The sequence below is a fragment of the Entelurus aequoreus genome, linkage group LG28 (genome assembly GCF_033978785.1).
Source record: "Entelurus aequoreus isolate RoL-2023_Sb linkage group LG28, RoL_Eaeq_v1.1, whole genome shotgun sequence".
Lineage (NCBI taxonomy): Eukaryota > Metazoa > Chordata > Actinopteri > Syngnathiformes > Syngnathidae > Entelurus > Entelurus aequoreus.
In genome coordinates, this window is record NC_084758.1 from 3,437,056 (window position 1) to 3,581,234 (window position 144,179).

Genomic DNA, 144,179 nt, shown 5'->3' on the forward strand with positions numbered 1-144,179 from the left:
ACCATACCGTGCGACCAAGGACACATACCGTGCGACCAAGGACACATACCCCGCGACCAAGGACAGACCCTGGACCAACCTGCGACCAAGGACACATACCCTGCGACAAGGACACATACCGTGCGACCAAGGACACATACCCTGCGACCAAGGACACATACGTGCGGACAAGGACACATACCCTGCGACCAAGGACACATACCGTGCGACCAAGGACACATACCCTGCGACCAAGGACACATACCGTGCGACCAAGGACACATACCTGCGACCAAGGACACATACCGTGCGACCAAGGACACATACCGTGCAACTAAGAAAAGTGTCCAAGCTAAGATTGGAAAGCTTGACTTGAAATGTAAGGAACGTAGATTCTACATGATATATATACTTGCAGTGTGTATATTGTACATATTACATATTGTTATGAAGGTGTCTGTTACTACATGATATATATACTTGCAGTGTGTATATTGTACATATTACATATTGTTATGAAGATGTCTGTTACTACATGATATATATACTTGCAGTGTGTATATTGTACATATTACATATTGTTATGAAGGTGTATGTTACTACATGATATATATACTTGCAGTGTGTATATTGTACATATTACATATTGTTATGAAGATGTCTGTTACTACATGATATATATACTTGCAGTGTGTATATTGTACATATTACATATTGTTATGAAGGTGTCTGTTACTACATGATATATATACTTGCAGTGTGTACATATTACATATTGTCAAGTCCAAGTACAGAGCAGCATGTAGAATATTACATATTGTTATGAAGGTGTCTGTTACTACATGATATATATACTTGCAGTGTGTACATATTACATATTGTCAAGTCCAAGTACAGAGCAGCATGTAGAGCACACTCCAGGCCTGAAGGGGCAACAGTGAGCATTGAGGGCTGAACATCTCCACCTGCTTTGATTGAATTCACCTGTTCACCTGCTCAGAGCACATGCTTCAACATGTTTGAGCGTCACTCCTTTTGACATGCTGCTAAGAGGAAGGAAGACAGCTCCTGTGTGGACTCAGAAGACGCAACTGGTGAGGAAAGCGAGGGAAAGAAGTGCTTGTTTTGTACTGAGGAGAATGTTTCAAGAAGATCATTTCACTGATGTTTACTAAATTGTTTAGGTTGACTGAAAGTACATTTAAAAAGTTATCAGTGATACCGTATTTCCTTGAATAGCCGCAGGGGCGCTAATTAATTTAAAACCTCCTGTCACTCCTGCGTTTACCGGAAACCGGCGGGATGGCCGTGCATGCGGTAATTATTTTAAAACCTCTTCTCACTCCGGCGTTTACCAAAAGGAATCCATAAAGTTTAGGCGTGCGCTTTGAGTGTGATGTAAGCATACCATCATGAAAAGCACATTTAATTAAAAAAACGTTATTATGGTCTTACCTGTACTTATAAATGGAGTCCATTTGCAGCTCCTTCTGACCAAATGCATCGATAACTTGTTTATAGAAGTCTTCCTTATTTTCTTTCTTCAGTTTTAAAAGTCTCTGTTTCGATGGAGATATTCCTTTAATTATTACCTCCTGCTTCCATTGAAAGTCCAGTTTAGAAAACTGTTTTATTTTAGATACTGGTATGTAATCCTCCATGTTAAAAGGAAGAAAAAAAATCTCTTGCTGCGTGTGTTCACTTCTTCTGCAGTACCGGAAGTCGCAAGAAGGATCACTAGCGCGGCAGCGCCCTCTACCACCAGGAGGCGGGAGTCATTTAATGACTTATACAGTATTTCACACACGCATCTACGGTATATTAATAAAACATAGCTGCTTACTGTTCTCTTTAGCATACTGTACCAGTATTCAATAGCTTGGACCTTAAATCATACTGAAAAGCTCTTTATCTTTTTTCCTTTGTGCGATTGTAAACTACTGAAAGCAGCTTCCTCCATTTTGAAAATGAGGACAGATGCGTCACTCGTGACGTAACGAATTTGACCCGGTGGAAGTTCTAGCCATATGCTAAATATTTTGCGAAACGAGTTTGACCCGGCGAAAATTACAGACATGCGATAATAAAATTAATATTTTGCGAAACGAATTTGATCCAGCTTCAATAATAAACCGGCGATAAGGCCAAGCATGCGTTAATTATTTTGAGAAACGAGTTTGACCCGGCAGTAATTCTAGACGTGCGAATACTATATTCCCTGCGCCAATTCAAGGAAATACGGTATTTAAGTTTATTCTTATAATTAGGATGGATTGTTTATATTTAATTTCATTCATATTGTTGTAAATGTTTAAGTTTATTCTTAAATCTAGGCCCTATCAGTGGAAATTAATGTTCTTTAAACATTCTCCAGCCCTCGTGCGTCATTGCATTGACAGATTCATGAAAGTGGTTGAAATGTGGCGGTAATACGCCCTGATTTTTTGTTAAATATACCCCCTTTTTTGTGTTTATATTGTTCCCTCAAGATAAGCTAGCTTTTATACAACAGATTCATAAAACATTCAAATATCACAAAATGTGAAGTCCCGGAAGTGACTTGCGTGTTAACGATGGCTTTTTTAACTTGTTTTTTAATTTAGATTTTTTGTTGTATCACTAAAACGTAGAATGATCAGTATCGTGGATTGATATTTTTGATGTATATAAAGGATTTTTTTTTTAAAGATGTATTAATTTGCCATTTAAGGCTGCTTCCGGTTTCTGTGCGGTTTCAAAATAAATACTGTATTCCTAAGTAACAGTTGTTTTGTATGCAATCTATCGGAAATTGTTACTCGAATAAAGATCATAAAAATGAACTGCTTTGGCAGGAAAGTTATTAAAAACCACTGAACAGTTGACGGAAGTGACGCACTCTTCGCGCATGCGTGGAACTACCACCAAACATTTCGAAAAATGTGACGGCTTCTCTACTCCAGAGTGATGCAAAGTTTTGGTTTTGGTGAGTGACTACAGCTTTATTTCCATGTATACATTTGCTCGATAACCTATATCTCTCTTTGTAGCAACTTAGCACAACAGATAGCGATAGCTCCTCGGCTAAAATCTCGCGTTTCAAACATTCATGTTTGCGTCAAATTTGGACGATTACTATTGCATTATAATTATACAACATGTTTTTAAATATCCCCCTCATGTTCCCCTTTACTTTTAGGTAAGCTAGTTTTTAGACAACACACTCATGAAATATTCTAACATAACAAAACGTGACGTCACAGAATGCCGTCAAAAAGGGGACGTTGTCTTCGCGCATGCGCGGACACTGACGTATAATTACTGTTACTATAGTGAAGTTTTCGATGGATGGATATTTATTAGTAACCAGCGAAAATGTATATTATACACAGAGGTCACAACATCAGAACTGTATACTGTATACTGTATATGTATATGTGTATGTGTGTATGTATGTGTGTATATGTATGTATGTATGTGTGTATATATATATATATATAGCATAGTTTGTTAAACTTGTTTTTTATATTCAACAATTTAACACATCCATCAGGTTGAACAAAACATGTCAAGGAAAGAAAATAAAAGCAAATACAAAGTATTAAAACTTATTTAACAAATATGATACAATTTATAAAAAAAAAAAAAAAAAAAAAGAAAGGGTTAGAAAACTTTAATAAAGATATCTATTTAAGGGTTTTTGTACTTTTAACCATTTTCCCAGATTGAATTGATAATTTGAAACCGTTTAGCCAATTAGAAAATGTTTTTACTTTCAGAAATCAACATTTATGCATAAAAAATGTTGCTTGCAGCATAATAATGTTGACAAACATTTATGTTAATATCATTTACACAAAATAGATCAAATTTGACATTCATATATATGTATGTGTACCACTTCAGGAAAAACAACTTTGCTCTCCAAGTACCACCATAATGACCAACATTGAAATACAGTTGTGTAGTGGCCATAAGTATTCATTGAATATTTTTGGCCACAGTTTGAACAGTAACACTGTTTGCATATTTATGTCATTCTTTGTCGTTAGAGAATCACTGGCTTAGGGAATTGTGTAATACTATCATGAGGTGATTGTACATTAAAATGTGGTCCTAAATAAAGAGTGTTCTAGTACATGTGTATGATTGTGCTGCGTTTCTCTCTCTAGGATTACCTGCTAGTCCAGGAGCCAAAGGTGGACCTGGAGTTAAAGTAAGCACTATTCAATCAAACTTTTGACATTATGCACTTCACTTTTAACCACTTTTTCTCTTGCTAGGACGAGCCTGGTCCCAGAGGTCATGCCGGCATGTCCGGTGACCCTTGACCTTTGGTAAGTACCTAAACAAATCCAGTGCTTATCGATTAGACTGTTTTTCTACTGCACACCTGAAATGACTTATTACTATAGGGCGAGCCTGGGGTTCCTGGTCCCAAGGTAAATACTTGAGTCAATAACACGGACTCCAGGTACTCACCTCATACGTGTAACTGCAGGGAGACCGAGGTCAGCGCGGTCCAGTGGCTCCACAAGGAATAGTGGGAAAGACTGTGTTGAAAGTACAATACTTATTCATTGTTCTCATATATGACAGGGAAGCAAAGGAGAGAGAGGAGCGATGGGCGTTCCAGGTGCTCAAGGTCTGAGTGGAACCAAAGGAGACAAGGTATGTGGTGAAAGAGTCCACCAGGGGGCAGTGTTTACTCGGGAGTTAAATACAAGTCATGCAGGATGAAATATTTCTGTCCTTGTAGTGCTTCAGTACTTGGGATTTATTCTGAAGATAGTATATTTCATCAGTATTTATCAATACTTACCATTTCTTGTAAAGATAGTACAACATGTGTTTCTGTCCTGGTAGTACATCATTATGCTGTCTTTTAAAGTTGGTATATTAGAAGTATTTCTGTCCTTGTAGTGTAGTACATTAATACATACACTTTCTTGGAAATATAGCATGTTTCTATCCTTGTACTGTAGTACATCAATACTGCTAAATATAGTATATACATATGTATTTACACTTTCATCTAAAGATAGTATATTATATAAGTAATTGTGTCCTTGTACTGTAATACATACTTTCTTGTAAAGGTAGTACTGCCCCTCTGTCACTAGGTGTCCCCCAGGGTTGGGTGCTTGGTCCACTTCTCTTCATTGTACATGCTCCCCCTCGGTAACATCATCCGCCGCCATCACCTCCAATTCCACTGCTACGCAGATGATGTCCAGCTACATCTCCACAAAATCTCTCCACCCTGACCGACTGCCTCACTGAAATCAAATCATGGCTGCACTCCAACTTCCTCAAACTCAACTGACAAATCTGACATGCTCATCGTGGGCCCCAAATCCCTCACCAAAACTGCTCACAACTCTACTCTGTCCCCATCCACTCACATCCGCAACCTCGGAGTCATTCTGGACAATAAGCTCTCTTTTCAACACCGGGTCAACCACATCACAAGAACTGCTTTCTTCCACCTCCAAAATATTGCCCGTCTCCGTCCATCCTTCTCTGCCGCTGAAACCCTGATCCATGCCTTCATCACCTCCACACTTGACTACTGTAACGGCATCCTCTACGACTCATCTTGCAAAATTCTCAAACTCCAATACGTTCAAAACTCTGCCGCCCGCCTGCTCAGCCACACCCGCTCCCGTGAGCACATCACCCCAGTCCTCCAGAAACTCCACTGGCTCCCCAGTCCTCACCGGATCCACTTTAAATCCTCCTCCTCACCAACCTGCTTCACCTCCATACCTTCACGCAGCCTCCGCTCCTCTGATGCCAACCTGCTCTCCCCACCATGCAGAACCAAGCTTCGGACCTGGGGTGACAGCTTTCTCCATCGCTGCTCCCACCCTCTGGAACACTCTTCCCAAACCCATCCGTGACCAGTGTTGGGTTAGTTACTGAAAACTAGTTACTTTATTTCAAAAGTAACTCAGTTACTTACACCAAAAAGTAATGCGTCACTGTGAAAAGTAACTATTTAATTAGTTCTATTTTTCTTTCTTTTTTTAAAGCTCCCATTAATGCCCTTTTAGCCTTCATTTCAGTACTGTTATTGCACTGGAGAATAATACAATTTGTTGATCAACTTGACTTTTTGATTGATTGAAACTTTTATTAGATTGCACAGTACATATTCCGTACAATTGACCACTAATTGGTAACACCCCAATAAGTTTTTCAACTTGTTTAAGTCCACGTTAATCAATTCATGGCATGCATTTTTATCTTCCTTTTAACATAATTAATGAAAAACAGTGCAACATCAAAAGACACTTCTCCTTTCTTTAAAGTTGGACCAATGACCAATAATAAAAACCAAGTTAAAGTGCAACATAAGAAGGCACATCATCTTCCTTGAAACATAGGTAGTGAAATAAAGCCTGACATCTGGAGTGATGCTGCTGTCTTCCACACTTGGAGTCATGGATTGTACAACCCTTGTTTTCAGTGGCAGGATCATTGACACAGATGGTGAAGTTTCAGTGCTCAGTAGAGATGGAACAGTTCTGAGGGGTTTAAGCACCTGGAGGACCTCCTCTGCCACTCTCACGTCATCATCAGACAGGTTGATGATGTCTGACATCTGTCTTCAGGGTGTTGTGGGTCAATGCAGAGTATATAGCTGCCTGCTGCTCCAACATATCACAAATTGATTAACGTGGACTTAAACAAGTTGAAAAACTTATTGGGGTGTTACCATTTAGTGGTCAATTGACCACTGATGGATGGAATATGTACTGTACTGTGCAATCTACTAAAGTCTCAATCAATCAAAATCATACTTGAGCAGAGTAGACTTTTATTTTTCTGTTTTTCGGCTCATCTTTCAGGCTCTGTCCTTTCCTCTCCCGCTCAGCATCTGCTGCAAAGCTTGACTTGAAATGTACGGAACGTGGATCAGCTGCAGACCAACCAAGAGCTCTCCCAACTGAAAAAAAGGTATGACTACTTGAGTGGGCTGATAATTAACTGTTTCATTTGTAACTTGTATTTTTGTAGCTTACCTTAACTGACACTTGTATTTCATCTCCGCTACTCACTCCGCCGCTCCCTGCGCTGCCATTCACTCTCCAAACAGAAATAGTTTTAATTTCAGTTAAGGTAAGATACAAGTTACAAATGAAACAGTTAATTATCAGCCCACTCAAGTAGTCATACCTTTTTCTCAGTTGTGCGAGCTCATGTTGGGTGTGCAGCTGATCCACTGCAAGAGATTGCTTAAACTTAACAACAATATTGTAATGTCAGATTGTAGAATCTACCTTCCTTACATTTTAAGTCAAGTATTCTAATTTTGGTTTTGACCCTTTTCAGCCGTTCTTGCAGCCTTCTTCTGTCTCCTTGCAGTCTCTCTTTCTGCCTCCTGTACTCCGCCATGTCCATTTGGTCCTCCATCACCTCTTGGTGGAGCCGTGTAACGTCCTGTTCACCACAAGTAAATCCACACAGCAATCATACTGTATATATGGCAAGATAACTGCAGGATATTTCTGTGTAACAGAGGAGTGACTAACTCATGAATGTGTGAAAATATTTCCCGGTCTTATTCTTTTATTTCTGATTTAGAACATGACACTGAGTTAGTGTGTTTTTTGGACACAATATTTTGGCATTAAAAAATGCCACACATTCTGCTGCATGTGTGCCTGCTTACCTTTTCTAAGGAAGACTTTAAACATGGAAGTTGTTCAACATTAAAAATGACAAAATCACTTCAAATATGGTTTTATTTTCCTATGTCAACAGTGTTACTTTTCAAACTGGAGTGTTACTGTGGCCTAAAATATGTGTGTGTATACAAACCCCGTTTCCACACTCTTAAAAGTAATGTGTTGGAAATCCACACATGTTTTGTGTAATGATTTCAACAAATGTGTTAAATCACAGGATTTTCCTGAGGGTAAGTAACACAGACATTCTACACAACATTGTGTCATGAGCTTTGACAATCAGCTGGGTGGACATAGAGTTGGGGACAAAACAAAACCAAAACAAAAAAAGTCCCGCCTTTTCTGTGATCTACGTGGCCATCACCGCCGGACCTCTGCGACTGTATCCGTCTTAATGAAGGTAAGCATATTCCAGTCTACTTGCACGTTGTTGTATCTTAAAGGGTGTAATAGTGGTAGTTTTGCTGGGAATGTGTGACTGTAACCTGCTGACAAGATGTAAAGTTGTGCATGTGCAAATGAACTGCTGATGAACAGCTAGCCATATTGCTAGCTATACTAAACCTCCATTATTATTATTTTAGGGCTCTTTCAAATAGTAGCCTGGTTATGCTGTGTACATAATGTTGGTTAATGGCTGAATTAATGTTGGCTTTATTTTGCAGGTTTGTTTCCACAAGTTAGCTAACATTACTAAGGTAAGATTTGATAAGAAGGTCTCCACAGTATCAATTAAACTGTTTGACTAAACTGCACTGGTTGACTTAAACTATTCATGGTTTCTTTTGGGTATGTTATCTCCATTTTAAATTACCTTTAAGTTTAATCTGTCCATATGTTGCATAGGTATTAAAGGCCATTTCCAGTCATAGTCAATGTTTCAGAAATGAAGTCACCTATGACATGTAAACATATTTGCACTGGACTAATAATGGTTCAAAATGTAGCTTGTTCTAACTACTGTATGTGTATTATAATCTCTTAGGCTATAATTAAATGATTATTATTTTACACAAAGTCCTTCCTTGGAGTTGTATTGAATTAGTTGTGTTTGTCTGTACATTTGAGTTTGTACACATGTAGAAGAATGGCTTCTCCCAGATGTCTCACAAGTCCTCCTGGATGGCAGAGACATTTTCAAGAAGACTTCCACTCCTGGTAAAGTCAAGGACATTACACAGGTGTGTACATCAAAGCAGAAATGACCAGAATTCTGAATTTCTGCTCAGATTTGAATGAATTCATTGACACTGATGTGAACTGCAAAGTTGAAAACATGGATACATTCCAAATTCTATTCAAGTCCATTCAATGAGATGTTTGGTATGTCAGTGCCACTGCTGTCACCACACAGGAAATGGAAGTACAGCAGGTATGTTTGTTCATTTAAGGCAGCTCACTAAACATAATAATCTGTTTAGTGAGCCTATGTGCCTTTTATTTGTAGTATTATCCCAGTGCTTAGATCAGGGGTGTCCAAACTTTTTCCACTGAGGGCCGCACACTGAAAAATCAAAACATGCGGGGGCCATTTTGATATTTTTTCATTTTCAAAACCAATACAATATCCACTTTATTTTTTTTAACCTTATTGGCTCCCGCAAGTTAGGTCCTAGGGACGCAGAAGGGTTTCAGTCTTAAAACGGGTTTAAAACAAGTTTTATATGTATTTTTTTAAATTAAATGCTTGAATCTGTAATTCAACTTCAGGTGTAAATATACACACACACTTCATGAGCTTTTTGTCAAAACTCTATTTTTGGGGGGCAAATATACAATATTTTTCCCAAAAAGATCTTCAAAGTGGAATATTTGATGTGAAGTAATTGGATCCCTAACTAGGTCAATAATTAATAGCAACATTGGTTAGAATTTATTTTAAATTTTTTAGCAAAGACAGGTGTTTTTTAATTCCACTAAAATTCTTAGGGATCCAAAAGTGCCCCACTCATGTTTACATTTAACACTTAAATCTCTATCAGCTTCAGATAATATATAGTGTAATTAGCTTTGTATGTTTGTAATAACAATTTATATAATTAACTTTTTTTTCATGTTTTGTATGTCCTTTTTGTCCTTAAGTCGGTCAATAATTCATAGCAACATTGATTTTGATTATTTTGTAACAAATTGTGTTATTAGAGTGAACATTGCAAAGTTTTTCTCCTTTCGTTTCACCCATTTGCTCTTTTATTCCACTTTTAATGTTTTCAAACATTTTTTTAGTATTTTTTAGAATGATGGGCCGGTAAAACATTAGCTGCGGGCTGAAAATGGCCCCCGGGCCACACTTTGGACACGCTGGCTTAGATGAAGTGTTAATATCTCTACACTGGTTGAAATAAAATAGTGGACTGTTCCTTCACACTTCAACAGCAGCCAGTGATCTTCATCCTGACACTGCCAACACTCGCCTCCAACTAAAAGATCCCAGGATTTTTGCATTCTACGAGGAGAGTGGGAGAGCGGCCGTGCCAGCAACTTGAGGGTTCCAGGTTCGATCCCCGCTTCTGCCATCCTAGTCACTGCCATCGTGTCATTGGGCAAGACGCTTTACCCACCTGCTCCCAGTGCCACCCACACTGCTTTAAATGCAACTTAGATATTGACTTTCACTATGTAAAGCGCTTTGAGTCACTAGAGAAAAAGCGCTATATAATTCACTTCACTTGCATAAAAATGGAGAAGGGTACTGGTAACAACTGCCTTCAGTTGTAAGTAGACATTTGTCACTTATTTTGAACTACAGGACGTCTAATGTTATGTCCAATGTTAATGTGTCCTTTTTCTTATGTTTTTCCTCAGTTATCCAGTAAGTGCGGACAAAAAACTTCTCGCCAGAACCATTGTGACACTTTACCCGTCACTTAACATCAACATGGAGGATGAAAATAAGGATATGTAAGGGAATGTTAAGAGTGAGAAACACACATTACTTGGATTGATTGTGACAGTAGCTCATTAGATCAGTTTTATTTGTGTTGTAAAGGAACACGTCTATGATCCAACATGCCACGCTGGCTTTCTGGAAGGTAAGCTGAGGAATATCCGCCAAACGAAGGGATGATCGGTGCCGTTATTGCAGAAGGGGTGGCTCATCTGAAGTCACTGTTGGACTTGAAGAAGTTACAGAAAGTGATGAGTCTGTCCAAGAATGGATAACTGTGATCATAAGGATGAAGCCTAGTCCGGAGAACCTTTCTTCCATCAAGATGGGTAAGGACAAAACCTACTTCCACCCAAGATACTGGATATCTAATCAGTCACCTACTCTGGCAGAGATTGTTGAGAACTACCCTCGTTTCATTGATGTACCATATCTGGTAAGTCAGTCAATGTAATCACCACCTGCACTTGAATGGATTTGCATATAACCTTATCTAATCACCCTTGTCTTGTCCTGTTGGTAAACCTTAACAGATCGACAGTTTGAGAAGATGTTTCCATACAAGACAGACATCTTTCTACACAAATGGGACCAAAGTTGTTGAAGCTGGCTGCTCTTGAAGGAAAAGATGAACCACCAGAAGCTGAGAGTGCTGGTAATGTTTAGTTTATTTATGGAGGATTATCATGCCTTTTTGTGTCATCTTCCAAAGACTCCCCAAGTTGACACACATTTAACCTTACAGTGTCACATGTCAGTGATATAAACTGTGTATATTTGTCTATTTGTACAGAATGAAGGTGCTGTAGAGCACTGAAGATGCTCACACATGATCTGCCCCCTACTGGGTCAACAAGATCTATGGGATGGACAAAATGCAGCATCAAATCAGTGCTGTCCTACATTGAACAAGTAAGAATATCTTTGTGATAAGAATATAAAACAAGTGAGATATCTTAAGTAAATGATTCATAACTTGTAAAGATGATGTAATCCCATGTGTTGCATACACTGTTTTAGCCAGGAAGAAGCTTCCATGACCTTCTACAAACCACTGACCCTGCTCCAGTGATGCAACCTGGTCTGGTGAGCATTGGACATTGCAGCACAACATCAACACAATATGTCCTCGTGGCTGCCCATGTCATTCCACTCCAGGAAGAGGGTCTCACCTGCAGTCTGGACTAACTCTTCAAATTGTATTGGGCTTGTAACCTTGCCTGCTTGGTAAAGTAGGAGTTGTTGATTGAAAAAATGGCAGCCTGTGGACATAAGTTGAACAACTTATTGGGGTGTTACCATTTAGTGGTCAATTGTATGTAATATGTACTTCACTGTGCAATCTACTAATAAAGTTTCAATCAATGATTGAAACATTTGGAGTATCAGTTGTGTGTCTATATTTGGTCATTGCTACACACCTGGTTGTGTGCTTTCCTTCAAATGTGATCTGGACAACAAACATATCTTTGGAGAGACAGTGTATATTGTTACCTTTTCTGACCGTGATGAGGTGTTCATTTTGTTGAGAGTTCTCACTGTTAACTATTTTGATGAACACCTTCACACTTATGTGATTAAAAAGACTCATTTCAAGTGATGAATCTGAAAGATGCAACTGATGCTTTGCCACTTGATGTATATGAGCTAAAGATGTCCGATAATATCGGTCTGCCGATATTATCGGCCGAAAAATGCGTTAAAATGTAATATCGAAAATTATCGGTATCGTTTATTTTTTATTAGTATCGGTGTTTTTTTTCATTTAAATTTTTTTTATTAAATCCACATAAACACAAGATACACTTACAATTAGTGCACCAAGCCAAAAAACCTCCCTCCCCCATTTACACTCATTCACACAAAAGGGTTGTTTCTTTGTGTTATTAATATTCTGCTTCCTACATTATATATCAATATATATCAATACAGTCTGCAAGGGATACAGTCCGTAAGCACACATGATTGTGCGTGCTGCTGCTCCACTAATAGTACTAACCTTTAACAGTTAATTTTACTAATTTTCATTAATTACTAGTTTCTATGTAACTGTTTTTATATTGTTTTACTTTCTTTTTTTATTCAAGAAAATGTTTATAATTTATCTTATTTTATTTTATTCATTTTTTAAAAAAGTACCTTATCTTCACCATACCTGGTTGTCCAAATTAGGCATAATGTGTTAATTCCACGACTGTATATATCGGTTGATATCGGTATCGGTAATTAAAGAGTTGGACAATATCAGCATATCGGATATCGGCAAAAAGCCATTATCGGACATCCCTAATATGAGCTGAGAGATTCTGAATTGCACTTACTGACAAGATACAGACTTATTTCCTAAATGTTGTGACTTGTAATGAATAGAAGGAATTTTTGAATTAAATGCCAATTAAATTTCAATTATGTTTTTTTTATATAGCATAGCATGCACACACACACAAGTGTTGCCAATATACACAAAATGTGTTTAATTTGAGTAACACAAACATTTGTTACTAAAACCTACACATTTACTGTGTTAATATAAGTAACAAAGCTAATGTGTTCAAATTGACAAATTGAGTTGTCCCCCTCTGGACATGGAGATGTGTAAAAAAACAACACAAATTGTGTTATTTCCAACACATTCGTTTTAAGAGTGCACCTCTGGCTATTGCCCAAGTGTCTTTTAATGGCAGCTATAGACTCTGGAAGGGAACGTGCGCCCTCCTGTGGACTTCTGCCGCAATTGCACACATAAAGAAATTCATTATTTCCAAGTGTGCCTTATTTAGCTTCCCAGACTTCACAGTACTTATATAGCCCTAAATCACGAGTGTCTCAAAGGGCTGCACAAGCCACACCAACATCCTGAACTCACATCCCACATCTGGGCATAGTGTTGCATCATCCCACGCATCACTCCTTCACCCCATATATATATATATATATATATATATATATATATATATATATATATATAACATTTAAAAAATGCTAGAAAAATAATCTGTGATTAATCAGGATTAATCACAGATCTAGAGTGTGATTAATCTGATTAAAACAAATTAATCACTTGACAACCCTTAGATATACGGTATAAATGTTAATTTTTGTATATGTATATATACATATACAGTATGTACAGTATATATATGTAGCTGAGTGGTTAACACTGGTAACTGTGCACCAAGGGGTACTGGGTACAAATCCCGGTCAGGTTACAAGACTCCAGCCAAAAGAGTCAGTGTTTTTTTACACGTCCATTTGTAGTTAACTGAGACAGGTTCTCATTTAAATATGTCATTGGGGCACGACAAAGGGTAGCCGAGTGGTTAAAGCAGCTAGCTTCCAATCAAAGAGGACTGGGTTCAAATCCCAGTCATGGCCGAGCAGTGACTAGGTAAACTCCGGCTGGAGGAGTTACTTTTTTGTATCATAGTTTACTGAGACAGTTTCTCAATTAAATATGTCATTGGGGCCCGAAGTCTTGGCTCCAGCAGACCAATGATAGTTGAGTGGTTAAGGCAGCTAGCTGTCACTCAAAGGGGATTGGTTTCAAATCCATGTCATGTCGTGCAGTGACTAGGAAAGCTCCAACTGGAAGAGTTGCTGTTTTATATCCTAGTTTACTAGGACAGGTTATGTCATTGGAGCACGGAAACTGTGAGTTGGCAGATAAAGGATAGCCGAGTGGTTATAGCAGCTAGCTCCCAATCAAAGGGTACTAGGTTCAAATCCAAGTCATGGTCCAGCATTGACTAGGAAGGCTCCAGCTGGGGAGTTATTGTTTTATATCATAATTTTCTGAGACAGCTTCTCAAATAAATATGTCATTAGGGCCCGAAATCTTGTCTCAAGAATAATTTGTTTCAACTATTAAATGAACCAAAATATGACTTATTTTATCTTTGTGAAAATATTGGACACAATGTGTTGTCAAGCTTATGAGATGCGATGCAAGTGTATGCCACTGTCACACTATTGTTCTTTTTTTATATATATAAATGTCTAATGATAATGTCAATGAGGGATTTTTAATCACTGCTGTTTTGATATTGTTACTAGTATTGATGCTGTTGTCGATAATGTTCATTTTTGTTTCACTACATTTGGATTGTTCCGTGTCATGTTTGTGTCCTCAATTGCTGTTTACTGTTGTTCTTAGTGTTGCTGGGGCGGCTTTGCTTTTGGAATTGGATTGCATTGTTGTGTATTGTTTTGTTGATTGATTAATAAATTCATAAAAATATTTAAAAAATAAACATATATAAATCAAATGTTAACAATCAAATGTAGATACTTTTTCTTATGCTTTCTTTTACACCTGTTGGGAGTGCATTCCACATTGATGTGGCATAGAAAGAGAATGAGTTAAGACCTTTGTTAGATGGGAATCTGGGTTTAACGTGGTTAGTGGAGCTCCCCCTGGTGTTGTGGTTATGGCGGTCATTTACGTTATGGAAGTAGTTTGACATGTACTTCGGTATCAGGGAGGTGTAGCGGATTTTATAGACTAGGCTCAGTGCAAGTTGTTTTACTCTGTCCTCCACCCTGAGCCAGCCCACTTTGGAGAAGTGGGTAGGAGTGAGGTGGGATCTGGGGTGGAGGTCTAGAAGTAACCTGACTAGCTTGTTCTGGGATGTTTGGAGTTTAGATTTGAGGGTTTTAGAGGTGCTAGGGTACCAGGAGGTGCATGCGTAATCAAAAAAGGGTTGAACGAGAGTTCCCACCAGAATCCTCAAGGTGCTTTTGTTGACCAGAGAGGAGATTCTGTAGAGAAATCTCGTTCGTTGGTTGACCTTTTTGATTACCTTGGTTGCCATTTTATCACAGGAAAGATTAGCCTCTAGAATGGAACCTAGGTAGGTGACCTCATCTTTCCTGGTGAGAACAACGTCACCCACTTTTATAGTGAAGTCATTGACTTTCTTAAGGTTGATGTGGGACCCAAACAGGATGGATTCAGTTTTACCCAAGTGTATGGATAGCTTGTTGTCAGCGAGCCAGGTGCAAGTTCTACAGAGTTCAGCACTGAGGATTTTCTCCACCTGTGACTTGTCCTTGCCGGATACCAGCAAGGTCGAGTCATCCGCAAACAAAAACAATTCACAAATAAAAGCCGTTGAGCTAGACCTCCTGCTGTCGTACCGTCTCCTTCCCCCTTCGTCTTACGTAACAGTACCGGTACCAAGATGTATTTTGATACTTTTCTAAAAAAAGGGTACCACAAAAAATTGCATTATTGGCTTTATTTGAACAAAACATCTTAGTGTACATGAAACATATGTTTATTATTGTCATTTAGTCCTCAAATAAAAAAGTGAACATACTAGACAACTTGTCTTTTAGTAATAAGTAAACAAACAAAGACTCCTAATTAGTCTGCTGACGTATGCATTAACATATTGTGTCATTTATACACCTATTATTTTGTACACATTATGAGGGACAAACTGCAAAAATTGATTATTAATCTACTTGTTCATTTGCTGTTAAAATCTGCTTATTTTCTGTTTCAACATTTTCTATCTACACTTTTGTTCAAATGTAATAATCACTTATTCTTCTCTTCTTTGATACTTTACATTAGTTTTGGATGATACCACACATTTAGGTATCGATCTGATACCAAGTAGTTACAGGATCATACATTGGTCATTTTCAAAGTCCTCATGTGTCCAGGGACGTATTTACTGACTTTATAAACATAATATACATTTACAAAAAAAAGGAAAAAAGATTTTGTGACGATAAAAAATATCGATGTAATCATAGTAGTATCGACTAGATACGCTCTTGTACTTGGTATCATTACAGTGGATGTCAGGTGTAGATCCACCCATGGCGTTTGTTTACATTGTGACGGCGGTGAGATATTGTATCCTCCTACGGTGTGTAGTGAAGCATGTTTAGGTATTCCTCATCCTTCAGTGATAATGCTACTTGTAAAAAACGTACTTTATTTGTCGCCATGGAGGCCAGGATTAGTGATTTAGAAGTAGCTGAAACACTGTGGATGTGTGTTAGCTGCGAGCTAGTTAGCCATGTCTTAAAGCAGCTCTTCCTGAGGGTGTTTCAGTGTTATAACTTCACCTTTATCTTGACTTTTTACACCAAAATGCGTCCATTCTCCCTTTTCTGTCTACACACTGTGTCTGCTTGTAAGTACTCTGTGTGTGTGTGCTGCCCAACAGCAGTAAAACCAGCAATGTCATGATTGACTATTTGCTTGATCAGTAACTTAACAAAGCTCCAAAGTTTTGGTTCACCTCCATCGTAGTTCACTAAGACGGGTCCTCCATTATATTTGTCATTAGGGCCTGGAATCTAGCTCTGCAAGACCTGGGATAGCTGAGTGGTTAACACTGTTGGCCACCAAGCAAGGGGTACTGGGTTCAAATCCCAGTAGGGAGTTAGTGTTTTGTTTCACTATCATTGTGATTTTGTGAGACAGGTTCTCAATTAAATATGTCATTGGGGCCCGAAATCTAGCTTCAAGAAGACCAAGAATAGCTTAGTGCTCAAAGCAGCTAGTGCCCAATCAAATGGGACTGGGTTCAAATCCCAGTCAGATCGTTTGGTGACTAGGGAAGATCCAGTCAGAGAAATTACTCTTTTATATCATAGTTTTGTAACATGTATTTAAAACAACAGAGTGCTCCTGTCACAGAAAGGATCTTTGACCTGCATTTTTCCACAGTACAGTGCTCCTGTCAAACAAGATCTTTGATTAGTGTTTTGTAACACCTCCACTCCACTGTATTATCCTGAATCAGATGCACCTGTGTGAGGTGGTTAGCTGCATAAAGACACCTGTCCAATCAGTAAGAGCCAAACATTCAGCATGGCTAAGAGCAAAGAGCTGTCCAAAGACACCAGAGACAAAATGGTACAACTCCACAAGGATGGAAAGGGCTACGGTAGTGATGGGTTGATGAGGCGTCATGAAGCGTTTCGACACATTGCAAAACTGTATTGATACTGTGTCACTAAATACTGACATCTGCTGGACATTAAAAATCCCTACAGGCAACATATGGACCGACTCAACTGACACTGATTTTATGACCTAGTATATACAATAATATAAATCCAGAGGAGTCATGGGAGAAAGTGTTGTGGACAGTGTTTTATCACATCTCCATCATAGTTTACAGACACAGGTTCACCATTACATCCGGTCTTAAGAAAACCCAAGGTAGCTCAGTGGGTAACATCAATACTGTTAACCAAGGGGTACTGGGTTCAAGTCCCACTTACAGTTTTATATCATAGTTTACTGAGACAGGTTCTCAATTAAATGTTTCATTGGGGCCCGAAAACTTTGTTCTAGAAGACCAAAGATAGCTGAAGGGTTAAACAGCTACCTCCCAATCAAAGGGTTCTGGGTTCAATCCCAGTCAGGTCACTCTAAAACTAGTAAATATTGAGTCAGAGCAATTAATCTTTTAAATGAAAGTTTACTGAGACAGTTCTCAATTATATATGTCATTGGGGCCCGGAAATCTGGTAATTGTATGGCCGAGGATAGCTGAATGGTTAAACATCTAGCTCCCAACAAAGGGTTCATGGGTTCAATCCCAGTCCAAGGTCCAAGCAAGGGTGGGGAGTAGCGTTATGTGGGGGTGTATCACCTCCCCCACACAGAGTAAAGTTAAGTGGTAGCTGGTTAATTAACTTATAGTTAAAAAGGTAAGTATGAGTAATAATAATAACAAATAGTCTATAGTCCAAAAGTCAAAGGTAACCTCGGGGGTTAGCTCCTCCTCCTTGCCGAGGCTAAAGTTGGCTGGGATGGGCGGGAATAGAAAGATAGATAATTAATTCATTGTGAGTGTTGACCAATCAGCTCTCCTGGTCTGACTAATTGCAGTTGAGATAATAAAAAAAACAAAAAACTGCAATTGATACAATAAAAAAAAATAATTGGATAATAAAAAAATAAGATTAAAAAAAACATGTCTGTCATGTAATTGCAATTGAGATAATTACAATTGAGTTAATTGAGATAATTAATTGAGATAATTGGAATGGAGATAATTAATTTTAATTATGTCAATTGAGATAATTAATTATCTCAATTGACATAATTAAAATTAATTATCTCCATTTCAATTATCTCAATTAATTATCTCAATTAATTATCTCAATTAACTCAATTGTAATTATCTCAATTGCAATTACATGACAGACATGTTTTTTTTAATCTTATTTTTTTATTATCCAATTTTTTTTATTTTTATTGTATCAATTGCAGTTTTTTTTTTTTCATTATCTCAACTGCAATTAGTCAGACCAGGAGAGCTGATTGGTCAACACTCACAATGAATTAATTATCTATCTTTCTATTCCCGCCCATCCCAGCCAACTTTAGCCTCGGCAAGGAGGAGGAGCTAACCCCCGAGGTTACCCTTGACTTTTGGACTATAGACTATTTGTTATTATTATTACTCATACTTACCTTTTTAACTATAAGTTAATTAACCAGCTACCACTTGACTTTACTCTGTGTGGGGGAGGTGATACACCCCCACATAACGCTACTCCCCACCCTTGCTTGGACCTTGGACTGGGATTGAACCCATGAACCCTTTGTTGGGAGCTAGATGTTTAACCATTCAGCTATCCTCGGCCATACAATTGCCAGATTTCCGGGCCCCAATGACATATATAATTGAGAACTGTCTCAGTAAACTTTCATTTAAAAGATTAATTGCTCTGAGTGGATATTTACTAGTTGTAGAGTGACCTGACTGGGATTGAACCCAGAACCCTTTGATTGAGAGGTAGCTGTTTAACCATTCAGCCATCCTTGCTCTTTTTGTTGTCAGATTTCCGGGCCCCAATGACATATATAATTGAGAACTGTCTCAGTAAACTTTCATTTAAAAGACTAATTGCTCTGAGTGGGTATTTACTAGTTGTAGAGTGACCTGACTGGGATTGAACCCAGAACCCTTTGATTGGGAGGTAGCTGTTTAACCCTTCAGCTATCTTTGGTCTTCTAGAACAAAGTTTTCGGGCCCCAATGAAACATTTAATTGAGAACCTGTCTCAGTAAACTATGATATAAAACTGTAAGTGGGACTTGAACCCAGTACCCCTTGGTTAACAGTATCGATGTAACCCACTGAGCTACCTTGGGTTTTCTTAAGACCAGATGTAATGGTGAACCTGTGTCTGTAAACTATGATAGAGATGTGATAAAACACTGTCCACAACACTTTCTCCCATGACTCCTCTGGATCATCCAAATGGTCATTGGCAAACTTAAGACGGGCCTTAACATGTTCTGGTTTAAGCAGGGGAACCTTCCGTGCCATGCATGATTTCAAACCATGACGTTATTACCAACAGTGACCATGGAAACAGTGGTCCCAGCTCTTTTCAGGTCATTGACCAAGTCCTGCCGTGTAGTCCTGGGCTGATTCCTCACCTTTCTTAGCATCATTGAGACCCCACCAGGTGATATCTTGCATGGGGCTCCACTCCCATTGAGATTGACCGTCATGTTTAGCTTCTTCCATTTTCTAATGATTGCTCCAACAGTGGACCTTTTTTCACCAAGCTGCTTGGCAATTTCTCCGTAGCCCTTTCCATCCTTGTGGAGTTGTACCATTTTGTCTCTGGTGTCTTTGGACAGCTCTTTGCTCTTAGCCATGCTGAATGTTTGGCTCTTACTGATTGGACAGGTGTCTTTATGCAGCTAACCACCTCACACAGGTGCATCTGATTCAGGATAATACAGTGGAGTGCTCCTGTCACAGAACAAAGATCTTGTTTGACGGGAGCACTGTACTGTGGAAAAATGCAGGTCAAAGATCCTTTCTAAGACAGGAGCACTCTGCTGTTTTAAATACATGTTACAAAACACTAATCAAAGATCTTAATGGAGCTCCTGGTCTGACTAACTGCATTTGAGATAATAAAAAAGTTGAAATAATTGGATAATAAAAAAATATGATTAATAAAAACATGTCTAATTGCAATTGTGATAAAAAAAAATTAGATAATAAAAAACACAAATTTGTATAATTAATTATCTTAATAATTAATTATCAATACAATTATCTTTTAATTAAATTATTCCACTAGTTCTACTTCCTCCATTTTTTCCCCAATTATCTTTCTTGTATTTGGTTTATTCATTATCCAATTAGAATTGTTTCATCTATTTTATTATCTCAATTGCAATTAGTCAGACCAGGAGAGCTGATTGGTCAACACTCACAATGAATTAATTATCTATCTTTCTATTCCCACCCATCCCAGCATAGGAATTACTGATACACCCCCACATCGTCCGGCATCCCCACTTCTGCATACTTTGGCTTGGCAAGCCGATCGACCTGACAGGGATTGAACCCAGAACCCTTTGATTGAGAGATAGCTGTTTAACCATTCAGCTATCCTTGGTCTATCTTGTTACCAGATTTCGGGCCCCAATGACATATATAATTGAGAACCTTTAAACTATCATACAAAAGATTTATTCCTCTGACAAGATCTTTACCTGTTTCAGAGTGACCTGACTGGGATTTGGACCCAGAACCCTTTGATTGGGAGCTAGCTGCTTTAAACATTCAGCTATCCTTGGTATTCTTGAAGGCAGATTTCGGTCCCCAATGACATATTTAATTATATGTGATTTAGAACCTGTCTCAGTAAACTATGATATAAAAGAGTAATTTCTCTGACTGGATATTTCCTAGTCACCAAACGATCTGACTGGGATTTGAACCCAGTCCCATTTGATTGGGCACTAGCTGCTTTGACCACTAAGCTATTCTTGGTCTTCTTGAAGCTAGATTTCGGGCCCCAATGACATATTTAATTGAGAACCTGTCTCACAAAATCACAATGATAGTGAAACAAAACACTAACTCCCTACTGGGATTTGAACCCAGTACCCCTTGCTTGGTGGCCAACAGTGTTAACCACTCAGCTATCCCAGGTCTTGCAGAGCTAGATTCCAGGCCCTAATGACAAATATAATGGAGGACCCGTCTTAGTGAACTACGATGGAGGTGAACCAAAACTTTGGAGCTTTGTTAAGTTACTGATCAAGCAAATAGTCAATCATGACATTGCTGGTTTTACTGCTGTTGGGCAGCACACACACACAGAGTACTTACAAGCAGACACAGTGTGTAGACAGAAAAGGGAGAATGGACGCATTTTGGTGTAAAAAGTCAAGATAAAGGTGAAGTTATAACACTGAAACACCCTCAGGAAGAGCTGCTTTAAGACATGGCTAACTAGCTCGCAGCTAACACACATCCACAGTGTTTCAGCTACTTCTAAATCACTAATCCTGGCCTCCATGGCGACAAATAAAGTAAGTTTTTTACAAGTAGCATTATCACTGGAGGATGAGGAATAGCTAAACATGCTTCACTACACACCGTAGGAGGATACAATATCTCACCGCCGTCACAATGTAAACAAATGCCATGGGTGGATCTACACCTGACATCTACTGTAATGATACCAAGTACAAGAGCGTATCTAGTCGATACTACTATGATTACATCGATATTTTTTATCGTCACAAAATCTTTTTTCCTTCTTTTAAAATGTATATTATGTTTATAAAGTCAGTAAATATGTCCCTGGACACATGAGGACTTTGAAAATGACCAATGTATGATCCTGTAACTACTTGGTATCAGATCGATACCTAAATGTGTGGTATCATCCAAAACTAATGTAAAGTATCAAAGAAGAGAAGAATAAGTGATTATTACATTTGAACAAAAGTGTAGATAGAAAATGTTGAAACAGAAAATAAGCAGATTTTAACAGCAAATGAACAAGTAGATTAATAATCAATTTTTGCAGTTTGTCCCTGATAATGTGTACAAAATAATAGGTGTATAAATGACACAATATGTTAATGCATACGTCAGCAGACTAATTAGGAGTCTTTGTTTGTTTACTTATTACTAAAAGACAAGTTGTCTAGTATGTTCACTATTTTATTTGAGGACTAAATGACAATAATAAACATATGTTTCATGTACACTAAGATGTTTTGTTCAAATAAAGCCAATAATGCAATTTTTTTGGTACCCTTTTTTTAGAAAAGTATCAAAATACATTTTGGTACCGGTACTGTTACGTAAGACGAAGGGGGAAGGAGACGGTACGACAGCAGGAGGTCTAGCTCAACGGGTTTTATTTGAGCTTGATGATTACGTAGGGTGTGTATGCTACTATGTGTGTGGATGCAGGGCTATGTGTAGAAGTTAACCAAATATAAGTTACCAGAGGTTATTGTAAGTGTGTGTTGGTTGTGGCAGCAAAGAAGTCCAGAGGGGCGAAGCAAAAGAGGTTCGTGATCCGAGCGAGGTCCGTGGGGGCAGGAGAGAGGCGTCCAGAAGTCCAGGTCCGAGTGCGGAGGTGGAGGAAGGCAGTCAGAGTCCAGGGGGAAGATCGGCAGGTGAGGCGCACGGCTCACTGCGGAGACACGGAGGTACTGTGGGAACAGGAGATGACATTTTTAGGTTATGTAGGGACTCCTGATGACGTTTTGAGACATCTCCTACAACTACAGCACCAGAATTGTGCTGCTGAAGCAAGTCTGTTTTTTGAATTTTTTTTTCTAAAAAAAAAGTTTTCCCAAAAAAAGCATCTTATGCCATTTTTAGGTTTTGTAGGGACTCCTGATGACGTTTTGAGACATCTCCTACAACTACAGCACCAGAATTGTGCTGCTGAATCAAGTCCGTTTTTTGGAATTTTTACGACAGGGTCCCCCCTTACGACATTTTAGCAAAAAATGTTTTTCGTAAAAAATGCATTTTCTTACATTTACGGGTTTAGTCGGGACTCCTGATGACGTTTTGAGACATCTCCTACAACTACAGCACCAGAATTGTGCTGCTGAAGCAAGTCTGTTTTTTGAATTTTTTTTTCTAAAAAAAAAGTTTTCCCAAAAAAAGCATCTTATGCCATTTTTAGGTTTTGTAGGGACTCCTGATGACGTTTTGAGACATCTCCTACAACTACAGCACCAGAATTGTGCTGCTGAATCAAGTCCGTTTTTTGGAATTTTTACGACAGGGTCCCCCCTTACGACATTTTAGCAAAAAATGTTTTTCGTAAAAAATGCATTTTCTTACATTTACGGGTTTAGTCGGGACTCCTGATGACGTTTTGAGACATCTCCTACAACTACAGCACCATAATTGTGCTGCTCAAACAAGTCCGTTTTTTGAATTTTTTTTTGTAAAAAAAAAGTTTTCCCAAAAAAAGCATTTTATGCCATTTTTAGGTTTTGTAGGGACTCCTGATGACGTTTTGAGACATCTCCTACAACTACAGCACCAGAATTGTACTGCTGAAGCAAGTCCGTTTTTTGGCATTTTTACGACAGGGTCCCCCCTTACGACATTTTAGCAAAAAATGTTTTTCTTAAAAAATGCATTTTCTTACATTTACGGGTTTAGTCGGGACTCCTGATGACGTTTTGAGACATCTCCTACAACTACAGCACCAGAATTGTGCTGCTGAAGCAAGTCCGTTTTTTGGCATTTTCACGACAGGGTCCCCCCTTAAAACATTTTAGCAAAAAATGTTTTTCTTAAAAAATGCATTTTCTTACATTTTCTTACATTTACGGGTTTAGTCGGGACTCCTGATGACGTTTTGAGACATCTCCTACAACTACAGCACCAGAATTGTGCTGCTCAAACAAGTCCGTTTTTTGGAATTTTTACGACAGGGACATTTTAGCAAAAAATGTTTTTCGTAAAAAATGCATTTTCTTACATTTTCTTACATTTACGGGTTTAGTCGGGACTCCTGATGACGTTTTGAGACATCTCCTACAACTACAGCACCAGAATTGTACTGCCGAAGCAAGTCCGTTTTTTGGCATTTTTACGACAGGGTCCCCCCTTACGACATTTTAGCAAAAAATGTTTTTCTTAAAAAATGCATTTTCTTACATTTTCTTACATTTACGGGTTTAGTCGGGACTCCTGATGACGTTTTGAGACATCTCCTACAACTACAGCACCAGAATTGTGCTGCTGAAGCAAGTCTGTTTTTTGAAAAAAAATTAAAAAAAAAAAAGTTTTCCCAAAAAAAGCATTTTATGCCATTTTTAGGTTTTGTAGGGACTCCTGATGACGTTTTGAGACATCTCCTACAACTACAGCACCAGAATTGTACTGCCGAAGCAAGTCCGTTTTTTGGCATTTTTACGACAGGGTCCCCCCTTACGACATTTTAGCAAAAAATGTTTTTCTTAAAAAATGCATTTTCTTACATTTTCTTACATTTACGGGTTTAGTCGGGACTCCTGATGACGTTTTGAGACATCTCCTACAACTACAGCACCAGAATTGTGCTGCTGAAGCAAGTCTGTTTTTTGAAAAAAAATTAAAAAAAAAAAAGTTTTCCCAAAAAAAGCATTTTATGCCATTTTTAGGTTTTGTAGGGACTCCTGATGACGTTTTGAGACATCTCCTACAACTACAGCACCAGAATTGTGCTGCTGAATCAAGTCCGTTTTTTGGCATTTTTACGACAGGGTCCCCCCTTACGACATTTTAGCAAAAAATGTTTTTCTTAAAAAATGCATTTTCTTACATTTTCTTACATTTACTGGTTTAGTCGGGACTCCTGATGACGTTTTGAGACATCTCCTACAACTACAGCACCAGAATTGTACTGCTGAAGCAAGTCCGTTTTTTGGCATTTTTACGACAGGGTCCCCCCTTACGACATTTTAGCAAAAAATGTTTTTCTTAAAAAATGCATTTTCTTACATTTTCTTACATTTACGGGTTTAGTCGGGACTCCTGATGACGTTTTGAGACATCTCCTCCAACTACAGCACCAGAATTGTGCTGCTCAAACAAGTCCGTTTTTTGAATTTTTTTTTGTAAAAAAAAAGTTTTCCCAAAAAAAGCATTTTATGCCATTTTTAGGTTTTGTAGGGACTCCTGATGACGTTTTAAGACATCTCCTACAACTACAGCACCAGAATTGTACTGCCGAAGCAAGTCCGTTTTTTGGCATTTTTACGACAGGGTCCCCCCTTACGACATTTTAGCAAAAAATGTTTTTCTTAAAAAATGCATTTTCTTACATTTTCTTACATTTACGGGTTTAGTCGGGACTCCTGATGACGTTTTGAGACATCTCCTACAACTACAGCACCAGAATTGTGCTGCTGAAGCAAGTCTGTTTTTTGAAAAAAAATTAAAAAAAAAAAAGTTTTCCCAAAAAAAGCATTTTATGCCATTTTTAGGTTTTGTAGGGACTCCTGATGACGTTTTGAGACATCTCCTACAACTACAGCACCAGAATTGTACTGCCGAAGCAAGTCCGTTTTTTGGCATTTTTACGACAGGGTCCCCCCTTACGACATTTTAGCAAAAAATGTTTTTCTTAAAAAATGCATTTTCTTACATTTTCTTACATTTACGGGTTTAGTCGGGACTCCTGATGACGTTTTGAGACATATCCTACAACTACAGCACCAGAATTGTGCTGCTCAAACAAGTCCGTTTTTTGAATTTTTTTTTATAAAAAAAAAGTTTTCCCAAAAAAAGCATTTTATGCCATTTTTAGGTTTTGTAGGGACTCCTGATGACGTTTTGAGACATCTCCTACAACTACAGCACCAGAATTGTGCTGCTGAATCAAGTCCGTTTTTTGGCATTTTTACGACAGGGTCCCCCCTTACGACATTTTAGCAAAAAATGTTTTTCTTAAAAAATGCATTTTCTTACATTTTCTTACATTTTCTTACATTTACGGGTTTAGTCGGGACTCCTGATGACGTTTTGAGACATCTCCTACAACTACAGCACCAGAATTGTGCTGCTGAAGCAAGTCCGTTTTTTGAAATTTTTTTTGTAAAAAAAAAGTTTTCCCAAAAAAAGCATTTTATGCCATTTTTAGGTTTTGTATGGACTCCTGATGACGTTTTGAGACATCTCCTACAACTACAGCACCAGAATTGTGCTGCTGAATCAAGTCCGTTTTTTGGCATTTTTACGACAGGGTCCCCCCTTACGACATTTTAGCAAAAAATGTTTTTCTTAAAAAATGCATTTTCTTACATTTTCTTTCATTTACGGGTTTAGTCGGGACTCCTGATGACGTTTTGAGACATCTCCTACAACTACAGCACCAGAATTGTGCTGCTCAAACAAGTCCGTTTTTTGAATTTTTTTTTGTAAAAAAAAAGTTTTCCCAAAAAAAGCATTTTATGCCATTTTTAGGTTTTGTAGGGACTCCTGATGACGTTTTGAGACATCTCCTACAACTACAGCACCAGAATTGTACTGCTGAAGCAAGTCCGTTTTTTGGCATTTTTACGACAGGGTCCCCCCTTACGACATTTTAGCAAAAAATGTTTTTCTTAAAAAATGCATTTTCTTACATTGACGGGTTTAGTCGGGACTCCTGATGACGTTTTGAGACATCTCCTACAACTACAGCACCAGAATTGTGCTGCTCAAACAAGTCCGTTTTTTGAATTTTTTTTTGTAAAAAAAAAGTTTTCCCAAAAAAAGCATTTTATGCCATTTTTAGGTTTTGTAGGGACTCCTGATGACGTTTTAAGACATCTCCTACAACTACAGCACCAGAATTGTGCTGCTGAATCAAGTCCGTTTTTTGGAATTTTTACGACAGGGTCCCCCCTTACGACATTTTAGCAAAAAATGTTTTTCTTAAAAAATGCATTTTCTTACATTTTCTTACATTTACGGGTTTAGTCGGGACTCCTGATGACGTTTTGAGACATCTCCTACAACTACAGCACCAGAATTGTGCTGCTCAAACAAGTCCGTTTTTTGAATTTTTTTTTGTAAAAAAAAAGTTTTCCCAAAAAAAGCATTTTATGCCATTTTTAGGTTTTGTAGGGACTCCTGATGACGTTTTGAGACATCTCCTACAACTACAGCACCAGAATTGTACTGCTGAAGCAAGTCCGTTTTTTGGCATTTTTACGACAGGGTCCCCCTTACGACATTTTAGCAAAAAATGTTTTTCTTAAAAAATGCATTTTCTTACATTTTCTTACATTTACGGGTTTAGTCGGGACTCCTGATGACGTTTTGAGACATCTCCTACAACTACAGCACCAGAATTGTACTGCTGAAGCAAGTCCGTTTTTTGGCATTTTTACGACAGGGTCCCCCTTACGACATTTTAGCAAAAAATGTTTTTCTTAAAAAATGCATTTTCTTACATTTTCTTACATTTACGGGTTTAGTCGGGACTCCTGATGACGTTTTGAGACATCTCCTACAACTACAGCACCAGAATTGTGCTGCTCAAACAAGTCCGTTTTTTGAAATTTTTTTTGTAAAAAATTTTTTTCCCAAAAAAAGCATTTTATGCCATTTTTAGGTTTTGTAGGGACTCCTGATGACGTTTTGAGACATCTCCTACAACTACAGCACCAGAATTGTACTGCTGAAGCAAGTCCGTTTTTTGGCATTTTTACGACAGGGTCCCCCCTTACGACATTTTAGCAAAAAATGTTTTTCTTAAAAAATGCATTTTCTTACATTTACGGGTTTAGTCGGGACTCCTGATGACGTTTTGAGACATCTCCTACAACTACAGCACCAGAATTGTGCTGCTCAAACAAGTCCGTTTTTTGAAATTTTTTTTGTAAAAAAAAAGTTTTCCCAAAAAAAGCATTTTATGCCATTTTTAGGTTTTGTAGGGACTCCTGATGACGTTTTGAGACATCTCCTACAACTACAGCACCAGAATTGTACTGCTGAAGCAAGTCCGTTTTTTGGCATTTTTACGACAGGGTCCCCCCTTACGACATTTTAGCAAAAAATGTTTTTCTTAAAAAATGCATTTTCTTACATTTTCTTACATTTACGGGTTTAGTCGGGACTCCTGATGACGTTTTGAGACATCTCCTACAACTACAGCACCAGAATTGTACTGCTGAAGCAAGTCCGTTTTTTGGCATTTTTACGACAGGGTCCCCCTTACGACATTTTAGCAAAAAATGTTTTTCATAAAAAATGCATTTTCTTACATTTACGGGTTTAGTCGGGACTCCTGATGACGTTTTGAGACATCTCCTACAACTACAGCACCAGAATTGTGCTGCTCAAACAAGTCCGTTTTTTGAAATTTTTTTTGTAAAAAAAATTTTTCCCAAAAAAAGCATTTTATGCCATTTTTAGGTTTTGTAGGGACTCCTGATGACGTTTTGAGACATCTCCTACAACTACAGCACCAGAATTGTACTGCTGAAGCAAGTCCGTTTTTTGGCATTTTTACGACAGGGTCCCCCCTTACGACATTTTAGCAAAAAATGTTTTTCTTAAAAAATGCATTTTCTTACATTTACGGGTTTAGTCGGGACTCCTGATGACGTTTTGAGACATCTCCTACAACTACAGCACCAGAATTGTGCTGCTCAAACAAGTCCGTTTTTTGAATTTTTTTTTGTAAAAAAAAAGTTTTCCCAAAAAAAGCATTTTATGCCATTTTTAGGTTTTGTAGGGACTCCTGATGACGTTTTGAGACATCTCCTACAACTACAGCACCAGAATTGTGCTGCTGAATCAAGTCCGTTTTTTGGAATTTTTACGACAGGGTCCCCCCTTACGACATTTTAGCAAAAAATGTTTTTCTTAAAAAATGCATTTTCTTACATTTTCTTACATTTACGGGTTTAGTCGGGACTCCTGATGACGTTTTGAGACATCTCCTACAACTACAGCACCAGAATTGTGCTGCTCAAACAAGTCCGTTTTTTGAATTTTTTTTTGTAAAAAAAAAGTTTTCCCAAAAAAAGCATTTTATGCCATTTTTAGGTTTTGTAGGGACTCCTGATGACGTTTTGAGACATCTCCTACAACTACAGCACCAGAATTGTACTGCTGAAGCAAGTCCGTTTTTTGGCATTTTTACGACAGGGTCCCCCTTACGACATTTTAGCAAAAAATGTTTTTCTTAAAAAATGCATTTTCTTACATTTACGGGTTTAGTCGGGACTCCTGATGACGTTTTGAGACATCTCCTACAACTACAGCACCAGAATTGTGCTGCTCAAACAAGTCCGTTTTTTGAAATTTTTTTTGTAAAAAAAAAGTTTTCCCAAAAAAAGCATTTTATGCCATTTTTAGGTTTTGTAGGTACTCCTGATGACGTTTTAAGACATCTCCTACAACTACAGCACCAGAATTGTGCTGCTGAATCAAGTCCGTTTTTTGGAATTTTTACGACAGGGTCCCCCCTTACGACATTTTAGCAAAAAATGTTTTTCTTAAAAAATGCATTTTCTTACATTTTCTTACATTTACGGGTTTAGTCGGGACTCCTGATGACGTTTTGAGACATCTCCTACAACTACAGCACCAGAATTGTGCTGCTCAAACAAGTCCGTTTCTTGAATTTTTTTTTGTAAAAAAAAAGTTTTCCCAAAAAAAGCATTTTATGCCATTTTTAGGTTTTGTAGGGACTCCTGATGACGTTTTGAGACATTTCCTACAACTACAGCACCAGAATTGTACTGCTGAAGCAAGTCCGTTTTTTGGCATTTTTACGACAGGGTCCCCCCTTACGACATTTTAGCAAAAAATGTTTTTCTTAAAAAATGCATTTTCTTACATTTTCTTACATTTACGGGTTTAGTCGGGACTCCTGATGACGTTTTGAGACATCTCCTACAACTACAGCACCAGAATTGTGCTGCTCAAACAAGTCCGTTTTTTGAATTTTTTTTTGTAAAAAAAAAGTTTTCCCAAAAAAAGCATTTTATGCCATTTTTAGGTTTTGTAGGGACTCCTGATGACGTTTTAAGACATCTCCTACAACTACAGCACCAGAATTGTGCTGCTGAAGCAAGTCCGTTTTTTGGCATTTTTACGACAGGGTCCCCCCTTACGACATTTTAGCAAAAAATGTTTTTCTTAAAAAATGCATTTTCTTACATTTTCTTACATTTACGGGTTTAGTCGGGACTCCTGATGACGTTTTGAGACATCTCCTACAACTACAGCACCAGAATTGTGCTGCTCAAACAAGTCCGTTTTTTGAATTTTTTTTTGTAAAAAAAAAGTTTTCCCAAAAAAAGCATTTTATGCCATTTTTAGGTTTTGTAGGGACTCCTGATGACGTTTTGAGACATCTCCTACAACTACAGCACCAGAATTGTACTGCTGAAGCAAGTCCGTTTTTTGGCATTTTTACGACAGGGTCCCCCCTTACGACATTTTAGCAAAAAATGTTTTTCTTAAAAAATGCATTTTCTTACATTTTCTTACATTTACGGGTTTAGTCGGGACTCCTGATGACGTTTTGAGACATCTCCTACAACTACAGCACCAGAATTGTGCTGCTGAAGCAAGTCTGTTTTTTGAAATTTTTTTTGTAAAAAAAAAGTTTTCCCAAAAAAAGCATTTTATGCCATTTTTAGGTTTTGTAGGGACTCCTGATGACGTTTTGAGACATCTCCTACAACTACAGCACCAGAATTGTGCTGCTGAATCAAGTCCGTTTTTTGGAATTTTTACGACATTTTAGTAAAAAATGTTTTTCTTAAAAAATGCATTTTCTTACATTTTCTTACATTTACGGGTTTAGTCGGGACTCCTGATGACGTTTTGAGACATCTCCTACAACTACAGCACCAGAATTGTGCTGCTCAAACAAGTCCGTTTTTTGAATTTTTTTTTGTAAAAAAAAAGTTTTCCCAAAAAAAGCATTTTATGCCATTTTTAGGTTTTGTAGGGACTCCTGATGACGTTTTGAGACATCTCCTACAACTACAGCACCAGAATTGTACTGCTGAATCAAGTCCGTTTTTTGGCATTTTTACGACAGGGTCCCCCCTTACGACATTTTAGCAAAAAATGTTTTTCTTAAAAAATGCATTTTCTTACATTTTCTTACATTTACGGGTTTAGTCGGGACTCCTGATGACGTTTTGAGACATCTCCTACAACTACAGCACCAGAATTGTACTGCTGAAGCAAGTCCGTTTTTTGGCATTTTTACGACAGGGTCCCCCCTTACGACATTTTAGCAAAAAATGTTTTTCTTAAAAAATGCATTTTCTTACATTTTCTTACATTTACGGGTTTAGTCGGGACTCCTGATGACGTTTTGAGACATCTCCTACAACTACAGCACCAGAATTGTACTGCTGAAGCAAGTCCGTTTTTTGGCATTTTTACGACAGGGTCCCATTTTTAGCAAAAAATGTTTTTCTTAAAAAATGCATTTTCTTACATTTTCTTACATTTACGGGTTTAGTCGGGACTCCTGATGACGTTTTCAGACATCTCCTACAACTAAAGCACCAGAATTGTGCTGCTCAAACAAGTCCGTTTTTTGAATTTTTTTTTGTAAAAAAAAAGTTTTCCCAAAAAAAGCATTTTATGCCATTTTTAGGTTTTGTAGGGACTCCTGATGACGTTTTGAGACATCTCCTACAACTATAGCACCAGAATTGTGCTGCTGAATCAAGTCCGTTTTTTGGAATTTTTACGACAGGGTCCCCCCTTACGACATTTTAGCAAAAAATGTTTTCCTTAAAAAATGCATTTTCTTACATTTTCTTACATTTACGGGTTTAGTCGGGACTCCTGATGACGTTTTGAGACATCTCCTACAACTACAGCACCAGAATTGTGCTGCTCAAACAAGTCCGTTTTTTGAATTTTTTTTTGTAAAAAAAAAGTTTTCCCAAAAAAAGCATTTTATGCCATTTTTAGGTTTTGTAGGGACTCCTGATGACGTTTTGAGACATCTCCTACAACTACAGCACCAGAATTGTACTGCTGAAGCAAGTCCGTTTTTTGGCATTTTTACGACAGGGTCCCCCCTTACGACATTTTAGCAAAAAATGTTTTTCTTAAAAAATGCATTTTCTTACATTTTCTTACATTTACGGGTTTAGTCGGGACTCCTGATGACGTTTTGAGACATCTCCTACAACTACAGCACCAGAATTGTGCTGCTCAAACAAGTCCGTTTTTTGAATTTTTTTTTGTAAAAAAAAAGTTTTCCCAAAAAAAGCATTTTATGCCATTTTTAGGTTTTGTAGGGACTCCTGATGACGTTTTGAGACATCTCCTACAACTACAGCACCAGAATTGTGCTGCTGAATCAAGTCCGTTTTTTGGAATTTTTACGACAGGGTCCCCCCTTACGACATTTTAGCAAAAAATGTTTTTCTTAAAAAATGCATTTTCTTACATTTTCTTACATTTACGGGTTTAGTCGGGACTCCTGATGACGTTTTGAGACATCTCCTACAACTACAGCACCAGAATTGTGCTGCTGAAGCAAGTCTGTTTTTTGAATTTTTTTTTGTAAAAAAAAAGTTTTCCCAAAAAAAGCATTTTATGCCATTTTTAGGTTTTGTAGGGACTCCTGATGACGTTTTGAGACATCTCCTACAACTACAGCACCAGAATTGTACTGCTGAAGCAAGTCCGTTTTTTGGCATTTTTACGACAGGGTCCCCCCTTACGACATTTTAGCAAAAAATGTTTTTCTTAAAAAATGCATTTTCTTACATTTTCTTACATTTACGGGTTTAGTCGGGACTCCTGATGACGTTTTGAGACATCTCCTACAACTACAGCACCAGAATTGTGCTGCTCAAACAAGTCCGTTTTTTGAAATTTTTGTAAAAAAAAAGTTTTCCGAAAAAAAGCATTTTATGCCATTTTTAGGTTTTGTAGGGACTCCTGATGACGTTTTGAGACATCTCCTACAACTACAGCACCAGAATTGTACTGCCGAAGCAAGTCCGTTTTTTGGCATTTTTACGACAGGGTCCCCCCTTACGACATTTTAGCAAAAAATGTTTTTCTTAAAAAATGCATTTTCTTACATTTTCTTACATTTACGGGTTTAGTCGGGACTCCTGATGACGTTTTGAGACATCTCCTACAACTACAGCACCAGAATTGTGCTGCTCAAACAAGTCCGTTTTTTGAATTTTTTTTTGTAAAAAAAAAGTTTTCCCAAAAAAAGCATTTTATGCCATTTTTAGGTTTTGTAGGGACTCCTGATGACGTTTTGAGACATCTCCTACAACTACAGCACCAGAATTGTGCTGCTGAATCAAGTCCGTTTTTTGGCATTTTTACGACAGGGTCCCCCCTTACGACATTTTAGCAAAAAATGTTTTTCTTAAAAAATGCATTTTCTTACATTTTCTTACATTTACGGGTTTAGTCGGGACTCCTGATGACGTTTTGAGACATCTCCTACAACTACAGCACCAGAATTGTGCTGCTCAAACAAGTCCGTTTTTTGAATTTTTTTTTGTAAAAAAAAAGTTTTCCCAAAAAAAGCATTTTATGCCATTTTTAGGTTTTGTAGGGACTCCTGATGACGTTTTGAGACATCTCCTACAACTACAGCACCAGAATTGTGCTGCTGAATCAAGTCCGTTTTTTGGCATTTTTACGACAGGGTCCCCCCTTACGACATTTTAGCAAAAAATGTTTTTCTTAAAAAATGCATTTTCTTACATTTTCTTACATTTACGGGTTTAGTCGGGACTCCTGATGACGTTTTGAGACATCTCCTACAACTACAGCACCAGAATTGTGCTGCTCAAACAAGTCCGTTTTTTGAAATTTTTGTAAAAAAAAAGTTTTCCCAAAAAAAGCATTTTATGCCATTTTTAGGTTTTGTAGGGACTCCTGATGACGTTTTGAGACATCTCCTACAACTACAGCACCAGAATTGTACTGCCGAAGCAAGTCCGTTTTTTGGCATTTTTACGACAGGGTCCCCCCTTACGACATTTTAGCAAAAAATGTTTTTCTTAAAAAATGCATTTTCTTACATTTTCTTACATTTACGGGTTTAGTCGGGACTCCTGATGACGTTTTGAGACATCTCCTACAACTACAGCACCAGAATTGTGCTGCTCAAACAAGTCCGTTTTTTGAATTTTTTTTTGTAAAAAAAAAGTTTTCCCAAAAAAAGCATTTTATGCCATTTTTAGGTTTTGTAGGGACTCCTGATGACGTTTTGAGACATCTCCTACAACTACAGCACCAGAATTGTGCTGCTGAATCAAGTCCGTTTTTTGGCATTTTTACGACAGGGTCCCCCCTTACGACATTTTAGCAAAAAATGTTTTTCTTAAAAAATGCATTTTCTTACATTTTCTTACATTTACTGGTTTAGTCGGGACTCCTGATGACGTTTTGAGACATCTCCTACAACTACAGCACCAGAATTGTACTGCTGAAGCAAGTCCGTTTTTTGGCATTTTTACGACAGGGTCCCCCCTTACGACATTTTAGCAAAAAATGTTTTTCTTAAAAAATGCATTTTCTTACATTTTCTTACATTTACGGGTTTAGTCGGGACTCCTGATGACGTTTTGAGACATCTCCTCCAACTACAGCACCAGAATTGTGCTGCTCAAACAAGTCCGTTTTTTGAATTTTTTTTTGTAAAAAAAAAGTTTTCCCAAAAAAAGCATTTTATGCCATTTTTAGGTTTTGTAGGGACTCCTGATGACGTTTTAAGACATCTCCTACAACTACAGCACCAGAATTGTACTGCCGAAGCAAGTCCGTTTTTTGGCATTTTTACGACAGGGTCCCCCCTTACGACATTTTAGCAAAAAATGTTTTTCTTAAAAAATGCATTTTCTTACATTTTCTTACATTTACGGGTTTAGTCGGGACTCCTGATGACGTTTTGAGACATCTCCTACAACTACAGCACCAGAATTGTGCTGCTGAAGCAAGTCTGTTTTTTGAAAAAAAATTAAAAAAAAAAAGTTTTCCCAAAAAAAGCATTTTATGCCATTTTTAGGTTTTGTAGGGACTCCTGATGACGTTTTGAGACATCTCCTACAACTACAGCACCAGAATTGTACTGCCGAAGCAAGTCCGTTTTTTGGCATTTTTACGACAGGGTCCCCCCTTACGACATTTTAGCAAAAAATGTTTTTCTTAAAAAATGCATTTTCTTACATTTTCTTACATTTACGGGTTTAGTCGGGACTCCTGATGACGTTTTGAGACATATCCTACAACTACAGCACCAGAATTGTGCTGCTCAAACAAGTCCGTTTTTTGAATTTTTTTTTATAAAAAAAAAGTTTTCCCAAAAAAAGCATTTTATGCCATTTTTAGGTTTTGTAGGGACTCCTGATGACGTTTTGAGACATCTCCTACAACTACAGCACCAGAATTGTGCTGCTGAATCAAGTCCGTTTTTTGGCATTTTTACGACAGGGTCCCCCCTTACGACATTTTAGCAAAAAATGTTTTTCTTAAAAAATGCATTTTCTTACATTTTCTTACATTTTCTTACATTTACGGGTTTAGTCGGGACTCCTGATGACGTTTTGAGACATCTCCTACAACTACAGCACCAGAATTGTGCTGCTGAAGCAAGTCCGTTTTTTGAAATTTTTTTTGTAAAAAAAAAGTTTTCCCAAAAAAAGCATTTTATGCCATTTTTAGGTTTTGTATGGACTCCTGATGACGTTTTGAGACATCTCCTACAACTACAGCACCAGAATTGTGCTGCTGAATCAAGTCCGTTTTTTGGCATTTTTACGACAGGGTCCCCCCTTACGACATTTTAGCAAAAAATGTTTTTCTTAAAAAATGCATTTTCTTACATTTTCTTACATTTACGGGTTTAGTCGGGACTCCTGATGACGTTTTGAGACATCTCCTACAACTACAGCACCAGAATTGTGCTGCTCAAACAAGTCCGTTTTTTGAATTTTTTTTTGTAAAAAAAAAGTTTTCCCAAAAAAAGCATTTTATGCCATTTTTAGGTTTTGTAGGGACTCCTGATGACGTTTTGAGACATCTCCTACAACTACAGCACCAGAATTGTACTGCTGAAGCAAGTCCGTTTTTTGGCATTTTTACGACAGGGTCCCCCCTTACGACATTTTAGCAAAAAATGTTTTTCTTAAAAAATGCATTTTCTTACATTGACGGGTTTAGTCGGGACTCCTGATGACGTTTTGAGACATCTCCTACAACTACAGCACCAGAATTGTGCTGCTCAAACAAGTCCGTTTTTTGAATTTTTTTTTGTAAAAAAAAAGTTTTCCCAAAAAAAGCATTTTATGCCATTTTTAGGTTTTGTAGGGACTCCTGATGACGTTTTAAGACATCTCCTACAACTACAGCACCAGAATTGTGCTGCTGAATCAAGTCCGTTTTTTGGAATTTTTACGACAGGGTCCCCCCTTACGACATTTTAGCAAAAAATGTTTTTCTTAAAAAATGCATTTTCTTACATTTTCTTACATTTACGGGTTTAGTCGGGACTCCTGATGACGTTTTGAGACATCTCCTACAACTACAGCACCAGAATTGTGCTGCTCAAACAAGTCCGTTTTTTGAATTTTTTTTTGTAAAAAAAAAGTTTTCCCAAAAAAAGCATTTTATGCCATTTTTAGGTTTTGTAGGGACTCCTGATGACGTTTTGAGACATCTCCTACAACTACAGCACCAGAATTGTACTGCTGAAGCAAGTCCGTTTTTTGGCATTTTTACGACAGGGTCCCCCTTACGACATTTTAGCAAAAAATGTTTTTCTTAAAAAATGCATTTTCTTACATTTTCTTACATTTACGGGTTTAGTCGGGACTCCTGATGACGTTTTGAGACATCTCCTACAACTACAGCACCAGAATTGTACTGCTGAAGCAAGTCCGTTTTTTGGCATTTTTACGACAGGGTCCCCCTTACGACATTTTAGCAAAAAATGTTTTTCTTAAAAAATGCATTTTCTTACATTTTCTTACATTTACGGGTTTAGTCGGGACTCCTGATGACGTTTTGAGACATCTCCTACAACTACAGCACCAGAATTGTGCTGCTCAAACAAGTCCGTTTTTTGAAATTTTTTTTGTAAAAAAAATTTTTCCCAAAAAAAGCATTTTATGCCATTTTTAGGTTTTGTAGGGACTCCTGATGACGTTTTGAGACATCTCCTACAACTACAGCACCAGAATTGTACTGCTGAAGCAAGTCCGTTTTTTGGCATTTTTACGACAGGGTCCCCCCTTACGACATTTTAGCAAAAAATGTTTTTCTTAAAAAATGCATTTTCTTACATTTACGGGTTTAGTCGGGACTCCTGATGACGTTTTGAGACATCTCCTACAACTACAGCACCAGAATTGTGCTGCTCAAACAAGTCCGTTTTTTGAAATTTTTTTTGTAAAAAAAAAGTTTTCCCAAAAAAAGCATTTTATGCCATTTTTAGGTTTTGTAGGGACTCCTGATGACGTTTTGAGACATCTCCTACAACTACAGCACCAGAATTGTACTGCTGAAGCAAGTCCGTTTTTTGGCATTTTTACGACAGGGTCCCCCCTTACGACATTTTAGCAAAAAATGTTTTTCTTAAAAAATGCATTTTCTTACACTTTCTTACATTTACGGGTTTAGTCGGGACTCCTGATGACGTTTTGAGACATCTCCTACAACTACAGCACCAGAATTGTACTGCTGAAGCAAGTCCGTTTTTTGGCATTTTTACGACAGGGTCCCCCTTACGACATTTTAGCAAAAAATGTTTTTCATAAAAAATGCATTTTCTTACATTTACGGGTTTAGTCGGGACTCCTGATGACGTTTTGAGACATCTCCTACAACTACAGCACCAGAATTGTGCTGCTCAAACAAGTCCGTTTTTTGAAATTTTTTTTGTAAAAAATTTTTTTCCCAAAAAAAGCATTTTATGCCATTTTTAGGTTTTGTAGGGACTCCTGATGACGTTTTGAGACATCTCCTACAACTACAGCACCAGAATTGTACTGCTGAAGCAAGTCCGTTTTTTGGCATTTTTACGACAGGGTCCCCCCTTACGACATTTTAGCAAAAAATGTTTTTCTTAAAAAATGCATTTTCTTACATTTACGGGTTTAGTCGGGACTCCTGATGACGTTTTGAGACATCTCCTACAACTACAGCACCAGAATTGTGCTGCTCAAACAAGTCCGTTTTTTGAATTTTTTTTTGTAAAAAAAAAGTTTTCCCAAAAAAAGCATTTTATGCCATTTTTAGGTTTTGTAGGGACTCCTGATGACGTTTTGAGACATCTCCTACAACTACAGCACCAGAATTGTACTGCTGAAGCAAGTCCGTTTTTTGGCATTTTTACGACAGGGTCCCCCCTTACGACATTTTAGCAAAAAATGTTTTTCTTAAAAAATGCATTTTCTTACATTTTCTTACATTTACGGGTTTAGTCGGGACTCCTGATGACGTTTTGAGACATCTCCTACAACTACAGCACCAGAATTGTGCTGCTGAAGCAAGTCTGTTTTTTGAAATTTTTTTTGTAAAAAAAAAGTTTTCCCAAAAAAAGCATTTTATGCCATTTTTAGGTTTTGTAGGGACTCCTGATGACGTTTTGAGACATCTCCTACAACTACAGCACCAGAATTGTGCTGCTGAATCAAGTCCGTTTTTTGGAATTTTTACGACATTTTAGTAAAAAATGTTTTTCTTAAAAAATGCATTTTCTTACATTTTCTTACATTTACGGGTTTAGTCGGGACTCCTGATGACGTTTTGAGACATCTCCTACAACTACAGCACCAGAATTGTGCTGCTCAAACAAGTCCGTTTTTTGAATTTTTTTTTGTAAAAAAAAAGTTTTCCCAAAAAAAGCATTTTATGCCATTTTTAGGTTTTGTAGGGACTCCTGATGACGTTTTGAGACATCTCCTACAACTACAGCACCAGAATTGTACTGCTGAATCAAGTCCGTTTTTTGGCATTTTTACGACAGGGTCCCCCCTTACGACATTTTAGCAAAAAATGTTTTTCTTAAAAAATGCATTTTCTTACATTTTCTTACATTTACGGGTTTAGTCGGGACTCCTGATGACGTTTTGAGACATCTCCTACAACTACAGCACCAGAATTGTACTGCTGAAGCAAGTCCGTTTTTTGGCATTTTTACGACAGGGTCCCCCCTTACGACATTTTAGCAAAAAATGTTTTTCTTAAAAAATGCATTTTCTTACATTTTCTTACATTTACGGGTTTAGTCGGGACTCCTGATGACGTTTTGAGACATCTCCTACAACTACAGCACCAGAATTGTACTGCTGAAGCAAGTCCGTTTTTTGGCATTTTTACGACAGGGTCCCATTTTTAGCAAAAAATGTTTTTCTTAAAAAATGCATTTTCTTACATTTTCTTACATTTACGGGTTTAGTCGGGACTCCTGATGACGTTTTCAGACATCTCCTACAACTAAAGCACCAGAATTGTGCTGCTCAAACAAGTCCGTTTTTTGAATTTTTTTTTGTAAAAAAAAAGTTTTCCCAAAAAAAGCATTTTATGCCATTTTTAGGTTTTGTAGGGACTCCTGATGACGTTTTGAGACATCTCCTACAACTATAGCACCAGAATTGTGCTGCTGAATCAAGTCCGTTTTTTGGAATTTTTACGACAGGGTCCCCCCTTACGACATTTTAGCAAAAAATGTTTTCCTTAAAAAATGCATTTTCTTACATTTTCTTACATTTACGGGTTTAGTCGGGACTCCTGATGACGTTTTGAGACATCTCCTACAACTACAGCACCAGAATTGTGCTGCTCAAACAAGTCCGTTTTTTGAATTTTTTTTTGTAAAAAAAAAGTTTTCCCAAAAAAAGCATTTTATGCCATTTTTAGGTTTTGTAGGGACTCCTGATGACGTTTTGAGACATCTCCTACAACTACAGCACCAGAATTGTACTGCTGAAGCAAGTCCGTTTTTTGGCATTTTTACGACAGGGTCCCCCCTTACGACATTTTAGCAAAAAATGTTTTTCTTAAAAAATGCATTTTCTTACATTTTCTTACATTTACGGGTTTAGTCGGGACTCCTGATGACGTTTTGAGACATCTCCTACAACTACAGCACCAGAATTGTGCTGCTCAAACAAGTCCGTTTTTTGAATTTTTTTTTGTAAAAAAAAAGTTTTCCCAAAAAAAGCATTTTATGCCATTTTTAGGTTTTGTAGGGACTCCTGGTGACGTTTTGAGACATCTCCTACAACTACAGCACCAGAATTGTGCTGCTGAATCAAGTCCGTTTTTTGGAATTTTTACGACAGGGTCCCCCCTTACGACATTTTAGCAAAAAATGTTTTTCTTAAAAAATGCATTTTCTTACATTTTCTTACATTTACGGGTTTAGTCGGGACTCCTGATGACGTTTTGAGACATCTCCTACAACTACAGCACCAGAATTGTGCTGCTGAAGCAAGTCTGTTTTTTGAATTTTTTTTTGTAAAAAAAAAGTTTTCCCAAAAAAAGCATTTTATGCCATTTTTAGGTTTTGTAGGGACTCCTGATGACGTTTAGAGACATCTCCTACAACTACAGCACCAGAATTGTACTGCTGAAGCAAGTCCGTTTTTTGGCATTTTTACGACAGGGTCCCCCCTTACGACATTTTAGCAAAAAATGTTTTTCTTAAAAAATGCATTTTCTTACATTTTCTTACATTTACGGGTTTAGTCGGGACTCCTGATGACGTTTTGAGACATCTCCTACAACTACAGCACCAGAATTGTGCTGCTCAAACAAGTCCGTTTTTTGAAATTTTTGTAAAAAAAAAGTTTTCCCAAAAAAAGCATTTTATGCCATTTTTAGGTTTTGTAGGGACTCCTGATGACGTTTTGAGACATCTCCTACAACTACAGCACCAGAATTGTACTGCCGAAGCAAGTCCGTTTTTTGGCATTTTTACGACAGGGTCCCCCCTTACGACATTTTAGCAAAAAATGTTTTTCTTAAAAAATGCATTTTCTTACATTTTCTTACATTTACGGGTTTAGTCGGGACTCCTGATGACGTTTTGAGACATCTCCTACAACTACAGCACCAGAATTGTGCTGCTCAAACAAGTCCGTTTTTTGAATTTTTTTTTGTAAAAAAAAAGTTTTCCCAAAAAAAGCATTTTATGCCATTTTTAGGTTTTGTAGGGACTCCTGATGACGTTTTGAGACATCTCCTACAACTACAGCACCAGAATTGTGCTGCTGAATCAAGTCCGTTTTTTGGCATTTTTACGACAGGGTCCCCCCTTACGACATTTTAGCAAAAAATGTTTTTCTTAAAAAATGCATTTTCTTACATTTTCTTACATTTACGGGTTTAGTCGGGACTCCTGATGACGTTTTGAGACATCTCCTACAACTACAGCACCAGAATTGTGCTGCTCAAACAAGTCCGTTTTTTGAATTTTTTTTTGTAAAAAAAAAGTTTTCCCAAAAAAAGCATTTTATGCCATTTTTAGGTTTTGTAGGGACTCCTGATGACGTTTTAAGACATCTCCTACAACTACAGCACCAGAATTGTGCTGCTGAATCAAGTCCGTTTTTTGGAATTTTTACGACAGGGTCCCCCCTTACGACATTTTAGCAAAAAATGTTTTTCTTAAAAAATGCATTTTCTTACATTTTCTTACATTTACGGGTTTAGTCGGGACTCCTGATGACGTTTTGAGACATCTCCTACAACTACAGCACCAGAATTGTGCTGCTCAAACAAGTCCGTTTTTTGAATTTTTTTTTGTAAAAAAAAAGTTTTCCCAAAAAAAGCATTTTATGCCATTTTTAGGTTTTGTAGGGACTCCTGATGACGTTTTGAGACATCTCCTACAACTACAGCACCAGAATTGTACTGCTGAAGCAAGTCCGTTTTTTGGCATTTTTACGACAGGGTCCCCCTTACGACATTTTAGCAAAAAATGTTTTTCTTAAAAAATGCATTTTCTTACATTTTCTTACATTTACGGGTTTAGTCGGGACTCCTGATGACGTTTTGAGACATCTCCTACAACTACAGCACCAGAATTGTACTGCTGAAGCAAGTCCGTTTTTTGGCATTTTTACGACAGGGTCCCCCTTACGACATTTTAGCAAAAAATGTTTTTCTTAAAAAATGCATTTTCTTACATTTTCTTACATTTACGGGTTTAGTCGGGACTCCTGATGACGTTTTGAGACATCTCCTACAACTACAGCACCAGAATTGTGCTGCTCAAACAAGTCCGTTTTTTGAAATTTTTTTTGTAAAAAAAATTTTTCCCAAAAAAAGCATTTTATGCCATTTTTAGGTTTTGTAGGGACTCCTGATGACGTTTTGAGACATCTCCTACAACTACAGCACCAGAATTGTACTGCTGAAGCAAGTCCGTTTTTTGGCATTTTTACGACAGGGTCCCCCCTTACGACATTTTAGCAAAAAATGTTTTTCTTAAAAAATGCATTTTCTTACATTTACGGGTTTAGTCGGGACTCCTGATGACGTTTTGAGACATCTCCTACAACTACAGCACCAGAATTGTGCTGCTCAAACAAGTCCGTTTTTTGAAATTTTTTTTGTAAAAAAAAAGTTTTCCCAAAAAAAGCATTTTATGCCATTTTTAGGTTTTGTAGGGACTCCTGATGACGTTTTGAGACATCTCCTACAACTACAGCACCAGAATTGTACTGCTGAAGCAAGTCCGTTTTTTGGCATTTTTACGACAGGGTCCCCCCTTACGACATTTTAGCAAAAAATGTTTTTCTTAAAAAATGCATTTTCTTACACTTTCTTACATTTACGGGTTTAGTCGGGACTCCTGATGACGTTTTGAGACATCTCCTACAACTACAGCACCAGAATTGTACTGCTGAAGCAAGTCCGTTTTTTGGCATTTTTACGACAGGGTCCCCCTTACGACATTTTAGCAAAAAATGTTTTTCATAAAAAATGCATTTTCTTACATTTACGGGTTTAGTCGGGACTCCTGATGACGTTTTGAGACATCTCCTACAACTACAGCACCAGAATTGTGCTGCTCAAACAAGTCCGTTTTTTGAAATTTTTTTTGTAAAAAATTTTTTTCCCAAAAAAAGCATTTTATGCCATTTTTAGGTTTTGTAGGGACTCCTGATGACGTTTTGAGACATCTCCTACAACTACAGCACCAGAATTGTACTGCTGAAGCAAGTCCGTTTTTTGGCATTTTTACGACAGGGTCCCCCCTTACGACATTTTAGCAAAAAATGTTTTTCTTAAAAAATGCATTTTCTTACATTTACGGGTTTAGTCGGGACTCCTGATGACGTTTTGAGACATCTCCTACAACTACAGCACCAGAATTGTGCTGCTCAAACAAGTCCGTTTTTTGAATTTTTTTTTGTAAAAAAAAAGTTTTCCCAAAAAAAGCATTTTATGCCATTTTTAGGTTTTGTAGGGACTCCTGATGACGTTTTGAGACATCTCCTACAACTACAGCACCAGAATTGTACTGCTGAAGCAAGTCCGTTTTTTGGCATTTTTACGACAGGGTCCCCCCTTACGACATTTTAGCAAAAAATGTTTTTCTTAAAAAATGCATTTTCTTACATTTTCTTACATTTACGGGTTTAGTCGGGACTCCTGATGACGTTTTGAGACATCTCCTACAACTACAGCACCAGAATTGTGCTGCTGAAGCAAGTCTGTTTTTTGAAATTTTTTTTGTAAAAAAAAAGTTTTCCCAAAAAAAGCATTTTATGCCATTTTTAGGTTTTGTAGGGACTCCTGATGACGTTTTGAGACATCTCCTACAACTACAGCACCAGAATTGTGCTGCTGAATCAAGTCCGTTTTTTGGAATTTTTACGACATTTTAGTAAAAAATGTTTTTCTTAAAAAATGCATTTTCTTACATTTTCTTACATTTACGGGTTTAGTCGGGACTCCTGATGACGTTTTGAGACATCTCCTACAACTACAGCACCAGAATTGTGCTGCTCAAACAAGTCCGTTTTTTGAATTTTTTTTTGTAAAAAAAAAGTTTTCCCAAAAAAAGCATTTTATGCCATTTTTAGGTTTTGTAGGGACTCCTGATGACGTTTTGAGACATCTCCTACAACTACAGCACCAGAATTGTACTGCTGAATCAAGTCCGTTTTTTGGCATTTTTACGACAGGGTCCCCCCTTACGACATTTTAGCAAAAAATGTTTTTCTTAAAAAATGCATTTTCTTACATTTTCTTACATTTACGGGTTTAGTCGGGACTCCTGATGACGTTTTGAGACATCTCCTACAACTACAGCACCAGAATTGTACTGCTGAAGCAAGTCCGTTTTTTGGCATTTTTACGACAGGGTCCCCCCTTACGACATTTTAGCAAAAAATGTTTTTCTTAAAAAATGCATTTTCTTACATTTTCTTACATTTACGGGTTTAGTCGGGACTCCTGATGACGTTTTGAGACATCTCCTACAACTACAGCACCAGAATTGTACTGCTGAAGCAAGTCCGTTTTTTGGCATTTTTACGACAGGGTCCCATTTTTAGCAAAAAATGTTTTTCTTAAAAAATGCATTTTCTTACATTTTCTTACATTTACGGGTTTAGTCGGGACTCCTGATGACGTTTTCAGACATCTCCTACAACTAAAGCACCAGAATTGTGCTGCTCAAACAAGTCCGTTTTTTGAATTTTTTTTTGTAAAAAAAAAGTTTTCCCAAAAAAAGCATTTTATGCCATTTTTAGGTTTTGTAGGGACTCCTGATGACGTTTTGAGACATCTCCTACAACTATAGCACCAGAATTGTGCTGCTGAATCAAGTCCGTTTTTTGGAATTTTTACGACAGGGTCCCCCCTTACGACATTTTAGCAAAAAATGTTTTCCTTAAAAAATGCATTTTCTTACATTTTCTTACATTTACGGGTTTAGTCGGGACTCCTGATGACGTTTTGAGACATCTCCTACAACTACAGCACCAGAATTGTGCTGCTCAAACAAGTCCGTTTTTTGAATTTTTTTTTGTAAAAAAAAAGTTTTCCCAAAAAAAGCATTTTATGCCATTTTTAGGTTTTGTAGGGACTCCTGATGACGTTTTGAGACATCTCCTACAACTACAGCACCAGAATTGTACTGCTGAAGCAAGTCCGTTTTTTGGCATTTTTACGACAGGGTCCCCCCTTACGACATTTTAGCAAAAAATGTTTTTCTTAAAAAATGCATTTTCTTACATTTTCTTACATTTACGGGTTTAGTCGGGACTCCTGATGACGTTTTGAGACATCTCCTACAACTACAGCACCAGAATTGTGCTGCTCAAACAAGTCCGTTTTTTGAATTTTTTTTTGTAAAAAAAAAGTTTTCCCAAAAAAAGCATTTTATGCCATTTTTAGGTTTTGTAGGGACTCCTGGTGACGTTTTGAGACATCTCCTACAACTACAGCACCAGAATTGTGCTGCTGAATCAAGTCCGTTTTTTGGAATTTTTACGACAGGGTCCCCCCTTACGACATTTTAGCAAAAAATGTTTTTCTTAAAAAATGCATTTTCTTACATTTTCTTACATTTACGGGTTTAGTCGGGACTCCTGATGACGTTTTGAGACATCTCCTACAACTACAGCACCAGAATTGTGCTGCTGAAGCAAGTCTGTTTTTTGAATTTTTTTTTGTAAAAAAAAAGTTTTCCCAAAAAAAGCATTTTATGCCATTTTTAGGTTTTGTAGGGACTCCTGATGACGTTTAGAGACATCTCCTACAACTACAGCACCAGAATTGTACTGCTGAAGCAAGTCCGTTTTTTGGCATTTTTACGACAGGGTCCCCCCTTACGACATTTTAGCAAAAAATGTTTTTCTTAAAAAATGCATTTTCTTACATTTTCTTACATTTACGGGTTTAGTCGGGACTCCTGATGACGTTTTGAGACATCTCCTACAACTACAGCACCAGAATTGTGCTGCTCAAACAAGTCCGTTTTTTGAAATTTTTGTAAAAAAAAAGTTTTCCCAAAAAAAGCATTTTATGCCATTTTTAGGTTTTGTAGGGACTCCTGATGACGTTTTGAGACATCTCCTACAACTACAGCACCAGAATTGTACTGCCGAAGCAAGTCCGTTTTTTGGCATTTTTACGACAGGGTCCCCCCTTACGACATTTTAGCAAAAAATGTTTTTCTTAAAAAATGCATTTTCTTACATTTTCTTACATTTACGGGTTTAGTCGGGACTCCTGATGACGTTTTGAGACATCTCCTACAACTACAGCACCAGAATTGTGCTGCTCAAACAAGTCCGTTTTTTGAATTTTTTTTTGTAAAAAAAAAGTTTTCCCAAAAAAAGCATTTTATGCCATTTTTAGGTTTTGTAGGGACTCCTGATGACGTTTTGAGACATCTCCTACAACTACAGCACCAGAATTGTGCTGCTGAATCAAGTCCGTTTTTTGGCATTTTTACGACAGGGTCCCCCCTTACGACATTTTAGCAAAAATGTTTTTCTTAAAAAATGCATTTTCTTACATTTTCTTACATTTACGGGTTTAGTCGGGACTCCTGATGACGTTTTGAGACATCTCCTACAACTACAGCACCAGAATTGTGCTGCTCAAACAAGTCCGTTTTTTGAATTTTTTTTTGTAAAAAAAAAGTTTTCCCAAAAAAAGCATTTTATGCCATTTTTAGGTTTTGTAGGGACTCCTGATGACGTTTTGAGACATCTCCTACAACTACAGCACCAGAATTGTGCTGCTGAATCAAGTCCGTTTTTTGGCATTTTTACGACAGGGTCCCCCCTTACGACATTTTAGCAAAAAATGTTTTTCTTAAAAAATGCATTTTCTTACATTTTCTTACATTTACGGGTTTAGTCGGGACTCCTGATGACGTTTTGAGACATCTCCTACAACTACAGCACCAGAATTGTGCTGCTCAAACAAGTCCGTTTTTTGAATTTTTTTTTGTAAAAAAAAAGTTTTCCCAAAAAAAGCATTTTATGCCATTTTTAGGTTTTGTAGGGACTCCTGATGACGTTTTGAGACATCTCCTACAACTACAGCACCAGAATTGTGCTGCTGAATCAAGTCCGTTTTTTGGCATTTTTACGACAGGGTCCCCCCTTACGACATTTTAGCAAAAAATGTTTTTCTTAAAAAATGCATTTTCTTACATTTTCTTACATTTACGGGTTTAGTCGGGACTCCTGATGACGTTTTGAGACATCTCCTACAACTACAGCACCAGAATTGTGCTGCTCAAACAAGTCCGTTTTTTGAATTTTTTTTTGTAAAAAAAAAGTTTTCCCAAAAAAAGCATTTTATGCCATTTTTAGGTTTTGTAGGGACTCCTGATGACGTTTTGAGACATCTCCTACAACTACAGCACCAGAATTGTGCTGCTGAATCAAGTCCGTTTTTTGGCATTTTTACGACAGGGTCCCCCCTTACGACATTTTAGCAAAAAATGTTTTTCTTAAAAAATGCATTTTCTTACATTTTCTTACATTTACGGGTTTAGTCGGGACTCCTGATGACGTTTTGAGACATCTCCTACAACTACAGCACCAGAATTGTGCTGCTCAAACAAGTCCGTTTTTTGAAATTTTTGTAAAAAAAAAGTTTTCCCAAAAAAAGCATTTTATGCCATTTTTAGGTTTTGTAGGGACTCCTGATGACGTTTTGAGACATCTCCTACAACTACAGCACCAGAATTGTACTGCCGAAGCAAGTCCGTTTTTTGGCATTTTTACGACAGGGTCCCCCCTTACGACATTTTAGCAAAAAATGTTTTTCTTAAAAAATGCATTTTCTTACATTTTCTTACATTTACGGGTTTAGTCGGGACTCCTGATGACGTTTTGAGACATCTCCTACAACTACAGCACCAGAATTGTGCTGCTCAAACAAGTCCGTTTTTTGAATTTTTTTTTGTAAAAAAAAAGTTTTCCCAAAAAAAGCATTTTATGCCATTTTTAGGTTTTGTAGGGACTCCTGATGACGTTTTGAGACATCTCCTACAACTACAGCACCAGAATTGTGCTGCTGAATCAAGTCCGTTTTTTGGCATTTTTACGACAGGGTCCCCCCTTACGACATTTTAGCAAAAAATGTTTTTCTTAAAAAATGCATTTTCTTACATTTTCTTACATTTACGGGTTTAGTCGGGACTCCTGATGACGTTTTGAGACATCTCCTACAACTACAGCACCAGAATTGTGCTGCTCAAACAAGTCCGTTTTTTGAATTTTTTTTTGTAAAAAAAAAGTTTTCCCAAAAAAAGCATTTTATGCCATTTTTAGGTTTTGTAGGGACTCCTGATGACGTTTTGAGACATCTCCTACAACTACAGCACCAGAATTGTACTGCTGAAGCAAGTCCGTTTTTTGGCATTTTTACGACAGGGTCCCCCCTTACGACATTTTAGCAAAAAATGTTTTTCTTAAAAAATGCATTTTCTTACATTTTCTTACATTTACGGGTTTAGTCGGGACTCCTGATGACGTTTTGAGACATCTCCTACAACTACAGCACCAGAATTGTACTGCTGAAGCAAGTCCGTTTTTTGGCATTTTTACGACAGGGTCCCCCTTACGACATTTTAGCAAAAAATGTTTTTCATAAAAAATGCATTTTCTTACATTTACGGGTTTAGTCGGGACTCCTGATGACGTTTTGAGACATCTCCTACAACTACAGCACCAGAATTGTGCTGCTCAAACAAGTCCGTTTTTTGAAATTTTTTTTGTAAAAAAATTTTTTCCCAAAAAAAGCATTTTATGCCATTTTTAGGTTTTGTAGGGACTCCTGATGACGTTTTGAGACATCTCCTACAACTACAGCACCAGAATTGTACTGCTGAAGCAAGTCCGTTTTTTGGCATTTTTACGACAGGGTCCCCCCTTACGACATTTTAGCAAAAAATGTTTTTCTTAAAAAATGCATTTTCTTACATTTACGGGTTTAGTCGGGACTCCTGATGACGTTTTGAGACATCTCCTACAACTACAGCACCAGAATTGTGCTGCTCAAACAAGTCCGTTTTTTGAATTTTTTTTTGTAAAAAAAAAGTTTTCCCAAAAAAAGCATTTTATGCCATTTTTAGGTTTTGTAGGGACTCCTGATGACGTTTTGAGACATCTCCTACAACTACAGCACCAGAATTGTACTGCTGAAGCAAGTCCGTTTTTTGGCATTTTTACGACAGGGTCCCCCCTTACGACATTTTAGCAAAAAATGTTTTTCTTAAAAAATGCATTTTCTTACATTTTCTTACATTTACGGGTTTAGTCGGGACTCCTGATGACGTTTTGAGACATCTCCTACAACTACAGCACCAGAATTGTGCTGCTGAAGCAAGTCTGTTTTTTGAAATTTTTTTTGTAAAAAAAAAGTTTTCCCAAAAAAAGCATTTTATGCCATTTTTAGGTTTTGTAGGGACTCCTGATGACGTTTTGAGACATCTCCTACAACTACAGCACCAGAATTGTGCTGCTGAATCAAGTCCGTTTTTTGGAATTTTTACGACATTTTAGTAAAAAATGTTTTTCTTAAAAAATGCATTTTCTTACATTTTCTTACATTTACGGGTTTAGTCGGGACTCCTGATGACGTTTTGAGACATCTCCTACAACTACAGCACCAGAATTGTGCTGCTCAAACAAGTCCGTTTTTTGAATTTTTTTTTGTAAAAAAAAAGTTTTCCCAAAAAAAGCATTTTATGCCATTTTTAGGTTTTGTAGGGACTCCTGATGACGTTTTGAGACATCTCCTACAACTACAGCACCAGAATTGTACTGCTGAATCAAGTCCGTTTTTTGGCATTTTTACGACAGGGTCCCCCCTTACGACATTTTAGCAAAAAATGTTTTTCTTAAAAAATGCATTTTCTTACATTTTCTTACATTTACGGGTTTAGTCGGGACTCCTGATGACGTTTTGAGACATCTCCTACAACTACAGCACCAGAATTGTACTGCTGAAGCAAGTCCGTTTTTTGGCATTTTTACGACAGGGTCCCCCCTTACGACATTTTAGCAAAAAATGTTTTTCTTAAAAAATGCATTTTCTTACATTTTCTTACATTTACGGGTTTAGTCGGGACTCCTGATGACGTTTTGAGACATCTCCTACAACTACAGCACCAGAATTGTACTGCTGAAGCAAGTCCGTTTTTTGGCATTTTTACGACAGGGTCCCATTTTTAGCAAAAAATGTTTTTCTTAAAAAATGCATTTTCTTACATTTTCTTACATTTACGGGTTTAGTCGGGACTCCTGATGACGTTTTCAGACATCTCCTACAACTAAAGCACCAGAATTGTGCTGCTCAAACAAGTCCGTTTTTTGAATTTTTTTTTGTAAAAAAAAAGTTTTCCCAAAAAAAGCATTTTATGCCATTTTTAGGTTTTGTAGGGACTCCTGATGACGTTTTGAGACATCTCCTACAACTATAGCACCAGAATTGTGCTGCTGAATCAAGTCCGTTTTTTGGAATTTTTACGACAGGGTCCCCCCTTACGACATTTTAGCAAAAAATGTTTTCCTTAAAAAATGCATTTTCTTACATTTTCTTACATTTACGGGTTTAGTCGGGACTCCTGATGACGTTTTGAGACATCTCCTACAACTACAGCACCAGAATTGTGCTGCTCAAACAAGTCCGTTTTTTGAATTTTTTTTTGTAAAAAAAAAGTTTTCCCAAAAAAAGCATTTTATGCCATTTTTAGGTTTTGTAGGGACTCCTGATGACGTTTTGAGACATCTCCTACAACTACAGCACCAGAATTGTACTGCTGAAGCAAGTCCGTTTTTTGGCATTTTTACGACAGGGTCCCCCCTTACGACATTTTAGCAAAAAATGTTTTTCTTAAAAAATGCATTTTCTTACATTTTCTTACATTTACGGGTTTAGTCGGGACTCCTGATGACGTTTTGAGACATCTCCTACAACTACAGCACCAGAATTGTGCTGCTCAAACAAGTCCGTTTTTTGAATTTTTTTTTGTAAAAAAAAAGTTTTCCCAAAAAAAGCATTTTATGCCATTTTTAGGTTTTGTAGGGACTCCTGGTGACGTTTTGAGACATCTCCTACAACTACAGCACCAGAATTGTGCTGCTGAAGCAAGTCTGTTTTTTGAATTTTTTTTTGTAAAAAAAAAGTTTTCCCAAAAAAAGCATTTTATGCCATTTTTAGGTTTTGTAGGGACTCCTGATGACGTTTTGAGACATCTCCTACAACTACAGCACCAGAATTGTACTGCTGAAGCAAGTCCGTTTTTTGGCATTTTTACGACAGGGTCCCCCCTTACGACATTTTAGCAAAAAATGTTTTTCTTAAAAAATGCATTTTCTTACATTTTCTTACATTTACGGGTTTAGTCGGGACTCCTGATGACGTTTTGAGACATCTCCTACAACTACAGCACCAGAATTGTGCTGCTCAAACAAGTCCGTTTTTTGAAATTTTTGTAAAAAAAAAGTTTTCCCAAAAAAAGCATTTTATGCCATTTTTAGGTTTTGTAGGGACTCCTGATGACGTTTTGAGACATCTCCTACAACTACAGCACCAGAATTGTACTGCCGAAGCAAGTCCGTTTTTTGGCATTTTTACGACAGGGTCCCCCCTTACGACATTTTAGCAAAAAATGTTTTTCTTAAAAAATGCATTTTCTTACATTTTCTTACATTTACGGGTTTAGTCGGGACTCCTGATGACGTTTTGAGACATCTCCTACAACTACAGCACCAGAATTGTGCTGCTCAAACAAGTCCGTTTTTTGAATTTTTTTTTGTAAAAAAAAAGTTTTCCCAAAAAAAGCATTTTATGCCATTTTTAGGTTTTGTAGGGACTCCTGATGACGTTTTGAGACATCTCCTACAACTACAGCACCAGAATTGTGCTGCTGAATCAAGTCCGTTTTTTGGCATTTTTACGACAGGGTCCCCCCTTACGACATTTTAGCAAAAAATGTTTTTCTTAAAAAATGCATTTTCTTACATTTTCTTACATTTACGGGTTTAGTCGGGACTCCTGATGACGTTTTGAGACATCTCCTACAACTACAGCACCAGAATTGTGCTGCTCAAACAAGTCCGTTTTTTGAATTTTTTTTTGTAAAAAAAAAGTTTTCCCAAAAAAAGCATTTTATGCCATTTTTAGGTTTTGTAGGGACTCCTGATGACGTTTTGAGACATCTCCTACAACTACAGCACCAGAATTGTGCTGCTGAATCAAGTCCGTTTTTTGGCATTTTTACGACAGGGTCCCCCCTTACGACATTTTAGCAAAAAATGTTTTTCTTAAAAAATGCATTTTCTTACATTTTCTTACATTTACGGGTTTAGTCGGGACTCCTGATGACGTTTTGAGACATCTCCTACAACTACAGCACCAGAATTGTGCTGCTCAAACAAGTCCGTTTTTTGAAATTTTTGTAAAAAAAAAGTTTTCCCAAAAAAAGCATTTTATGCCATTTTTAGGTTTTGTAGGGACTCCTGATGACGTTTTGAGACATCTCCTACAACTACAGCACCAGAATTGTACTGCCGAAGCAAGTCCGTTTTTTGGCATTTTTACGACAGGGTCCCCCCTTACGACATTTTAGCAAAAAATGTTTTTCTTAAAAAATGCATTTTCTTACATTTTCTTACATTTACGGGTTTAGTCGGGACTCCTGATGACGTTTTGAGACATCTCCTACAACTACAGCACCAGAATTGTGCTGCTCAAACAAGTCCGTTTTTTGAATTTTTTTTTGTAAAAAAAAAGTTTTCCCAAAAAAAGCATTTTATGCCATTTTTAGGTTTTGTAGGGACTCCTGATGACGTTTTGAGACATCTCCTACAACTACAGCACCAGAATTGTGCTGCTGAATCAAGTCCGTTTTTTGGCATTTTTACGACAGGGTCCCCCCTTACGACATTTTAGCAAAAAATGTTTTTCTTAAAAAATGCATTTTCTTACATTTTCTTACATTTACGGGTTTAGTCGGGACTCCTGATGACGTTTTGAGACATCTCCTACAACTACAGCACCAGAATTGTGCTGCTCAAACAAGTCCGTTTTTTGAATTTTTTTTTGTAAAAAAAAAGTTTTCCCAAAAAAAGCATTTTATGCCATTTTTAGGTTTTGTAGGGACTCCTGATGACGTTTTGAGACATCTCCTACAACTACAGCACCAGAATTGTGCTGCTGAATCAAGTCCGTTTTTTGGCATTTTTACGACAGGGTCCCCCCTTACGACATTTTAGCAAAAAATGTTTTTCTTAAAAAATGCATTTTCTTACATTTTCTTACATTTACGGGTTTAGTCGGGACTCCTGATGACGTTTTGAGACATCTCCTACAACTACAGCACCAGAATTGTGCTGCTCAAACAAGTCCGTTTTTTGAATTTTTTTTTGTAAAAAAAAAGTTTTCCCAAAAAAAGCATTTTATGCCATTTTTAGGTTTTGTAGGGACTCCTGATGACGTTTTAAGACATCTCCTACAACTACAGCACCAGAATTGTGCTGCTGAATCAAGTCCGTTTTTTGGAATTTTTACGACAGGGTCCCCCCTTACGACATTTTAGCAAAAAATGTTTTTCTTAAAAAATGCATTTTCTTACATTTTCTTACATTTACGGGTTTAGTCGGGACTCCTGATGACGTTTTGAGACATCTCCTACAACTACAGCACCAGAATTGTGCTGCTGAAGCAAGTCTGTTTTTTGAAATTTTTTTTGTAAAAAAAAAGTTTTCCCAAAAAAAGCATTTTATGCCATTTTTAGGTTTTGTAGGGACTCCTGATGACGTTTTGAGACATCTCCTACAACTACAGCACCAGAATTGTGCTGCTGAATCAAGTCCGTTTTTTGGCATTTTTACGACAGGGTCCCCCCTTACGACATTTTAGCAAAAAATGTTTTTCTTAAAAAATGCATTTTCTTACATTTTCTTACATTTACTGGTTTAGTCGGGACTCCTGATGACGTTTTGAGACATCTCCTACAACTACAGCACCAGAATTGTGCTGCTCAAACAAGTCCGTTTTTTGAATTTTTTTTTGTAAAAAAAAAGTTTTCCCAAAAAAAGCATTTTATGCCATTTTTAGGTTTTGTAGGGACTCCTGATGACGTTTTGAGACATCTCCTACAACTACAGCACCAGAATTGTGCTGCTGAATCAAGTCCGTTTTTTGGCATTTTTACGACAGGGTCCCCCCTTACGACATTTTAGCAAAAAATGTTTTTCTTAAAAAATGCATTTTCTTACATTTTCTTACATTTACGGGTTTAGTCGGGACTCCTGATGACGTTTTGAGACATCTCCTACAACTACAGCACCAGAATTGTGCTGCTCAAACAAGTCCGTTTTTTGAAATTTTTTTTGTAAAAAAAAAGTTTTCCCAAAAAAAGCATTTTATGCCATTTTTAGGTTTTGTAGGGACTCCTGATGACGTTTTGAGACATCTCCTACAACTACAGCACCAGAATTGTACTGCCGAAGCAAGTCCGTTTTTTGGCATTTTTACGACAGGGTCCCCCCTTACGACATTTTAGCGAAAAATGTTTTTCTTAAAAAATGCATTTTCTTACATTTTCTTACATTTACGGGTTTAGTCGGGACTCCTGATGACGTTTTGAGACATCTCCTACAACTACAGCACCAGAATTGTGCTGCTCAAACAAGTCCGTTTTTTGAATTTTTTTTTGTAAAAAAAAAGTTTTCCCAAAAAAAGCATTTTATGCCATTTTTAGGTTTTGTAGGGACTCCTGATGACGTTTTGAGACATCTCCTACAACTACAGCACCAGAATTGTGCTGCTGAATCAAGTCCGTTTTTTGGAATTTTTACGACAGGGTCCCCCCTTACGACATTTTAGCAAAAAATGTTTTTCTTAAAAAATGCATTTTCTTACATTTTCTTACATTTACGGGTTTAGTCGGGACTCCTGATGACGTTTTGAGACATCTCCTACAACTACAGCACCAGAATTGTGCTGCTCAAACAAGTCCGTTTTTTGAATTTTTTTTTGTAAAAAAAAAGTTTTCCCAAAAAAAGCATTTTATGCCATTTTTAGGTTTTGTAGGGACTCCTGATGACGTTTTGAGACATCTCCTACAACTACAGCACCAGAATTGTACTGCTGAAGCAAGTCCGTTTTTTGGCATTTTTACGACAGGGTCCCCCCTTACGACATTTTAGCAAAAAATGTTTTTCTTAAAAAATGCATTTTCTTACATTTTCTTACATTTACGGGTTTAGTCGGGACTCCTGATTACGTTTTGAGACATCTCCTACAACTACAGCACCAGAATTGTGCTGCTCAAACAAGTCCGTTTTTTGAAATTTTTTTTGTAAAAAAAAAGTTTTCCCAAAAAAAGCATTTTATGCCATTTTTAGGTTTTGTAGGGACTCCTGATGACGTTTTGAGACATCTCCTACAACTACAGCACCAGAATTGTACTGCCGAAGCAAGTCCGTTTTTTGGCATTTTTACGACAGGGTCCCCCCTTACGACATTTTAGCAAAAAATGTTTTTCTTAAAAAATGCATTTTCTTACATTTTCTTACATTTACGGGTTTAGTCGGGACTCCTGATGACGTTTTGAGACATCTCCTACAACTACAGCACCAGAATTGTGCTGCTGAAGCAAGTCTGTTTTTTGAAAATTTTTTTGTAAAAAAAAAGTTTTCCCAAAAAAAGCATTTTATGCCATTTTTAGGTTTTGTAGGGACTCCTGATGACGTTTTGAGACATCTCCTACAACTACAGCACCAGAATTGTGCTGCTGAATCAAGTCCGTTTTTTGGCATTTTTACGACAGGGTCCCCCCTTACGACATTTTAGCAAAAAATGTTTTTCTTAAAAAATGCATTTTCTTACATTTTCTTACATTTACGGGTTTAGTCGGGACTACTGATGACGTTTTGAGACATCTCCTACAACTACAGCACCAGAATTGTGCTGCTCAAACAAGTCCGTTTTTTGAATTTTTTTTTGTAAAAAAAAAGTTTTCCCAAAAAAAGCATTTTATGCCATTTTTAGGTTTTGTAGGGACTCCTGATGACGTTTTGAGACATCTCCTACAACTACAGCACCAGAATTGTGCTGCTGAATCAAGTCCGTTTTTTGGCATTTTTACGACAGGGTCCCCCCTTACGACATTTTAGCAAAAAATGTTTTTCTTAAAAAATGCATTTTCTTACATTTTCTTACATTTACGGGTTTAGTCGGGACTCCTGATGACGTTTTGAGACATATCCTACAACTACAGCACCAGAATTGTGCTGCTCAAACAAGTACGTTTTTTGAATTTTTTTTTGTAAAAAAAAAGTTTTCCCAAAAAAAGCATTTTATGCCATTTTTAAGTTTTGTAGGGACTCCTGATGACGTTTTGAGACATCTCCTACAACTACAGCACCAGAATTGTGCTGCTGAATCAAGTCCGTTTTTTGGCATTTTTACGACAGGGTCCCCCCTTACGACATTTTAGCAAAAAATGTTTTTCTTAAAAAATGCATTTTCTTACATTTTCTTACATTTACGGGTTTAGTCGGGACTCCTGATGACGTTTTGAGACATCTCCTACAACTACAGCACTAGAATTGTGCTGCTGAAGCAAGTCTGTTTTTTGAAAATTTTTTTGTAAAAAAAAAGTTTTCCCAAAAAAAGCATTTTATGCCATTTTTAGGTTTTGTAGGGACTCCTGATGACGTTTTGAGACATCTCCTACAACTACAGCACCAGAATTGTGCTGCTCAAACAAGTCCGTTTTTTGAAATTTTTTTTGTAAAAAAAAAGTTTTCCCAAAAAAAGCATTTTATGCCATTTTTAGGTTTTGTAGGGACTCCTGATGACGTTTTGAGACATCTCCTACAACTACAGCACCAGAATTGTACTGCCGAAGCAAGTCCGTTTTTTGGCATTTTTACGACAGGGTCCCCCCTTACGACATTTTAGCAAAAAATGTTTTTCTTAAAAAATGCATTTTCTTACATTTTCTTACATTTACGGGTTTAGTCGGGACTCCTGATGACGTTTTGAGACATCTCCTACAACTACAGCACCAGAATTGTGCTGCTGAAGCAAGTCTGTTTTTTGAAAAATTTTTTGTAAAAAAAAAGTTTTCCCAAAAAAAGCATTTTATGCCATTTTTAGGTTTTGTAGGGACTCCTGATGACGTTTTGAGACATCTCCTACAACTACAGCACCAGAATTGTGCTGCTGAATCAAGTCCGTTTTTTGGCATTTTTACGACAGGGTCCCCCCTTACGACATTTTAGCAAAAAATGTTTTTCTTAAAAAATGCATTTTCTTACATTTTCTTACATTTACGGGTTTAGTCGGGACTCCTGATGACGTTTTGAGACATATCCTACAACTACAGCACCAGAATTGTGCTGCTCAAACAAGTCCGTTTTTTGAATTTTTTTTTGTAAAAAAAAAGTTTTCCCAAAAAAAGCATTTTATGCCATTTTTAGGTTTTGTAGGGACTCCTGATGACGTTTTGAGACATCTCCTACAACTACAGCACCAGAATTGTGCTGCTGAATCAAGTCCGTTTTTTGGCATTTTTACGACAGGGTCCCCCCTTACGACATTTTAGCAAAAAATGTTTTTCTTAAAAAATGCATTTTCTTACATTTTCTTACATTTACGGGTTTAGTCGGGACTCCTGATGACGTTTTGAGACATCTCCTACAACTACAGCACCAGAATTGTGCTGCTCAAACAAGTCCGTTTTTTGAATTTTTTTTTGTAAAAAAAAAGTTTTCCCAAAAAAAGCATTTTATGCCATTTTTAGGTTTTGTAGGGACTCCTGATGACGTTTTGAGACATCTCCTACAACTACAGCACCAGAATTGTGCTGCTGAATCAAGTCCGTTTTTTGGCATTTTTACGACAGGGTCCCCCCTTACGACATTTTAGCAAAAAATGTTTTTCTTAAAAAATGCATTTTCTTACATTTTCTTACATTTACGGGTTTAGTCGGGACTCCTGATGACGTTTTGAGACATCTCCTACAACTACAGCACCAGAATTGTACTGCTGAAGCAAGTCCGTTTTTTGGCATTTTTACGACAGGGTCCCCCCTTACGACATTTTAGCAAAAAATGTTTTTCTTAAAAAATGCATTTTCTTACATTTTCTTACATTTACGGGTTTAGTCGGGACTCCTGATGACGTTTTGAGACATCTCCTACAACTACAGCACCAGAATTGTGCTGCTCAAACAAGTCCATTTTTTGAATTTTTTTTTGTAAAAAAAAAGTTTTCCCAAAAAAAGCATTTTATGCCATTTTTAGGTTTTGTAGGGACTCCTGATGACGTTTTGAGACATCTCCTACAACTACAGCACCAGAATTGTGCTGCTGAATCAAGTCCGTTTTTTGGCATTTTTACGACAGGGTCCCCCCTTACGACATTTTAGCAAAAAATGTTTTTCTTAAAAAATGCATTTTCTTACATTTACGGGTTTAGTCGGGACTCCTGATGACGTTTTGAGACATCTCCTACAACTACAGCACCAGAATTGTGCTGCTCAAACAAGTCCGTTTTTTGAATTTTTTTTTGTAAAAAAAAAGTTTTCCCAAAAAAAGCATTTTATGCCATTTTTAGGTTTTGTAGGGACTCCTGATGACGTTTTAAGACATCTCCTACAACTACAGCACCAGAATTGTGCTGCTGAATCAAGTCCGTTTTTTGGAATTTTTACGACAGGGTCCCCCCTTACGACATTTTAGCAAAAAATGTTTTTCTTAAAAAATGCATTTTCTTACATTTACGGGTTTAGTCGGGACTCCTGATGACGTTTTGAGACATCTCCTACAACTACAGCACCAGAATTGTGCTGCTCAAACAAGTCCGTTTTTTGAATTTTTTTTTGTAAAAAAAAAGTTTTCCCAAAAAAAGCATTTTATGCCATTTTTAGGTTTTGTAGGGACTCCTGATGACGTTTTAAGACATCTCCTACAACTACAGCACCAGAATTGTGCTGCTGAATCAAGTCCGTTTTTTGGAATTTTTACGACAGGGTCCCCCCTTACGACATTTTAGCAAAAAATGTTTTTCTTAAAAAATGCATTTTCTTACATTTTCTTACATTTACGGGTTTAGTCGGGACTCCTGATGACGTTTTGAGACATCTCCTACAACTACAGCACCAGAATTGTGCTGCTCAAACAAGTCCGTTTTTTGAATTTTTTTTTGTAAAAAAAAAGTTTTCCCAAAAAAAGCATTTTATGCCATTTTTAGGTTTTGTAGGGACTCCTGATGACGTTTTGAGACATCTCCTACAACTACAGCACCAGAATTGTACTGCTGAAGCAAGTCCGTTTTTTGGCATTTTTACGACAGGGTCCCCCTTACGACATTTTAGCAAAAAATGTTTTTCTTAAAAAATGCATTTTCTTACATTTTCTTACATTTACGGGTTTAGTCGGGACTCCTGATGACGTTTTGAGACATCTCCTACAACTACAGCACCAGAATTGTACTGCTGAAGCAAGTCCGTTTTTTGGCATTTTTACGACAGGGTCCCCCTTACGACATTTTAGCAAAAAATGTTTTTCTTAAAAAATGCATTTTCTTACATTTTCTTACATTTACGGGTTTAGTCGGGACTCCTGATGACGTTTTGAGACATCTCCTACAACTACAGCACCAGAATTGTGCTGCTCAAACAAGTCCGTTTTTTGAAATTTTTTTTGTAAAAAAAATTTTTCCCAAAAAAAGCATTTTATGCCATTTTTAGGTTTTGTAGGGACTCCTGATGACGTTTTGAGACATCTCCTACAACTACAGCACCAGAATTGTACTGCTGAAGCAAGTCCGTTTTTTGGCATTTTTACGACAGGGTCCCCCCTTACGACATTTTAGCAAAAAATGTTTTTCTTAAAAAATGCATTTTCTTACATTTACGGGTTTAGTCGGGACTCCTGATGACGTTTTGAGACATCTCCTACAACTACAGCACCAGAATTGTGCTGCTCAAACAAGTCCGTTTTTTGAAATTTTTTTTGTAAAAAAAAAGTTTTCCCAAAAAAACCATTTTATGCCATTTTTAGGTTTTGTAGGGACTCCTGATGACGTTTTGAGACATCTCCTACAACTACAGCACCAGAATTGTACTGCTGAAGCAAGTCCGTTTTTTGGCATTTTTACGACAGGGTCCCCCCTTACGACATTTTAGCAAAAAATGTTTTTCTTAAAAAATGCATTTTCTTACATTTTCTTACATTTACGGGTTTAGTCGGGACTCCTGATGACGTTTTGAGACATCTCCTACAACTACAGCACCAGAATTGTACTGCTGAAGCAAGTCCGTTTTTTGGCATTTTTACGACAGGGTCCCCCTTACGACATTTTAGCAAAAAATGTTTTTCTTAAAAAATGCATTTTCTTACATTTACGGGTTTAGTCGGGACTCCTGATGACGTTTTGAGACATCTCCTACAACTACAGCACCAGAATTGTGCTGCTCAAACAAGTCCGTTTTTTGAAATTTTTTTTGTAAAAAAATTTTTTCCCAAAAAAAGCATTTTATGCCATTTTTAGGTTTTGTAGGGACTCCTGATGACGTTTTGAGACATCTCCTACAACTACAGCACCAGAATTGTACTGCTGAAGCAAGTCCGTTTTTTGGCATTTTTACGACAGGGTCCCCCCTTACGACATTTTAGCAAAAAATGTTTTTCTTAAAAAATGCATTTTCTTACATTTACGGGTTTAGTCGGGACTCCTGATGACGTTTTGAGACATCTCCTACAACTACAGCACCAGAATTGTGCTGCTCAAACAAGTCCGTTTTTTGAATTTTTTTTTGTAAAAAAAAAGTTTTCCCAAAAAAAGCATTTTATGCCATTTTTAGGTTTTGTAGGGACTCCTGATGACGTTTTGAGACATCTCCTACAACTACAGCACCAGAATTGTGCTGCTGAATCAAGTCCGTTTTTTGGAATTTTTACGACAGGGTCCCCCCTTACGACATTTTAGCAAAAAATGTTTTTCTTAAAAAATGCATTTTCTTACATTTTCTTACATTTACGGGTTTAGTCGGGACTCCTGATGACGTTTTGAGACATCTCCTACAACTACAGCACCCGAATTGTGCTGCTCAAACAAGTCCGTTTTTTGAATTTTTTTTTGTAAAAAAAAAGTTTTCCCAAAAAAAGCATTTTATGCCATTTTTAGGTTTTGTAGGGACTCCTGATGACGTTTTGAGACATCTCCTACAACTACAGCACCAGAATTGTACTGCTGAAGCAAGTCCGTTTTTTGGCATTTTTACGACAGGGTCCCATTTTTAGCAAAAAATGTTTTTCTTAAAAAATGCATTTTCTTACATTTTCTTACATTTACGGGTTTAGTCGGGACTCCTGATGACGTTTTGAGACATCTCCTACAACTACAGCACCAGAATTGTGCTGCTCAAACAAGTCCGTTTTTTGAATTTTTTTTTGTAAAAAAAAAGTTTTCCCAAAAAAAGCATTTTATGCCATTTTTAGGTTTTGTAGGGACTCCTGATGACGTTTTGAGACATCTCCTACAACTACAGCACCAGAATTGTACTGCCGAAGCAAGTCCGTTTTTTGGCATTTTTACCACAGGGTCCCCCCTTACGACATTTTAGCAAAAAATGTTTTTCTTAAAAAATGCATTTTCTTACATTTTTTTACATTTACGGGTTTAGTCGGGACTCCTGATGACGTTTTGAGACATCTCCTACAACTACAGCACCAGAATTGTGCTGCTCAAACAAGTCCGTTTTTTGAATTTTTTTTTGTAAAAAAAAAGTTTTCCCAAAAAAAGCATTTTATGCCATTTTTAGGTTTTGTAGGGACTCCTGATGACGTTTTGAGACATCTCCTACAACTACAGCACCAGAATTGTACTGCTGAAGCAAGTCCGTTTTTTGGCATTTTTACGACAGGGTCCCCCCTTACGACATTTTAGCAAAAAATGTTTTTCTTAAAAAATGCATTTTCTTACATTTACGGGTTTAGTCGGGACTCCTGATGACGTTTTGAGACATCTCCTACAACTACAGCACCAGAATTGTGCTGCTCAAACAAGTCCGTTTTTTGAAATTTTTTTTGTAAAAAAAAAGTTTTCCCAAAAAAAGCATTTTATGCCATTTTTAGGTTTTGTAGGGACTCCTGATGACGTTTTAAGACATCTCCTACAACTACAGCACCAGAATTGTGCTGCTGAATCAAGTCCGTTTTTTGGAATTTTTACGACAGGGTCCCCCCTTACGACATTTTAGCAAAAAATGTTTTTCTTAAAAAATGCATTTTCTTACATTTTCTTACATTTACGGGTTTAGTCGGGACTCCTGATGACGTTTTGAGACATCTCCTACAACTACAGCACCAGAATTGTGCTGCTCAAACAAGTCCGTTTCTTGAATTTTTTTTTGTAAAAAAAAAGTTTTCCCAAAAAAAGCATTTTATGCCATTTTTAGGTTTTGTAGGGACTCCTGATGACGTTTTGAGACATCTCCTACAACTACAGCACCAGAATTGTACTGCTGAAGCAAGTCCGTTTTTTGGCATTTTTACGACAGGGTCCCCCCTTACGACATTTTAGCAAAAAATGTTTTTCTTAAAAAATGCATTTTCTTACATTTTCTTACATTTACGGGTTTAGTCGGGACTCCTGATGACGTTTTGAGACATCTCCTACAACTACAGCACCAGAATTGTGATGCTCAAACAAGTCCGTTTTTTGAATTTTTTTTTGTAAAAAAAAAGTTTTCCCAAAAAAAGCATTTTATTTCATTTTTAAGTTTTGTAGGGACTCCTGATGACGTTTTGAGACATCTCCTACAACTACAGCACCAGAATTGTACTGCTGAAGCAAGTCCGTTTTTTGGCATTTTTACGACAGGGTCCCCCCTTACGACATTTTAGCAAAAAATGTTTTTCTTAAAAAATGCATTTTCTTACATTTTCTTACATTTACGGGTTTAGTCGGGACTCCTGATGACGTTTTGAGACATCTCCTACAACTACAGCACCAGAATTGTGCTGCTCAAACAAGTCCGTTTTTTGAATTTTTTTTTGTAAAAAAAAAGTTTTCCCAAAAAAAGCATTTTATGCCATTTTTAGGTTTTGTAGGGACTCCTGATGACGTTTTAAGACATCTCCTACAACTACAGCACCAGAATTGTGCTGCTGAATCAAGTCCGTTTTTTGGAATTTTTACGACAGGGTCCCCCCTTACGACATTTTAGCAAAAAATGTTTTTCTTAAAAAATGCATTTTCTTACATTTTCTTACATTTACGGGTTTAGTCGGGACTCCTGATGACGTTTTGAGACATCTCCTACAACTACAGCACCAGAATTGTGCTGCTGAATCAAGTCAGTTTTTTGGCATTTTTACGACAGGGTCCCCCCTTACGACATTTTAGCAAAAAATGTTTTTCTTAAAAAATGCATTTTCTTACATTTTCTTACATTTACGGGTTTAGTCGGGACTCCTGATGACGTTTTGAGACATCTCCTACAACTACAGCACCAGAATTGTGCTGCTCAAACAAGTCCGTTTTTTGAATTTTTTTTTGTAAAAAAAAAGTTTTCCCAAAAAAAGCATTTTATGCCATTTTTAGGTTTTGTAGGGACTCCTGATGACGTTTTGAGACATCTCCTACAACTACAGCACCAGAATTGTGCTGCTGAATCAAGTCCGTTTTTTGGCATTTTTACGACAGGGTCCCCCCTTACGACATTTTAGCAAAAAATGTTTTTCTTAAAAAATGCATTTTCTTACATTTTCTTACATTTACGGGTTTAGTCGGGACTCCTGATGACGTTTTGAGACATCTCCTACAACTACAGCACCAGAATTGTGCTGCTCAAACAAGTCCGTTTTTTGAAATTTTTTTTGTGAAAAAAAAAGTTTTCCCAAAAAAAGCATTTTATGCCATTTTTAAGTTTTGTAGGGACTCCTGATGACGTTTTGAGACATCTCCTACAACTACAGCACCAGAATTGTACTGCCGAAGCAAGTCCGTTTTTTGGCATTTTTACGACAGGGTCCCCCCTTACGACATTTTAGCAAAAAATGTTTTTCTTAAAAAATGCATTTTCTTACATTTTCTTACATTTACGGGTTTAGTCGGGACTCCTGATGACGTTTTGAGACATCTCCTACAACTACAGCACCAGAATTGTGCTGCTGAAGCAAGTCTGTTTTTTGAAATTTTTTTTGTAAAAAAAAAGTTTTCCCAAAAAAAGCATTTTATGCCATTTTTAGGTTTTGTAGGGACTCCTGATGACGTTTTGAGACATCTCCTACAACTACAGCACCAGAATTGTGCTGCTGAATCAAGTCCGTTTTTTGGCATTTTTACGACAGGGTCCCCCCTTACGACATTTTAGCAAAAAATGTTTTTCTTAAAAAATGCATTTTCTTACATTTTCTTACATTTACGGGTTTAGTCGGGACTCCTGATGACGTTTTGAGACATATCCTACAACTACAGCACCAGAATTGTGCTGCTGAAGCAAGTCCGTTTTTTGAAATTTTTTTTGTAAAAAAAAAGTTTTCCCAAAAAAAGCATTTATTCCATTTTTAGGTTTTGTAGGGACTCCTGATGACGTTTTGAGACATCTCCTACAACTACAGCACCAGAATTGTGCTGCTGAATCAAGTCCGTTTTTTGGCATTTTTACGACAGGGTCCCCCCTTACGACATTTTAGCAAAAAATGTTTTTCTTAAAAAATGCATTTTCTTACATTTTCTTACATTTACGGGTTTAGTCGGGACTCCTGATGACGTTTTGAGACATCTCCTACAACTACAGCACCAGAATTGTGCTGCTGAATCAAGTCCGTTTTTTGGAATTTTTACGACAGGGTCCCCCCTTACGACATTTTAGCAAAAAATGTTTTTCGTAAAAAATGCATTTTCTTACATTTTCTTACATTTACGGGTTTAGTCGGGACTCCTGATGACGTTTTGAGACATCTCCTACAACTACAGCACCAGAATTGTGCTGCTCAAACAAGTCTGTTTTTTGAATTTTTTTTTGTAAAAAAAAAGTTTTCCCAAAAAAAGCATTTTATGCCATTTTTAGGTTTTGTAGGGACTCCTGATGACGTTTTGAGACATCTCCTACAACTACAGCACCAGAATTGTGCTGCTGAATGAAGTCCGTTTTTTGGAATTTTTACGACAGGGTCCCCCCTTACGACATTTTAGCAAAAAATGTTTTTCTTAAAAAATGCATTTTCTTACATTTTCTTACATTTACGGGTTTAGTCGGGACTCCTGATGACGTTTTGAGACATCTCCTACAACTACAGCACCAGAATTGTACTGCTGAAGCAAGTCCGTTTTTTGGCATTTTTACGACCCCTTACGACATTTTAGAAAAAAAAATGTTTCTTAAAAAATGCATTTTCTTACATTTTCTTACATTTACGGGTTTAGTCGGGACGCCTGATGACGTTTTGAGACATCTCCTACAACTACAGCACCAGAATTGTGCTGCTGAAGCAAGTCTGTTTTTTGAATTTTTTTTTTGTAAAAAAAAAGTTTTCCCAAAAAAAGCATTTTATGCCATTTTTAGGTTTTGTAGGGACTCTTGATGACGTTTTGAGACATCTCCTACAACTACAGCACCAGAATTGTACTGCTGAAGCAAGTCCGTTTTTTGGCATTTTTACGACAGGGTCCCCCCTTACGACATTTTAGCAAAAAATGTTTTTCGTAAAAAAAATGCATTTTCTTACATTTTCTTCCATTTACGGGTTTAGTCGGGACTCCTGATGACGTTTTGAGACATCTCCTTCAACTATAGCACCAGAATTGTGCTGCTCAAACAAGTCCGTTTTTTGAATTTTTTTTGGTACAAAAAAAGTTTTCCCAAAAAAAGCATTTTATGCCATTTTTAGGTTTTGTAGGGACTCCTGATGACGTTTTAAGACATCTCCTACAACTACAGCACCAGAATTGTGCTGCTGAATCAAGTCCGTTTTTTGGAATTTTTACGACAGGGTCCCCCCTTACGACATTTTAGCAAAAAATGTTTTTCGTAAAAAATGCATTTTCTTACATTTACGGGTTTAGTCGGGACTCCTGATGACGTTTTGAGACATCTCCTACAACTACAGCACCAGAATTGTGCTGCTGAAGCAAGTCTGTTTTTTGAAATTTTTTTTGTAAAAAAAAAGTTTTCCCAAAAAAAGCATTTTATGCCATTTTTAGGTTTTGTAGGGACTCCTGATGACGTTTTGAGACATCTCCTACAACTACAGCACCAGAATTGTACTGCTGAAGCAAGTCCGTTTTTTGGCATTTTTACGACAGGGTCCCCCCTTACGACATTTTAGCAAAAAATGTTTTTCTTAAAAAATGCATTTTCTTACATTTTCTTACATTTACGGGTTTAGTCGGGACTCCTGATGACGTTTTGAGACATCTCCTCCAACTACAGCACCAGAATTGTGCTGCTCAAACAAGTCCGTTTTTTGAATTTTTTTTTGTAAAAAAAAAGTTTTCCCAAAAAAAGTATTTTATGCCATTTTTAGGTTTTGTAGGGACTCCTGATGACGTTTTAAGACATCTCCTACAACTACAGCACCAGAATTGTGCTGCTCAAACAAGTCCGTTTTTTGAATTTTTTTTTGTAAAAAAAAAGTTTTCCCATAAAAAGCATTTTATGCCATTTTTAGGTTTTGTAGGGACTCCTGATGACGTTTTGAGACATCTCCTACAACTACAGCACCAGAATTGTACTGCTGAAGCAAGTCCGTTTTTTGGCATTTTTACGACAGGGTCCCCCCTTACGACATTTTAGCAAAAAATGTTTTTCTTAAAAAATGCATTTTCTTACATTTTCTTACATTTACGGGTTTAGTCGGGACTCCTGATGACGTTTTGAGACATCTCCTACAACTACAGCACCAGAATTGTACTGCTGAAGCAAGTCCGTTTTTTGGCATTTTTACGACCCCTTACGACATTTTAGAAAAAAAAATGTTTCTTAAAAAATGCATTTTCTTACATTTTCTTACATTTACGGGTTTAGTCGGGACGCCTGATGACGTTTTGAGACATCTCCTACAACTACAGCACCAGAATTGTGCTGCTGAAGCAAGTCTGTTTTTTGAATTTTTTTTTGTAAAAAAAAAGTTTTCCCAAAAAAAGCATTTTATGCCATTTTTAGGTTTTGTAGGGACTCTTGATGACGTTTTGAGACATCTCCTACAACTACAGCACCAGAATTGTACTGCTGAAGCAAGTCCGTTTTTTGGCATTTTTACGACAGGGTCCCCCCTTACGACATTTTAGCAAAAAATGTTTTTCGTAAAAAAAATGCATTTTCTTACATTTTCTTCCATTTACGGGTTTAGTCGGGACTCCTGATGACGTTTTGAGACATCTCCTTCAACTATAGCACCAGAATTGTGCTGCTCAAACAAGTCCGTTTTTTGAATTTTTTTTGGTACAAAAAAAGTTTTCCCAAAAAAAGCATTTTATGCCATTTTTAGGTTTTGTAGGGACTCCTGATGACGTTTTAAGACATCTCCTACAACTACAGCACCAGAATTGTGCTGCTGAATCAAGTCCGTTTTTTGGAATTTTTACGACAGGGTCCCCCCTTACGACATTTTAGCAAAAAATGTTTTTCGTAAAAAATGCATTTTCTTACATTTACGGGTTTAGTCGGGACTCCTGATGACGTTTTGAGACATCTCCTACAACTACAGCACCAGAATTGTGCTGCTGAAGCAAGTCTGTTTTTTGAATTTTTTTTTGTAAAAAAAAAGTTTTCCCAAAAAAAGCATTTTATGCCATTTTTAGGTTTTGTAGGGACTCCTGATGACGTTTTGAGACATCTCCTACAACTACAGCACCAGAATTGTACTGCTGAAGCAAGTCCGTTTTTTGGCATTTTTACGACAGGGTCCCCCCTTACGACATTTTAGCAAAAAATGTTTTTCTTAAAAAATGCATTTTCTTACATTTTCTTACATTTACGGGTTTAGTCGGGACTCCTGATGACGTTTTGAGACATCTCCTCCAACTACAGCACCAGAATTGTGCTGCTCAAACAAGTCCGTTTTTTGAATTTTTTTTTGTAAAAAAAAAGTTTTCCCAAAAAAAGTATTTTATGCCATTTTTAGGTTTTGTAGGGACTCCTGATGACGTTTTAAGACATCTCCTACAACTACAGCACCAGAATTGTGCTGCTCAAACAAGTCCGTTTTTTGAATTTTTTTTTGTAAAAAAAAAGTTTTCCCATAAAAAGCATTTTATGCCATTTTTAGGTTTTGTAGGGACTCCTGATGACGTTTTGAGACATCTCCTACAACTACAGCACCAGAATTGTACTGCTGAAGCAAGTCCGTTTTTTGGCATTTTTACGACAGGGTCCCCCCTTACGACATTTTAGCAAAAAATGTTTTTCTTAAAAAATGCATTTTCTTACATTTTCTTACATTTACGGGTTTAGTCGGGACTCCTGATGACGTTTTGAGACATCTCCTCCAACTACAGCACCAGAATTGTGCTGCTCAAACAAGTCCGTTTTTTGAATTTTTTTTTGTAAAAAAAAAGTTTTCCCAAAAAAAGCATTTTATGCCATTTTTAGGTTTTGTAGGGACTCCTGATGACGTTTTAAGACATCTCCTACAACTACAGCACCAGAATTGTGCTGCTGAATCAAGTCCGTTTTTTGGCATTTTTACGACAGGGCCCTTACGACATTTTAGCAAAAATGTTTTTCGTAAAAAATGCATTTTCTTACATTTACGGGTTTAGTCGGGACTCCTGATGACGTTTTGAGACATCTCCTACAACTACAGCACCAGAATTGTGCTACTGAAGCAAGTCTGTTTTTTGAATTTTTTTTTGTAAAAAAAAAGTTTTCCCAAAAAAAGCAATTTATGCCATTTTTAGGTTTTGTAGGGACTCCTGATGACGTTTTGAGACATCTCCTACAACTACAGCACCAGAATTGTACTGCTGAAGCAAGTCCGTTTTTTGGCATTTTTACGACAGGGTCCCCCCTTACGACATTTTAGCAAAAAATGTTTTTCTTAAAAAATGCATTTTCTTACATTTTCTTACATTTACGGGTTTAGTCGGGACTCCTGATGACGTTTTGAGACATCTCCTACAACTACAGCACCAGAATTGTGCTGCTCAAACAAGTCCGTTTTTTGAATTTTTTTTGTAAAAAAAAAGTTTTCCCAAAAAAAGCATTTTATGCCATTTTTAGGTTTTGTAGGGACTCCTGATGACGTTTTAAGACATCTCCTACAACTAAAGCACCAGAATTGTGCTGCTGAATCAAGTCCGTTTTTTGGCATTTTTACGACAGGGTCCCCCCTTACGACATTTTAGCAAAAAATGTTTTTCGTAAAAAATGCATTTTCTTTCATTTCCTTACATTTACGGGTTTAGTCGGGACTCCTGATGACGTTTTGAGACATCTCCTACAACTACAGCACCAGAATTGTACTGCTGAAGCAAGTCCGTTTTTTGGCATTTTTACGACAGGGTCCCCCCTTACGACATTTTAGCAAAAAATGTTTTTCTTAAAAAATGCATTTTCTTTCATTTACGGGTTTAGTCGGGACTCCTGATGACGTTTTGAGACATCTCCTACAACTACAGCACCAGAATTGTGCTGCTGAAGGAAGTCCGTTTTTTTAATTTTTTTTTGTAAAAAAAAAGTTTTCCCAAAAAAAGCATTGTATGCCATTTTTAGGTTTTGTAGGGACTCCTGATGACGTTTTGAGACATCTCCTACAACTACAGCACCAGAATTGTGCTGCTGAATCAAGTCCGTTTTTTGGAATTTTTACGACAGGGTCCCCCCTTACGACATTTTAGCAAAAAATGTTTTTCGTAAAAAATGCATTTTCTTACATTTTCTTACATTTACGGGTTTAGTCGGGACTCCTGATGACGTTTTGAGACATCTCCTACAACTACAGCACCAGAATTGTGCTGCTCAAACAAGTCTGTTTTTTGAATTTTTTTTTGTAAAAAAAAAGTTTTCCCAAAAAAAGCATTTTATGCCATTTTTAGGTTTTGTAGGGACTCCTGATGACGTTTTGAGACATCTCCTACAACTACAGCACCAGAATTGTGCTGCTGAATGAAGTCCGTTTTTTGGAATTTTTACGACAGGGTCCCCCCTTACGACATTTTAGCAAAAAATGTTTTTCTTAAAAAATGCATTTTCTTACATTTTCTTACATTTACGGGTTTAGTCGGGACTCCTGATGACGTTTTGAGACATCTCCTACAACTACAGCACCAGAATTGTACTGCTGAAGCAAGTCCGTTTTTTGGCATTTTTACGACCCCTTACGACATTTTAGAAAAAAAAATGTTTCTTAAAAAATGCATTTTCTTACATTTTCTTACATTTACGGGTTTAGTCGGGACGCCTGATGACGTTTTGAGACATCTCCTACAACTACAGCACCAGAATTGTGCTGCTGAAGCAAGTCTGTTTTTTGAATTTTTTTTTTGTAAAAAAAAAGTTTTCCCAAAAAAAGCATTTTATGCCATTTTTAGGTTTTGTAGGGACTCTTGATGACGTTTTGAGACATCTCCTACAACTACAGCACCAGAATTGTACTGCTGAAGCAAGTCCGTTTTTTGGCATTTTTACGACAGGGTCCCCCCTTACGACATTTTAGCAAAAAATGTTTTTCTTAAAAAATGCATTTTCTTACATTTTCTTACATTTACGGGTTTAGTCGGGACTCCTGATGACGTTTTGAGACATCTCCTACAACTACAGCACCAGAATTGTGCTGCTGAATGAAGTCCGTTTTTTGGAATTTTTACGACAGGGTCCCCCCTTACGACATTTTAGCAAAAAATGTTTTTCTTAAAAAATGCATTTTCTTACATTTACGGGTTTAGTCGGGACTCCTGATGACGTTTTGAGACATCTCCTACAACTACAGCACCAGAATTGTACTGCTGAAGCAAGTCCGTTTTTTTGGCATTTTTACGACAGGGTCCCCCCTTACGACATTTTAGCAAAAAATGTTTTTCGTAAAAAATGCATTTTCTTACATTTTCTTACATTTACGGGTTTAGTCGGGACTCCTGATGACGTTTTGAGACATCTCCTACAACTACAGCACCAGAATTGTGCTGCTCAAACAAGTCCGTTTTTTGAATTTTTTTTTGTAAAAAAAAGTTTTCCCAAAAAAAGCATTTTATGCCATTTTTAGGTTTTGTAGGGACTCCTGATGACGTTTTGAGACATTTCCTACAACTACAGCACCAGAATTGTACTGCTGAAGCGAGTCCGTTTTTTGGCATTTTTACGACAGGGTCCCCCCTTACGACATTTTAGCAAAAAATGTTTTTCGTAAAAAATGCATTTTCTTACATTTTCTTACATTTACGGGTTTAGTCGGGACTCCTGATGACGTTTTGAGACATCTCCTACAACTACAGCACCAGAATTGTGCTGCTGAAGAAAGTCTGTTTTTTGAAATTTTTTTTGTAAAAAAAAAGTTTTCCCAAAAAAAGCATTTTATGCCATTTTTAGGTTTTGTAGGGACTCCTGATGACGTTTTAAGACATCTCCTACAACTACAGCACCAGAATTGTGCTGCTGAATCAAGTCCGTTTTTTGGAATTTTTACGACAGGGTCCCCCCTTACGACATTTTAGCAAAAATGTCTTTCGTAAAAAATGCATTTTCTTACATTTTCTTACATTTACGGGTTTAGTCGGGACTCCTGATGACGTTTTGAGACATCTCCTACAACTACAGCACCAGAATTGTGCTGCTGAAGCAAGTCTGTTTTTTGAATTTTTTTTTTGTAAAAAAAAAGTTTTCCCAAAAAAAGCATTTTATGCCATTTTTAGGTTTTGTAGGGACTCCTGATGACGTTTTGAGACATCTCCTACAACTACAAAACCAGAATTGTACTGCTGAAGCAAGTCCGTTTTTTCTTACGACATTTTAGCAAAAAATGTTTTTCTTAAAAAATGCATTTTCTTACATTTTCTTACATTTACGGGTTTAGTCGGGACTCCTGATGACGTTTTGAGACATCTCCTACAACTACAGCACCAGAATTGTGCTGCTGAAGCAAGTCTGTTTTTTGAATTTTTTTTTGTAAAAAAAAAGTTTTCCCAAAAAAAGCATTTTATGCCATTTTTAGGTTTTGTAGGGACTCCCGGTGACGTTTTAAGACATCTCCTACAACTACAGCACCAGAATTGTACTGCTGAAGCAAGTCCGTTTTTTGGCATTTTTACGACAGGGTCCCCCCTTACGACATTTTAGCAAAAAATGTTTTTCGTAAAAAATGCATTTTCTTACATTTTCTTACATTTACGGGTTTAGTCGGGACTCCTGATGACGTTTTGAGACATCTCCTACAACTACAGCACCAGAATTGTGCTGCTGAAGCAAGTCTGTTTTTTGAATTTTTTTTTGTAAGAAAAAAGTTTTCCCAAAAAAAGCATTTTATGCCATTTTTAGGTTTTGTAGGGACTCCTGGTGACGTTTTGAGACATCTCCTACAACTACAGCACCAGAATTGTGCTGCTGAATCAAGTCCGTTTTTTGGCATTTTTACGACAGGGTCCCCCCTTACGACATTTTAGCAAAAAATGTTTTTCTTAAAAAATGCATTTTCTTACATTTTCTTACATTTACGGGTTTAGTCGGGACTCTTGATGACGTTTTGAGACATCTCCTACAACTACAGCACCAGAATTGTGCTGCTCAAACAAGTCCGTTTTTTGAATTTTTTTTTGTAAAAAAAAAGTTTTCCCAAAAAAAGCATTTTATGCCATTTTTAGGTTTTGTAGGGACTCCTGATGACGTTTTAAGACATCTCCTACAACTACAGCACCAGAATTGTGCTGCTGAATCAAGTCCGTTTTTTGGAATTTTTATGACAGGGTCCCCCCTTACGACATTTTAGCAAAAAATGTTTTTCGTAAAAAATGCATTTTCTTACATTTTCTTACATTTACGGGTTGAGTCGGGACTCCTGATGACGTTTTAAGACATCTCCTACAACTACAGCACCAGAATTGTGCTGCTGAATCAAGTCCGTTTTTTGGAATTTTTATGACAGGGTCCCCCCTTACGACATTTTAGCAAAAAATGTTTTTCGTAAAAAATGCATTTTCTTACATTTTCTTACATTTACGGGTTGAGTCGGGACTCCTGATGACGTTTTGAGACATCTCCTACAACTACAGCACCAGAATTGTGCTGCTGAAGCAAGTCTGTTTTTTGAATTTTTTTTTGTAAAAAAAAAGCTTTCCCAAAAAAAGCATTTTATGCCATTTTTAGGTTTTGTAGGGACTCCTGATGACGTTTTGAGACATCTCCTACAACTACAGCACCAGAATTGTGCTGCTGAAGCAAGTCTGTTTTTTGAATTTTTTTTTGTAAGAAAAAAGTTTTCCCAAAAAAAGCATTTTATGCCATTTTTTGGTTTTTTAGGGACTCCTGATGACGTTTTGAGACATCTCCTACAACTACAGCACCAGAATTGTGCTGCTGAATCAAGTCCGTTTTTTGGCATTTTTACGACAGGGTCCCCCCTTACGACATTTTAGCAAAAAATGTTTTTCGTAAAAAATGCATTTTCTTACATTTTCTTACATTTACGGGTTTAGTCGGGACTCCTGATGACGTTTTGAGACATCTCCTACAACTACAGCACCAGAATTGTGCTGCTGAAGCAAGTCTGTTTTTTGAAAATTTTTTTTGTAAAAAAAAAGCTTTCCCAAAAAAAGCATTTTATGCCATTTTTAGGTTTTGTAGGGACTCCTGATGACGTTTTGAGACATCTCCTACAACTACAGCACCAGAATTGTACTGCTGAAGCAAGTCCGTATTTTCTTACGACATTTTAGCAAAAAAAATTTTTCTTAAAAAATGCATTTTCTTACATTTTCTTACATTTACGGGTTTAGTCGGGACTCCTGATGACGTTTTGAGACATCTCCTACAACTACAGCACCAGAATTGTGCTGCTGAAGCAAGTCTGTTTTTTGAATTTTTTTTTGTAAGAAAAAAGTTTTCCCAAAAAAAGCATTTTATGCCATTTTTAGGTTTTGTAGGGACTCCTGATGACGTTTTGAGACATCTCCTACAACTACAGCACCAGAATTGTACTGCTGAAGCAAGTCCGTATTTTCTTACGACATTTTAGCAAAAAAAATTTTTCTTAAAAAATGCATTTTCTTACATTTTCTTACATTTACGGGTTTAGTCGGGACTCCTGATGACGTTTTGAGACATCTCCTACAACTACAGCACCAGAATTGTACTGCTGAAGCAAGTCCGTTTTTTCTTACGACATTTTAGCAAAAAATGTTTTTCTTAAAAAATGCATTTTCTTACATTTTCTTACATTTACGGGTTTAGTCGGGACTCCTGATGACGTTTTGAGACATCTCCTACAACTACAGCACCAGAATTGTGCTGCTGAATCAAGTCCGTTTTTTGGAATTTTTACGACAGGGTCTCCCCCCTTACGACATTTTAGCAAAAAATGTTTTTCTTAAAAAATGCATTTTCTTACATTTTCGGGTTTAGTCAGGACTCCTGATGACGTTTTGAGACATCTCCTACAACTACAGCACCAGAATTGTACTGCTGAAGCAAGTCCGTTTTTTGGCATTTTTACGACAGGGTCCCCCCTTACGACATTTTAGCAAAAAATGTTTTTCGTAAAAAATGCATTTTCTTACATTTACGGGTTTAGTCGGGACTCCTGATGACGTTTTGAGACATCTCCTACAACTACAGCACCAGAATTGTACTGCTGAAGCAAGTCCGTTTTGTGGCATTTTTACGACAGGGTCCCCCCTTACGACATTTTAGCAAAAAATGTTTTTCTTAAAAAATGCATTTTTTTACATTTTCTTACATTTACGGGTTGAGTCGGGACTCCTGATGACGTTTTGAGACATCTCCTACAACTACAGCACCAGAATCGTGCTGCTGAAGCAAGTCTGTTTTTTGAATTTTTTTTTGTAAGAAAAACGTTTTCCCAAAAAAAGCATTTTATGCCATTTTTTGGTTTTTTAGGGACTCCTGATGACGTTTTGAGACATCTCCTACAACTACAGCACCAGAATTGTGCTGCTGAATCAAGTCCGTTTTTTGGCATTTTTACGACAGGGTCCCCCCTTACGACATTTTAGCAAAAAATGTTTTTCTTAAAAAATGCATTTTCTTACATTTTCTTACATTTACGGGTTTAGTCGGGACTCCTGATGACGTTTTGAGACATCTCCTACAACTACAGCACCAGAATTGTACTGCTGAAGCAAGTCCGTTTTTTGGCATTTTTACGACAGGGTCCCCCCTTACGACATTTTTGCAAAAAATGTTTTTCGTAAAAAATGCATTTTCTTACATTTTCTTACATTTACGGGTTTAGTCGGGACTCCTGATGACGTTTTGAGACATCTCCTACAACTACAGCACCAGAATTGTGCTGCTGAAGCAAGTCTGTTTTTTGAATTTTTTTTTGTAAAAAAAAAGTTTTCCCAAAAAAAGCATTTTATGCCATTTTTAGGTTTTGTAGGGACTCCTGATGACGTTTTGAGACATCTCCTACAACTACAGCACCAGAATTGTACTGCTGAAGCAAGTTCGTTTTTTGGCATTTTTACGACAGGGTCCCCCCTTACGACATTTTAGCAAAAAATGTTTTTCGTAAAAAATGCATTTTCTTACATTTACGGGTTTAGTCGGGACTCCTGATGACGTTTTGAGACATCTCCTACAACTACAGCACCAGAATTGTGCTGCTGAAGCAAGTCTGTTTTTTGAATTTTTTTTTGTAAGAAAAAAGTTTTCCCAAAAAAAGCATTTTATGCCATTTTTTGGTTTTTTAGGGACTCCTGATGACGTTTTGAGACATCTCCTACAACTACAGCACCAGAATTGTGCTGCTGAATCAAGTCCGTTTTTTGGCATTTTTACGACAGGGTCCCCCCTTACGACATTTTAGCAAAAAATGTTTTTCGTAAAAAATGCATTTTCTTACATTTTCTTACATTTACGGGTTTAGTCGGGACTCCTGATGACGTTTTGAGACATCTCCTACAACTACAGCACCAGAATTGTGCTGCTGAAGCAAGTCTGTTTTTTGAAAAAAAATTTTGTAAAAAAAAAGCTTTCCCAAAAAAAGCATTTTATGCCATTTTTAGGTTTTGTAGGGACTCCTGATGACGTTTTGAGACATCTCCTACAACTACAGCACCAGAATTGTACTGCTGAAGCAAGTCCGTATTTTCTTACGACATTTTAGCAAAAAAATTTTTTCTTAAAAAATGCATTTTCTTACATTTTCTTACATTTACGGGTTTAGTCGGGACTCCTGATGACGTTTTGAGACATCTCCTACAACTACAGCACCAGAATTGTGCTGCTGAAGCAAGTCTGTTTTTTGATTTTTTTTTTGTAAGAAAAAAGTTTTCCCAAAAAAAGCATTTTATGCCATTTTTAGGTTTTGTAGGGACTCCTGATGACGTTTTGAGACATCTCCTACAACTACAGCACCAGAATTGTACTGCTGAAGCAAGTCCGTTTTTTCTTACGACATTTTAGCAAAAAATGTTTTTCTTAAAAAATGCATTTTCTTACATTTTCTTACATTTACGGGTTTAGTCGGGACTCCTGATGACGTTTTGAGACATCTCCTACAACTACAGCACCAGAATTGTGCTGCTGAATCAAGTCCGTTTTTTGGAATTTTTACGACAGGGTCTCCCCCCTTACGACATTTTAGCAAAAAATGTTTTTCTTAAAAAATGCATTTTCTTACATTTTCGGGTTTAGTCAGGACTCCTGATGACGTTTTGAGACATCTCCTACAACTACAGCACCAGAATTGTACTGCTGAAGCAAGTCCGTTTTTTGGAATTTTTACGACAGGGTCCCCCCTTACGACATTTTAGCAAAAAATGTTTTTCTTAAAAAATGCATTTTCTTACATTTTCGGGTTTAGTCAGGACTCCTGATGACGTTTTGAGACATCTCCTACAACTACAGCACCAGAATTGTACTGCTGAAGCAAGTCCGTTTTTTGGCATTTTTACGACAGGGTCCCCCCTTACGACATTTTAGCAAAAAATGTTTTTCGTAAAAAATGCATTTTCTTACATTTACGGGTTTAGTCGGGACTCCTGATGACGTTTTGAGACATCTCCTACAACTACAGCACCAGAATTGTACTGCTGAAGCAAGTCCGTTTTTTGGCATTTTTACGACAGGGTCCCCCCTTACGACATTTTAGCAAAAAATGTTTTTCTTAAAAAATGCATTTTTTTACATTTTCTTACATTTACGGGTTGAGTCGGGACTCCTGATGACGTTTTGAGACATCTCCTACAACTACAGCACCAGAATTGTGCTGCTGAAGCAAGTCTGTTTTTTGAATTTTTTTTTGTAAGAAAAAAGTTTTCCCAAAAAAAGCATTTTATGCCATTTTTTGGTTTTTTAGGGACTCCTGATGACGTTTTGAGACATCTCCTACAACTACAGCACCAGAATTGTGCTGCTGAATCAAGTCCGTTTTTTGGCATTTTTACGACAGGGTCCCCCCTTACGACATTTTAGCAAAAAATGTTTTTCGTAAAAAATGCATTTTCTTACATTTTCTTACATTTACGGGTTTAGTCGGGACTCCTGATGACGTTTTGAGACATCTCCTACAACTACAGCACCAGAATTGTACTGCTGAAGCAAGTCCGTTTTTTGGCATTTTTACGACAGGGTCCCCCCTTACGACATTTTTGCAAAAAATGTTTTTCGTAAAAAATGCATTTTCTTACATTTTCTTACATTTACGGGTTTAGTCGGGACTCCTGATGACGTTTTGAGACATCTCCTACAACTACAGCACCAGAATTGTGCTGCTGAAGCAAGTCTGTTTTTTGAATTTTTTTTTGTAAAAAAAAAGTTTTCCCAAAAAAAGCATTTTATGCCATTTTTAGGTTTTGTAGGGACTCCTGATGACGTTTTGAGACATCTCCTACAACTACAGCACCAGAATTGTACTGCTGAAGCAAGTTCGTTTTTTGGCATTTTTACGACAGGGTCCCCCCTTACGACATTTTAGCAAAAAATGTTTTTCGTAAAAAATGCATTTTCTTACATTTTCTTACATTTACGGGTTTAGTCGGGACTCCTGATGACGTTTTGAGACATCTCCTACAACTACAGCACCAGAATTGTGCTGCTGAAGCAAGTCTGTTTTTTGAATTTTTTTTTGTAAGAAAAAAGTTTTCCCAAAAAAAGCATTTTATGCCATTTTTAGGTTTTGTAGGGACTCCTGATGACGTTTTGAGACATCTCCTACAACTACAGCACCAGAATTGTGCTGCTGAATCAAGTCCGTTTTTTGGCATTTTTACGACAGGGTCCCCCCTTACGACATTTTAGCAAAAAATGTTTTTCGTAAAAAATGCATTTTCTTACATTTTCTTACATTTACGGGTTTAGTCGGGACTCCTGATGACGTTTTGAGACATCTCCTACAACTACAGCACCAGAATTGTACTGCTGAAGCAAGTCCGTTTTTTGGCATTTTTACGACAGGGTCCCCCCTTACGACATTTTAGCAAAAAATGTTTTTCTTAAAAAATGCATTTTCTTACATTTTCTTACATTTACGGGTTTAGTCGGGACTCCTGATGACGTTTTGAGACATCTCCTACAACTACAGCACCAGAATTGTGCTGCTCAAACAAGTCCGTTTTTTGGCATTTTTACGACAGGGTCCCCCCTTACGACATTTTAGCAAAAAATGTTTTTCGTAAAAAATGCATTTTCTTACATTTTCTTACATTTACGGGTTTAGTCGGGACTCCTGATGACGTTTTGAGACATCTACAACTACAGCACCAGAATTGTGCTGCTGAAGCAAGTCTGTTTTTTGACATTTTTTTTGTAAAAAAAAAGTTTTCCCAGAAAAAGCATTTTATGCCATTTTTAGGTTTTGTAGGGACTCCTGATGACGTTTTGAGACATCTCCTACAACTACAGCACCAGAATTGTACTGCTGAAGCAAGTCCGTTTTTTGGCATTTTTACGACAGGGTCCCCCCTTACGACATTTTAGCAAAAAATGTTTTTCGTAAAAAATGCATTTTCTTACATTTTCTTACATTTACGGGTTTAGTCGGGACTCCTGATGACGTTTTGAGACATCTCCTACAACTACAGCACCAGAATTGTACTGCTGAAGCAAGTCCGTTTTTTGGCATTTTTACGACAGGGTCCCTCCCCCCTTACGAAATTTTAGCAAAAAATGTTTTTCGTAAAAAATGCATTTTCTTACATTTTCTTACATTTACGGGTTTAGTCGGGACTCCTGATGACGTTTTGAGACATCTCCTACAACTACAGCACCAGAATTGTGCTGCTGAAGCAAGTCCGTTTTTTGGCATTTTTACGACAGGGTCCCCCCTTACGACATTTTAGCAAAAAATGTTTTTCTTAAAAAATGCATTTTCTTACATTTTCTTACATTTACGGGTTTAGTCAGGACTCCTGATGACGTTTTGAGACATCTCCTACAACTACAGCACCAGAATTGTGCTGCTCAAACAAGTCTGTTTTTTGAATTTTTTTTTGTAAAAAAAAAGTTTTCCCAAAAAAAGCATTTTATGCCATTTTTAGGTTTTGTAGGGACTCCTGATGACGTTTTAAGACATCTCCTACAACTACAGCACCAGAATTGTGCTGCTGAATCAAGTCCGTTTTTTGGAATTTTTACGACAGGGTCCCCCCTTACGACATTTTAGCAAAAAATGTTTTTCGTAAAAAATGCATTTTCTTACATTTTCTTACATTTACGGGTTTAGTCGGGACTCCTGATGACGTTTTGAGACATCTCCTACAACTACAGCACCAGAATTGTACTGCTGAAGCAAGTCCGTTTTTTGGCATTTTTACGACAGGGTCCCCCCTTACGACATTTTAGCAAAAAATGTTTTTCTTAAAAAATGCATTTTTTTACATTTTCTTACATTTACGGGTTGAGTCGGGACTCCTGATGACGTTTTGAGACATCTCCTACAACTACAGCACCAGAATTGTGCTGCTGAAGCAAGTCTGTTTTTTGAAATTTTTTTTGTAAGAAAAAAGTTTTCCCAAAAAAAGCATTTTATGCCATTTTTAGGTTTTGTAGGGACTCCTGATGACGTTTTGAGACATCTCCTACAACTACAGCACCAGAATTGTGCTGCTGAATCAAGTCCGTTTTTTGGCATTTTTACGACAGGGTCCCCCCTTACGACATTTTAGCAAAAAAGGTTTTTCGTAAAAAATGCATTTTCTTACATTTTCTTACTTTTACGGGTTTAGTCGGGACTCCTGATGACGTTTTGAGACATCTCCTACAACTACAGCACCAGAATTGTACTGCTGAAGCAAGTCCGTTTTTTGGCATTTTTACGACAGGGTCCCCCCTTACGACATTTTTGCAAAAAATGTTTTTCGTAAAAAATGCATTTTCTTACATTTTCTTACATTTACGGGTTTAGTCGGGACTCCTGATGACGTTTTGAGACATCTCCTACAACTACAGCACCAGAATTGTGCTGCTGAAGCAAGTCTGTTTTTTGAATTTTTTTTTGTAAAAAAAAAAGTTTTTCCCAAAAAAAGCATTTTATGCCATTTTTAGGTTTTGTAGGGACTCCTGATGACGTTTTGAGACATCTCCTACAACTACAGCACCAGAATTGTGCTGCTGAAGCAAGTCCGTTTTTTGGCATTTTTACGACAGGGTCCCCCCTTACGACATTTTAGCAAAAAAGGTTTTTCTTAAAAAATGCATTTTCTTACATTTACGGGTTTAGTCGGGACTCCTGATGACGTTTTGAGACATCTCCTACAACTACAGCACCAGAATTGTACTGCTGAAGCAAGTCCGTTTTTTCTTACGACATTTTAGCAAAAAATGTTTTTCTTAAAAAATGCATTTTCTTACATTTAAGGGTTTAGTCGGGACTCCTGATGACATTTTGAGACATCTCCTACAACTACAGCACCAGAATTGTGCTGCTGAAGCAAGTCTGTTTTTTGAATTTTTTTTTGTAAAAAAAAAAGTTTTCCCAAAAAAAGCATTTTATGCCTTTTTTAGGTTTTGTAGGGACTCCTGATGACGTTTTGAGACATCTCCTACAACTACAGCACCGGAATTGTGCTGCTGAAGCAAGTCCGTTTTTTGGCATTTTTACGACAGGGTCCCCCCTTACGACATTTTAGCAAAAAATGTTTTTCTTAAAAAATGCATTTTCTTACATTTACGGGTTTAGTCGGGACTCCTGATGACGTTTTGAGACATCTCCTACAACTACAGCACCAGAATTGTGCTGCTCAAACAAGTCCGTTTTTTGAAATTTTTTTTGTAAAAAAAAAGTGTTCCCAAAAAAAGCATTTTATGCCATTTTTAGGTTTTGTAGGGACTCCTGATGACGTTTTAAGACATCTCCTACAACTACAGCACCAGAATTGTGCTGCTGAATCAAGTCCGTTTTTGGGAATTTTTACGACAGGGTCCCCCCTTACGACATTTTAGCAAAAAATGTTTTTCGTAAAAAATGCATTTTCTTACATTTTCTTACATTTACGGGTTTAGTCGGGACTCCTGATGACGTTTTGAGACATCTCCTACAACTACAGCACCAGAATTGTGCTGCTGAAGCAAGTCTGTTTTTTGAAATTTTTTTTGTAAAAAAAAAAGTTTTCCCAAAAAAAGCATTTTATGCCATTTTTAGGTTTTGTAGGGACTCCTGATGACGTTTTGAGACATCTCCTACAACTACAGCACCAGAATTGTACTGCTGAAGCAAGTCCGTTTTTTCTTACGACATTTTAGCAAAAAATGTTTTTCTTAAAAAATGCATTTTCTTACATTTAAGGGTTTAGTCGGGACTCCTGATGACGTTTTGAGACATCTCCTACAACTACAGCACCAGAATTGTGCTGCTGAAGCAAGTCTGTTTTTTGAAAAAAATTTTGTAAAAAAAAAGGTTTCCCAAAAAAAGCATTTTATGCCTTTTTTAGGTTTTGTAGGGACTCCTGATGACGTTTTGAAATTGTGCTGCTGAAGCAAGTCTGTTTTTTGGAATTTTTACGACAGGGTCCCCCCTTACGACATTTTAGCAAAACATTTTTTTTTGTAATTTAGTGTTAAAAAGGTAATAATGTACTGTACTGTACATATTAATTTGCCACCGCCATCATCACCACCGTGCACCTACATTATGCGAGGGTGCTCTCGGTCCATTTGAACTTTTAATAGGATCCAAAGTGCACGACCTTTGACTGAACATCACACTGTGAAATTGGATTGTGGACTTTTTTGATGTTATTATCAAATCACACAGCATGTGAGAGTTAGCAGGCACACTTCCACTTTTCCCACTGCTCTATATCTAAGGGTGACCAGATCCCAATTCAGCAGGGGCCTCGTGTTATGTTGTGCTTAAGCACAAAAACCTGGCGTACGTCCTTTTTTCCATGGTAAAGATGAAAGGCATCGAGACCGAACTTGACGTTGAATTGTGCGCTGTTTCACTCCAGGTTCGTTCTTCACATACTCACATTTGCTTTGCCGACATTTCAACAATGTAAAATAGATCGCGGCGAGGACACACAATGCACTTTTTGGCCAATGCGTTTACCGTAATTTCTGGACTATAAGGCGCATTTAAAATCCTTTTTTATTTCTCAGTGCGCCTTACACAGTTGCGCCTAATGTAATGAACAAGTTTGGTTGAGCTTACCCACCTCGAGGCTATTTTATTTGGTACATGGTGTAATTATAAGTGTGAGCAGTAGATGGCAGTCAAACATAAGAGATACGTGTAGCCTGCACTATGATGGCTTTTAAGTAAACAACAGCAACATTTTAAATGTTCCGTTGAAAATATAGAACATTAGACACGGCGCTCAAAAATCTATCAAAATGTTTTAGCACGACTTTGGTCAGCTATGAAGCCGCACCGCTTGAAGGATTGTCGGTGCATTAAACATACCACTATTATTATGGTGTGTGTATAAGGTAAGACATTATCTGGCGTTTTGTTTCGCAATATTATGCAACTTTTCTTAACTTCTGGTACCTGCTGATCTGTATTTGGGATCTGCATGAGTCCTGAAAAATGGTGTGTCCGCCTTTGTAGTTAATAAGCTTCTTCTTTTTCTCTATCTTCTTGTTATGTGACATTCATCCTCCGCTGTTGCCATTTCTAATATAAAGTAGTGTCAAGTTCTCACTTATATCTGTCAGTAAACTTGCCATGAAAGCGCTAAAACATACCGGTGTAGTGAGTTTAAATTATTCACCCAAGGAAGTTTAGTTATTAGAGAGTTCCGGTTGAACGTTTTTTCACGGGACACATTTCCGGTGTGGTTGTTTCCGGATGAGGAGATGCTGCTCCATTATTGATTTGATTTGATTTCGTGTAGACCGCAATATGACTCAAGTAAACAACACCAACATTGTATATGCTCCATTGAAAATATAGAACATTACACACGGCGCTCAAAAATCTATCAAAATGTTTTAGTAGGACTTTGGTCAGCTATGAAACTGCACCGCTTGATGGATTGTACTGTGCTTCAACATAGGAGTATTATTATGCTGTGTGTATAAGGTAAGACATATTTTCTGGTGTTTTGTTTCGCAATATTATGCAAAAGAAACTTTTCTTACCTTCTGGTACCTGAAAATTTGTGCAGGTCCGCCTTTGTAGTCCGTGCCGACACCGTAGTCGATAAGCTTCTTCTTTTTCTCCACCTTCTTGTTATGGGACATCCATCCTCTGCTGTTGCCATTTCTAATAAAAAGCAGTGTAAAGTTATTACTTATTTCAGTCTGTAAACTCGCCATGAAAGCCCTAAAACATAGCGGTGTAGTGAGTTACCATTATTCACCCAAGGAACTTTAGTTATTAGAGTTCTGGTCGGACGGTTTTTCACGGGACACATTTCTGGTGTTGTTGTTTCTGGATGAGGAGATGCTGCTCCGTTATTGATTGAAGTAAAGTCTGAATGTCATTAAAACAGTTAGCTCCATCTTTTGACACTTCACAACAAAGATGACGGGGAGAAGACGCTGCCGAAGGTGAGCCACGTAAATAAGACCGCCCACAAAACGGCGCACCCGGAAGCGGCTTGAAGATGATGTGTAAAACATCATCTATGCAACATTTTGAGCAAAGAACCACCATTACATGTTATGTAGACCCCAAGGAAGTCTTTTACATTTAGAAAAAAATATATATATTATGACTCCTTTAATGCGCCTTATAATCCGGTGCGCCTTATATATGAAAAAAAGATCAAAAATAGACCATTCATCGGCAGTGCTCCTTATAATCCGGTGTGCCCTATGGTCCGGAAAATACGGTAATGCTTTATATCAATATTTGTGAGGATGTTTACCAATTTATCTAGGCCAGAGGTGTCAAACTCATTTTAGATCGGGGGCCACATTGAGAAAAATCTACTCCCAAGTGGGCCGGACTGGTAAAATCACGGCACGATAACTTCAAAATAAAGACAACTTCAGATTGTTTTCTTGGTTTAAAAATAGAATTTCTCAAAAATAAACAAATCATGTTGTTTTTTTACACGTCCATGTTGCAGTTAATAGTGTTCTACCTTTAATTGTCGTTATTTATACTTTCTGAATAAATGACGTGATAATGTTCATCAGTCAACTCATTGGTGTTCATTTTCAATCTAACAAGATTTAAAAAAAAATATCAAAATCAAATTACAGGATGTTATTTATGTAGTTTGCTAATTTTCTTCGACTGTTGCACTAACATCATGTGTTTTATTTTTTTTGTACATCCTGTATGTAGCATCATCTACAAAGATACAAAGAATTGCCATTGCCACATCTAGTGGACACATTTAAAACAGCAGTTTCTTTCATACAAAAATTTCAGCTCATTTCAGCAAATTCATCCGGATAGAACCTGTTCACGGGCCTGATCCGTTTCATCTCAGCGATCGTATTTGTCACGTTTCATGTGTCAGGTAAAGCGCAATGAATGACTCCGCTTCCTAGTGTAAGAGTGAGCTTTTAGAAGTGTGCCATGACAGCAGACTCTCTAATCGGTGATTAAAACAGCTGAAAAACAATCAAGTCTTCCAGAGATGGGCACAGTCTACACTACCTGCTGTCTGAGGCGAGTGCACAGCATCCTGCGTGACCAACAACACCCTGCTCCTCACCTGCGGCCCTCAGGTAGAAGGAACAGGTCTATACGTGCCAGGACAACTTGCCAACAGCTCGTCTGTATCCTCAGGCAGTGACCCTCTCTCACATCCCACCCATGAACTGCAACGTCTAATTATCACTTCTATTGATCTGCCCTTTATACTGTACACTGCATCCGGAAAGTATTCACAGCGCTTCATTTTTTGCCACATTTTGCTATGTTACAGCCTTATTCTAAAATGGTATCAATTCATTTTCGTCCTCAAAACTCTGCGTTTCTGGGTGTTGTTGATAAATGCAACAACACCCAGAAACGCCGCTGGCTTCGCTCGGCCCGAGCTCATCTAAGATGGACTGATTGGTTGGAATCTGCGCTTTTGCATGATATACTAGTTACTACGGTAATCTTCTCAGAAAGCACGTAGTCTCAAAGTTGTTTTTGTGTTGGTACTGCATCAAAAAGCGACATCAGTGTGTAAAGGATATCACCACATGGACTCAGGAACACTTCAGAAAACCATAGTGCAAGTTAAAACTCTACAATGCAAAGCGAATGCCATTTATCAACAACACCCAGAAACGCCGCCGGCTTCGCTCGGCCCGAGCTCATCTAAGATGTACTGATGCAAACTGGAAAAGTGTTCTGTGGTCTGACAAGTCCACATTTCAAATTGTTTTTGGAAACTGTGGACGTCGTGTCCTCCGGTCCAAAGAGGAAAAGAACCATCTGGATTGTTCTAGGCGCAAAGTTGAAAACCCAGCGTCTGTAATTGTATGGAAAACTTGTTTTGTTTTGTTTTTAATGTATGTTTTTATTGTTTTGTTTTTTAATGTATTATATTCTGTTTTTATATATTTAAATGGATCTTAAGGTCTGCAATAAAGATGGATGATATGGGGGTGTATTAGTGGGTAACTTACACGTTTGTGAAGGCACCATTAATGCTGAAAGGTACATACAGGTTTTGGAGCAACAAAAGTTGCCATCCAAGCGACGTCTTTTTCACGGCCGCCCCTGCTTATTTCAGTAAGATATCGCCGAGCCACATTCTGCACGTGTTACAACAGCGTGGCTTGGTAGTAAAAGAGTGCGGGTACTAGACTGGCCTGCCTGTAGTACGAACTGTGCTCTGTAAATAAACTCGCCTTGCCGACCGTTTTCTGTCGTGGACAACGACAATTTCAATAAACTACAAGTTAAAAAAAAGGCATGAACATTTCCCTCTTTTAGGTATTGAAAAAATGTATCGAACGGCGCCGCTCAAGTACCGATCCATACCAGACTGTGAATTTTGTGCATCGTTCGTGGCACCCTTTGTGTTTACGCCGTGTTTCATGGGTCAGGATTGCACCACCTAACACATTTTTGCTACATGGTTACTATGCAGTGTGTGTGTTATTCACTATGACAATGACAATAAATGCATTGAACTGAATAAAAATCATGTTAGAGTAAATGAATACTTCTCTGATTTGAGGGCGAAGGCTTGTTCATGTGTCCTGTGATGAACTGGCGGCCAGTCTCGGGTGTAGGCCGGGGGTCAGCAACCCGCGTCTCTTTAGCACCGCCCTCGTGGCTCCCTGGACCTCTTTCAGAGATGTGTGAAAATGGAAAAAGATGAAGAACATTTTTATTGGAATATATTTTCTGTAGGAGAACAAACATGACACAAACCTTCCTAATTGTTAGAAGTCCCACTGTTTATGTTCAACATGCTTCACTGATGAGAGGATTTAGCAAGCACTGTTTTGTCCTACTCATTTCAGCGATCCTTGAACTCATTGTTGTTTGTTTACATGTACAACTTTCTCCGACGCTGCCACAGAAAGACGTGTTTTATGCCACTTCTTCTTTGTCTCATTTTGTCCACCAAACGTTCTACGCTGTGCGCGAATGCACAAAAGGTGAGCTTTGTTGATGTTATTGACTTGTTGGAGTGCTAATCAGGCATATTTGGTCAGAGCATGACTGCAAGCTAATCAATGCTAACATGCTATCTAAGCTAGCTGTATGTACATATTGCATCATTATGACTCGTTTGTAGGAATATTTGAGCTCATTTAATTTCCTTTACTTATGTCCTCTGTGCATTTCATTTATATTTGCATGTCTCATGACACATTATCTGTACGTAATATTGGCTGCATTTCTGATAGTTGTTTGTGCGCCATGTTGTTCCAGACCACAGCAAACGTTACCCAGCTTGTAAAGATTGTAATAAATCCATTAGAAGAAGACAGCCTGCCTTTTCCTTTAACTTGGACACACACATTTATACCTTTGACCCTTATGAGCCAGTCATTTCCAGAAGTTATCTCATCATGTGAGAAGCCTCCATTTAAATAACATATTATTATTTGATCTTAATAGATTAAAAATGAACACCAATGAGTTGACTGATGAACATTATCACATCATTTCATCAGAAAGTATACATATCGACAAATAAAGGTAGAATACTATTAACCGCAACATGTAAGTGTAAAAAAAAAACCAACAACATTATGATTTGTACATTTTCAGAATGTGCTTGCTCTATTTTTAACAAAGAAAAAAACAAACAATCTGAAGTTGTCTTTATTTTTAAGTTATCGTGCCTTGATTTTACCAGTCCGGCCCACTTGGGAGTAGATTTTTGTCCATGTGGCCCCCGATCTAAAATGAGTTTGACACCTCTACATTAGAACTTAGGAATAATGGATTGGTAGGTTCATCGTAGCCAGCCTTGTGTATTATTCTAATGACCCTTTTTTCAAGTTGAATTATTGAGCCTGTGTTTGTTCTATAAACATTTCCCCAAAGTTCAACACAGTATGTTAGATATGGAAAAATAAAAGAATAATATAACTACAGCTGCAGCTATCGAATATTTTAGTAATCGAGTATTCTATCGAATATCCCGATCGATTAATCGAATAAATCATCATTTTGTTTAATTATACACGTTAAGATGTGCCCTCAATTATTGTGGTTGGCCTAATCGTCTTATTTCCTAAACGCCTGTTTTCATTATTGAAGGCTGACACGCACAGCTAAAAATGTGTATGTGCTAATAAAAACAGGTGCGCTCACAGCCCTATGTGCGAATATTTTAGTAATCGAGTATTCTATCGAATATCCCGATCGATTAATCGAATAAATCATCATTTTGTTTAATTATACACGTTAAGATGTGCCCTCAATTATTGTGGTTGGCCTAATCGTCTTATTTCCTAAACGCCTGTTTTCATTATTGAAGGCTGACACGCACAGCTAAAAATGTGTATGTGCTAATAAAAACAGGTGCGCTCACAGCCCTATGTGCTGTGTGGTGTGACCGCATAAACAAAGTTCTTGTCTCTCGTGCGTTTTTGATGATTATCATACGGTGCCGTTTAAACGTTTTCTAAACTGGAGCGTACTTAAAAGAGCGGTGTCGTGCAGTGCAAGGGGGGGATGATCTGTGACGTAAACACGCTGTGCAACACCTAAACAGTCTGTGCGAAACGTGAGCTTTGACTACTGTTTAGTGAACCAGGCAAAATGCCGTTAAAAAAAATATATATACGACACCTCGAGGCAGCAACAATTCCTCGAATGTATTTTGTAATCGAATTACTCAAGGAATCATGTGCAGATATTTCTTATTCAGCATGTGTCTTACTTTATATAAAGAATAGCAATGGATTTGGATGTTTTTAGAATAGAATAGAATAGAATAGGAAGTACTTTATTGATCCCTTGGGGAAATTCAGCACCACAGTTCGCTCACAATAAAAATAAACACTAAGGTATTTTTTACATGTGAATAATATAAATACAGTCTATTATACAGCATTATTCACTTGTGAATAATATAAATACAGTCTATTATACACAGTGTTGGGTTAGTTACTGAAAACCAGTAACTAGTTACAGTTACTAGTTACTTTATTTCAAAAGCAACTCAGTTACTAACTCAGTTACTTACACCAAAAAGTAATGCGTTATTGTGAAAAGTAACTATTTAGTTACTTGTTTTTTTCTTCTTCCTTTTTTAAAGCTACCATTAATGCCCTTTAAGCCTTCATTTAAGTACTGTTATTGCACTGGAGAATAATACAATCTGTTGATCAGCGCTAGGAATTTTCAAAATGGGGTCCCAGGGACCCCATCAAGTCATAAAAATGGGGTCCTACAGTAAATTTTTGGGGTCCCACTTTTTGGTAAGCGTTTTGACAACAAAAAAGATAAACGTACGCATTATCCTGTTATATCTCACATTATATATTGTGTTTTGGAAAAAGGTTGTCATAAACGTTACTTAATTCATTAAAAAAAATAATAAAGAAAGAAAACAAATTTGTATACATATGTAAATGTATTCAGTTATAAACATTCATTCACTTTCTTCTTTCCTTCATGGATCTAAACTTTACCGCTGCTGGTAGTTTTTTCTATGTTTTTATTGAATAAGTTGTAGGTGTATTTATTTCAGTATAAAAGTGTAAAAAGTGTTTTGCTTGGGTCCTGAAATGATGATAATGGTGTGCCAGGGCATACAAACATTTTATATTTAACGCTTAAATCTCTGGAGTCTACATCAACTTCAGATCTATCCCTCATTTCAAAATGTTTTAGTTATGTTGTTTTTTTGTCTGTTTGTTTTCCGCCCTTTTTTGTCAAACAAAACTATGTTTTTAATGGCAAACACACAAAATATGCAAAATCTTCCACCAAAAATATTTTTCAAAGTGGAATATTTGATGTGAAGTAATGGGAACCTTGGATAGGTCAATAATTCATAATAACATTGATTTTGATTCAATATTATGTTTTGAGCAATGACAGTTTGAAATAAATGGATTAATGTGGACCCCGATTTAAACAAGTTGAAAAACTTATTGGGGTGTTACCATTTAGTGGTCAATTGTACGGAATATGTACTGTACTGTGCAATCTATTAATAAAAGTCTCAATCAATCAATCCACTCCCTCGCTCTCTCTGTCCCTCCCTCACGAATGCTGCTGCGTGTGCACAATTAGTTTGGTTTTTAACCCCATCTTAACCCTGAACGTACATTGAAAATATACGCAACCCTGCCGGACATTTGAGGCATTTAAGAAACTCCGCCCGGACAGCCCCGCAAAAGAAGACACATGGTCAGTCTAGAATATCTCCGTGTTAAGAAACTCGACTTCAGCTCCACCATGATGTCTTGTAAGTAAACACAGACACGCCCCCCCACCCCCACCCCTCTCCACACCCACACACAGACACACACACACACACACACACACACACACACACACACAGCGCCTCTTCTCTTGTGACACAGGAAGAATGAAGTGAAGTTCAAGTTAAAGTACCAATGATTGTCACACACACACACACACTAGGTGTGGTGAAATTTGTCCTCTGCATTTGAGCCATCCCCTTGGGGAGCAGTGGGCAGCAGCGGCGCCGCGCCCGGGAATCATTCAGAAGGACGACACTGCAACTCTCCAATAAAACACACTCAGATCTTCTGTTTTTAGCCGATACTACATAAGAAATGACATCAAATAACGCAGTAACGCATCATGTAGTAACGGTAACTGAGTTACTGAATATAAAAAATAAGGCGTTAGACTACTAGTTACTTTGTAACGCGTTAGTCCCAACACTGATTATACAGCATTATTCACATGTCAATAACATAAATACAGTCTATTATACAGCATCATTCACATTTGAATAATATAAATACATTTAAGCACAGTTAAGTACTGTTTTCCCTTTAACATCACAAATGAGTTTGACATTTGAAGTTAATTGCTGACATGAATGGACTTTTCCAGCATATTATGTGTGTATGACTTTCAGCTGTGGAATAGAATGACTTCATGCAACTTTTCTCGGAGGACAATTGAACACTCACCTACCGAAAATGCAAACTTCGTCGCTGCTCGGTGACCTTCGTCTAGCGGCAGAATGTCTCTCTCGTCGTGTTGATGTAAATGAGAAGGAATGAATGACATGTGAACAAATAACAGCGCTGACATGATAGGAGGCGTGTTAGCTAGCAAGCTGTTGTATTCTGATGACGTGCTAGCGTCACTTCCGCTGGGACGAGACCGGAGCGGTTCAAAAACGTGACTTTCATTTATAATAATTGAATGGTGTGTGTTCAAATAACCCTCCTCGGCCTTATAATTGTTACAAGTCGCGCTGTTGACATCTTTTCTTGGGAAATGGAGTCGACTCCAGGGGGTCTTTCCGCGGGCTCTGCCATTTTGAAATATGACGTCACGACGCGACGTCATCACCACCCGGAAGTGTGGATCTTCTTCTTCTTCTTCTTTTGTTTTTATAGCAGGTTGGCAAGCAACCTTCTGGTGTGCATTACCGCCACCTACTGACATGGAGTGTGGACCACTTCTAGAGATCACCTTAGCACAGACCTGGGCAGATGAACGTCCGGGGGCCACATGCGGCCCCTTAAGCTTTTCAATCTGAATAATATGAATAACATCATTAAAAGTTCAGTTAAAGTGCCAATGATTGTCACACACACACACACACACACACTAGGTGTGGCGAAATTATTCTCTGCATTTGAACCATCACCCTTGATCACCCCCAGGGAGGTGAGGGGAGCAGTGAGCAGCAGCGGTGGCCGCGCCCGGGAATCATTTTGGTGATTCAACCCCCAATTCCAACCCTTGATGCTGAGTGCCAAGCAGGGAGGTAATGGCTCCCATTTTTATATAATAAAATACATGAATAAATCTTATTCATACACTCTTATTCATACACTCTTATTCATACACTCTTATTCATATACTCTTATTCATACACTCTTATTCATATACTCTTATTCATACACTCTTTTTCATACACTCTTATTCATATACTCTTATTCATCCACTCTTATTCATACACTCTTATTCATATACTCTTATTCATACACTCTTATTCATACACTCTTATTCATACACTCTTATTCATATACTCTTATTCATACACTCTTATTCATACACTCTTATTCATATACTCTTAGTCATCCACTCTTATTCATACACTCTTATTCATACACTCTTATTCATATACTCTTATTCATACACTCTTATTCATACACTCTTATTCATATACTCTTAGTCATCCACTCTTATTCATACACTCTTAGTCATACACTCTTAGTCATACACTCTTATTCATACACTCTTAGTCATACACTCTTATTCATACACTCTTATTCATGCATTCTTATTCATACACTCTTATTCATACACTCTTATTCATACACTCTTATTCATCCACTCTTAGTCATCCACTCTTATTCATGCATTCTTATTCATACACTCTTATTCATACACTCTTATTCATACACTCTTAGTCATCCACTCTTATTCATCCACTCTTATTCATCCACTCTTATTCATCCACTCTTATTCATATACTCTTATTCATACACTCTTATTCATCCACTCTTATTCATATACTCTTAGTCATCCACTCTTATTCATACACTCTTATTCATACACTTTTATTCATACACTCTTATTCATATACTCTTATTCATACACTCTTATTCATACACTCTTATTCATATACTCTTAGTCATCCACTCTTATTCATACACTCTTATTCATCCACTCTTATTCATATACTCTTAGTCATCCACTCTTATTCATACACTCTTATTCATACACTCTTATTCATACACTCTTATTCATATACTCTTAGTCATCCACTCTTATTCATATACTCTTAGTCATCCACTCTTATTCATACACTCTTAGTCATCCACTCTTATTCATCCACTCTTATTCATCCACTCTTATTCATCCACTCTTATTCATATACTCTTATTCATACACTCTTATTCATACACTCTTATTCATATACTCTTAGTCATCCACTCTTATTCATACACTCTTATTCATCCACTCTTATTCATATACTCTTAGTCATCCACTCTTATTCATACACTCTTATTCATACACTTTTATTCATATACTCTTAGTCATCCACTCTTATTCATCCACTCTTATTCATATACTCTTAGTCATCCACTCTTATTCATATACTCTTAGTCATCCACTCTTATTCATACACTCTTAGTCATCCACTCTTATTCATCCACTCTTATTCATCCACTCTTATTCATCCACTCTTATTCATATACTCTTATTCATACACTCTTATTCATACACTCTAATTCATATACTCTTAGTCATCCACTCTTATTCATACACTCTTATTCATCCACTCTTATTCATATACTCTTAGTCATCCACTCTTATTCATACACTCTTATTCATCCACTCTTATTCATACACTCTAATTCATATACTCTTAGTCATCCACTCTTATTCATACACTCTTATTCATCCACTCTTATTCATATACTCTTAGTCATCCACTCTTATTCATACACTCTTATTCATCCACTCTTAGTCATCCACTCTTATTCATACACTCTTATTCATCCACTCTTATTCATCCACTCTTAGTCATCCACTCTTATTCATACACTCTTATTCATACACTCTTATTCATACACTCTTATTCATATACTCTTAGTCATCCACTCTTATTCATCCACTCTTATTCATATACTCTTAGTCATCCACTCTTATTCATATACTCTTAGTCATCCACTCTTATTCATACACTCTTATTCATACACTCTTATTCATACACTCTTATTCATATACTCTTAGTCATCCACTCTTATTCATCCACTCTTATTCATATACTCTTAGTCATCCACTCTTATTCATACACTCTTATTCATACACTCTTATTCATACACTCTTATTCATATACTCTTAGTCATCCACTCTTATTCATACACTCTTATTCATCCACTCTTATTCATCCACTCTTATTCATATACTCTTAGTCATCCACTCTTATTCATACACTCTTATTCATACACTCTTATTCATACACTCTTATTCATATACTCTTAGTCATCCACTCTTATTCATACACTCTTATTCATACACTCTTATTCATACACTCTTATTCATATACTCTTAGTCATCCACTCTTATTCATACACTCTTAGTCATCCACTCTTAGTCATACACTCTTATTCATACACTCTTAGTCATATACTCTTATTCATACACTCTTATTCATACACTCTTAGTCATACACTCTTAGTCATACACTCGTATTCATACACTCTTATTCATATACTCTTATTCAGATACTCTTAGTCATATACTCTTATTCATACACTCTTATTCATACACTCTTAGTCATACACTCTTAGTCATACACTCTTATTCATACACTCTTATTCATACACTCTTATTCATATACTCTTATTCATACACTCTTATTCATACACTCTTAGTCATACACTCTTATTCATATACTCTTATTCATATACTCTTAGTCATATACTCTTATTCATACACTCTTATTCATACACTCTTAGTCATACACTCTTAGTCATACACTCTTATTCATACACTCTTATTCATACACTCTTAGTCATACACTCTTATTCATATACTCTTATTCATATACTCTTAGTCATATACTCGTATTCATACACTCTTATTCATACACTCTTAGTCATACACTCTTAGTCATACACTCTTATTCATACACTCTTATTCATACACTCTTATTCATACACTCTTAGTCATACACTCTTATTCATACACTCTTATTCATACACTCTTATTCATATACTCTTATTCATACACTCTTAGTCATACACTCTTAGTCATACACTCTTATTCATACACTCTTATTCATATACTCTTATTCATATACTCTTATTCATATACTCTTATTCGTACATTCTTATTCATACACTCTTAGTCATACACTCTTAGTCATCCACTCTTAGTCATCCACTCTTATTCATACACTCTTAGTCATACACTCTTAGTCATCCACTCTTAGTCATCCACTCTTAGTCATCCACTCTTAGTCATCCACTCTTAGTCATACACTCTTATTCATACACTCTTAGTCATATACTCTTATTCATACACTCTTATTCATACACTCTTAGTCATACACTCTTATTCATACACTCTTATTCATACACTCTTATTCATATACTCTTATTCATATACTCTTATTCATATACTCTTATTCGTACATTCTTATTCATACACTCTTAGTCATCCACTCTTAGTCATACACTCTTATTCATACAGTCTTAGTCATCCACTCTTAGTCATCCACTCTTAGTCATCCACTCTTATTCATACACTCTTAGTCATACACTCTTAGTCATCCACTCTTATTCATACACTCTTAGTCATCCACTCTTATTCATACACTCTTAGTCATCCACTCTTAGTCATCCACTCTTAGTCATACACTCTTATTCATACACTCTTATTCATACACTCTTATTCATACACTCTTAGTCATCCACTCTTAGTCATCCACTCTTAGTCATACACTCTTATTCATACACTCTTAGTCATATACTCTTATTCATACACTCTTAGTCATACACTCTTATTCATACACTCTTATTCATACACTCTTATTCATACACTCTTATTCATACACTCTTAGTCATCCACTCTTATTCATACACTCTTATTCATACACTCTTATTCATACACTCTTAGTCATCCACTCTTAGTCATCCACTCTTAGTCATACACTCTTATTCATACACTCTTAGTCATACACTCTTATTCATACACTCTTATTCATATACTCTTATTCATATACTCTTATTCATATACTCTTATTCGTACATTCTTATTCATACACTCTTAGTCATCCACTCTTAGTCATACACTCTTATTCATACAGTCTTAGTCATCCACTCTTAGTCATCCACTCTTAGTCATCCACTCTTATTCATACACTCTTAGTCATACACTCTTAGTCATCCACTCTTATTCATACACTCTTAGTCATCCACTCTTATTCATACACTCTTAGTCATCCACTCTTAGTCATCCACTCTTAGTCATACACTCTTAGTCATACACTCTTAGTCATCCACTCTTAGTCATCCACTCTTATTCATACACTCTTAGTCATCCACTCTTATTCATCCACTCTTAGTCATCCACTCTTAGTCATCCACTCTTAGTCATACACTCTTATTCATACACTCTTATTCATCCACTCTTAGTCATCCACTCTTATTCATACACTCTTATTCATCCACTCTTAGTCATCCACTCTTATTCATACACTCTTAGTCATCCACTCTTATTCATACACTCTTAGTCATCCACTCTTAGTCATCCACTCTTAGTCATACACTCTTATTCATACACTCTTAGTCATACACTCTTAGTCATCCACTCTTAGTCATCCACTCTTATTCATACACTCTTAGTCATACACTCTTAGTCATCCACTCTTAGTCATCCACTCTTAGTCATCCACTCTTAGTCATCCACTCTTAGTCATACACTCTTATTCATACACTCTTAGTCATATACTCTTATTCATACACTCTTATTCATACACTCTTATTCATATACTCTTATTCATATACTCTTATTCATATACTCTTATTCGTACATTCTTATTCATACACTCTTAGTCATCCACTCTTAGTCATCCACTCTTATTCATACAGTCTTAGTCATCCACTCTTAGTCATCCACTCTTAGTCATCCACTCTTATTCATACACTCTTAGTCATACACTCTTAGTCATCCACTCTTATTCATACACTCTTAGTCATCCACTCTTATTCATACACTCTTAGTCATCCACTCTTAGTCATCCACTCTTAGTCATACACTCTTATTCATACACTCTTATTCATACACTCTTATTCATACACTCTTAGTCATCCACTCTTAGTCATCCACTCTTAGTCATACACTCTTATTCATACACTCTTAGTCATATACTCTTATTCATACACTCTTAGTCATACACTCTTATTCATATACTCTTAGTCATACACTCTTATTCATACACTCTTATTCATACACTCTTATTCATACACTCTTAGTCATCCACTCTTAGTCATCCACTCTTAGTCATACACTCTTATTCATACACTCTTAGTCATACACTCTTATTCATACACTCTTATTCATATACTCTTATTCATATACTCTTATTCATATACTCTTATTCGTACATTCTTATTCATACACTCTTAGTCATCCACTCTTAGTCATACACTCTTATTCATACAGTCTTAGTCATCCACTCTTAGTCATCCACTCTTAGTCATCCACTCTTATTCATACACTCTTAGTCATACACTCTTAGTCATCCACTCTTATTCATACACTCTTAGTCATCCACTCTTATTCATACACTCTTAGTCATCCACTCTTAGTCATCCACTCTTAGTCATACACTCTTAGTCATACACTCTTAGTCATCCACTCTTAGTCATCCACTCTTATTCATACACTCTTAGTCATCCACTCTTATTCATCCACTCTTAGTCATCCCCTCTTAGTCATCCACTCTTAGTCATACACTCTTATTCATACACTCTTATTCATCCACTCTTAGTCATCCACTCTTATTCATACACTCTTATTCATCCACTCTTAGTCATCCACTCTTATTCATACACTCTTAGTCATCCACTCTTATTCATACACTCTTAGTCATCCACTCTTAGTCATCCACTCTTAGTCATACACTCTTATTCATACACTCTTATTCATCCACTCTTAGTCATCCACTCTTTCCATCCACTGCGGAGGTGGAGGAAGGCAGTCAGAGTCCAGGGGGAAGATGGGCAGGTGAGGCTCACTGCGGAGACACGGAGGTACTGTGGGAACAGGAGATGACAAGGACAAATAAGGACTAGGCACGAGGGAGACAAAGCGAGCAAAAGAGAGAGACACAGGTGAGGAGCCAGAGACGTGAAGCTTACTGAATCAGGGCTTTGTTCCGGCGTGGAGTAGTCAGTGGAGTGAGCCTTTATGCTGCTGCTTCTCGTCAAGACCAGGTGCGTTGATTGATGATTGCCGCCGGCTGTGGAGGCGCGTGGCCGCGGTCTGCGTGGCGCGTGCGGGGGCGTGTCCTGCGGTGCTAGCAGCGTAGCTTCGAGGAGCTCCTGCCGAGGAGGGAGAAGCAGACGTAACAGTGCCCCCCCTCTTATGCGAGGCTCTCGACGAGCGCCGGAGAGCTCCTGGGTTGACCTGATAGAAGTCCTCCAGAAGGGTGGGGTCAGCAAGGTAGGAGGCCGACACCCAGGATCTATCCTCTGGACCATAACCCTCCCAATCTACCAAAAATACCAGGCCCCTACCTTGCCGACGGACCCCAAGGATCTCCTTGACGGTCCAAACTGGGTCACCGTTATCCAGAATTCTAGGAGGGGTAGGGTCAGGGGAAGAGAGTGGAGAACTGGAGACAGGCTTACTCTGGGATACATGGACCACCGGATGTGGCTTCACCGAGGGGGGTAGAGACAGACTAACAGATACTGTTGGATAAGCTCAGAGCAATCGGATTTAACAAAACCTCATGGAGCTGGATGCAATCCTACTTGGAGGGGAGGAAACAGGTGGTAGAGGTGAACGGCACCGTGTCCCCCCCCCCCCCCCCCCCCCTCTCAGTAGCTGTGGAGTCCCCCAAGGCAGTATATTAGGGCCTTTACTGTTCCTGGTATACATAAACGACTTGTCATCGGCATGCGACTGTGAATTGTTTTTGTTTGCGGATGACTCGACCTTGCTGGTATCAGACAAGGACAAGTCACAGGTGGAGAAAATCCTCAGTGCTGAACTCTGTAGAACTTGCACCTGGCTCGCTGACAACAAGCTATCCATACACTTGGGTAAAACGGAATCCATCCTGTTTGGGTCCCACATCAACCTTAAGAAAGTCAATGACTTCACTATAAAAGTGGGTGACGTTGTTCTCACCAGGAAAGATGAGGTCACCTACCTAGGTTCCATTCTAGAGGCTAATCTTTCCTGTGATAAAATGGCAACCAAGGTAATCAAAAAGGTCAACCAACGAACGAGATTTCTCTATAGAATCTCCTCTCTGGTCAACAAAAGCACCTTGAGGATTCTGGCAGGAACTCTCGTTCAACCCTTTTTTGATTACGCATGCACCTCCTGGTACCCTAGCACCTCTAAAACCCTCAAATCTAAACTCCAAACATCCCAGAACAAGCTAGTCAGATTACTTCTAGACCTCCACCCCAGATCCCACCTCACTCCTACCCACTTCTCCAAAGTGGGCTGGCTCAGGGTGGAGGACAGAGTATAACAACTTGCACTGAGCCTAGTCTATAAAATCCACTACACCTCCCTGAAACCGAAGTACATGTCAAACTACTTCCATAAGGTAAATGACCGCCATAACCACAACACCAGGGGGAGCTCCACTAACCACGTTAAACCCAGATTCCCATCTAACAAAGGTCTTAACTCATTCTCTTTCTATGCCACATCAATGTGGAATGCACTCCCAACAGGTGTAAAAGTAAGCATAAGAAAAAGTATCTACATTTGATTGTTAACATTTGATTTATATATGTTTATTTTTTAAATATTTTTATGAATTTATTAATCAATCAACAAAACAATACACAACAATGCAATCCAATTCCAAAAGCAAAGCCGCCCCAGCAACACTAAGAACAACAGTAAACAGCAATTGAGGACACAAACATGACACGGAACAATCCAAATGTAGTGAAACAAAAATGAACATTATGGACAACAGCATCAATACTAGTAACAATATCAAAACAGCAGTGATTAAAAATCCCTCATTGACATTATCATTAGACATTTATATTTATAAAAAAAAGAACAATAGTGTGACAGTGGCTTACACTTGCATCGCATCTCATAAGCTTGACAACACACTGTGTCCAATATTTTCACAAAGATAAAATAAGTCATATTTTGGTTCATTTAATAGTTGAAACAAATTATTCTTGAGACAAGATTTCGGGCCCCAATGACATATTTATTTGAGAAACTGTCTCAGAAAATTATGATATAAAACAATAACTGCCCAGCTGGAGCCTTCCTAGTCACTGCTGGACCATGACTTGGATTTGAACCTAGTACCCTTTGATTGGGAGCTAGCTGCTATAACCACTCGGCTATCCTTTATCTGCCAATTCACAGTTTTCGTGCCCCAATGACATAACCTGTCCTAGTAAACTAGGATATAAAACAGCAACTCTTCCAGTTGGAGCTTTCCTAGTCACTGCACGACATGACGTGGATTTCAAACCAATCCCCTTTGAGTGACAGCTAGCTGCCTTAACCACTCAACTATCATTGGTCTGCTGGAGCCAAGACTTCGGGCCCCAATGACATATTTAATTGAGAAACTGTCTCAGTAAACTATGATACAAAAAAGTAACTCCTCCAGCCGGAGTTTACCCAGTCACTGCTCGGCCATGACTGGGATTTGAACCCAGTCCTCTTTGATTGGAAGCTAGCTGCTTTAACCACTCAGCTACCCTTTGTCGGGCCCCAATGACATATTTAAATGAGAACCTGTCTCAGTTAACTACAAATGGACGTGTAAAAAAACACTGACTCTTTTGGCTGGAGTCTTGTAACCTGACCGGGATTTGTACCCAGTACCCCTTGGTGCACAGTTACCAGTGTTAACCACTCAGCTACATATATATACTGTACATACTGTATATGTATATATACATATACAAAAATTAACATTTATACCGTATATCTAAGGGCTGTCAAGTAATTAATTTGTTTTAATCAGATTAATCACACTCTAGATCTGTGATTAATCCTGATTAATCACAGATTATTTTTCTAGCATTTTTTTATTTTTTATATATATATATATATTAGGGGTGTGGGAAAAAATCGATTCGAATTTGAATCGCGATTCTCACGTTGTGCGATTCAGAATCGATTGTCATTTTAAAAAAATCTATTTTTTGTATTTTTTATTTATTTATTTTTATTTTTTATTTATTTTTAATTAATCAATCCAACAAAACAATACACAGCAATACCATAACAATGCAATCCAATTCCAAAAGCAAACCCGACCCAGCAACACTCAGAAGTGCAATAAACAGAGCAATTGAGAGGAGACACAAACACCACACAGAACAAACCAAAAGTAGTGAAACAAAAATGAATATTATCAACAACAGTATCAATATTAGTTACAATTTCAACATAGCAGTGATTACAAATCCCTCATTGACATTATCATTGGACATTTATAAAAAATTATAAAAAAAAGAACAATAGTGTCACACTGTGTCCAATATTTTCACAAAGATAAAATAAGTCATATTTTTGGTTCATTTAATAGTTAAAACAAATTTACATTAATGCAATCAGTTGATAAAACATTGTCCTTTACAAATATAAAAGCTTTTTACAAAAATCTACTACTCTGCTTGCATGTCAGCAGACTGGGGTAGATCCTGCTGAAATCTATGTATTCCATCAATAGACAATCCTTTTCAATCCTGCTGAAATCTATGTAGTCCATGAATAGACAATCCTTTTGAATCGGGAAAAAATCCTTTTTGAATCGACAATCGTGTTGAATTGAAGAAAAATCGATTTTTTTGCAAGATGGCACTAAGATATTTGACTCCTAAGTTGAAGTCTAGTTTTGGCTCTGCAAGAGTGTTTTGTTTTTACAAATCCTATCTGAAAAGGATTTTGATTGATTGAGACTTTTATTAGTAGGTTGCACAGTGAAGTACATATTCCGTACAATTGACCACTAAATGGTAACACCCCAATAGTTTTTCAACTTGTTTAAGTCGGGGTCCACTTAAATTGATTCATGATACAGATATATACTATCATATATACTATCATCATAATACAGTCATCACACAAGATAATCACACTCCAGAGTCTATTGCTGTCATTAAAAGACACTTGGGCAATAGCCAGAGGTGTTTCTTCACATGTCTGCTCCTCTCAATAAGGGACACTCAGACTGCGAAGTCTGGGACGCTAAATAAGGCACACTTGCAAATAATGCCTTTCTTTATGTGTGCAATTGCGGCAGAAGTCCACAGGAGGGCGCACGTTCCCCTCCAGGCTATTGCTGTCATTAAAAGACACGTGGCGGAAGTGGCTCACCTGAGCAGGTGAAAACAATCAGTCAATCACAATCACATCTAAAACATCCAATAAATAGACTGCAACAGTCAGAAGTTTACAAGCAGGATGGAAGCAGCAAGCGAGGTAAGAAGGAGCTATTTTCTTTACAACTTGTTTCAACTTGAAATCAGAGATGACAGATCTTACTTTATCTTCCTGGTTCTTGTATCACTACGTGATTGATTGAGACTTTTATTAGTAGATTGCACAGTGAAGTACATATTCTGTACAATTGACCACTAAATGGTAACACCCCAATAAGTTTTTCCACTTGTTTAAGTCCACGTTAGTGATGGGTTGATGAGGCCTCATGAAGCGTTTCGACACATTGCAAAACTGTATTGATACTGTGTCGATACTGTGTCACTAAATACTGACATCTGCTGGACATTAAAAATCCCTACAGGCAACATATGGACCGACTCAACTGACACTGATTTTATGACCTAGTATATACAATAATATAAACCAAGTCATTGTATTTCATTTAGGATTATTTCATATCTTCATTTAAATAAAAATATATTTTTATCTTTTTTAGATACAGTCAAATAATGTGAACATGTATCATGACTAGGATGGTAGAAGGTGGGGATTGAACCCCAGTAACCGATTGCTGGCACGGCCACGCTACCAACTTCGCCACGCCGTCATTCCTGTACCTTCTCTAGTAACAGTAGTGATGGGTCCTGCAACACAGATGCATTGGCGCATGCGTCGAGCTCATAGAGCGAAACCCTGTGTCGGTGCGCGTACCGCTTTTAGAAAGTCACGTGACCGATCATGAGCTGCTTTGGTCACGTGACCGATACGCGAACTGTATCGCACTGACGCCTCCTCTGTGCCCTGTGAGCAACCTTCCCTCTAAGGTGCGCGCCTGCGCAATTGCGCAGTGCTCAGGCGTCCTCCGCGCACACCGTGCGCCGCACAGCCAATATATGCCGCGCACCAAATCAAACCCATCTGAATTCTAAACAAAATAAACACATTTATTCTGGGTAATTTTGCAATGCAACTTTGAGTGACAGTGACAACAAGCGGCCCTAACGGTGTTCGTCAACAACACGCATTGCGCCGCTTCCTAATAAACAGTTTGACGCGCAGGCGTCAGTGCGATACAGTTCATGAGCGGTCACGTGACCAGAACAGCTCATGAGCGGTCACGTGACCAAAACAGCTCGTGTTCGGTCACGTGACTTTCTAAAAGCGATACGCGCACCGACACAGGGTATCGCTCTATGAGCTCGACGCATGCGCCGATGCATCGGTGTTGCCGGACCCATCACTATTCTGTACAATTGACCACTAAATGGTAACACCCCAATAAGTTTTTCCACTTTAAGTCCACGTTAATCAATTGATGGTAACTACAAATGCATGTCAAGTTGATCAACAATTCTCCAGTGCAATACCAGTACTGACATGAAGGCTAAAAGGGCATTAATCGGAGCCTTCAAAGAAAAAAAGTAACTAAATAGTTACTTTTCACAGTAACGCTGGTCGCCCCCGCGAAGGAAATACATTTTTGGCAGGCATTCACATTTTGCCACAACACCCCTAAAGGGACATGCATGGGTAAAGTCCTAGTTGAGGAATGTCTTCCACTAATGTTGAACAACTTCCATGTTTAAAGTCTTCCTTAGAAAAGGTAAGCAGGCACACATGCAGCAGAATGTGTGGCATTTTTTACAGCCAAAATATTGTGTCCAAAAAACACACTAACTCAGTGTCATGTTCTAAATCAGAAATAAAAAAATAAGACCGGGAAATATTTTCACACATTCATGAGTTAGTCACTCCTCTGTTACACAGAAATATCCTGCAGTTATCTTGCCATATATACAGTATGATTGCTGTGTGGATTTACTTGTGTTCAACAGGACGTTACACGGGTGGCACACGAGGTGATGGAGGACACCAGAGACATGGCGGAGTACAGGAGGCAGGAAGAGTCTTTGCGAGCGGACAAAAGAAGGCTGCAAGAACGGCTGCAGGGGGTCAGGGAAAACAAGAAAAAGGTCAAAGCTAAGATTCGCCAGGTTAAATTAAAATGTAAGGAACGTAGATTCTACAATCTGACATTACAATATTGTTGTTAAGTTTAAGCAATCTCTTGCAGTGGATCAGCTGCACACCCAATATGAGCTCTCCCAGCTGAGAAAAAGGTATGACTACTTGAGTGGGCTGATAATTAACTGTTTCATTTGTAACTTTTATTTTTGTATCTTACCTTAAAGGCCTACTGAAAGCCACTACTACCGACCACGCAGTCTGAGTTTATATATCAATGATGAAATCTTAACATTATAACACATGCCAATACGGCCGGGTTAACTTATAAAGTGACATTTTAAATTTGCCGCTAAACTTCCGGTTCGAAACGCCTCTGAGGATGACGTATGCGCGTGACGTAGCCCGGGGAACACGGGTATGCCTTCCACATTGAAGCCAATACGAAAAAGCTCTGTTTTCATTTCATAATTCCACAGTATTCTGGACATCTGTGTTCGTGAATCTGTTTCAATCATGTTCATTGCATTATGGAGAAGGAAGCTGAGCAAGCAAAGAAGAAAGTTGTCGGTGCGAAATGGACGTATTTTTCGAACGTAGTCAGCAACAACAGTACACAGCCAGCGCGTCTTTGTTTACATTCCCGAAAGATGCAGTCAAGATGGAAGAACTCGGATAACAGAGACTCTAACCAGGAGGACTTTTGACTTCGATACACAGACGCCTGTAGAGAACTGGGACAACAGACTCTTACCAGGATTACTTTGATTTGGATGACAAAGACGCAGACGTGCTACTGTGAGTATGCAGCTTTGGCTTCTAAACATTTGATCGCTTGACTGTATGTGCGCAACTTTTTTTTGTGTATGTACGTAACTTTTTTAAAATATATAAGCTTTATGAACCTTGGGTTAGGTGAACTGTCTTTTGGGCTGAGTGATTGTGTGTGTTCAGGTGTTTGAATTGTATTGGCGTGTTCTATGGAGCTAGGAGCTAGCATAACACGTACCGTACCGTACGTGCGCGTCACGTACGTAACTTTTTAAAAATATATAAGCTTTATGAACCTTGGGTTAGGTGAACGGTCTTTTGGGCTGAGTGATTGTGTGTGTTGATCAGGTGTTTGAATTGTATTGGCGTGTTCTATGGAGCTAGCAGAGGAGCTAGGAGCTAGCATAACAAACACGCAGGTGTTTTTATGCAGGATTAATTTGTGTCATATTAAATATAAGCCTGGTTGTGTTGTGGCTAATAGAGTATATATATGTCTTGTGTTTATTTACTGTTGTAGTCATTCCCAGCTGAATATCAGGTCACTCTCACAGCATCTTCCCTATCTGAATAGCTTCAACTCCCCACTAGTCCTTCACTTGCACTTTACTCATCCACAAATCTTTCATCCTCGCTCAAATTAATGGGGAAATTGTCGCTTTCTCGGTCCGAATCTCTCTCACTTCATGCGGCCATCATTGTAAACAATAGGGAACTTTGCGTATATGTTCAACTGACTACGTCACGCTACTTCCGGTAGGGGCAAGCCTTTTTTTTATCAGATACCAAAAGTTGCAAACTTTATCGTCGTTGTTCTATACTAAATCCTTGCAGCAAAAATATGGCAATATCGCGAAATGATCAAGTATGACACATAGAATAGATCTGCTATCCCCGTTTAAATAAAAAAAATTAATTTCAGTAGGCCTTCAAGTCCAAGTACAGAGCAGCATGTAGAGCACACTCCAGGCCTGAAGGGGCAACAGTGAGCACTGAGGGCTGAACATCTCCACCTGCTTCCACCAGATTGCTTTGATTGAATTCACCTGTTCACCTGCTCAGAGCACATGCTTCAACATGTTTGAGCGTCACTCCTTTTGACATGCTGCTAAGAGGAAGGAAGACAGCTCCTGTGTGGACTCAGAAGACGCAAGTGGTGAGGAAAGCGAGGGAAAGAAGTGCTTGTTTTGTACTGAGGAGAATGTTTCAAGAAGATCATTTCACTGATGTTTACTAAATTGTTTAGGTTGACTGAAAGTACATTTAAAAAGTTATCAGTGATATTTAAGTTTATTCTTATGATTAGGATGGATTGTTTATATTTAATTTCATTCATATTGTTGTAAATGTTTAAGTTTATTCTTAAATCTAGGCCCTATCAGTGGAAATTAATGTTCTTTAAACATTCTCCAGCCCTCGTGCGTCATTCATTGCATTGACAGATTCGTGAAAGTGGTTGAAATGTGGCGGTAATACGCCCTGATTTTTTTGTTAAATATACCCCCTTTTTTGTGTTTATATTATTGTTCCCTCAAGATAAGCTAGCTTTTATACAACAGATTCATAAAACATTCAAATATCACAAAACGTGAAGTCCCGGAAGTGACTTGCGTGTTAACGATGGCTTTTTTAACTTGTTTTTTAATTTAGATTTTTTGTTGTATCACTAAAACGTAGAATGATCAGTATCGTGGATTTATATTTTTGATGTATATAAAGGAATTTTTTAAAAAAGATTTATTTGCCATTTAAGGCTGCTTCCGGTTTCTGTGCGGTTTCAAAATAAATACTGTATTCTTAAGTAACGGTTGTTTTGTATGCAATATTCTATTGGAAATTGTTACTCGAATAAAGATCATAAAAATGAACTGTTTTGGCAGGAAAGTTATTACACTGATTGATCATATCTTTATAAATGTTGTAGAAAAAAACAAAATCAAGAGTGGATTGGTAGTTAATGATATCAGCGACCATCTACCTGTATTTTTTACTTATGAGTGCCAAATCAATGAGGGGGACTGTCAAGTCAACAGGGAGAGAGAAGAAACAGCCCACAAATATGTAAGGAAAAGATTAAGAACCGAAGCGACAATTGACATGTTTAGAAGCGACCTTCTTGAAAGGGATTGGATGGAGGTATATGTAGGAGAGGTAAATGATGCATATGAAGCTTTTTTAAATATATATTTATCACTGTATGAAAAACATTGCCCAAATATGCTATATAAACAAAAGGACAATTACAGTGAAACTCCTTGGATCACAAGGGGACTACAGAATGCATGTAAAAAGAAAAATAGACTTTACAAGGTATTTTTAAAATCTAGGACAAATGCAGCAGAAATTAAATATAAGGTTTATAAAAACAGGTTGACAACAATAATGAGACAAGCCAAAAAAGACTATTATAGTAACTTGTTAGAAAAAAATAAAGCCAATATCAAAGGAACATGGAACATATTGAAAAAGGTGATGGGAAGCACACCGGGACCTATCAGCCCGCCAAACCACTTTGTAAAAGAAGAAAAGATAATAAAAAATATGGACGAAGTGGCAAATGAGTTTAACTCATTTTTTGTAAACGTAGGTCCAAAACTAGCAGAAAATATAGAAAAACATGATGATGGGTCATTTCAGAATGGGTTGGGAGGTGGAGGCAGAGTACTTAAGTCAATGTTTTTGGGAGAAGTCAGTGAAAATGAAATTATAACAATTGTAAATAAATTAAAGAACAAAACATCAACAGACGATGATGGGTTAGATATGATAATTGTAAAAAAGACAATTGACTGCATCATTGAGCCTCTCTGCTATATCTTCAATCTCTCTTTCAATACAGGGACCTTCCCAGATAGAATGAAGGTAGCAAAGGTTATTCCACTCTTTAAAGATGGGGATAAGCACATGTTTACTAATTACAGACCGGTATCACTTCTGTCCCAATTCTCTAAGGTGCTTGAAAAAATATTTGTACAAAAATTAGACCATTTTATTGAAAACAACAAGTTGTTGAGCGAGAGCCAGTATGGATTTCGTTCAAACAGATCTACTGCCTCTGCTGTGATGAACATAATTGAGGACATAACAACAGCCACCGATAGTAAGAAATACACAGTAGGGGTGTTTATAGACCTTAAGAAAGCGTTTGACACAATCGATCACTCTATCCTTTTATCCAAATTACATTCATACGGTGTGAGAGGAATAGTTTTAGATTGGTTAAATAGCTACTTGAATAACAGACAACAATATGTACAATATGCTGCTAATACATCTGAAAATATGAGTATTAAGTGTGGAATTCCACAAGGGTCTGTTCTGGGACCGAAACTATTTATTTTATACATAAATGATATCTGTGATGTGTCAAAATTACTCAATTTTGTATTATTTGCTGACGATACCAACTTTTACAGCTCTGGACATGACTTAAATGAATTACTAAAGAGTATGGAACAGGAAATGGTCAAACTCAAAAAATGGTTTGACGTTAACAAATTATCATTGAATTTGAAAAAAACTAAGTTCATGATTTTTAGTAAGAGAAAAAAGCCTGAAAATATTGTACTGTCAATAGCTGGAACAAGCATTGAAAAAGTCTCTGAGATTAGATTTTTGGGAGTGATTTTAGATGATAATATTAGTTGGAAATCGCATATCTCACATGTTAGAAAAAAGATGGCTAAAAGTATATTTATATTAAATAAGGTAAAAGATGTATTAGATTATAAAGCAATGCGTACACTGTATTGTGCACTTGTACTGCCTTATATCAATTATTGTGTGGAAATATGGGGTAGTACATATAAGAGTAACACAAAGCCACTGTACCTCCTTCAGAAGAGAGCGATCAGAATCATACACAAAACAGGTTATAGAGAGCACACAAATGGATTATTTATTAGCTCAGGACTTTACAAATTTTATGAACTAGTTGAGCAGCAGACATTATTGGTTATGTTCAGGGCTAGTAGTCAAGAGCTACCAACAAATCTACAAAAAAATTTCACTTTAATAGAAAAAGAAGGAAGAAGGAAAGGGCACTTTAAGCATCAGCTTGCACGAACAACATCAAAACAAATGTTTACATCAGTGGTGGGAGTAAAACTCTGGAACTCTCTCCATAATGAAATAAAGCAATGTAAAAACACATTTCAATTAAAAAAAAGTCTTTAAAAACAGAACTATGATGTTATATGAGCACTGACAAAAGGGACGCAAAGGGAAAAATAAGGGGAAAAAAATAAAAATAAAAAATAAAAATAATAATAAACACACAAAAAAACAACGCTTACATTATCCTACATGACTGTAGGTATTGTATAGTCTAGCTTTCCTTTCATTTTTTTTTTTTTTCTTTATCGACATGCACTATGGATCCTTGGTTGAATGATCACATTGTTCTTAGCTTTGTTTGGTTTGAATGATACCTTGTTATGATAGCCTTGTTCTATTCAGTTTTGTTTGGTTTGAATGATTACCTTATTCTTTTTCAGTTTGTTTGGTTTGGATGATTGCCTTGTTCTTTTTCAGTTTGTTTGGTTTGAGTGATTGCCTTATTTTTTCAGTTTTTGTTTTGTTTATTTATTTTTTGTTCAACTTATCTTGCTTGTTTATTCTTTTCATTGATTGTTTGTTCTATTAATTTCTATGAGTGTGTGCACTGGGTAGGGGTACAAACTTGTAGTTTTTAGGCAACAATAACTTTTCTTGTCAACTGGGTCATACATGTCCTGTAGCCTTTTTTACTACTCTAGAGTCTACGCCCCTGGTGGGTGGGTGCGTGTGCCTGTGTGTGCATATGTGATATATTGTTTTGTATTGATTTGTTGCATTGGATGTTCTAATGCACTACCGGCAAAGAAATACCAAGAAAATGTTTCTTTTGTGCGAAGGGGCAGGAAATATAAGATTTTCTTCATCCTGTTCCTTTTCGACATGGCTGTGTATTGAATGCAGTAAGGTATGTGAGATTGTTGAAATGTTGTTGAAATGTACACATCCAAGTACGAAATAAATAAATAATTGCTAATTGCTAATTGCTAAAAATTAAAAACCACTGACCCATTGACGGAAGTGACGCACTCTTCGCGCATGCGTGGAACAACCACCAAACATTTCGAAAAATGCGACAGCTTCTCTACTCCAGAGTGATGCAAAGTTTTGGTTTTGGTGAGTGACTACAGCTTTATTTCCATGTATAAATTTGCTCGATAACCTATATCTCTCTTTGTAGCAACTTAGCACAACAGCTAGCGATAGCTCCTCGGCTAAAATCTCGCGTTTCAAACATTCATGTTCGCGTCAAATTTGGGCGATTACTATTGCATTATAATTATACAACATGTTTTTAAATATCCCCCTCATGTTCCCCTTTACTTTTAGGTAAGCTAGTTTTTAGACCACACGCTCATGAAATATTCTAACATAACAAAACGTGACGTCACAGAATGCCGTCAAAAAGGGGACGTTGTCTTCGCGCATGCGCGGACCCTGACTTATAATTACTGTTACTATAGTGAAGTTTTCGATGGATGGATATTTATTAGTAACCAACGAAAATGTATATTTTAAACAGGTCACAACATCAGAACTATATATACATATTTATATGTATGTGTATATATATGTATGTCTATGTGTATGTGTATATACCTGTATATATACAGCATAGTTTGTTGTCAAACTTGTTTTTTTATATTCAACAATATTACACATCCATCCGGTAGAACAAAACATGTCAAGTAAAGAAAATAAAAGCAAATACAAAGAGCATTTAAAAAATATGATACAATTTAAAAAAAAAAAAAAAAAAAAAAAAAAAAAGGTTAGAAAACTTTAATAAAGATATCTATTTAAGGGTTTTTGTAATAGTTTTCCCAGATTTAATTGATAATTTGAAACAGTTTAGCCAATTGGAAAATGTTTTTACTTTCAGAAATCAACATTTATACATAAACATTTTTGCTTTTAGCCAAATGTTGACAAACATGTATATGTTACTATCATTTACACAATAAAATAGATACAATTTGACGTGTGTGTGTACACCACTTCAGGAAAAACAACTTTGCTCTCCAAGTACCACCATAATGACCAACATTGAAATACAGTTGTGTAGTGGCCATAAGTATTCATTGAATATTTTTGGCCACAGTTTGAACAGTAACACTGTTTGCATATTTATGTCATTCTTTGTAGTTAGAGAATCACTGGCTTAGGGAATTGTGTAATACTATCATGAGGTGATTGTACATTAAAATGTGGTCCTAAATAAAGAGTGTTCTAGTACATGTGTGTGATTGTGCTGCGTTTCTCTCTCTAGGATTACCTGCTAGTCCAGGAGCCAAAGGTGGACCTGGAGTTAAAGTAAGCACTATTCAATCAAACTTTTTACATTATGCACTTCACTTTTAACCACTTTTTCTCTTGCTAGGACGAGCCTGATCCCAGAGGTCATGCCGGCATGTCCGGTGACCCTTGACCTTTGGTAAGTACCTAAACAAATCCAGTGCTTATCGATTAGACTGTTTGTCTACTGCACACCTGAAATGACTTATTACTATAGGGCGAGCCTGGGGTTCCTGGTCCCAAGGTAAATACTTGAGTCAATAACACGGACTCCAGGTACTCACCTCATACGTGTAACTGCAGGGAGACCGAGGTCAGCGCGGTCCAGTGGCTCCACAAGGAATAGTGGGAAAGACTGTGTTGAAAGTACAATACTTATTCATTGTTCTCATATATGACAGGGAAGCAAAGGAGAGAGAGGAGCGATGGGCGTTCCAGGTGCTCAAGGTCTGAGTGGAACCAAAGGAGACAAGGTATGTGGTGAAAGAGTCCACCAGGGGGCAGTGTTTACTCAGGAGTTAAATACAAGTCATGCAGGATGAAATATTTCTGTCCTTGTAGTGCTTCAGTACTTGGGATTTATTCTGAAGATAGTATATTTCATCAGTATTTATCAATACTTAGCATTTCTTGTAAAGATAGTATAACATGTGTTTCTGTCCTGGTAGTACATCATTATGCTGTCTTTTAAAGTTGGTATATTAGAAGTATTTCTGTCCTTGTAGTGTAGTACATTAATACATACACTTTCTTGGAAATATAGCATGTTTCTATCCTTGTACTGTAGTACATCAATACTGCTAAATATAGTATATACGTATGTATTTACACTTTCTTCTAAAGATAGTATATTATATAAGTAATTGTGTCCTTGTACTGTAATACATCAATACTGCTAAATATAGTATGTACATATGTATTTACACTTTCATCTAAAGATAGTATATTATATAAGTAATTGTGTCCTTGTACTGTAATACATCAATACATACTTTCTTCTAAAGGTAGTACTGCCCCTCTGTCACTAGGTGTCCCCCAGGGTTGGGTGCTTGGTCCACTTCTCTTCATTGTACATGCTCCCCCTCGGTAACATCATCCGCCGCCATCACCTCCAATTCCACTGCTACACAGATGATGTCCAGCTACATCTCCACAAAATCTCTCCACCCTGACCGACTGCCTCACTGAAATCAAATCATGGCTGCACTCCAACTTCCTCAAACTCAACTGACAAATCTGACATGCTCATCGTGGGCCCCAAATCCCTCACCAAAACTGCTCACAACTCTACTCTGTCCCCATCCACTCACATCCGCAACCTCGGAGTCATTCTGGACAATAAGCTCTCTTTTCAACACCGGGTCAACCACATCACAAGAACTGCTTTCTTCCACCTCCAAAATATTGCCCGTCTCCGTCCATCCTTCTCTGCCGCTGAAACCCTGATCCATGCCTTCATCACCTCCACACTTGACTACTGTAACGGCATCCTCTACGACTCATCTTGCAAAATTCTCAAACTCCAATACATTCAAAACTCTGCCGCCCGCCTGCTCAGCCACACCCGCTCCCGTGAGCACATCACCCCAGTCCTCCAGAAACTCCACTGGCTCCCCAGTCCTCACCGGATCCACTTTAAATCCTCGTCCTCACCCACAAAGCCCTCCACAAGCAGGCCCCCTGCTACCTCACCAACCTGCTTCACCTCCATACCTTCACGCAGCCTCCGCTCCTCTGATGCCAACCTGCTCTCCCCACCATGCAGAACCAAGCTTCGGACCTGGGGTGACAGCTTTCTCCATCGCTGCTCCCACCCTCTGGAACACTCTTCCCAAACCCATCCGTGACCAGTGTTGGGTTAGTTACTGAAAACTAGTTACTTTATTTCAAAAGTAACTCAGTTACTTACACCAAAAAGTAATGAGTTACTGTGAAAAGTAACTATTTAATTAGTTCTATTTTTCTTTCTTTTTCTAAAGCTCCCATTAATGCCCTCTTAGCCTTCATTTCAGTACTGTTATTGCACTGGAGAATAATACAATTTGTTGATCAACTTGACTTTTTGATTGATTGAAACTTTTATTAGATTGCACAGTACATATTCCGTACAATTGACCACTAATTGGTAACACCCCAATAAGTTTTTGAACTTGTTTAAGTCCACGTTAATCAATTCATGGCATGCATTTTTATCTTCCTTTTAACATAATTAATGAAAAACAGTGCAACATCAAAAGACACTTCTCCTTTCTTTAAACTTGGACCAATGACCAATAATAAAAACCAAGTTAAAGTGCAACATAAGAAGGCACATCTTCCTTGAAACATAGGTAGTGAAATAAAGCCTCACATCTGGAGTGATGCTGCTGTCTTCCACACTTGGAGTCATGGATTGTACAATCCTTGTTTTCAGTGGCAGGATCATTGACACAGATGGTGAAGTTTCAGTGCTCAGTAGAGATGGAACAGTTCTGAGGGGTTTAAGCACCTGGAGGACCTCCTCTGCCACTCTCAAGTCATCATCAGACAGGTTGATGATGTCTGACATTTGTCTTCAGGGTGTTGTGGGTCAATGCAGAGTATATAGCTGCCTGCTGCTCCAACATATCACAAATTGATTAACGTGGACTTAAACAATTTGAAAAACTTATTGGGGTGTTACCATTTAGTGGTCAATTGACCACTGATGGATGGAATATGTACTGTACTGTGCAATCTACTAAAGTCTCAATCAATCAAAATCATACTTGAGCAGAGTAGACTTCTTTTATTTTTCTGTTTTTCGGCTCATCTTTCAGGCTCTCTGTCCTTTCCTGTCCCGCTCAGCATCTGCTGCAAAGCTTGACTTGAAATGTACGGAACGTGGATCAGCTGCAGACCAACCAAGAGCTCTCCCAACTGAAAAAAAGGTATGACGACTTGAGTGGGCTGATAATTAACTGTTTCATTTGTAACTTGTATTTTTGTATCTTACCTTAACTGACACTTGTATTTCATCTCCGCTGCTGGCCGCTCGTCGCTGGCTCCGCCGCTCCCTGCGCTGCAATTCACTCTCCAAGCAGAAATACTTTTAATTTCAGTTAAGGTAAGATACAAGTTACAAATGAAAGTTAATTATCAGCCCACTCAAGTAGTCATACCTTTTTCTCAGTTGTGCGAGCTCATGTTGGGTGTGCAGCTGATCCACTGCAAGAGATTGCTTAAACTTAACAACAATATTGTAATGTCAGATTTAGAATCTACCTTCCTTACATTTCACTTCAACATTGCGAATCTTGGCTTTGACCTTTTTTTTTTTTTCTCCGCGCAGGTGTCCCTGACTGCATAGTGGGTGTCCCTGACCCCCTGCAGCTGTTCTTGCAGCCTTCTTTTGTCCGCTCGCAGAGACTCTTTCTGCCTCCTGTACTCCGCCATGTCTCTGGCGTCCTCCATCACCTCTTGGTGGAGCCGTGTAACGTCCTGTTGAACACAAGTAAATCCACCCAGCAATCATACTGTATATATGGCAAGATAACTGCAGGATATTTCTGTGTAACAGAGGAGTGACTAACTCATGAATGTGTGAAAATATTTCCCGGTCTTATTCTTTTATTTCTGATTTAGAACATGACACTGAGTTAGTGTGTTTTTTGGACACAATATTTTGGCATTAAAAAATGCCACACATTCTGCTGCATGTGTGCCTGCTTACCTTTTCTAAGGAAGACATTAAACATGGAAGTTGTTCAACATTAAAAATGACAAAATCACTTCAAGTATGGTTTTATTTTCCTATGTCAACAGTGTTACTTTTCAAACTGGAGTGTTACTGTGGCCTAAAATATGTGTGTGTATACAAACCCCGTTTCCACACTCTTAAAAGGAATGTGTTGGAAATCCACACATGTTTTGTGTAATGATTTCAACAAATGTGTTAAATCACAGGATTTTCCTGAGGGTAAGTAACACAGACATTCTACACAACATTGTGTCATGAGCTTTGACAATCAGCTGGGTGGTCATAGAGTTGGGGACAAAACAAAAAAAGTCCCGCCTTTTCTGTGATCTACGTGGCCATCACCGCCGGACCTCTGCGACTGTATCCGTCTTAATGAAGGTAAGCATATTCCAGTCTACTTGCACGTTGTTGTATCTTAAAGGGTGTAATAGTGGTAGTTTTGCTGGGAATGTGTGACTGTAACCTGCTGACAAGATGTAAAGTTGTGCACGTGCAAATGAACTGCTGATGAACAGCTAGCCATATTGCTAGCTATACTAAACCTCCATTATTATTATTTTAGGGCTCTTTCAAATAGTAGCCTGGTTATGCTGTGTACATAATGTTGGTTAATGGCTGAATTAATGTTGGCTTTATTTTGCAGGTTTGTTTCCACAAGTTAGCTAACATTACTAAGGTAAGATTTGATAAGAAGGTCTCCACAGTATCAATTAAACTGTTTGACTAAACTGCACTGGTTGACTTAAACTATTCATGCTTTCTTTTGGGTATGTTATCTCAATTTTAAATGACCTTTTTTAAGTTTAATCTGTCCATATGTTGCATAGGTATTAAAGGCCATTTCCAGTCATAGTCAATGTTTCAGAAATGAAGTCACCTATGACATGTAAACATATTTGCACTGGACTAATAATGGTTCAAAATGTCTTAAAATGTAGCTTGTTCTAACTACTGTATGTGTATTATAATCTCTTAGGCTATAATTAAATGATTATTATTTTACACAAAGTCCTTCCTTGGAGTTGTATTGAATTAGTTGTGTTTGTCTGTACATTTGAGTTTGTACACATGTAGAAGAATGGCTTCTCCCAGATGTCTCACAAGTCCTCCTGGATGGCAGAGACATTTTCAAGAAGACTTCCACTCCTGGTAAAGTCAAGGACATTACACAGGTGTGTACATCAAAGCAGAAATGACCAGAATTCTGCATTTCTGCTCAGATTTGAATGAATTCATTGACACTGATGTGAACTGCCAAGTTGAAAACATGGATACATTCCAAATTGTATTCAAGTCCATTCAATGAGATGTTTGGTATGTCAGTGCCACTGCTGTCACCACACAGGAAATGGAAGTACAGCAGGTATGTTTGTTCATTTAAGGCAGCTCACTAAACATAATCATCTGTTTAGTGAGCCTATGTGCCTTTTATTTGTAGTATTATCCCAGTGCTTACATCAGGGGTGTCCAAACTTTTTCCACTGAGGGCCACACACTGAAAAATCAAAACATGCGGGGGCCATTTTGATATCTTTTCATTTTCAAAACCAATACAATATCCACTTTTTTATTTTTTTTTAACCTTATTGGCTCCCGCAAGTTAGATCCTAGGGACGCAGAAGGGTTTCAGTCTTAAAACGGGTTTAAAACAAGTTTTATTCATATATTTTTTTAAATTAAATGCTTGAATCTGTAATTCAACTTCAGGTGTAAAATATATACACACACACTTCATGAGCTTTTTGTCAAAACCCTATTTTTTGGGGGCAAATATACAATATTTTTCCCAAAAAGATTTTCAAAGTGGAATATTTGATGTGAAGTAATTGGATCCCTAACTAGGTCAATAATTAATAGCAACATTGATTAGAATTTATTATTTTACATTTTTTAGCAAAGACAGGTGTTTTTTAATTCCACTAAAATTCTTAGGGATCCAAAAGTGCCCCACTCATGTTTACATTTAACACTTAAATCTCTATCAGCTTCAGATAATATATAGTGTAATTAGCTTTGTATGTTTGTAATAACAATTTATATAATTAACTTTTTTTTCATGTTTTGTATGTCCTTTTTTTCCTTAAGTCGGTCAATAATTCATAGCAACATTGATTTTGATTATTTTGTGAGAAATTGTAAAAACAAATTGTGTTATTAGAGTGAACATTGCAAAGTTTTTCTCCTTTCGTTTCACCCATTTGCTCTTTTATTCCACTTTTAATGTTTTCAAACATTTTTTTAGAATGATGGGCCGGTAAAACATTAGCTGCGGGCCGAAAATGGCCCCCGGGCCACACTTTGGACACGGCTGGCTTAGATGAAGTGTTAATATCTCTACACTGGTTGAAATAAAATAGTGGACTGTTCCTTCACACTTCAACAGCAGCCAGTGATCTTCATCCTGACACTGCCAACACTCGCCTCCAACTAAAAGATCCCAGGATTTTTGCATTCTACGAGGAGAGTGGGAGAGCGGCCGTGCCAGCAACTTGAGGGTTCCAGGTTCGATCCCCGCTTCCGCCATCCTAGTCACTGCCGTCGTGTCATTGGGCAAGACGCTTTACCCACCTGCTCCCAGTGCCACCCACACTGCTTTAAATGCAACTTAGATATTGGCTTTCACTATGTAAAGCGCTTTGAGTCACTAGAGAAAAAGCGCTATATAATCAATCAATCAATGTTTATTTATATAGCCCTAAATCACAATTGACTTCACTTACATAAAAATGGAGAAGGGTACTGGTAACAACTGCCGTCAGTTGTAAGTAGACATTTGTCACTTATTTTGAACTACAGGACGTCTAATGTTATGTCCAATGTTAATGTGTCCTTTTTCTTCTTCATGATGTTTTTCCTCAGTTATCCAGTAAGTGCGGACAAAAAACTTCTCGCCAGAACCATGTGACACTTTACCCGTCACTTAACATCAACATGGAGGACGAAAATAAGGATATGTAAGGGAATGTTAAGAGTGAGAAACACACATTACTTGGATTGATTGTGACAGTAGCTCATTAGATCCCAGTTTTATTTGTGTTGTAAAGGAACACGTCTATGATCCAACATGCCACGCTGGCTTTCTGGAAGGTAAGCTGAGGAATATCCGCCAAACGAAGGGATGATTGCTGCCGTTATTGCAGAAGGGGTGGCTCATCTGAAGTCACTGTTGGACTTGAAGAAGTTACAGAAAGTGATGAGTCTGTCCAAGAATGGATAACTGTGATCATAAGGATGAAGCCTAGTCCGGAGAACCTTTCTTCCATCAAGATGGGTAAGGACAAAACCTACTTCCACCCAAGATACTGGATATCTAATCAGTCACCTACTCTGGCAGAGATTGTTGAGAACTACCCTCGTTTCATTGATGTACCATATCTGGTAAGTCAGTAAATGTAATCACCACCTGCACTCTCAAATGGATTTGCATATAACCTTATCTAATCACCCTTGTCTTGTCCTGTTGGTAAACCTTAACAGATCGACAGTTTGAGAAGATGTTTCCATACAAGACAGACATCTTTCTACACAAATGGGACCAAAGTTGTTGAAGCTGGCTGCTCTTGAAGGAAAAGATGAACCACCAGAAGCTGAGAGTGCTGGTAATGTTTAGTTTATTTATGGAGGATTATCATGCCTTTTTGTGTCATCTTCCAAAGACTCCCCAAGTTGACACACATTGAACCTTACAGTGTCACATGTCAGTGATATAAACTGTGTATATTTGTCTATTTGTACAGAATGAAGGTGCTGTAGAGCACTGAAGATGCTCACACATGATCTGCCCCCTACTGGGTCAAGAAGATCTATGGGATGGACAAAATGCAGCATCAAGTCAGTGCTGTCCTACATTGAACAAGTAAGAATATCTTAATTTGTGATAAGAATATAAAACAAGTGAGATATCTTAAGTAAATAATTCATAACTTGTAAAGATGATGTAATCACATGTGTTGCATACACTGTTTTAGCCAGGAAGAAGCTTCCATGACCTTCTACAAACCACTGACCCTGCTCCAGTGATGCAACCTGGTCTGGTGAGCATTGGACATTGCAGCACAACATCAACACAATATGTCCTCGTGGCTGCCCATGTCATTCCACTCCAGGAAGAGGGTCTCACCTGCAGTCTGGACTAACTCTTCAAATTGTATTGGGCTTGTAACCTTGCCTGCTTGGTAAAGTAGGAGTTGTTGATTGAAAAAATGGCAGCCTGTGGACATAAGTGGACCCCGACTTAAACAAGTTGAACAACTTATTGGGGTGTTACCATTTAGAGGTCAATTGTATGTAATATGTACTTCACTGTGCAATCTACTAATAAAGTTTCAATCAATGATTGAAACATTTGGAGTATCAGTTGTGTGTCTATATTTGGTCATTGCTACACACCTGCTTGTGTGCTTTCCTTCAAATGTGATCTGGACAACAAACATATCTTTGGAGAGACAGTGTATATTGTTACCTTTTCTGACCGTGATGAGGTGTTCATTTTGTTGAGAGTTCTCACTGTTAACTATTTTGATGAACACCTTCACACTTATGTGATTAAAAAGACTAATTTCAAGTGATGAATCTGAAAGATGCAACTGATGCTTTGCCACTTGATGTATATGAGCTAGAGATGTCCGATAATATCGGTCTGCCGATATTATCGGCCGAAAAATGCGATAAAATGTAATATCGAAAATTATCGGTATCGTTTTTTTATTATCGGTGTTTTTTTAATTAAATTTTTTTATTAAATCCACATAAAAAACACAAGATACACTTACAATTAGTGCACCAAACCAAAAAACCTCCCTCCCCCATTTACACTCATTCACACAAAAGGGTTGTTTCTTTGTGTTATTAATATTCTGCTTCCTACATTATATATCAATATATATCAATACAGTCTGCAAGGGATACAGTCCGTAAGCACACATGATTGTGCGTGCTGCTGCTCCACTAATAATACTAACCTTTAACAGTTAATTTGACAAATTTTCATTAATTACTAGTTTCTATGTAACTGTTTTTATATTGTTTTACTTTTTTATTCAAGAAAATGTTTTTAATTTCTTATTTTATTTGATTCATTTTTTTAAAAAAAAGTACCTTATCTTCACCATACCTGGTTGTCCAAATTAGGCATAATGTGTTAATTCCACGACGGTTGATATCGGTATCGGTAATTAAAGAGTTGGACAATATCGGCAAAAAGCCATTATCGGACATCCCTAATATGAGCTGAGAGATTCTGAATTGCACTTACTGACAAGATACAGACTTATTTCCTAAATGTTGTGACTTGTAATGAATAGAAGGAATTTTTGAATTAAATGCCAATTAAATTTCAATTATGTTGTTTTTTTATATAGCATAGCATGCACACACACACAAGTGTTGCCAATATACACAAAATGTGTTTAATTTGAGTAACACAAACATTTGTTACTAAAACCTACACATTTACTGTGTTAATATAAGTAACAAAGTTCATGTGTTAAAATTGACAAATTGAGTTGTCCCCCTCTGGACATGGAGATGTGTAAAAAAACAACACAAATTGTGTTATTTCCAACACATTCGTTTTAAGAGTGCACCTCTGGCTATTGCCCAAGTGTCTTTTAATGGCAGCTATAGACTCTGGAAGGGAACGTGCGCCCTCCTGTGGACTTCTGCCGCAATTGCACACATAAAGAAACTCATTATTTCCAAGTGTGCCTTATTTAGCTTCCCAGACTTCACAGTACTTATATAGCCCTAAATCACGAGTGTCTCAAAGGGCTGCACAAGCCACACCAACATCCTGAACTCACATCCCACATCTGGGCATAGTGTTGCATCATCCCACGCATCACTCCTTCACCCCATATATATATATATGTATATATATATATATATATATATATATATATATATATATATATATATATATATATATATATAAAATTTAAAAAATGCTAGAAAAATAATCTGTGATTAATCACAGATCTAGAGTGTGATTAATCTGATTAAAACAAATTAATCACTTGACAACCCTTAGATATACGGTATAACTGTTAATTTTTGTATATGTATATATACATATACAGTATGTACAGTATATATATGTAGCTGAGTGGTTAACACTGGTAACTGTGCACCAAGGGGTACTGGGTACAAATCCCGGTCAGGTTACAAGACTCCAGCCAGAAGAGTCAGTGTTTTTTTACACGTCCATTTGTAGTGAACTGAGACAGGTTCTCATTTAAATATGTCATTGGGGCACGACAAAGGGTAGCTGAGTGGTTAAAGCAGCTAGCTTCCAATCAAAGAGGACTGGGTTCAAATCCCAGTCATGGCCGAGCAGTGACTGGGTAAACTCCGGCTGGAGGAGTTACTTTTTTGTATCATAGTTTACTGAGACAGTTTCTCAATTAAATATGTCATTGGGGCCCGAAGTCTTGGCTCCAGCAGACCAATGATAGTTGAGTGGTTAAGGCAGCTAGCTGTCACTCAAAGGGGATTGGTTTCAAATCCACGTCATGTCGTGCAGTGACTAGGAAAGCTCCAACTGGAAGAGTTGCTGTTTTATATTCTAGTTTACTAGGACAGGTTATGTCATTGGGGCCCAAAAACTGTAAAATGGTAGACGAAGGATAGCCGAGTGGTTATAGCAGCTAGCTCCTAATCAAAGGGTACTAGGTTCAAATCCAAGTCATGGTCCAGCAGTGACTAGGAAGGCTCCAGCTGGGGAGTTATTGTTTTATATCATAATTTTCTGAGACAGCTTCTCAAATAAATATGTCATTGGGGCCCGAAATCTTGTCTCAAGAATAATTTGTTTCAACTATTAAATGAACCAAAATATGACTTATTTTATCTTTGTGAAAATATTGGACACAGTGTGTTGTCAAGCTTATGAGATGCGATGCAAGTGTAAGCCACTGTCACACTATTGTTCTTTTTTATATATATAAATGTCTAATGATAATGTCAATGAGGGATTTTTAATCACTGCTGTTTTGATATTGTTACTAGTATTGATGCTGTTGTCGATAATGTTCATTTTTGTTTCACTACATTTGGATTGTTCCGTGTCATGTTTGTGTCCTCAATTGCTGTTTACTGTTGTTCTTAGTGTTGCTGGGGCGGCTTTGCTTTTGGAATTGGATTGCATTGTTGTGTATTGTTTTGTTGATTGATTAATAAATTCATAAAAATATTGAAAAAATAAACATATATAAATCAAATGTTAACAATCAAATGTAGATACTTTTTCTTATGCTTTCTTTTACACCTGTTGGGAGTGCATTCCACATTGATGTGGCATAGAAAGAGAATGAGTTAAGACCTTTGTTAGATGGGAATCTGGGTTTAACGTGGTTAGTGGAGCTCCCCCTGGTGTTGTGGTTATGGCGGTCATTTACGTTATGGAAGTAGTTTGACATGTACTTCGGTTTCAGGGAGATGTAGTGGATTTTATAGACTAGGCTCAGTGCAAGTTGTTTAACTCGGTCCTCCACCTTGAGCCAGCCCACTTTGGAGAAGTGGGTAGGAGTGAGGTGGGATCTGGGGTGGAGGTCTAGAAGTAATCTGACTAGCTTGTTCTGGGATGTTTGGAGTTTAGATTTGAGGGTTTTAGAGGTGCTAGGGTACCAGGAGGTGCATGCGTAATCAAAAAAGGGTTGAACGAGAGTTCCCGCCAGAATTCTCAAGGTGCTTTTATTGACCAGAGAGGAGATTCTGTAGAGAAATCTCGTTCGTTGGTTGACCTTTTTGATTACCTTGGTTGCCATTTTATCACAGGAACGGTTAGCCTCTAGAATGGAACCTAGGTAGGTGACCTCATCTTTCCTGGTGAGAACAACGTCACCCACTTTTATAGTGAAGTCATTGACTTTCTTAAGGTTGATGTGGGACCCAAACAGGATGGATTCCGTTTTACCCAAGTGTATGGATAGCTTGTTGTCAGCGAGCCAGGTGCAAGTTCTACAGAGTTCAGCACTGAGGATTTTCTCCACCTGTGACTTGTCCTTGCCGGATACCAGCAAGGTCGAGTCATCCGCAAACAAAAACAATTCACAAATAAAACCCGTTGAGCTAGACCTCCTGCTGTCGTACCGTCTCCTTCCCCCTTCGTCTTACGTAACAGTACCGGTACCAAAATGTATTTTGATACTTTTCTAAAAAAAGGGTACCACAAAAAATGTCATTATTGGCTTTATTTGAACAAAACATCTTAGTGTACATGAAACATATGTTTATTATTGTCATTTAGTCCTCAAATAAAATAGTGAACATACTAGACAACTTGTCTTTTAGTAATAAGTAAACAAACAAAGACTCCTAATTAGTCTGCTGACGTATGCATTAACATATTGTGTCATTTATACACCTATTATTTTGTACACATTATGAGGGACAAACTGCAAAAATGGATTATTAATCTACTTGTTCATTTGCTGTTAAAATCTGCTTATTTTCTGTTTCAACATTTTCTATCTACACTTTTGTTCAAATGTAATAATCACTTATTCTTCTCTTCTTTGATACTTTACATTAGTTTTGGATGATACCACACATTTAGGTATCGATCTGATACCAAGTAGTTACAGGATCATACATTGGTCATTTTCAAAGTCCTCATGTGTCCAGGGACGTATTTACTGACTTTATAAACATAATATACATTTACAAAAAAAAGGAAAAAAGATTTTGTGACGATAAAAAATATCGATGTAATCATAGTAGTATCGACTAGATACGCTCTTGTACTTGGTATCATTACAGTGGATGTCAGGTGTAGATCCACCCATGGCATTTGTTTACATTGTGACGGCGGTGAGATGTTGTATCCTCCTACGGTGTGTAGTGAAGCATGTTTAGCTATTCCTCATCCTCCAGTGATAATGCTACTTGTAAAAAATGTACTTTATTTGTCGCCATGGAGGCCAGGATTAGTGATTTAGAAGTAGCTGAAACACTGTGGATGTGTGTTAGCTGCGAGCTAGTTAGCCATGTCTTAAAGCAGCTCTTCCTGAGGGTGTTTCAGTGTTATAACTTCACCTTTATCTTGACTTTTTACACCAAAATGCGTCCATTCTCCCTTTTCTGTCTACACACTGTGTCTGCTTGTAAGTACTCTGTGTGTGTGTGCTGCCCAACAGCAGTAAAACCAGCAATGTCATGATTGACTATTTGCTTGATCAGTAACTTAACAAAGCTCCAAAGTTTTGGTTCACCTCCATCGTAGTTCACTAAGACGGGTCCTCCATTATATTTGTCATTAGGGCCTGGAATCTAGCTCTGCAAGACCTGGGATAGCTGAGTGGTTAACACTGTTGGCCACCAAGCAAGGGGTACTGGGTTCAAATCCCAGTAGGGAGTTAGTGTTTTGTTTCACTATCATTGTGATTTTGTGAGACAGGTTCTCAATTAAATATGTCATTGGGGCCCGAAATCTAGCTTCAAGAAGACCAAGAATAGCTTAGTGGTCAAAGCAGCTAGTGCCCAATCAAATGGGACTGGGTTCAAATCCCAGTCAGATCGTTTGGTGACTAGGGAAGATCCAGTCAGAGAAATTACTCTTTTATATCATAGTTTTGTAACATGTATTTAAAACAACAGAGTGCTCCTGTCACAGAAAGGATCTTTGACCTGCATTTTTCCACAGTACAGTGCTCCTGTCAAACAAGATCTTTGATTAGTGTTTTGTAACACCTCCACTCCACTGTATTATCCTGAATCAGATGCACCTGTGTGAGGTGGTTAGCTGCATAAAGACACCTGTCCAATCAGTAAGAGCCAAACATTCAGCATGGCTAAGAGCAAAGAGCTGTCCAAAGACACCAGAGACAAAATGGTACAACTCCACAAGGATGGAAAGGGCTACGGTAGTGATGGGTTGATGAGGCGTCATGAAGCGTTTCGACACATTGCAAAACTGTATTGATACTGTGTCACTAAATACTGACATCTGCTGGACATTAAAAATCCCTACAGGCAACATATGGACCGACTCAACTGACACTGAGTTTATGACCTAGTATATACAATAATATAAATCCAGAGGAGTCATGGGAGAAAGTGTTGTGGACAGTGTTTTATCACATCTCTATCATAGTTTACAGACACAGGTTCACCATTACATCTGGTCTTAAGAAAACCCAAGGTAGCTCAGTGGGTAACATCAATACTGTTAACCAAGGGGTACTGGGTTCAAGTCCCACTTACAGTTTTATATCATAGTTTACTGAGACAGGTTCTCAATTAAATGTTTCATTGGGGCCCGAAAACTTTCTTCTAGAAGACCAAAGATAGCTGAAGGGTTAAACAGCTACCTCCCAATCAAAGGGTTCTGGGTTCAATCCCAGTCAGGTCACTCTAAAACTAGTAAATATTGAGTCAGAGCAATTAATCTTTTAAATGAAAGTTTACTGAGACAGTTCTCAATTATATATGTCATTGGGGCCCGGAAATCTGGCAATTGTATGGCCGAGGATAGCTGAATGGTTAAACATCTAGCTCCCAACAAAGGGTTCATGGGTTCAATCCCAGTCCAAGGTCCAAGCAAGGGTGGGGAGTAGCGTTATGTGGGGGTGTATCACCTCCCCCACACAGAGTAAAGTCAAGTGGTAGCTGGTTAGTTAACTTATAGTTAAAAAGGTAAGTATGAGTAATAATAATAACAAATAGTCCAAAAGTCAAGGGTAACCTCGGGGGTTAGCTCCTCCTCCTTGCCGAGGCTAAAGTTGGCTGGGATGGGCGGGAATAGAAAGATAGATAATTAATTCATTGTGAGTGTTGACCAATCAGCTCTCCTGGTCTGACTAGTTGCAGTTGAGATAATTAAAAAAACAAACTGCAATTGATAAAATAAAAAAAATAAAAAATTGGATGATTAAAAAATAAGATTAAAAAAAACATGTCTGTCATGTAATTGCAATTGAGATAATTACAATTGAGTTAATTGAGATAATTGGAATGGAGATAATTAATTTTAATTATGTCAATTGAGATAATTAATTATCTCAATTAATTATGATAATTAATTATCTCAATTGACATAATTAATTATGATAATTAATTATCTCAATTGACATAATTAAAATTAATTATCTCCATTCCAATTATCTCAATTAATTATCTCAATTAATTATCTCAATTAACTCAATTGTAATTATCTCAATTGCAATTACATGACAGACATGTTTTTTTTAATCTTATTTTTTTATTATCCAATTTTTTTTATTTTTATTGTATCAATTGCAGTTTTTATTTATTTTATTATCTCAACTGCAATTAGTCAGACCAGGAGAGCTGATTGGTCAACACTCACAATGAATTAATTATCTATCTTTCTATTCCCGCCCATCCCAGCCAACTTTAGCCTCGGCAAGGAGGAGGAGCTAACCCCCGAGGTTACCCTTGACTTTTGGACTATAGACTATTTGTTATTATTATTACTCATACTTACCTTTTTAACTATAAGTTAATTAACCAGCTACCACTTGACTTTACTCTGTGTGGGGGAGGTGATACACCCCCACATAACGCTACTCCCCACCCTTGCTTGGACCTTGGACTGGGATTGAACCCATGAACCCTTTGTTGGGAGCTAGATGTTTAACCATTCAGCTATCCTCGGCCATACAATTACCAGATTTCCGGGCCCCAATGACATATATAATTGAGAACTGTCTCAGTAAACTTTCGTTTAAAAGACTAATTGCTCTGAGTGGATATTTAGTAGTTGTAGAGCGACCAGACTGGGATTGAACCCAGAACCCTTTGATTGTAAGCTAGCTGTTTAACCATTCAGCCATCCTTGCTCTTGTTGTTACCAGATTTCCGGGCCCCAATGACATATATAATTGAGAACTGTCTCAGTAAACTTTCATTTAAAAGACTAATTGCTCTGAGTGGGTATTTACTAGTTGTAGAGTGACCTGACTGGGATTGAACCCAGAACCCTTTGATTGGGAGGTAGCTGTTTAACCCTTCAGCTATCTTTGGTCTTCTAGAACAAAGTTTTCGGGCCCCAATGAAACATTTAATTGAGAACCTGTCTCAGTAAACTATGATATAAAACTGTAAGTGGGACTTGAACCCAGTACCCCTTGGTTAACAGTATTGATGTAACCCACTGAGCTACCTTGGGTTTTCTTAAGACCAGATGTAATGGTGAACCTGTGTCTGTAAACTATGATAGAGATGTGATAAAACACTGTCCACAACACTTTCTCCCATGACTCCTCTGGATCATCCAAATGGTCATTGGCAAACTTAAGACGGGCCTTAACATGTTCTGGTTTAAGCAGGGGAACCTTCCGTGCCATGCATGATTTCAAACCATGACGTTATTACCAACAGCGACCATGGAAACAGTGGTCCCAGCTCTTTTCAGGTCATTGACCAAGTCCTGCCGTGTAGTCCTGGGCTGATTCCTCACCTTTCTTAGCATCATTGAGACCCCACCAGGTGATATCTTGCATGGGGCTCCACTCCCATTGAGATTGACCGTCATGTTTAGCTTCTTCCATTTTCTAATGATTGCTCCAACAGTGGACCTTTTTTCACCAAGCTGCTTGGCAATTTCTCCGTAGCCCTTTCCATCCTTGTGGAGTTGTACCATTTTGTCTCTGGTGTCTTTGGACAGCTCTTTGCTCTTAGCCATGCTGAATGTTTGGCTCTTACTGATTGGACAGGTGTCTTTATGCAGCTAACCACCTCACACAGGTGCATCTGATTCAGGATAATACAGTGGAGTGCTCCTGTCACAGAACACTAATCAAAGATCTTGTTTGACGGGAGCACTGTACTGTGGAAAAATGCAGGTCAAAGATCCTTTCTAAGACAGGAGCACTCTGCTGTTTTAAAATACATGTTACAAAACACTAATCAAAGATCTTAATGGAGCTCCTGGTCTGACTAACTGCATTTGAGATAATAAAAAAGTTGAAATAATTGGATAATAAAAAAATATGATTAATAAAAACATGTCTAATTGCAATTGTGATAAAAAAAAATTAGATAATAAAAAACACAAATTTGTATAATTAATTATCTTAATAATTAATTATCAATACAATTATCTTTTAATTAAATTATTCCACTAGTTCTACTTCCTCCATTTTTCCCCCAATTATCTTTCTTGTATTTGGTTTATTAATTATCCAATTAGAATTGTTTCATCTATTTTATTATCTCAATTGCAATTAGTCAGACCAGGAGAGCTGATTGGTCAACACTCACAATGAATTAATTATCTATCTTTCTATTCCCACCCATCCCAGCATAGGAATTACTGATACACCCCCACATCGTCCGGCATCCCCACTTCTGCATACTTTGGCTTGGCAAGCCGATCGACCTGACAGGGATTGAACCCAGAACCCTTTGATTGAGAGATAGCTGTTTAACCATTCAGCTATCCTTGGTCTATCTTGTTACCAGATTTCGGGCCCCAATGACATATATAATTGAGAACCTTTAAACTATCATACAAAAGATTTATTCCTCTGACAAGATCTTTACCTGTTTCAGAGTGACCTGACTGGGATTTGGACCCAGAACCCTTTGATTGGGAGCTAGCTGCTTTAAACATTCAGCTATCCTTGGTATTCTTGAAGGCAGATTTCGGTCCCCAATGACATATTTAATTATATGTGATTTAGAACCTGTCTCAGTAAACTATGATATAAAAGAGTAATTTCTCTGACTGGATATTTCCTAGTCACCAAACGATCTGACTGGGATTTGAACCCAGTCCCATTTGATTGGGCACTAGCTGCTTTGACCACTAAGCTATTCTTGGTCTTCTTGAAGCTAGATTTCGGGCCCCAATGACATATTTAATTGAGAACCTGTCTCACAAAATCACAATGATAGTGAAACAAAACACTAACTCCCTACTGGGATTTGAACCCAGTACCCCTTGCTTGGTGGCCAACAGTGTTAACCACTCAGCTATCCCAGGTCTTGCAGAGCTAGATTCCAGGCCCTAATGACAAATATAATGGAGGACCCGTCTTAGTGAACTACGATGGAGGTGAACCAAAACTTTGGAGCTTTGTTAAGTTACTGATCAAGCAAATAGTCAATCATGACATTGCTGGTTTTACTGCTGTTGGGCAGCACACACACACAGAGTACTTACAAGCAGACACAGTGTGTAGACAGAAAAGGGAGAATGGACGCATTTTGGTGTAAAAAGTCAAGATAAAGGTGAAGTTATAACACTGAAACACCCTCAGGAAGAGCTGCTTTAAGACATGGCTAACTAGCTCGCAGCTAACACACATCCACAGTGTTTCAGCTACTTCTAAATCACTAATCCTGGCCTCCATGGCGACAAATAAAGTAAGTTTTTTACAAGTAGCATTATCACTGGAGGATGAGGAATAGCTAAACATGCTTCACTACACACCGTAGGAGGATACAATATCTCACCGCCGTCACAATGTAAACAAATGCCATGGGTGGATCTACACCTGACATCTACTGTAATGATACCAAGTACAAGAGCGTATCTAGTCGATACTACTATGATTACATCGATATTTTTTATCGTCACAAAATCTTTTTTCCTTCTTTTAAAATGTATATTATGTTTATAAAGTCAGTAAATATGTCCCTGGACACATGAGGACTTTGAAAATGACCAATGTATGATCCTGTAACTACTTGGTATCAGATCGATACCTAAATGTGTGGTATCATCCAAAACTAATGTAAAGTATCAAAGAAGAGAAGAATAAGTGATTATTACATTTGAACAAAAGTGTAGATAGAAAATGTTGAAACAGAAAATAAGCAGATTTTAACAGCAAATGAACAAGTAGATTAATAATCAATTTTTGCAGTTTGTCCCTGATAATGTGTACAAAATAATAGGTGTATAAATGACACAATATGTTAATGCATACGTCAGCAGACTAATTAGGAGTCTTTGTTTGTTTACTTATTACTAAAAGACAAGTTGTCTAGTATGTTCACTATTTTATTTGAGGACTAAATGACAATAATAAACATATGTTTCATGTACACTAAGATGTTTTGTTCAAATAAAGCCAATAATGCAATTTTTTTGGTACCCTTTTTTTAGAAAAGTATCAAAATACATTTTGGTACCGGTACTGTTACGTAAGACGAAGGGGGAAGGAGACGGTACGACAGCAGGAGGTCTAGCTCAACGGGTTTTATTTGAGCTTGATGATTACGTAGGGTGTGTATGCTACTATGTGTGTGGATGCAGGGCTATGTGTAGAAGTTAACCAAATATAAGTTACCAGAGGTTATTGTAAGTGTGTGTTGGTTGTGGCAGCAAAGAAGTCCAGAGGGGCGAAGCAAAAGAGGTTCGTGATCCGAGCGAGGTCCGTGGGGGCAGGAGAGAGGCGTCCAGAAGTCCAGGTCCGAGTGCGGAGGTGGAGGAAGGCAGTCAGAGTCCAGGGGGAAGATCGGCAGGTGAGGCGCACGGCTCACTGCGGAGACACGGAGGTACTGTGGGAACAGGAGATGACATTTTTAGGTTATGTAGGGACTCCTGATGACGTTTTGAGACATCTCCTACAACTACAGCACCAGAATTGTGCTGCTGAAGCAAGTCTGTTTTTTGAATTTTTTTTTCTAAAAAAAAAGTTTTCCCAAAAAAAGCATCTTATGCCATTTTTAGGTTTTGTAGGGACTCCTGATGACGTTTTGAGACATCTCCTACAACTACAGCACCAGAATTGTGCTGCTGAATCAAGTCCGTTTTTTGGAATTTTTACGACAGGGTCCCCCCTTACGACATTTTAGCAAAAAATGTTTTTCGTAAAAAATGCATTTTCTTACATTTACGGGTTTAGTCGGGACTCCTGATGACGTTTTGAGACATCTCCTACAACTACAGCACCAGAATTGTGCTGCTGAAGCAAGTCTGTTTTTTGAATTTTTTTTTCTAAAAAAAAAGTTTTCCCAAAAAAAGCATCTTATGCCATTTTTAGGTTTTGTAGGGACTCCTGATGACGTTTTGAGACATCTCCTACAACTACAGCACCAGAATTGTGCTGCTGAATCAAGTCCGTTTTTTGGAATTTTTACGACAGGGTCCCCCCTTACGACATTTTAGCAAAAAATGTTTTTCGTAAAAAATGCATTTTCTTACATTTACGGGTTTAGTCGGGACTCCTGATGACGTTTTGAGACATCTCCTACAACTACAGCACCATAATTGTGCTGCTCAAACAAGTCCGTTTTTTGAATTTTTTTTTGTAAAAAAAAAGTTTTCCCAAAAAAAGCATTTTATGCCATTTTTAGGTTTTGTAGGGACTCCTGATGACGTTTTGAGACATCTCCTACAACTACAGCACCAGAATTGTACTGCTGAAGCAAGTCCGTTTTTTGGCATTTTTACGACAGGGTCCCCCCTTACGACATTTTAGCAAAAAATGTTTTTCTTAAAAAATGCATTTTCTTACATTTACGGGTTTAGTCGGGACTCCTGATGACGTTTTGAGACATCTCCTACAACTACAGCACCAGAATTGTGCTGCTGAAGCAAGTCCGTTTTTTGGCATTTTCACGACAGGGTCCCCCCTTAAAACATTTTAGCAAAAAATGTTTTTCTTAAAAAATGCATTTTCTTACATTTTCTTACATTTACGGGTTTAGTCGGGACTCCTGATGACGTTTTGAGACATCTCCTACAACTACAGCACCAGAATTGTGCTGCTCAAACAAGTCCGTTTTTTGGAATTTTTACGACAGGGACATTTTAGCAAAAAATGTTTTTCGTAAAAAATGCATTTTCTTACATTTTCTTACATTTACGGGTTTAGTCGGGACTCCTGATGACGTTTTGAGACATCTCCTACAACTACAGCACCAGAATTGTACTGCCGAAGCAAGTCCGTTTTTTGGCATTTTTACGACAGGGTCCCCCCTTACGACATTTTAGCAAAAAATGTTTTTCTTAAAAAATGCATTTTCTTACATTTTCTTACATTTACGGGTTTAGTCGGGACTCCTGATGACGTTTTGAGACATCTCCTACAACTACAGCACCAGAATTGTGCTGCTGAAGCAAGTCTGTTTTTTGAAAAAAAATTAAAAAAAAAAAAGTTTTCCCAAAAAAAGCATTTTATGCCATTTTTAGGTTTTGTAGGGACTCCTGATGACGTTTTGAGACATCTCCTACAACTACAGCACCAGAATTGTACTGCCGAAGCAAGTCCGTTTTTTGGCATTTTTACGACAGGGTCCCCCCTTACGACATTTTAGCAAAAAATGTTTTTCTTAAAAAATGCATTTTCTTACATTTTCTTACATTTACGGGTTTAGTCGGGACTCCTGATGACGTTTTGAGACATCTCCTACAACTACAGCACCAGAATTGTGCTGCTGAAGCAAGTCTGTTTTTTGAAAAAAAATTAAAAAAAAAAAAGTTTTCCCAAAAAAAGCATTTTATGCCATTTTTAGGTTTTGTAGGGACTCCTGATGACGTTTTGAGACATCTCCTACAACTACAGCACCAGAATTGTGCTGCTGAATCAAGTCCGTTTTTTGGCATTTTTACGACAGGGTCCCCCCTTACGACATTTTAGCAAAAAATGTTTTTCTTAAAAAATGCATTTTCTTACATTTTCTTACATTTACTGGTTTAGTCGGGACTCCTGATGACGTTTTGAGACATCTCCTACAACTACAGCACCAGAATTGTACTGCTGAAGCAAGTCCGTTTTTTGGCATTTTTACGACAGGGTCCCCCCTTACGACATTTTAGCAAAAAATGTTTTTCTTAAAAAATGCATTTTCTTACATTTTCTTACATTTACGGGTTTAGTCGGGACTCCTGATGACGTTTTGAGACATCTCCTCCAACTACAGCACCAGAATTGTGCTGCTCAAACAAGTCCGTTTTTTGAATTTTTTTTTGTAAAAAAAAAGTTTTCCCAAAAAAAGCATTTTATGCCATTTTTAGGTTTTGTAGGGACTCCTGATGACGTTTTAAGACATCTCCTACAACTACAGCACCAGAATTGTACTGCCGAAGCAAGTCCGTTTTTTGGCATTTTTACGACAGGGTCCCCCCTTACGACATTTTAGCAAAAAATGTTTTTCTTAAAAAATGCATTTTCTTACATTTTCTTACATTTACGGGTTTAGTCGGGACTCCTGATGACGTTTTGAGACATCTCCTACAACTACAGCACCAGAATTGTGCTGCTGAAGCAAGTCTGTTTTTTGAAAAAAAATTAAAAAAAAAAAAGTTTTCCCAAAAAAAGCATTTTATGCCATTTTTAGGTTTTGTAGGGACTCCTGATGACGTTTTGAGACATCTCCTACAACTACAGCACCAGAATTGTACTGCCGAAGCAAGTCCGTTTTTTGGCATTTTTACGACAGGGTCCCCCCTTACGACATTTTAGCAAAAAATGTTTTTCTTAAAAAATGCATTTTCTTACATTTTCTTACATTTACGGGTTTAGTCGGGACTCCTGATGACGTTTTGAGACATATCCTACAACTACAGCACCAGAATTGTGCTGCTCAAACAAGTCCGTTTTTTGAATTTTTTTTTATAAAAAAAAAGTTTTCCCAAAAAAAGCATTTTATGCCATTTTTAGGTTTTGTAGGGACTCCTGATGACGTTTTGAGACATCTCCTACAACTACAGCACCAGAATTGTGCTGCTGAATCAAGTCCGTTTTTTGGCATTTTTACGACAGGGTCCCCCCTTACGACATTTTAGCAAAAAATGTTTTTCTTAAAAAATGCATTTTCTTACATTTTCTTACATTTTCTTACATTTACGGGTTTAGTCGGGACTCCTGATGACGTTTTGAGACATCTCCTACAACTACAGCACCAGAATTGTGCTGCTGAAGCAAGTCCGTTTTTTGAAATTTTTTTTGTAAAAAAAAAGTTTTCCCAAAAAAAGCATTTTATGCCATTTTTAGGTTTTGTATGGACTCCTGATGACGTTTTGAGACATCTCCTACAACTACAGCACCAGAATTGTGCTGCTGAATCAAGTCCGTTTTTTGGCATTTTTACGACAGGGTCCCCCCTTACGACATTTTAGCAAAAAATGTTTTTCTTAAAAAATGCATTTTCTTACATTTTCTTTCATTTACGGGTTTAGTCGGGACTCCTGATGACGTTTTGAGACATCTCCTACAACTACAGCACCAGAATTGTGCTGCTCAAACAAGTCCGTTTTTTGAATTTTTTTTTGTAAAAAAAAAGTTTTCCCAAAAAAAGCATTTTATGCCATTTTTAGGTTTTGTAGGGACTCCTGATGACGTTTTGAGACATCTCCTACAACTACAGCACCAGAATTGTACTGCTGAAGCAAGTCCGTTTTTTGGCATTTTTACGACAGGGTCCCCCCTTACGACATTTTAGCAAAAAATGTTTTTCTTAAAAAATGCATTTTCTTACATTGACGGGTTTAGTCGGGACTCCTGATGACGTTTTGAGACATCTCCTACAACTACAGCACCAGAATTGTGCTGCTCAAACAAGTCCGTTTTTTGAATTTTTTTTTGTAAAAAAAAAGTTTTCCCAAAAAAAGCATTTTATGCCATTTTTAGGTTTTGTAGGGACTCCTGATGACGTTTTAAGACATCTCCTACAACTACAGCACCAGAATTGTGCTGCTGAATCAAGTCCGTTTTTTGGAATTTTTACGACAGGGTCCCCCCTTACGACATTTTAGCAAAAAATGTTTTTCTTAAAAAATGCATTTTCTTACATTTTCTTACATTTACGGGTTTAGTCGGGACTCCTGATGACGTTTTGAGACATCTCCTACAACTACAGCACCAGAATTGTGCTGCTCAAACAAGTCCGTTTTTTGAATTTTTTTTTGTAAAAAAAAAGTTTTCCCAAAAAAAGCATTTTATGCCATTTTTAGGTTTTGTAGGGACTCCTGATGACGTTTTGAGACATCTCCTACAACTACAGCACCAGAATTGTACTGCTGAAGCAAGTCCGTTTTTTGGCATTTTTACGACAGGGTCCCCCTTACGACATTTTAGCAAAAAATGTTTTTCTTAAAAAATGCATTTTCTTACATTTTCTTACATTTACGGGTTTAGTCGGGACTCCTGATGACGTTTTGAGACATCTCCTACAACTACAGCACCAGAATTGTACTGCTGAAGCAAGTCCGTTTTTTGGCATTTTTACGACAGGGTCCCCCTTACGACATTTTAGCAAAAAATGTTTTTCTTAAAAAATGCATTTTCTTACATTTTCTTACATTTACGGGTTTAGTCGGGACTCCTGATGACGTTTTGAGACATCTCCTACAACTACAGCACCAGAATTGTGCTGCTCAAACAAGTCCGTTTTTTGAAATTTTTTTTGTAAAAAATTTTTTTCCCAAAAAAAGCATTTTATGCCATTTTTAGGTTTTGTAGGGACTCCTGATGACGTTTTGAGACATCTCCTACAACTACAGCACCAGAATTGTACTGCTGAAGCAAGTCCGTTTTTTGGCATTTTTACGACAGGGTCCCCCCTTACGACATTTTAGCAAAAAATGTTTTTCTTAAAAAATGCATTTTCTTACATTTACGGGTTTAGTCGGGACTCCTGATGACGTTTTGAGACATCTCCTACAACTACAGCACCAGAATTGTGCTGCTCAAACAAGTCCGTTTTTTGAAATTTTTTTTGTAAAAAAAAAGTTTTCCCAAAAAAAGCATTTTATGCCATTTTTAGGTTTTGTAGGGACTCCTGATGACGTTTTGAGACATCTCCTACAACTACAGCACCAGAATTGTACTGCTGAATCAAGTCCGTTTTTTGGCATTTTTACGACAGGGTCCCCCCTTACGACATTTTAGCAAAAAATGTTTTTCTTAAAAAATGCATTTTCTTACATTTTCTTACATTTACGGGTTTAGTCGGGACTCCTGATGACGTTTTGAGACATCTCCTACAACTACAGCACCAGAATTGTGCTGCTCAAACAGGTCCGTTTTTTGAATTTTTTTTTGTAAAAAAAAAGTTTTCCCAAAAAAAGCATTTTATGCCATTTTTAGGTTTTGTAGGGACTCCTGATGACGTTTTGAGACATCTCCTACAACTACAGCACCAGAATTGTACTGCCGAAGCAAGTCCGTTTTTTGGCATTTTTACGACAGGGTCCCCCCTTACGACATTTTAGCAAAAAATGTTTTTCTTAAAAAATGCATTTTCTTACATTTTCTTACATTTACGGGTTTAGTCGGGACTCCTGATGACGTTTTGAGACATCTCCTACAACTACAGCACCAGAATTGTGCTGCTGAATCAAGTCCGTTTTTTGGCATTTTTACGACAGGGCCCTTACGACATTTTAGCAAAAAATGTTTTTCTTAAAAAATGCATTTTCTTACATTTTCTTACATTTACGGGTTTAGTCGGGACTCCTGATGACGTTTTGAGACATCTCCTACAACTACAGCACCAGAATTGTGCTGCTCAAACAAGTCCGTTTTTTGAATTTTTTTTTGTAAAAAAAAAGTTTTCCCAAAAAAAGCATTTTATGCCATTTTTAGGTTTTGTAGGGACTCCTGATGACGTTTTGAGACATCTCCTACAACTACAGCACCAGAATTGTACTGCTGAAGCAAGTCCGTTTTTTGGCATTTTTACGACAGGGTCCCCCCTTACGACATTTTAGCAAAAAATGTTTTTCTTAAAAAATGCATTTTCTTACATTTTCTTACATTTACGGGTTTAGTCGGGACTCCTGATGACGTTTTGAGACATCTCCTACAACTACAGCACCAGAATTGTGCTGCTCAAACAAGTCCGTTTTTTGAATTTTTTTTTGTAAAAAAAAAGTTTTCCCAAAAAAAGCATTTTATGCCATTTTTAGGTTTTGTAGGGACTCCTGATGACGTTTTGAGACATCTCCTACAACTACAGCACCAGAATTGTACTGCCGAAGCAAGTCCGTTTTTTGGCATTTTTACGACAGGGTCCCCCCTTACGACATTTTAGCAAAAAATGTTTTTCTTAAAAAATGCATTTTCTTACATTTTCTTACATTTACGGGTTTAGTCGGGACTCCTGATGACGTTTTGAGACATCTCCTACAACTACAGCACCAGAATTGTGCTGCTCAAACAAGTCCGTTTTTTGAATTTTTTTTTGTAAAAAAAAAGTTTTCCCAAAAAAAGCATTTTATGCCATTTTTAGGTTTTGTAGGGACTCCTGATGACGTTTTGAGACATCTCCTACAACTACAGCACCAGAATTGTACTGCTGAAGCAAGTCCGTTTTTTGGCATTTTTACGACAGGGTCCCCCCTTACGACATTTTAGCAAAAAATGTTTTTCTTAAAAAATGCATTTTCTTACATTTTCTTACATTTACGGGTTTAGTCGGGACTCCTGATGACGTTTTGAGACATCTCCTACAACTACAGCACCAGAATTGTGCTGCTGAATCAAGTCCGTTTTTTGGCATTTTTACGACAGGGTCCCCCCTTACGACATTTTAGCAAAAAATGTTTTTCTTAAAAAATGCATTTTCTTACATTTTCTTACATTTACGGATTTAGTCGGGACTCCTGATGACGTTTTGAGACATCTCCTACAACTACAGCACCAGAATTGTGCTGCTCAAACAAGTCCGTTTTTTGAAAATTTTTTTGTAAAAAAAAAGTTTTCCCAAAAAAAGCATTTTATGCCATTTTTAGGTTTTGTAGGGACTCCTGATGACGTTTTGAGACATCTCCTACAACTACAGCACCAGAATTGTACTGCCGAAGCAAGTCCGTTTTTTGGCATTTTTACGACAGGGTCCCCCCTTACGACATTTTAGCAAAAAATGTTTTTCTTAAAAAATGCATTTTCTTACATTTTCTTACATTTACGGGTTTAGTCGGGACTCCTGATGACGTTTTGAGACATCTCCTACAACTACAGCACCAGAATTGTGCTGCTCAAACAAGTCCGTTTTTTGAATTTTTTTTTGTAAAAAAAAAGTTTTCCCAAAAAAAGCATTTTATGCCATTTTTAGGTTTTGTAGGGACTCCTGATGACGTTTTGAGACATCTCCTACAACTACAGCACCAGAATTGTACTGCCGAAGCAAGTCCGTTTTTTGGCATTTTTACGACAGGGTCCCCCCTTACGACATTTTAGCAAAAAATGTTTTTCTTAAAAAATGCATTTTCTTACATTTTCTTACATTTACGGGTTTAGTCGGGACTCCTGATGACGTTTTGAGACATCTCCTACAACTACAGCACCAGAATTGTGCTGCTCAAACAAGTCCGTTTTTTGAATTTTTTTTGGTAAAAAAAAAGTTTTCCCAAAAAAAGCATTTTATGCCATTTTTAGGTTTTGTAGGGACTCCTGATGACGTTTTGAGACATCTCCTACAACTACAGCACCAGAATTGTACTGCTGAAGCAAGTCCGTTTTTTGGCATTTTTACGACAGGGTCCCCCCTTACGACATTTTAGCAAAAAATGTTTTTCTTAAAAAATGCATTTTCTTACATTTTCTTACATTTACGGGTTTAGTCGGGACTCCTGATGACGTTTTGAGACATCTCCTACAACTACAGCACCAGAATTGTGCTGCTCAAACAAGTCCGTTTTTTGAAATTTTTTTTGTAAAAAAAAAGTTTTCCCAAAAAAAGCATTTTATGCCATTTTTAGGTTTTGTAGGGACTCCTGATGACGTTTTGAGACATCTCCTACAACTACAGCACCAGAATTGTGCTGCTCAAACAAGTCCGTTTTTTGAAATTTTTTTTGTAAAAAAAAAGTTTTCCCAAAAAAAGCATTTTATGCCATTTTTAGGTTTTGTAGGGACTCCTGATGACGTTTTGAGACATCTCCTACAACTACAGCACCAGAATTGTACTGCCGAAGCAAGTCCGTTTTTTGGCATTTTTACGACAGGGTCCCCCCTTACGACATTTTAGCAAAAAATGTTTTTCTTAAAAAATGCATTTTCTTACATTTTCTTACATTTACGGGTTTAGTCGGGACTCCTGATGACGTTTTGAGACATCTCCTACAACTACAGCACCAGAATTGTGCTGCTGAATCAAGTCCGTTTTTTGGCATTTTTACGACAGGGTCCCCCCTTACGACATTTTAGCAAAAAATGTTTTTCTTAAAAAATGCATTTTCTTACATTTTCTTACATTTACGGGTTTAGTCGGGACTCCTGATGACGTTTTGAGACATCTCCTACAACTACAGCACCAGAATTGTGCTAATCAAACAAGTCCGTTTTTTGAATTTTTTTTTGTAAAAAAAAAGTTTTCCCAAAAAAAGCATTTTATGCCATTTTTAGGTTTTGTAGGGACTCCTGATGACGTTTTAAGACATCTCCTACAACTACAGCACCAGAATTGTGCTGCTGAATCAAGTCCGTTTTTTGGAATTTTTACGACAGGGTCCCCCCTTACGACATTTTAGCAAAAAATGTTTTTCTTAAAAAATGCATTTTCTTACATTTTCTTACATTTACGGGTTTAGTCGGGACTCCTGATGACGTTTTGAGACATCTCCTACAACTACAGCACCAGAATTGTGCTGCTCAAACAAGTCCGTTTTTTGAATTTTTTTTTGTAAAAAAAAAGTTTTCCCAAAAAAAGCATTTTATGCCATTTTTAGGTTTTGTAGGGACTCCTGATGACGTTTTGAGACATCTCCTACAACTACAGCACCAGAATTGTACTGCTGAAGCAAGTCCGTTTTTTGGCATTTTTACGACAGGGTCCCCCCTTACGACATTTTAGCAAAAAATGTTTTTCTTAAAAAATGCATTTTCTTACATTTTCTTACATTTACGGGTTTAGTCGGGACTCCTGATGACGTTTTGAGACATCTCCTACAACTACAGCACCAGAATTGTACTGCTGAAGCAAGTCCGTTTTTTGGCATTTTTACGACAGGGTCCCTTACGACATTTTAGCAAAAAATGTTTTTCTTAAAAAATGCATTTTCTTACATTTACGGGTTTAGTCGGGACTCCTGATGACGTTTTGAGACATCTCCTACAACTACAGCACCAGAATTGTGCTGCTCAAACAAGTCCGTTTTTTGAATTTTTTTTTGTAAAAAAAAAGTTTTCCCAAAAAAAGCATTTTATGCCATTTTTAGGTTTTGTAGGGACTCCTGATGACGTTTTGAGACATCTCCTACAACTACAGCACCAGAATTGTACTGCTGAAGCAAGTCCGTTTTTTGGCATTTTTACGACAGGGTCCCCCCTTACGACATTTTAGCAAAAAATGTTTTTCTTAAAAAATGCATTTTCTTACATTTTCTTACATTTACGGGTTTAGTCGGGACTCCTGATGACGTTTTGAGACATCTCCTACAACTACAGCACCAGAATTGTGCTGCTCAAACAAGTCCGTTTTTTGAATTTTTTTTTGTAAAAAAAAAGTTTTCCCAAAAAAAGCATTTTATGCCATTTTTAGGTTTTGTAGGGACTCCTGATGACGTTTTGAGACATCTCCTACAACTACAGCACCAGAATTGTGCTGCTGAATCAAGTCCGTTTTTTGGCATTTTTACGACAGGGTCCCCCCTTACGACATTTTAGCAAAAAATGTTTTTCTTAAAAAATGCATTTTCTTACATTTTCTTACATTTACGGGTTTAGTCGGGACTCCTGATGACGTTTTGAGACATCTCCTACAACTACAGCACCAGAATTGTGCTGCTCAAACAAGTCCGTTTTTTGAAATTTTTTTTGTAAAAAAAAAGTTTTCCCAAAAAAAGCATTTTATGCCATTTTTAGGTTTTGTAGGGACTTCTGATGACGTTTTGAGACATCTCCTACAACTACAGCACCAGAATTGTGCTGCTGAATCAAGTCCGTTTTTTGGAATTTTTACGACAGGGTCCCCCCTTACGACATTTTAGCAAAAAATGTTTTTCTTAAAAAATGCATTTTCTTACATTTACGGGTTTAGTCGGGACTCCTGATGATGTTTTGAGACATCTACAACTACAGCACCAGAATTGTGCTGCTGAAGCAAGTCTGTTTTTTGAATTTTTTTTTGTAAAAAAAAAGTTTTCCCAAAAAAAGCATTTTATGCCATTTTTAGGTTTTGTAGGGACTCCTGATGACGTTTTGAGACATCTCCTACAACTACAGCACCAGAATTGTGCTGCTGAATCAAGTCCGTTTTTTGGCATTTTTACGACAGGGTCCCCCCTTACGACATTTTAGCAAAAAATGTTTTTCTTAAAAAATGCATTTTCTTACATTTTCTTACATTTACGGGTTTAGTCGGGACTCCTGATGACGTTTTGAGACATCTCCTACAACTACAGCACCAGAATTGTGCTGCTCAAACAAGTCCGTTTTTTGAATTTTTTTTGGTAAAAAAAAAGTTTTCCCAAAAAAAGCATTTTATGCCATTTTTAGGTTTTGTAGGGACTCCTGATGACGTTTTGAGACATCTCCTACAACTACAGCACCAGAATTGTGCTGCTCAAACAAGTCCGTTTTTTGAATTTTTTTTTGTAAAAAAAAAGTTTTCCCAAAAAAAGCATTTTATGCCATTTTTAGGTTTTGTAGGGACTCCTGATGACGTTTTGAGACATCTCCTACAACTACAGCACCAGAATTGTACTGCTGAAGCAAGTCCGTTTTTTGGCATTTTTACGACAGGGTCCCCCCTTACGACATTTTAGCAAAAAATGTTTTTCTTAAAAAATGCATTTTCTTACATTTACGGGTTTAGTCGGGACTCCTGATGACGTTTTGAGACATCTCCTACAACTACAGCACCAGAATTGTGCTGCTGAAGCAAGTCTGTTTTTTGAATTTTTTTTTGTAAAAAAAAAGTTTTCCCAAAAAAAGCATTTTATGCCATTTTTAGGTTTTGTAGGGACTCCTGATGACGTTTTGAGACATCTCCTACAACTACAGCACCAGAATTGTACTGCTGAAGCAAGTCCGTTTTTTGGCATTTTTACGACATTTTCGACATTTTAGCAAAAAATGTTTTTCGTAAAAAATGCATTTTCTTACATTTTCTTACATTTACGGGTTTAGTCGGGACTCCTGATGACGTTTTGAGACATCTCCTACAACTACAGCACCAGAATTGTGCTGCTGAAGCAAGTTTGTTTTTTGAATTTTTTTTTGTAAAAAAAAAAGTTTTCCCATAAAAAGCATTTTATGCCATTTTTAGGTTTTGTAGGGACTCCTGATGACGTTTTGAGACATCTCCTACAACTACAGCACCAGAATTGTACTGCTGAAGCAAGTCCGTTTTTTGGCATTTTTACGACAGGGTCCCCCCTTACGACATTTTAGCAAAAAATGTTTTTCGTAAAAAATGCATTTTCTTACATTTTCTTACATTTACGGGTTTAGTCGGGACTCCTGATGACGTTTTGAGACATCTCCTACAACTACAGCACCAGAATTGTGCTGCTCAAACAAGTCCGTTTTTTGAATTTTTTTTGGTAAAAAAAAAGTTTTCCCAAAAAAAGCATTTTATGCCATTTTTAGGTTTTGTAGGGACTCCTGATGACGTTTTGAGACATCTCCTACAACTACAGCACCAGAATTGTACTGCTGAAGCAAGTCCGTTTTTTGGCATTTTTACGACAGGGTCCCCCCTTACGACATTTTAGCAAAAAATGTTTTTCTTAAAAAATGCATTTTCTTACATTTTCTTACATTTACGGGTTTAGTCGGGACTCCTGATGACGTTTTGAGACATCTCCTACAACTACAGCCCAGAATTGTGCTGCTCAAACAAGTCCGTTTTTTGAATTTTTTTTTGTAAAAAAAAAGTTTTCCCAAAAAAAGCATTTTATGCCATTTTTAGGTTTTGTAGGGACTCCTGATGACGTTTTGAGACATCTCCTACAACTACAGCACCAGAATTGTGCTGCTCAAACAAGTCCGTTTTTTGAATTTTTTTTTGTAAAAAAAAAGTTTTCCCAAAAAAAGCATTTTATGCCATTTTTAGGTTTTGTAGGGACTCCTGATGACGTTTTGAGACATCTCCTACAACTACAGCACCAGAATTGTACTGCTGAAGCAAGTCCGTTTTTTGGCATTTTTACGACAGGGTCCCCCCTTACGACATTTTAGCAAAAAATGTTTTTCTTAAAAAATGCATTTTCTTACATTTACGGGTTTAGTCGGGACTCCTGATGACGTTTTGAGACATCTCCTACAACTACAGCACCAGAATTGTGCTGCTGAAGCAAGTCTGTTTTTTGAATTTTTTTTTGTAAAAAAAAAGTTTTCCCAAAAAAAGCATTTTATGCCATTTTTAGGTTTTGTAGGGACTCCTGATGACGTTTTGAGACATCTCCTACAACTACAGCACCAGAATTGTACTGCTGAAGCAAGTCCGTTTTTTGGCATTTTTACGACATTTTCGACATTTTAGCAAAAAATGTTTTTCGTAAAAAATGCATTTTCTTACATTTTCTTACATTTACGGGTTTAGTCGGGACTCCTGATGACGTTTTGAGACATCTCCTACAACTACAGCACCAGAATTGTGCTGCTCAAACAAGTCCGTTTTTTGAATTTTTTTTTGTAAAAAAAAAGTTTTCCCAAAAAAAGCATTTTATGCCATTTTTAGGTTTTGTAGGGACTCCTGATGACGTTTTGAGACATCTCCTACAACTACAGCACCAGAATTGTGCTGCTCAAACAAGTCCGTTTTTTGAATTTTTTTTTGTAAAAAAAAAGTTTTCCCAAAAAAAGCATTTTATGCCATTTTTAGGTTTTGTAGGGACTCCTGATGACGTTTTAAGACATCTCCTACAACTACAGCACCAGAATTGTACTGCTGAAGCAAGTCCGTTTTTTGGCATTTTTACGACAGGGTCCCCCCTTACGACATTTTAGCAAAAAATGTTTTTCT

The 144,179-nt window shown here is 37.5% G+C and overlaps 2 protein-coding genes and 5 long non-coding RNA genes across 12 annotated transcripts in view; 6 read left to right on the top strand and 1 right to left on the bottom strand.

Moving 5' to 3' along the window:
• Positions 1–2,878: 2,878 nt before the first annotated feature.
• On the top strand, positions 2,879–5,704 carry LOC133644860 (uncharacterized). Its single transcript, XR_009824847.1, has 5 exons — positions 2,879–2,944; positions 4,131–4,174; positions 4,242–4,295; positions 4,558–4,629; positions 5,082–5,704. It is a non-coding gene; the product is annotated as an uncharacterized LOC133644860 (long non-coding RNA).
• Positions 5,705–10,499: 4,795 nt separating this feature from the next.
• On the top strand, positions 10,500–11,421 carry LOC133645029 (uncharacterized). Its single transcript, XR_009824878.1, has 4 exons — positions 10,500–10,553; positions 10,642–10,975; positions 11,073–11,194; positions 11,333–11,421. It is a non-coding gene; the product is annotated as an uncharacterized LOC133645029 (long non-coding RNA).
• An 11,219-nt stretch (positions 11,422–22,640) lies between these two features.
• On the bottom strand, positions 22,641–91,780 carry LOC133645221 (uncharacterized). 5 transcript variants are annotated; one of them, XM_062040101.1, is made up of 5 exons: positions 91,369–91,780; positions 86,953–87,075; positions 84,182–84,262; positions 83,981–84,094; positions 22,641–23,005 (listed from the first exon to the last, which is right to left on the bottom strand). In XM_062040101.1, exons 1-5 carry the CDS (start codon positions 91,751–91,753, stop codon positions 22,944–22,946), a joined length of 765 nt encoding a protein of 254 aa, XP_061896085.1. In that variant the 5' UTR covers positions 91,754–91,780; the 3' UTR covers positions 22,641–22,943. The 5 variants fall into 5 exon arrangements, 4 of the variants coding, with proteins under 4 accessions (XP_061896085.1, XP_061896086.1, XP_061896087.1 ...); XM_062040102.1 differs by having other exon boundaries at positions 83,971–84,094; XR_009824930.1 differs by lacking the exon at positions 84,182–84,262 and having other exon boundaries at positions 83,971–84,094; positions 86,953–87,077; positions 91,373–91,778.
• A 19,951-nt stretch (positions 91,781–111,731) lies between these two features.
• On the top strand, positions 111,732–115,347 carry LOC133644934 (uncharacterized). 2 transcript variants are annotated; one of them, XR_009824855.1, is made up of 5 exons: positions 111,732–111,773; positions 112,036–112,107; positions 112,663–113,491; positions 114,461–114,719; positions 114,945–115,347. It is a non-coding gene; the product is annotated as an uncharacterized LOC133644934 (long non-coding RNA). The 2 variants fall into 2 exon arrangements; XR_009824854.1 differs by lacking the exons at positions 114,461–114,719; positions 114,945–115,347 and having other exon boundaries at positions 112,663–114,448.
• Positions 115,348–116,003: 656 nt separating this feature from the next.
• Positions 116,004–116,624, top strand: LOC133644999 (uncharacterized). The gene is made up of 3 exons (XR_009824863.1): positions 116,004–116,028; positions 116,412–116,501; positions 116,573–116,624. It is a non-coding gene; the product is annotated as an uncharacterized LOC133644999 (long non-coding RNA).
• A 1,090-nt stretch (positions 116,625–117,714) lies between these two features.
• LOC133644998 (uncharacterized) lies at positions 117,715–119,621 on the top strand. Its single transcript, XR_009824862.1, has 4 exons — positions 117,715–118,730; positions 118,830–118,951; positions 119,090–119,208; positions 119,321–119,621. It is a non-coding gene; the product is annotated as an uncharacterized LOC133644998 (long non-coding RNA).
• A 2,053-nt stretch (positions 119,622–121,674) lies between these two features.
• Positions 121,675–144,179, top strand: part of LOC133644886 (melatonin receptor type 1A-like) — a 48,746-nt gene continuing 26,241 nt past the window's right edge. The window contains exon 1 of the mRNA XM_062039638.1: positions 121,675–121,685. Within this exon, the coding sequence (XP_061895622.1) occupies positions 121,675–121,685 (11 nt within the window). The remainder of the gene's footprint in view (positions 121,686–144,179) is intronic.

What these genes read in the sequence shown, in the direction of transcription:
- LOC133645221 (XM_062040101.1), bottom strand. Translation starts at nt 91,753, where the DNA reads ATGACGTCGCGTCGTGACGTCATATTTCAAAATGGCAGAGCCCGCGGA. An exon ending in AGTTCCTTGGGTGAATAATG is followed by an intron (nt 84,095 to 84,181) that starts GTAACTCACTAC and finishes GCTTTTTATTAG; the next exon opens with AAATGGCAACAGCAGAGGAT. An exon ending in GGACCTGCACAAATTTTCAG is followed by an intron (nt 23,006 to 83,980) that starts GTACCAGAAGGT and finishes CTGTTCCCACAG; the next exon opens with TACCTCCGTGTCTCCGCAGT.